Raw genomic sequence first — 117,454 nt, forward strand, 5'->3', positions numbered from 1 at the left:
TGAATTCTGGGAGAACGCATTACTGAGGCTTGTCTCAGAGGCTGACTTACCATGATCCTTCTCTGAAGGATGGCTGATCCTTTCACATCTTTTCATGACCAATATGTGCACAGTCTTGTTAGGTAGGAAGTGCCCAGTGAGGTTTGTTGATGAGCTTGTAGGCTGAGTCTCTGGCTCCAGTCAAGCCTTCAGATTCCTGCAATCTTGGCTGATGGCTTGATTGCAACCTTGTCAGAGACCTTAGCGAGCCCCACCCTGCTAAGCTGCTGTCAGATTCCTGACCCTCAGTGACTGAGATAATACACGCTTGTTGTTTTGCAGCAACAGATAACTAGCACGAGGGAATGTCTAGTTGAGAAGGCTGTCCACACACTTAGGGGAAAAATACACGTAGCATAAGGTAAGAGTCGATAAGCAGCAGAAACAAGAGGAGATTAACATTCAGGAAAAAGAGAAGGATTGAGAGAGAGAGAGAGAGAGAGAGAGAGAGACTGACCCACCTCCAGGATGGGAATTCTGCTAAGTGCTCCATCCAGGAGCTTGTTGCTTTTTATAAAGCATTTATTCAAATGAACCCTCTTTTGTTCTTTTCTGGAACCCAGGAGTCATTCTCATTGGGGGCTTGTCTAAGAGGGCGGATGTTTGCCTGATATTCCTCGGTATGACCATACAGTTTGTCAAAAGTTTGGGTTAGGTACTGGTTGGTAAAGAGCTGATGTCTGAAGGCTCTCAATAGTTTGCCTCACTCAGACCTACCCACGCTGTAACTAACGAGTTAGTGAGAGGCACTGTTCCCACTACTGCCCCCAAACCGACACCCGTCTTACCGATGAGTGCCCATGCCATTTTGCCTGCCACGTCAGTCAGTGTGAGCTGACCCAGGACAAAGCGTACGGTGGTACTGAATCTTTGTGCCTCCTCTCTGAAAGAAGGGATTTGTTTCTGCTCCAGTGTCATTCCTTTTGCTCTGCAGTTGTAAGAAATTAAAAAAGGAGATTCAATTAAAAGTTTCTCCTTTCCAAACATTTGTGGTCATCTATAGCACCCCAAAGAGGTGGTTGCTGAGGTTAGTTGTAGCAAAATGAAGCAAAACATTATAATCTAGTGAAGTCAAAGTATACACATATATTTTACTAGATATATAGAGAGAGATTAGATATATATAACTGTATATATAACTCTATAAAACTACATATATAACTATATAATATTTATAACTATATACATACGTACATTTTATATACATACATAAAGATCTATTGAACAGAAGCGTGATTTGATTTGAACAACTGGGAAAAATTGTTTGATTTTCAGTCCTTATCTCTGAAGCCTTAAAAAAGCTTTTTAATTGTTTCTAATGCTCTCTATGATTTTATAATACTCTCTTACAAACTAGATACAGGAGTCAGATGAATGCTGCTCCCCCCAAAACTGAGGTCACATACTTGAAAGTGCTCAGCACAGTGTCTGGCACACAATTGGCCCTAAATAAATGTCAGCTTCCTTTTCTTATTATCTATAAATGCATATTATAACTTTATTTTATCAAAAGCAGAGGCCTCAAAATATTAAAATATCAATTTTCAGAAATGGAACAGAGATTCATCTGAAGTCACTGTATTGTAAGCAAATGGAACAGTGTCTAACTTTATCAATAAGAGGGTCCTGGGGTGAAACATGCCTGGGCCTCTTTAAAGGCTTACAGATATTTACATTGGTGGTTTAGACAGGTAGCCAAGAGCAATTTCTCAGTAACAAAAAGAAGTCCTGTCAAAGGGTTTCTTACATTGTCACTACTTCCTAATAAATTATCTTGTGGGAGGTTTAGATGCCTTTAGATACGGAAGAGAAACTCCCCTTTCAGGGAAGGGACTGCCAATGAACACAACTGCTAAAGAGAATGCCAGCTCATCAGATACCACGTGCACCACAAGCTTTCCACCTGGTTTGTTGCTAAGGATGGTTTCCCCATTGTAGACACGGTGACGGGCCCGTAGACCTACAAAGTGCATCTGCTACTGTGAGTTGGATCCCACATGGCATCACCATGTCTCAGAGTCCTGGGCAGGGATGGTTGCCCAATCCTGTTAGTCCAGCACGGCGGGACTGCTTACCTACCCGCGTGGGATGTTAGTTCACCTGAGAGTTCAGATCCCAAGTAGGCTCACAGCGCAGCCCATGGGGCCGTCACGGCTACCCAGCCTGCCTCACCCAGAGGGCAGTTCCCTGTGACCATCACCTGGGCCTGTTTACCTTTGGTCTGAATGTGGCGGGACAATGTGTTAATTAAATACTTAAGCCCTAATTAAAAGGCAATCCAAAAAAGTGGGGAAAAGTGTTCATAATGAGAAAAAAGACAACTCATTTTTTTAAAAAAGCGCAATGATCACAAATAAGGAATCTATAAAAGAGATATAAATGGCCAATAACATATTTTAAAAATAATCACAAGATAGTCAAATTCAAATTGAAATGGGATACTGGGAGGTAGAGAGGGCAGAACCAGTATGGGCAGGAGATTGACAGATAATACAGACAGGGGTGGGCCTGTGTGGGGGATCCAGGCCCTCAGCTCCTGTGGAGAGGAAGTGGATGGATATAACTTTGGGGGAAGGAAATTGGCAGCATGTTTGTATTTTTTATTTTTATTTATTTTTTAAGTTTATATATTTATTTCGAGAGACTGAGACAGAGAGTGACCTAGGGAGGGGCAGAGAGAGAGAGAGAGAGAGAGAGAGAGAATCTCAACAGACTCTGCTCTGTCAGCATAAAGCCCAACTCAGGACTCAAACTCACAAACCATGGGATCATGACCTCAGCCAAAACCAAGAACCTGACGCTTAACTGACTGAGCCACCCAGGTGCTCCTGGCAGCATGTTTTTAAAATGCATATATACCATGACCCACAAATTACACTTACAAAAGTTTGTCCTAGAGAAACAATTAGACAACTGCGCAAAACGTACATGCAACCATGTTAATCCTAGTCTTTATTATAACCACACGAATGAAAAAAAGCACAAATGTCCAATAATAAAGGATTGGTTAAATGAATCATACAGCAATGCAATAAAATATTACATAGTATGACAAATGTGAAGTTTGTTTTACATTTTTTTAACATTTATTCATTTTTGAGAGATAGAGTGTGAGTGCAGGGAGGGGCAGAGAGAGATGGAGACACAGAATCAGAAGCAGGCTCCAGGCTCTGAGCTGTCAGCACAGAGCCTGACATGGGGCTCAAACTCACAGACTGTGAGATCATGACCTGAGCTGAAGTCAAACGCTTAACCGACTGAGCCACCCAAGTGCTCCTGAAGTATTTTGATGTGGAAAAATGCTCATGATATATACCAAGAGGAAAAATAGTTATGAAGTGTTGTTTTAAATTAAATATATAATACCTGTGATTTATAGATGCACCAATTATATTGTGGCTCACTAAGGGAAAGAAATCCACATTTGTACATGCATAAAAAGGAAACTTATAAGACAAACAAATTAGTTAGGGTGCCTCTAAAGCTCCTTCACCCTACAGCCAAATTCTCCTGGATAGTGTTTATCTTCCTAGGAGAGGAGGATGGCTGGAGTTTGAGTTCAACCTCATGGCCAATCATTTAATCTATCATGCGTATGTAATGAAACCTCACTAAAAACTCGGGACACCGAAGCATGGGTGAGCACCCCTGGCTAGCAGTACTCCCCACGTTTTCATACATGGATGTGCCAGGAGGGTAATGCATCCCGGCTCCCTGGAGCAGAGACATGGAAACTCCATATTTGGAACCCTCCCAGATTTCACTCTATGTGTCTCTTCTTGACTGGTTCTGATTTTTTTTAATGTTTATTTTATTTTTGACAGAGAGAGAGAGTGCAAGCAGGGCAGCGACAGAGAGAGAGAGGGAGACACAGAATCTGAAACAGGCTCCAGGCCCCCAGCTGTCAGCACAAAGCCCAACACAGGGTTCGAACCCACGAACTGCAAGATCATGACCTGAGCCGAAGTTGGATGCTCACTGACTGAGACACCCAGGAGCCCCATGACTGGTTCTGATTTTTATCGTTTGGCCATAATAAAACTGAATCATAAGCACAGCACTTTCTGAGTTCTGTGAATCATTCCCATGAATTACCAAACCTGAAGATGCAGCGGCCTGGGGACCGCCGATCCTGCAGCTGGAGTCTGGAGTGAGGGCAGTGCTGCGGAGGACCAAGCCCTCATCCTGTCTATGCTATTCTGAGTGGTTGGCACCAGAAGTCATTGCAGCCATTTGGTAAAAACTAATAACAAAGCAAATATGTATGTGTATTCATGGACAGTAAAATATGTAGAAGCGTATGCATTAAATTTTAACAGGAGTTATCTGAGTGATGGAACTATCAGTGGTGTTTATTTTCTTCTGACACTTTTAAAATCTTTTCTGAATCTGGAAAGTGATTTTGTTTTATTTATTAACCAGGAAAAAAAAGCCAACTTATTTCTCTTTCAAGAGAGAAATAACTTCCAATACTGAAAACTTTTTCTTCTTATAGGAAAAGTGTGTTTCTTTCCTATACAAATACATTTAAAGACATCCTTTCCTGGCTCTGTCTTGATGGCACATAGAGTTAGGTCATGGTTATAAACCCAAGATACAAAAACCATTTCAAAAATGCATGCTTAAAAACAAAACATTTGTCCCTCTGGCAGCTATCTTAGTGGGGAAGGCGAGAGCAGATACATGGGCCACAATAGCAAAGGTGTGGAAACTCTGATATTTTTACTCAAGGAAAGGTTGACCATGTCACATGAAATGGAGAACAAATTATGAACATCATCTCAAATCATTAAAACTAATAACGCTAAACAGAATTTTTAATTAATTTATTTTTTTAACTATAGATATTTTTTAAGTTTATGTATTTATTTTGAAAGAGAAAGAGAGAGAAAATGGTGAGGGGCAGAGAGAGGGAGATAGAATCCCAAGCAGTCTCTGTGCTGTTAAGCGAGGAGCCCGATGTAGAGCTCAAACCCACAAAGCGTGAGATCATGACCTGAGCCAAAATCAGAAGTCGGACACTCAACCAACTGAGCCACCAAGGCACCCAAAAATGTTTTAATTTAAAAAACGAAACCTGCCCAAGAAAAAATGAGTTGAACTGTCTTCTCAAGCATCCAGTCTTACTCCTGATTGCTGTGAGAGAGGCCCCTTTAAGCAACAAAGAAAAATAGGCCTTCTTGTGTCACGCATAGTATGGGTTAAAACCACAGTGGTTCAATGGCACATGCTGTGACAAAATAACAACCTCCACCAAGATACCCCAAGGGCCCTAATGGCATTTGCGTTGCCCCGCTGGTAGCATGTGCGCACACACACACACACACACCCCTTAACCTGCCATGGGAAACGGAATAACCACATTTGTAGCTATAATAAGGCTGAGTGGGCTCTGAGCGAGCCCATCTCATGAGTCAAATTCTTCACTGCTTTCATATGTATGCTCTCTATCCTCTGCCTCTGGCAACCTGGACTGGATTGCCACTTATATCACAATGTATTGGAGCCGCATGGAGGGTGACCTCTGCAGAGATGAAGCCTTTGTGTATACACAGAAACTGGTTCCTGGGACCTCAAATGGGCTTTCTTCACCATGTACACTGATTACCAGTCCTTACCTCCACTTGGTCCAACTGACATTCGACGCATGGACAAGTGATGGACTTCAGCCACGGACGTCTACAACATTCTGGCATTAGCATTAAGATCTAATATTAATTAGTGTGGAAAAGGTAACACATGCCAATTTTAAAGCCCATCTCCTCTTCTTAGGCTAATTATACGCTGAGTACTATATGTTGGTGATCTCTAATTTCCATAGTGCTGAAATATGCAGGCTCCCCCTGTCCCTGGGTTGTGATCTGCTTTATCCTTATCATGAAAAGCATGTTGATGGTGAATTTCATAGCCCCTCCATCTGTGATCTTTCCCTGCTCAGCAGAGCACAGGTAATTGTATTCAGAGATGTTTTCCAGCCTTGAAGGAGCAGCTGCTGGCAGCACAGAGGGCATGTCAAGCTTGCAGTTGCTTGGCTTCCCATGCTCCCGGCAAACTAAAGGCTTCCATTATGGGCACAGTGCAGGTGAACCATTGATCTTTGCTTTAATGATGAAAGCAACTAGTTCAGCCCCACTCTGTAATCTACAATCTCCAGTGAACCTGGCATTTCCCCCCTCAGTGGAAGAGGTTAATAGGTTTAGCCACCGTTCAGAGAGGTGGTGAGTGCATGTGTATCTACGTGTGTGTTTTATAAAACAAAACTTACAGTGTACAGAGAAGCAAGCGAATACTCCCTCATTCTTTAAGGAATGACAGTAGAGGCTTGTGTTTCTTTTTGTTCATTCCCACAGTGGTGTTTGGAGGAGACTGACTACCCAGGTCACAATAAATACAATGTCTGTGTCAGTGATCCAAGAACAAGGACAGGGTGGGCTATGATTGGATAAGGCAGAGATTCTCATTCAGTTCTTGTTGCTGTTTATTTTCATGGTTCTAATACCAAAGTTCACACAATTCTTATCATTTTTCTGTTTTGGGGCTCTATGTTCATTGTGCATCTATGGTCCAACGTTTTCTACATAGTAGATGTTCACTAGACATTTGCCAAATGAATTAAAGCTAAATGTTCCTTTTTTGCCAAAGAAACTTACAAAATGTCAATGGAGGCTTAGACTTTATCAGACCTTATTGCTAATGCTAGAATGCCAAAGACTTCTGTGGCGGTGGTCCTAGTGTCACCCTTCCACGCATCAAATATTGGTGATTAAGATGGGATCAAGATGGTGCAAGTTTCAATGGAGATGAGGTTCTAGAGCCATTCTGACAGGGTAGGAATCCTGAGTCTGCTATTTACTAAGTGACCTTAAAATATTACATAATTTCTCCATGATTCACTTTCCCAGCCCAGAAAATAGGTATACAAATAGTACTACACTGTTAAAGTGTTATGAGAAGTAAATAGTTTAATTTATTGATAATCAGAGTATTAAGTTTTGTATATTATCATGGAGACCTTTTCATTCTCCCAGGTCCTTTCTTTCACCTGGAAAGACTCTGCAGTAGATTATGTTCCCAAAGACAGCCACAACAATGTCTCTCCCCTTCCAAATGCTCTTTTGCAGTATGACCTCACCAAGTGGTCCTTTCCTCTTGAATCTGGACTTGTCCAGTTGCCTGTTTTAGCCAACAGACTATCATGGAAGTACAGAAACCAGCCATCATACTGTGAGGAAGCCCAAGCAACCACATGGGCGAGACCCTCCAGCTGACAGTCACAGCTGGACTCCCAGCTGGCGGCCAGCACCAACTCCTACCATGTGATTGAGGCCATTTTGGACCTCCAGTGCCTTGGGTACATAAAGCACAGAATCCTCCTGATCAATCCACCAAATCCTGAGATTTAGCTATTAAGTTTTGGGGTGGTGACCAAAAATTATCCCTAAATGGCTTAAATTCTCCAGTGGCACAGTAAATGTAGCTGGTGTATGTGTCTGCAACTGTGACCTCTGTTACAATCCACAGTGGCACCCTGGAGCCCCGATGCACACCCTGAGGTATTTATCAAGCCCCACTGTAAATGACTCTTTAACCAGGTGTGGACAACTCTCTCCCTATCAGGGTTAAAAGCTCTCTTGCCTAACTTCCAAAAGAACCATTTGCTTCTCCAGATTATCATCCCCTCTTCTGAGGAAATGAGGACAAATTCTGCAGGCCTGAACCATTATTTGTCCCTCATTCTTCCTACCCAAATTTCTTGCCTCTCTCCTTTACCCCATACTCATCTCAGGGACAGTTTTTTGATCCCTCATTGACTAGAGTCTCTCTCCACCAAGCCAGCCTACTGCCCTTGCCTGTCCCTCGATGGTATAGCCCCACCTTCTAGAAGGTCCTGTTGCTGTAATATACCCATCAGGACAAAGAACATAGAGTGAGAGAATCTCCTTCCTCAAGGTGAAAATGTAACTGTCCATACACTCCCCACCATTGGTCAGGAGCAGATTTCACCTCCATCTTCAAGAGTTAAGTGTTCTAAACTTCAACTCACAGCCCCAAATTCTCCTCACTATGACTCCTAGAAGCTCCCTGGCAAGGCCTCATATAATTGAGACTCTAGTTTGTTTCTCTCACATATCCAGAGTTCCTGAGTTAAATATTGAACTTCACATCCCACATCCATTGGATTATTGCTAGACTAATAGAGACAAGTACAGTAAATCAATACTCAAACTGACTAAAATTTAAGTTGAAAATGACATTTCTTTTCCACTAGTTTACTTAATCTATGTTACACACACACACACACACACACACACACACACACACACACACACACCACCGGGATCAATACTGAAAATACTGAATTATTATCAGTGAAATACAGGGCATGGATTGTAGACCTATCCCACTTGATTGAATCATCACCTCAAAATAAAACCTCATACTCACTAAACAGTTACTGCACATTATCCCTTCTCCCTAGCCATTGGCAACCACCGATATGCTTTCTGTCTCCATGGATTTACCTATTCTAGATTTTTTACATAAATGAATCATATGTGACCTTTAGAGCCTGGTTTCTTTCAGCTAACATATGTTTTAGAGATTAATCTACACTCTAGCATGTATTAGTACTTAATTCCTTTTTATGGGTGAATAACATTCCATTGTGTGGATTTATCACATTTGTATATTCATTCATCCATTGACAAACATGCAGATTGTTTCCCAAAGACCTAGAAAAGGAAGACTGATGTGAGGCTTAGAAATGAAAGAACAAATTAGAAATTGCAAAAAATTTAAAGGTGGTGAAATTCTGAACAAGTCAGAGTGAAGAGTTTTCACCAAATATTGGAGCACTCAGTTGAAAACCAAAAAGGCAATGTTTTACCAAAAAGGATAACTCACAGAATAAAAACCTTACCTCAGGAATAAAGAACAAAACTGAAATGAAGAAGCCATAACAAAGAATAGAATAAAACTTGACAGAATCAAAAGGACCCATAAGTAATTTCCTGTCTGTAAAAACAAAACCGAATACACATTAAAGGAAGGAAAATGACCCAAACTTCTGAAAACATATTGCCCAAAATGTCCATCATGTAATAGAAAACTACTGGATACACAAAGAAACAGGAAAATGTAAGCCATAACCAAGAAAAAAACTGAATATTAAAAATTCTGAGATTGTCTAGATACTGAAATCTACCTATAAGGAATTATAAATAGCTATTATAAATATGTTCAAGGACTTAAAGGAAAAAATAAATAAATAAATAAATAAATAAATAAATAAATAAATAATACAGATGGGATATCTCACCAAGGAAATAGAAACTACAAAGAGAACAGTAATAACCTGAGAACTGAAAATGATATTTGAATTTTCAAATTCATTGATGCTACTACTGACTTTACAGAAAACAAAAAGTACTGCAAGAGAATACAATGAACAATTGTACACCAACAAATTAGACAATGTAGATAAGATGGACAACTTTCTAGAAAAATACAAATTACCAAAAGTGGCTTAGAAAGTATAGAAAATCAAACCAGATATATAACAAGTAAAGAGATTGAGTTAGTAATCAAAATCTCCACAAGGAAAGCTCAGGATTCATATGGCTACACCAATGGATTTCACCAAATATTTAAAGAATAAGCACCAATCCTCAAACTCTTTCTTTTTTAAAAAAAAAATTTAATAGTTTATTGTCAAATTGGTTTCCATATAACACCCAGTGCTCTTCCCCACAAATGCTCTCCTCCATTACCACCACCTTCCCTTCCCCCTCCAGCTCCCCCTTCAGACCTCAGTTCGTTTTCAGTATTCAATAGTCTCTCAGGTTTTGCATCCCTCTCTCTCCCCAAATCTCTTTCCCTCTTCCCCTCCCCATGGTCCTCCATTAGGTTTCTCCTGTTCTCCTGTTAGACCTATGAGTACAAACATATGGTATCTGTCCTCCTCTACCTGACTTATTTCGTTTAGCATGATACCCTCGAGGTCCATCCATCTTGCTACAAATGGCCATATTTCATTCTTTCTCATTGCCATGTAATACTTCATTGTATATATATATATACCCCATCTTCTTGATCCATTTATCAGGTGATGGACATTTAGGCCCTTTCCATGATTTGGCTATTGTTGACAGTGCTGCTATGAACATTGGGGTACGTATGCCCCAATGCAGCATCACTTCTGTATCCCTTAGGTAAATCCCTAGCAGTTCTATTGCTGGATCATAGGGGAGTTCTACTGATAGTTTATCTGAGGAACCTCCACACTGTTTTCCAGAGCGGCTGCACCAGTTTACATTCCAACCAACAGTGCAGGAGGGTGCCCGTCCCTCCATACCCTTGCCAGCATCTATAGTCTCTTGATTTGTTCATTTTAGCCACTCTGACTGGCGTGAGGTCGTATCTCAGTGTGGTTTTGATTTGTGTTTCCCTGATGATGAGTGATGTTGAGCATCGTTTCATGTGCCTGTAGGCCATCTGGATGTCCTCTTTGGAGAAGTGTCTGTTCATGTCTTCTGCCTATTTCTTCACTGGGTTATTTGTTTTGTGGGTGTGGAGTTTGGTGAGTTCCTTGTAGATTTTGGATACTAGCCCTTTATCTGATATGTCATTTGCAACTATCTTTTCCCATTCTGTCAGTTGTCTATTAGTTTTCTTGATTGTTTCCTTTGCAGTGCAGAAGCTTTTTATCTTGATGAGGTCCCAATAGTTCAGTTTTGCTTTCATTTCCCTTGCCTTTGGGGATGTGTTGAGTAGGAGATTGCTGTGGTGGAGGTCTAGGAGGTTTTTTCCTACTTTCTCCTCAAGGGTTTTGCTAGTTTCCTGTCTCACATTCAGGTCCTTCAGCCATTTTGAGTTTATTTTTGTGTATGGTGTAAGAAAGTGGTCTAGTTTCATTCTTCTGCATGTTGCTGTCCGGTTCTCCCAGCACCACCTGCTAAAGAAGCAGTCTTTCTTCCCTCAAACTCTTTCAAAAAATAGACTAGTAGAAAAACTTTCTAATTCATTCTCTAAGGCCAGCATCACCCTAATACCAAAGCCATACAGATATCACCAAAAAAGAAAACTACAAGCCAATATCCCTTATGAATATATACACATGCAAAAATCCTTCATAACACTAGCAAGCTGAATTTAACAGCATATTAAAGGATTATACACCATGACTGTATATGATTTGCCCCAGGAATGCAAGAGTGGTTGAATATAAAAATATTAATTGATGTATTGCCCTACATTAATAGAACAAAATTTTTAAAATAAATACTTCTCAAGTTTGGTTATAAACATGAACCTACATAACCAAGGAGCATTCAATACAACCATTGAACACAAAGTAGAAAATACAAAACACTACAACTAGGCATATGAGAGTCAAACTGCTGAAAACCACAAATAAAGAAAATATTCAAAACAGCAAGAAAAAAGGGGCGCCTGGGTGGCTCAGTTGGTTAAGCCTCCGACTGCAGCTCAGGTCAGATCTTACGTTCGTGGGTTCGAGCCCCGCGTCAGGCTCTGTGCTGACAGCTCAGAGCCTGGAGCCTGCTTCTGATTCTGTGTCTCCCTCTCTCTCTTCCCCTCCCCACTCATGCTCTGTCTCTCTGTCTCAAAAATAAATAAAACATTTAAAAAAATAATAGTTTAAAAAAAACAGCAAGAAAAAAAAGGCACCACATTCAGAATAATAATACAAATATACAAATGATGGCTAATTTCTCACATAAAACAATGGATGCCAGAAAACTGGCAAAAAAAAAAAACAGCTTTAAAGTGCTGGAAGTAAAACCTATGTGTATGTAAATATTTCTACACCCAAAGAAAATATCATTCAAAATACAAGACTGTAGGATAAGCAAAAGCTCAGAAAATTCCTCAAGAGCAGGACTTGTATAGCGAAAAATGATAAGGAAACTTCAGCTGTAGGGAAATAATATTAGAAGGGAACTTGCATGTACAAGAAGAAATGGAGAGCACTGAAAATGCTAAATGTGTGGGAAAATACAACAGATGATCTTTTTCTTCCTTTATTTTCTTTAAAGGGAAACTGATGTTTTAAATTTTTAAAAACTATTTTAGGGGCACTCGCATGACTCAGTCGGTTAAGCATCTCACTTCGGCTCAGGTCATGGTTTCAAAGTCAGGTCATGATCTCATAGTTTTTGAGTTCGAGCCCTACATTGGGCTCTGTGCTGACAAGGTTGGAGCCTAGAGTCTGCTTTGGATTCTGTGTCTCCGTCTCTTCTCTCTCTCAAAAATAAATACACATTAAAATTTTGTTAAAAACTATTTTACTATGGATTTCAGGGCATCTGTAATAGTAAAATATTTAGACAATAGGATAATAGTGTTTTTAAAACATGCTGAAAACCTATTTGAATTTCTTATTTCAGACTAATTCTCCTTTCCTTGCAGGTGGGCTACACTTAGTGATTTGCTTCGAAGGAAAAGAATGTAGCAGAAGTGATAACTCTGTGATTTGCAAAGGTAGGTTATGAAAAAGATAGCTTCCACCTGCCATATTCTCTAACTCTCTCTCATCACTTTTCTGTGGAAGTCATCTGGATAAGCACATTCAAGCAATCGCCTATGTGGAGGTGCATGGTGGGAAGACTAAGACTTCCCACAAAGAGCCAGCACCACATTGCCTTTCAGAATCTCAGCCAACATTTTAATTGCAACCCCCATGGCAGACCAAATCCCTAACATATGTTTTTCTAACACCTTGGACTTCTCTGCCATAGAATGATTGCAACTAATAATTAAATTATGTATTTCTTAGGGCGCCTGGGTGACTCAGTTGGTTAAGTATCTGACTTCGGCTCAGATCATGATCTCATGGTTTGTGGGTTCAAGATCTGCATCAGACTCTGTGCTGACTGCTCAGAGCCTGGAGCCTGCTTTGGACTCTGTCTCCTTCTTCCTCTGCCCCTCTCCTCTACGTCTCAAAAATAAATAAACATGAAATTTTTAAAAAATAATAATTAAATTATGTATTTCTTCAGTGTCTGCTACCTGTATACACACACACACACACACACACACACACACTCACACACACACGCATTTGTTATTGCTTGCCTTGCTCACTGCTATGCCCCCAACATTTGACACAGTGTATTAACTATGTCTTTTATTTGCTATACTTCTGATGCTTTAATATCTAGGGTCTTGCTGATCCTGGAAAAACTGCCCTTCCCAGGAATAACCAATTCCTAGAGATTACAAACAATTTACCCATGGTTTACTTTTCAAATGCAAACCAACCAATCCAAAGCCCATATACCAACCACCTTCTTCATATTTATACTACCGTCTCCCCTGCTTTAGTTACCTCAGGGTCAGGTGCCAGACAACTAGGGACAGTCCCTGTGTCCCAGAGCCAATCCTAAACCTGCTTACCATGTCTCACCTTTTCCTTCTTGCAGAAAACAGGGTGAAGGCTCTTGCCCACAGCTCCACCATCCCTTGCCTCCCGACTGACCTCCATGCCTTCCCATGTGGCCCCACCATGACCTTCAGTGGCAATCATCTCCTGATCTGTTGGCCTTACTGTACCTCAGATTTTCTATTAATATATTATATTTTAAAATATACAGTACCTGGCACTCAGTAGGTACTCAATAAATATATGTTGAATGAATGTACCAAATGAGATTACTAACTACAGTAAAACCTTGCTTTGAGAGCAAAATTTATTCCAGAATCCAAAGCACTTGCATATCAAGGTAAATTTCCCCATAAGAAATCATAGAAACTCAGATGATTCATTCCACAACCCAAAAATATTCGTATAAAAATTATTGCAATACTATCATATACTACAAAATAATAAAGAAAATATAAAATATAAAGAAAAATAAACAAATTAACCTACACTTACCTTTGAAAAACTTTCATCACAGGTATGAAGGAGACACGAGAGAGGAGGCTTATTGTGTAGGACGACTTTGACTATCACTAATGGAATCACTGCTATCTATTGGCTCACGGAATATTTTTCTGCATGAGGACCATTGTATATGCTCTCATGGATTAGTACAGTATTAATAAATTCTTGTCACAGACTGTATTTAATGTAACTGGCAATAAGACAGCAGAGGAAAGGGTCTATATCTGCAGGCAGCCTGCCCTAGAATGAAACAAAGCATTCCTAAGCTTCGACTCATATGGAAAAGCAAAGGACTGCCCATAGATGCTTTAAGTGACAAAAAAATCACTAGTGTCAGTTGTGGGCATCTTCCAATGTTCTGAAAAATCACTGATTTCTGCCCAACACCATGGCCTGAGACCGAGAATCTGGGTATGGGAGATGATCACCCACAATCCTGCAGCGAGAGAGAGAGAGAGAGAGAGAGAGAGAGAGAGAAGAACCACTGGCTCAGTTGTGATCATAAGATTTTCAGCATCATGTACTACTCGTATTGCAGGACATCATTCATTTATCAAATTAAAATTTATTAGAAATCTTTCCTTATCTTGTGGAACACTCACAGAACATACTCACAATCCAAGGTTTTACTGTATGTACCTTAAAGATTGCAGTTTCCAACATGTAAGTAATTATTCTATTTCATTTTTCCCCCTAGAATGTCTTCCTCTTTATAAGTTTGTGATTTGGGATGTGGGTTCTCAAGCCACAGTGCCTTTCTAGCTGTGTGACCTTGGGCAAGTTCCTCACCATCCTTCTCTGAACCTAAGGTTTTCCTATATACAAAATGTGAATAATAATGCTTGCCTCACAGGATTTTTGAGGAATAAATAAGTTCACATTTATAAAGCTCTTATAACACTGCCTGGTCCACATTAAAGTGATTAAAAATATCAGTTGTAATTATTGTCCCACCAACCCCTCTCTCAGCTTCCTCTGTTGATATTTAGTTGGCAAAATTAGAGTACAGCTCATACCCTTTAGACTGACTGTCATGGGTCCTCTGGAACCCCAGACAACTCATTTCTTTTCAGCCCAATCAGTGTCACTGTTAGAGATATACAGAATATAGAAAGAAAATCAGCAACAATAAACCAGAGTTTTCCTTCCATTCAGAAGATAGGCACATTTGTCATCATTTTACTCTCAACTTGCTATAGAAATTTTTTCTAAAACTTCTTCCCATTTGGGTCTAGAAATAGCTTTTAAACTCATAAAAGGATAAAAAAAAACAGAGATGCAAGTTTCTCTCTTTAAACAATGCAGCCATACATCAACAAAAATCACTGCAGGCTGCCTGGTCCTGATGCTCACACTGCTCTCTCACCTCTCCCAGGGATTAAATGAGCTCCAGAGTGTCCCTGCAGGATGCTTTGTCAATCTGATGAGGATGTTTGGGTATAAATTCCACTCTGCTGGGCTGAAAATGGAAGGAGATTGCTCCTTCCTGAGAAAATAACAGAGAAACTGGGGTAAGAACAAATAAAATGTGAAGCAAAAATATAATCTGAACTTGGTACAAAACAGAAAAATATTTTAAGATTGGCTGTATTCTTTCTTTCTGACCATTCTCAGTATAATGAGAGAACTGGCCTCCACTCCGTTTTTAAGAATTAGAGTTTTTATATGGTAGAGAAAGGTTTAGTTTGTTTTTCTTTTTTTTTAACCCAAATAAATAGAAGGGATTGGTATGGACCAAATCACAACAAAATCCTGAGTCATTCAAAAGACAGGGAGAGGTACGTATACCCACATACATTTGCCCATGGATTCCTGTGTGTCAGGCAGAATTATTTTCTGCTCATAGACACCTTGAGGTGCTTAGAAATCAAGACAATGTCTTTCTTACTTACCTGTGAGTGCCCACAGATGGGACAAATGACAAGTGGCTGGATGGATAGATGGAAGATTTAGTCCTAAGAATTAGCTGGGAGGCAAAGGAGAAGTAGATGTAGATACTTCATTCTGAATAATCAACATGTCACAAATGGTCCTTTCAATCCTTCTCATGAAAGGACCTCATCCTACCTAAATGTACCAGTGAAAACAGAAAACACGGATCTTTTCTGAATACAATGGTAGAGAACCACCTTAAGAAACAAGAAAACTCTCAAATAAACAACCTAAACTTACACCTAAAGGAGCAGAAAAAGAATAAGCAAAGTCTAAAGCCAGTAGAAGGAAGGAAATAATAAAGCTTAGAGCAGAAATAAATTAAATAGGGACCAAATAACAAAAGATCAATGAAACCAGGAGCTGGTTCTTGGAAAAGATGAATGAAATTGATAAACCTTTAGTCAGGTTCATTAAGAAAAAAAGAGAAAGAACTCAACTAAATAAAATAAGAAATGCAGAAGAAATAAAAACCAACACTACAGAAACACAAAGGATTATAAGAGGATATTATGACAAATTATACGTCAACAAATTGGACAACCTAGAAGAGATGGATAAATTCCTAGAAACATATAACCTTCCAAAACTGAATCAGGAAGAAATAGAAAATTTGAACAAACCAATTACTAGCAATAAATTTAAGTCAATAAAAAAAAAAACCTCCCTCCAAAAAAGTCCAGGAAAAGATGGCTTCACAGGTGAATTCTACCAAACCTAAAAAGAAGAATTAATACCTACCAATCAACATGATATATCACATTGATAAGAAAAAGGATAAAAAGCATCTGATCATTTCAATAGATGCAGAAAAAACATTTGACAAAGTACAACATCCATTCATGATAAAAACCTTCAGGTTTAGAGGGAACCTACCTCAACATAATAAAGCCTATATATGAAAAACTCACAGCTAGCATCATACTCAATGGGGAAAAACCAAGAACTTTTCCCCTAAGGGCTAGAACAAGACAAGGATGTCCATTTTTACCACTTTTATTTAACATAGTACTGGAAGTTCTAGACATGGCAATAAGACAACAAAAGAAATAGAAGACATCCAAATCAGTAAGGAAGAAGTAAAACTTTCAATATTTGCATATGCCATGGTACTATAAATAGAAAACCCTAAAGACTCCACCAAAAACTACTAGAAGTAACAAATGAATTCAGTAAAGTCACAGGATACAAAATCAATGTACAGAAATTTGTTGCATTTCTATACACTAATAATGAAACAGAAGAAAGAGAAATTTAAAAAAAAAACAATGCCATCTACAATTTCACCAAAATAATAAATTACCTAGTAAAAACTTAACCAAAGAGATGAAAAACATGTACTCTGAAAACTATAAAAGAAATTAAAGATGACACAAAGAAATAGAAAGACATTCCAGGCTCCTGGATTGGAAGAACAAATGTTAAATGTCCATACTGCCCAAAGCAATTTATGGATTTAAAACAATCCCTATCAAAATATCAATAGCACTTTTCACAGAATTAGAACAAACAATCTAAAATCTATATGAACCACAAAAGACCGCAAATACCCAAAGCTATCTTGTAACACAAAAGCAAACTGGAGGCATCACAATTCCAGACTTGAAGTTATGTTACAAAACTGTGGTGACCAAACAGCATGGTACTGGCACAAAAATAGACACAGATCAACAGAACAGAATAGAAAACACAGAAATAAATCCACGATTGTATGGTCAATTCATCTTATACAAAAGAGGCAAGAATATGCAACAGGGAAAAGTGTCTTCAACAAATGACATTGGGAAAATCAGTCAGCTACATACAAAAGAATGGAACTGGACAATGTTCTAACACATTCTCAAAGTGAATTTAAGGTCTAAATATGAGATCTGAAACCGTAAAAGTCCTAGAAAAGAACACAGGCAGTAGTTTCTCTGATATTGGCAGTAATAACACATTTCTAGCTATGTCTCCCTAGGCAGGGGAAACAAATGCAAAAATAAACTATTGGGATTACATCAAAATAAAAAGCTTCTGCACAGCAAAGGAAACAATCAACAAAACTAAAAGGCAACCTACGGAATAGGAGAAGATATTTGCAGGTGGCATATCCAAAGCATATACAGAATTTACATAATACAACACCCAGAAAAAATTAACCCAATTAAAAACTGCCCAGAAGACATGAACAGACATTTCTCCAAAGAAGACATACAGATGACAAGAGGTACATGAAAAGATATTCAACATCGCTCATCATCAGGGAAATACAAATCCAAACTACAATGAAATATCACCTCACACCTGTCAGAATAGCTAAAATCAGAAACACAAGAAACAAGTGTCGATGAGGATGTGGAGAAAAAGGAACATTCATGCACTGTTCCTGGGAATGCAAACTGGTGCAGCCACTCTGGAGATTAGTATAGAGATTCCTGAAAACATTAAAAATAGAACTACTCTATGATCCAGCAATTGCACTACTGGGTACTTACTCAAAGAATGCAAAAACAATAATCTAAAGGGATACATGATGCCCCTAAGTTTATTGAAGCATTATTTACAATAGCCAAGTTATTGAAGCAGCCTAAGTATCCATCAATAGATGAATAGATAAAGAATAAGTGGTATATTTATACAATGGAATATTACTTGCCATAAAAAAGAATGAAATCTTGCAACTTGCAACAACATGGATGGATCTAGAGAGTATCATGCTAAGAGAAATAAGCCAGTCATAGGAAGACAAAGATTTCACTCATATGTGTAATTTAAGAAACAAAACAAATAAGCAATGGAGAAAAGAGAGAGAGAGAGAGAGAGAGAGAGAGAGAACCTAAGAAATAGACTCAATTATAGAGAACAAATTGATGGTTACCATAGGGTAGGGGGGTGGGGTGATGAGTGAAATAGGTGATAAGAATTAACAAGACACTTATGATGAGCACTGAGTAAGATACAGAATTGTTGAATCATTATATTGTACACCCAAACTAATGCAATATTCTAAATATACTGGAATTAAAGTAAAATTAAATAAATCAAAATTAAAACATAAAAATAAAAAAGTATTTTTAGAAGTTTATTTTTAATGTTTTTTTTATTTTTGAGAGAGAGACAGACAGAGTGTGAGCAGTGAAGGGACAGAGAGAGAGGGAGACACAGAATCTAAAGCAGGCTCCAGGCCCTGAGCTGTCAGCACAGAGCCCGATGTGGGGTTCAAACCCTTGAACCATGAGATTATGACCTGAGCAATAGTTGGACGCTTAACTGACTGCACCATCCAGGAGTCCCCAAAAAGTTACTTTTAGTTAAGAAAAAAAGACTTGATACCTACTCTTCTCAAACTATTCCAAAAAAGTAGAAGAGCCAGAAAGCTTCTAAATTCATTCCATGGAATGAATGTTATCCTGACATCAAAACCATCAGACACTCCAAAAAAGAAAATCACAGACCACCATCTCTGATGAACGTAGATGTAAAAATCTTCAACAGTATATTAGCAAACTGAATTCAACAATATATTTTCAGAAACCATTCACCTCAATCAAGTGGAATTTATTCCACGCATGCAAGGGTGGTTCAATATCGCAAACCTTCTAAGAACCATATGATCATCTCAGCAAAAGCATTTCACAGAACATAACATCAATCCATAGTAAAAACTCTGAACAGAAGGTTTAGAGGATATAACAAAAGGTCCCAGAAAGTGAAGTGCAGCTGGTCCAGGCCACGACAGAAGAACGTGATATCTGCACCGCAGAGGAGTGGACATTCATAGATGTGGGTGGTCCTGGGAATAAACCAAGAGAGGTGTGTTCCCTAGGGAATCAATTTGAAGAGCTGGCCCCCAGGAAAGACAATGCTAGCAAAGGTCAGGATAAGTGCCTAGAAACTAATGGACAGGTTGATCACATTGAAGCTAAAGCCAGAGAGGAAGGAGCTGAAGAACTGGTATATTTTGTAAAGTATAGATGGGTTGGTGACTGACTCAAAAACGAATTCTGGACTTCCAGTGCCAGCAAAAATGGAATGAGCCCATTTTCACCTATTTCTCCTACTAATTACAGCTTAAAACTCTGGACAAAATACAAAAACAACTTCTGAGAAGTCTGGAAAGTAAGGTAAGAACAGGTGATTTAGGGAAGAAAGTCAAAACTGGAAGGATGACCAATACAGGAGTGAGTTTACTCATCTTTTCCTTCATTCTCCTGGCGTTGGCCTATAGGGTGAGTCAATGACAGAACCACAGAGAGCAGACAATAAGAACTCCATGTGTAAACCCACTCTTCCTAGCCAGAGGACCAGGAAAAGAGACCCCTGTGAGTTCGAGGGTGTGGAAGGTATCCATCTCTTTGCCTCTCCTTTTTTTCCCTTATTTTCCTATCTCTGCTTTAGGAGTAACCTCGATTACAAAATAGTACTGTTTCTGCCACTGCAGCATAAAACCTAAAACCTGAGGTGGGAAAAAAATAAACCCTGTCGCTTTGGCCAGAGGAGACATGAAGAGGAGTAAAGAGAGTGTGGGGAACTCCTGGTGGACAAGCACCCCCTTGCTCTGAGCATGAACCAGTGAGAGTCTTCAGCTCACCCCTGAGTGGCACACACATGCGAGGGACCCAAAGAAGCATTTAGTAAAGGTTTTGCACATTGAACAACCACCTGAAACAGCCCCAGAGCTTCTACACTAAGCCCTGAGTAATACAGGCAGAGGCATTCATAGAGCATGGGAGGAGCTTGGAAGTTTGAATTGACAACGGAACCATCAACCACAAAAAGTGAGTCAGGACTCGCAACCTGAACTAGACCAGTTGGTTTGCCTACCGAAGCAGAAAAATTAACATCGTCCAGGGATATTTATTTATTTATTTATTTTAATGCTTGTTTATTTTTGAGAGAATTACTCTGGATTTTTCATAAAAAAACCATGGAGGCTAGAAAACATTGAAGCACATCTTTAGAGTGCTAAAAAAAATTCATTAATCCAGAATTCTATATCAAGTGCAATATCTTCAAAAATTAATATGAAAAATATTCTCAATGATTAAAAACCAAAAGGATTTGTCATCAAGAGACATCAACTAGGAGCTCTTGGGTGGCTCAGTCAGTTAAGCATTCGAGGACTTCAGCTCAAGGTTCATGAGTTCAAGACCAGCTTTGAGCTCCGTAATGACAGCTCAGAGTCTAGAGCCTACTTTGGATTCTGTGTCTTCTCTTTCTCTCTCTCTCTCTGCCTTGTCCCTGCTTGTGCTAGCTCTCTCTCTCTCTCTCTCTCTCTCTCTCAAAAATACATAAACTTTACAGAAGAGAGAGAAATATCAACTAGAAGGATGCTAAATAAAGTTCTATGGGCTGGAGGAAAACTTGTAACTTCAGAAACCAAGGAAAGGCAATCAGGTTGGCAAAGATCTGGATAAATATTAAATTACTTTTCTCTCCTTACATTTTTAAAATATGTATGAGTATTGAAAACAAAAAAAAATACTACAATGTCTGGTGGGATATCCAATGCATATAGAGGGTAATATGAACTATATGTTTATAAAGCTTCTATATTATATTTTTAACAGTACAGTTTGATAATGGTCAGTTGTCTGTGAAATAAAATGGTATGTATATTGTAATACCCAAAACAACCATTTAATAATGCAAAGATATATAAACAAAAAGCCAAGATGGAATACTGAAAATATTTTCCAACAGTCTAAAGAAGCCAGGAAAAGGGGAACAGAAGAAGAAAGATGGCAGAGAGAAGACAAACCAAAAACAAGTAATATTATACTTAATAAAATAAAACGACTCTCAAATGCATTATGCTAAGTGCAGAAAACCTGACTAATAAAGTTACATACTGCGTGATTCCATTTATGTGACATTCTAGAAAAGGCAAAATCATAGGTATGGAGAACAGATCAGTGGTTGCTGGCAGTAGGGGAGGACATTGGTTAGATTACAAAATGACAAAATGAGGAAATTGTTTTGGTATCATGGAAGCATTCTGTATCTTCCTTATGGTCATGATTACACAGATGCAAGCATTTGTCAAAACTCTTACATTTTGCTTTCTGTAAATTTAAACTTTTTTTTTAACCAGAGCCATTGACTGCCTCAAACTGCATGTCTCTTCCTTATGGCCTGGACGTCTCCGCCAGGATCCGGCTTGCGAGCTGTCTTACAAGTCAGCTATTTAAAAATTATAACACTGTATTAAGCACTCATTATGCAAACAAGACAGCCCATTTGAGGGAAAAAATCTGTTTAGCCCATTAATTAGCTGGACTATATGACTAATTATTCCAGAAAACCAAATCACTCTTTCCAAACATTGTTTTGAAAAGCCACTATCGTCCTGACCTAGGATCCTAGGAATGCATTCAAGACCAGGAGCCTCCCACCTGCTCCCCTCCCAGGAAAGCGGTGGGGGGGGGGGGGGGTTGCCAAGAATGGGAGGCATTTGCACTGATGGGGCAGCTCTTCCTAAGTGGTAGTAGTTTGTTCCAAATGCCTCTGGAGGATTGGGGGAGACAGTATGAAATAGGCATAGCGACAAAATATGGAATAGAAAAATCATAGCAGGAAAAAATAAGATGTGCATACTTTCTAGATGATGTATGACAATTCACACAGGACTGTGTATGTAACATAGCTTGCTTTTAACAGTATCCATAATGTACTTACTCTGTAATAGTAATGCCATCCTCCAGCCTGTCTTGCCATGGAGTGTTCCCTAAACAAGTCTATGCCTTGACTCTGATGCTCTCCCTGCTCAGGCGTGACTCCATCTTGAAACCTCCTTGTGAAACACAGTAGAACTGCTGACTTGGCAGCGCTTGGAAGTATTATTCCTGCGTGCATAATTAGAAATACACTTACATGACAAGTTGCTTCTGAAGGCCATGTGTCACCTATAGGAACCTGCTCCATTATTTTCAGTGGGCAATTTTTAACTCAAAGGCTACTCACTGGGAGAGCTTGGTAGATGCAATTGGCACCAATTGCCAGTAAGGACCCAGCAGGGGTGTCCATAATAGGACCGGGAAGAGGAGAGGATGATCACTTCAGCTAATGAACAGCGATGACAAGCAAGCTGCCATTAATTTAGAATGACTGCTGGACTGGCTATCAAGTTAATGAAAATATCTAATGTGCCTTTAAATTTAAATATCATACTTATGACGAATTCTTAAGCAGGAATTCTTGCTGATTACTGGTTTTCCTCTACCTACATGTTGAAAAGCAACTAGCCTGAGCTGAGACCGGCTGACACTACCTTCCTTGCTATGCCCACTGTCCTCTCCCTCTGCTGGGAATGCAAGCCCTATGGGCCACCTGCCCCCATGCTACCACCTTCCCTAAGAAGCTACCCCAACTTCTTTCCACTTGATATGACTCTATTTCCATATTCCCCACCCTTTCTTTGGCGCCCTGTGGTTTTCTGTCCCCTGGAAATATTTTAAGTCCCCACCAAATGTCCCTTCCCCTACTAAACTCCATCCCTGCTCTGAGGACTTTGTCTCTCTGTCCAAGTGTACCTGCGCTTCACCCATCTCTCCCCATCCTCAGGGCAGTCCACCCTCTCCCATTCATCTTCTGCAAGCCAATACTCTTCCCAATGGCTCGTGCCATCAGTTCTGCTATACACCACCAAGATAAGTTCTAGCCCTTTCTCCTGCGCTCTAAACAGTCTCCTGCAGTGTCCAACAGGCCCCTCATCCTCCGCAGTTTCCAGGAACTCTTTGCCCATGCCCCTGACCTGCTGCACCTCCCAGCTTCTCCTTTCCGGACCAGCTCATGCTGATCCTTCCTCCTGGCTGCTCACTCATCCCTGTGACAAATTCCTGGTTGGCCTTTGAACCCAAGCTCAAGTCACCTGTAATAAAAGAACTAACAACTATTCACTAACTTCCAGGAGGTGTAAAAACTTCACTCCTCTCTTCTATTAAACACTATGCATTGTTGTAGTATAACAATTATTGAAAAATTTTATAATCGGCTAATGTAGTCTCTCCCAATTGACCTAGAATATACTAGAGGCATTCTTTTCCTCCTAACCTATTCTTCTCTTCCTGTACCCCCCACCATCCTTCTTCATAATTTTCTTCCCTCTTAGTATTTTATTTTTATACTTTTGTGCATAGTTCCATATCTGGCTATGAGTCCTTGCTGAATGAATAACTGAATAATTTTGGTAGGATACAAGATGTCTGAACCTTCATTTAACAGATGAGAAAATTCAAAGTGAAGCCCAAGGAGCTGATGTGATTCCTTAGAGTCACATAGCTTGTGTGTCACATCAGTGCTGGAATCCAGATGCTCTGAGTCCTAGCCCTGGGGACCCTTCGTAGTTTGCCACATTTCCTTTCTGTATTTAGAGGCACTTCCATTTTTTGGTAAGTGCTTTCAATGACTAAAAATTATTAAAATTTACAGAAAGATACATTTACTCTGTTAAAATATTTTGGAAGACTTCTAAGAATGGTGGTTGTAGCTATCATTTTTTTTTAAAGAAAAAAACCTCCCAGACACATACAACAAGGAATCATAAGAATTACAATGATACAGAAACTAAGAAAACCTGTCATTGTTACCAATGTGAAAGACTATCAGCCAGAGGGAACACAGTTTGAATTCAATTCAATGCCATTTTTATTCACTGAAACACAACAATATGTTGAATGAATCATCTGGCAGAGAAGCAGGGTGGGCAGGAAGCCACTGGGACAGGTAACAGACTTGCAAGCAAAGTAAACTGGATGCTCTCTTCGAGTCTAGAACCTTTTCCAGTCAGCATCTTCACTGGGGTAGGAGGGGTGGTATAGATTAGGATGCTCTTCAGAGAGAATTACACATTAACCTATCCTAGGTGCTAAGAGAGTCCTACTAGCTCAGACTATAATTTATAAATATGATAAAGCAAAGGTAATTTGCTAGACTCTTGAGGAGAATGAGCATCTAGAAAGAAGGACACTAAACTAGGCAACCAGCACAAATGGCTCCCAATTAAAAAGATTTAATGCACAAAACAGAAGATAATCTTTTATAAATTCTGATTTATACCAAAGGTGAGTCCTAATGCAGATTAATAAATATTTACTGAACAAAACTCTTACCATCTCAGGCTGAGGCAGCTGCATGTGGGTTAATTCAGGCTTTCCCCTAATGAGTACTTTCCTAATGACTAAAGGGGTTCACCAAAATGTACTTTGCAGAATAAAGACTGGTAGAGGGGTGTCTGGGTGGCTCAGTCAGTTGAGTGTCTGATTCTTGATTTCAGCTCAGGTCATGATCCCAGGGTGTGGGATCGAGCTCTGCGTTGGGCTCTACACTCAGCGTGGAGCCTGCTTAAGATTCTCCCTTGCACAGGGCACCTGGGTGGCTCAGTCAGGTAAGCATCTGACTCAGGTCACTATCTCACGATTTGTAGATTCTAGCCCATCAGGCTCTGTGTTGACAGCTTGGAGCCTGGATTCTGCTTGGTATTCTGTGTCTTCCTCTCTCTCTGCTCCTGCCCTGCTTGCACTCTGTATCTCTTTCTCTCTCAAAAAAAAAAAAAAAAATTAGAAAAAATATTTTTACAAAAAGATTCTCTATCTCAAAAAAAAAATGGTACATATTACAAAATGGTTTTCTTCCCCACCCTAAAATATTAAAACTACAGCAACTTCCATTTCTCATTATTATGCCATTATGCACAATATTGTAAAATAATGAGTTTAAACTATTATCTGAGGAATAAATAGGAGAAAAAGAAAGACGAATAAAATCCCAGATTATTTAATAAAAATCAGGTGATAATGGGAAGAAAAGAGAAGTAAATGCATGTTAAAATTCTTGGTTATATGAAGGCTAGTGGTTCTAAATAATGTTTAATTCTTAACATTGATAGAAGAATATAAGGAAAGAAAGAATCTGTTTGTAATAATTTAAGAGTAACCACTCTCAGAATAACGTTTATATATAATATTTTATATCCCTAGAGCAGAAAAAGAAGACCAAACAAATGATAAAACAATGAAGAGACAACGGTGAAAGGAAGAAGCAATCAGAAACCATAATGAACATAAAACAAAAAATAAGATGGTAAGAGAAAGATTAAGTATATCATTCATCACAATAAATAATAATGGACACAGATAAAATTATTCTCCTTGCTATGTCTTATATTCAAAGAACAAAAACAGAATAGATTAAATAAAAGAGTATAAAACAGCTAAATGCTATTTTCAATGTATGTATTTGTAATAAATGATAAAGGAAAAAGGTAGAAAATAAAGAAGTGAGCAAGGATAGATCAGAACACTGTTCACAATGGCAAATGGCAAAAGTATTAACATCACACAGAGTACACTCTAAGGTCAAAATATCAAATAAGGCTGAGAAGAATTTTATTGATAAAAAGTACTATCTCTAAAGAAATCGTTACAGACACACACTAAATGATATTGTATGGAAATACTTGAAGCAAAACAAATCAGGAATTTAAGTTTATTTTGGTAAGATTACAGTGAAATATATAAACATACCAAATCCAGTAGAAAAAGAATTAATATGACGAGGGCATTTGAACTGCATGATGTGCTTTATTTAATGGACATACTGTTTTGTATAAAACAGAAAATATTTTTTAAATGCTCAACTATTTATAGAAATTGTTTATAAACTGTGCCTAAAGAAAATCTTAACAGGTTCATATTGATAGAAAGGTGTTAGACAGACAGATATAAAATGTACATACTATATTCTCTGACAACTAAATGAAAATAAACCACCAAAATAAAGCTCCCCCACCCAATCTAACTACCTAGAAATTGAAAAGCAGTCATAAACAATTCATGAATTAAAAATGAAATAATTATAGTCACAGATTAATTAATTAGAAAAATGACCACAGAAAGAACTCTACATTTCAAAACCTATATAATGTGGTCAAAACTCTCATTGAAAAAAAAAAAGGAAAAATACTTGAAAAAGTAGTCTCCTTCTTGCTAGAAACATGGATGCTAGACTCAGGTTATACAAGTTCAAATTCCGGCTCTTCCTCTTACTTAATTTGTATGATCTTGGAATAATTATCTCACCTTGCCTCATATGTAAAATGAAAATAATAATAGTAATAATAATAATGCCTATCTATTAGGGTGTTGCAAAAATGAAATGAAGTACTCCATATGATCTCCTTCCACAGGTGGTCTGTAGGGACATGATAGATAGGTAGATAGGGAGAGATTGAGAGAGAGGGAGAAAAGGTTGAGATGGATTGGTTGACTGACTGATTGACTGACTGACAGATTTTAACAGTGTTATGGAATGAGTTTTATCGCCCCTCCCAAAAGTCATATGTTGAAGTTCTAACCCAGAATATCTCAGAATGTGACTTTATTTGGAGATTGAGCCATTAAGTGATAATTAAAGCTAAATGAGATGATGAGGGTAAAAACCCAATCTGACTGATGACCTCATAAGAAGAAAAGTTTGAACACACAAAAAAGACCAGGTGAGAACTCAGCAACAAGGAGATAAACCAAAGAGAGAAGACACAGAAGAAACCAACCCATTGACACCTTGATCTTGGACTTCCAGCCTCCAGAACTGCAAGGAAATAACCTTACGTTGTTTCAGCACCCCAGCCTACGGGACTTAGTTAAGGCTGCCCTCACCGACTAATACAGACAATGCCAGCAAATCTGCCCACTGTGGTAGTGTGAAGGGGCAGGGGCCGAGTCCTGCTGCTCCCAGAAGTCTCAGTTGCCAGGCTTCTGGTCTAATGTTGAAGGCATGTGTATCTCATACAACATTGCTCCTAAAGAAACCTACCCTCCTCCCCCAACGCCCAAGTGGAAGAACAGAGATTAGATCCATCAAAGGAGGGAAAACTGTGCTGAGAGCTTATGGGCTCAGCACTCTATACACTGCACTTTATGGTCAATTTAAGGGATTTTCAACAGCAATTTTTTTAGCCCTAGGGACTACTTTAGAGCTTAAACTTTAGCTAATCTATCACTCCACAGGACAGCATGGTATCACATTTGGTGCTGACAGAGAAATGTACAAAAAGATCACCAGAAATAGAACAGAAATGTGTGTGTGTGTGTGTTTTCACTAGGTGGAGTGGAACTTCCCAGCCCCACAACTCAACCCTCCTACTTGGAGTTTCCTCCCCAAAGAAGTTTACATCCAACAGCTAACGAGGCAACAAAAAATAGCTCTCAGTAAAGGAGGAGGAACAGACTTGCCCCTTCTTGCTACTGCTGCGCGGTCCGTAGGGTCCACTGGATGGAGTCTACACAGCTCACGTCTGCTTCAGTGACTCACAGTCCTGGACCCTTGAGCTGTTGACCCATCCTGGACAATTCTGGTCAGAGTAGAGGCAAGGAGGTGAAGAGAAGAGAGGAAAAAGTTGGTTCAGCCCAGGCTGCTACCCACAGGAGGCAAGAAGCCCAGAAGGGGAGGTGGTCTGCCAGGTGGACTGATCCCAGCCATAGAGCAAAGAAATGACCAGGCATACACTCCCCTGCCAGGAAATGTCACCCCAGCAGTGTCTCGGGTTTCAAATCCTATCCATTATAAACCATGACTTTTCCTCTTTGGAGGAAGAGCTACCAAAGGAAGTGAAGAGGGAGGGGAATGCATGGAAATGAGGATATCACCCACAACAGTGTGCAGGAATTGTCATGTTGTGGACTCAGAGTTTGCCTCATAAATGATGCTGGCACAGTGGGGAAGGTGGGAAGAAGAAATGTTACATTTCCACCTCCTCCCCCACTCCATCCCCACTTTGCTACCATGAGGAAAATAAATTCCATGTAGTCACAGACTTAAATATCACAAAGTGATTAATAAAATTATTTAAAATACAAAAAAAACCTCTTTAATTGTATGAGGGGGAATTGTTTCTAAGGATGAGACAAAACCCACAAGTCATAAAAGCAAAAATTAAACTCACTGATAAGAATTATCTAGCTACTTAAGTATTGAAGATTTATAAATGAAATTAAATACTAACAAACTAAAACAGATTTGCAACCTGCATGACAAATATTTCTTGCATGTAAACAATATTTTCAATATGTAAAGAATTCTTGCAAATCTATAAAGAAAAGACAAAATGCAGGATGCCTCGGTGGCTCAGTTAGTTGGTTGAGCGTCCAACTTCAGCTCAGGTCATGGTCTCATGGTTTGTGAGTTCAAGCCCTGTGTCAGGCTCTGTGCTGGCAGCTTGGAGCCTGGCGCCTGCTTTGGATTCTGTATCCCCCTCTCTCTCTGCCCCTCCCCACTCATGCTCTGTATCTCTCCTTCAGATCTAAATAAACATCAAAAACATTTAAAAAAAGAAAGAAAAGACAAAATACTTGTTTTAATGAATAAGTAATGGGAATAGAAATGGCCAACAAGCATATGAAAGAGACTTCACTATAAATAGGAAAAGACAAATGATCACAGCAGTGAAATTCATTCATCTGAATTGCTAGACAGCATCAAGTACCTGAGAAGGTATGGGAGACAGGCCTTCCACTCCTGTGGGAGATCAACTGGTATAAGAACAATTTGTCACTATGCATTAAAATTTAAAAGAAACTCCATGAGGACACAGCTAACCCAGGCACAGGACTCAGGTTGACAGCGCCCAGAGACACCCCCAGCTACTTCCTCCACCAAGGACCTAGTCCTGAATCCCCTGGACCTTTTCACCCTCTGCCCAGGTGGGGGCAGCAGCCAAGGAGGGTTGTTAAGGTGGTGACACACTGGAGGGGAATATTGGCAGGTCTCAGAGCCTGCACTTCATTTCCCTCCTGCACACTTTCCTCCAAACTAGGCCCATCCGCATTAAGCTCCCATCAATCAGGAACCAGATACTTCCCAGGGTCAGGTCCTCAGGTACCATTTTCAGTGCTTGCTGCTACACCCACTGAGCCAAGCCATCCGTGTGGGGAAGCCACCCTGACTTGGCCAACCCACAGTCCACACCTTCAGGGGCCCTGCCCCTTCCATCTCCACACCCCACACCACAGACAGGTGTGGTGTAGCATCCTTGTTGGGTCTAGATGTGGACCCCTCAGTGGCATCGGCGTTGCATGGTCCCAGTACTGTCAGCCTCAAGTCCCAGGACACCTTGTCGTGTCCTAAGGCCCCTACGCTCCACTCAGAGGCAAGCCATCCTGGCGTGAAATCACCTGCGCCAAAGCAAGCAATTACCATTTTGCTGATCATTGTTAAAACCGCTATTAAAAATTCAGGCTAAGTGAGCCCGTTTTGGGGTACCTGTCCCAGAAAAACCCAACACATGTGCAAAAGGAAGTGTGTTCATCCCAGCCCTGCTTGTTCACAATAGTGATCTATCAGAAACAACCCAAAATAGTCAGCTGTGGGGAGAGGAATGCCGTGTCCATACCATAACATAGCATGTGTGGTCTAAAAGAATAAAGCAACTATATATGCACTGGTATGAAAGGTAACTATAGTGTTGAGTTCATCAATGACCTTCAGAGTAATGCGTATAATATCATTCATTTACAAATACACATATACACATATGTACATATGTGTAATTGTGTCTGTGCATGCCTGTGTGTGTGTATATGTGTGTGTATGGTTAAAGCCACACAACTATGTACTTTTATGGGAACATATGTATACGCAAGTGCAAAGCTTAAAACTCTGAAATAACACACACTAAATAAGAATAATAGTGACCTCTGGGTGCCTGTGTAATTCAGTCGGTTAAGCATCCAACTCTTGACTTCAGCTCAGGTCATGATCTCACGGTTCTTGAGTTTGAGTCCCACACCAGGCTCTGCTGACAGTGCAGAGCCGCTTGTGATTCCCTCTCTCCCTCTCTCTCTGGCCCCCATACCTCAAAATAAACAAATTTCTTCTAAAAAAATAATTTAAAAAATTAAAAAAAAAAGAATCATGGTTACCTCTGAGGAAGAGGAGGGTTGTCAGAATAGTGTCTCAATTTTTCACAAGAAGATAGTCATGGATTAATTTACATACATGTGTGTAATCTAACATATGATGTATATATATATGTACATATGAAATTTATAAAATAGATAAAATTGGCCACTAAGCTTGTGAAAAGGTATTTAGCCCCACCAATAATTAAAGAAATGCACAGTTTTTAAATAGCAAGTGCTATCCTTTCATTTCTCTGGCAAAAAGTAAACAGTATGAGGATTCCGGCTGTTAGCGAAAGTACGGGTAAAGGAGCATGTCAGTTATCCGTCATCCTGCTGCACACCCTCAGCCCACTTTTTACTCCGTCCGTTGCTGTAGCAACCAGCTGTGAGGTGCAGCCCGATGGCTTCTGTCCTCTGCGCACCTCAGTCTCTTGCTCCCTATCCTGTCCCCACCCCAGCCCCCAGCTTACTGGACCATTTGTGGGCATGTGAGCCATTCCAGAAAAGTCCAGAGATAAAGTAAAGGTCCAGAGGTAGCACATCCTAGGGCCACCTCTTGACAGAGGCTCACAGTACATTTCCTCTCCATTTCTCAGAGAACACTTCTGAGCACATTCTACACAGCTCCTCAAAGGATCCCAAGAGGGAAGTCACCCTCAAGGCCCATAGCACTGGCCAACTCACTAATTCACCCCTGCACTGACTTTCCCGCCTTCCCTGTTGACCCTTCTTCCCACGCTCCCACTCCTATGCCCTGGAATTGCTTCCCAAAGCCAACCAGCCGCACACCAGCCCCATCTGGCTCTGCCTTCTGATGAAATGTAGGACAGTCTGAGGATTTGCTGGAGACCAAGAGAATCAGCACAACATACACAGGGAGAGTTTGGTGGTTCGGAGTGAGGGGTGAGCATGCATACCCCTGCTCTACAGCTCCACTTCTAGAAATGTATTCTGCGGCAGACTTGCAACAAGAGAAAAGAGATACTTTCATTCATCCATTTATGATGAATCCATGTACTGTTTGTTCATCCATTTCTGTTCACCTGCTTATTCTGTTCTGTTCCAGGCACATGATAACTAAGGTAATTCTTACTCTGCTTCTATTAGGAAGTTAGACATTAAGCAACAGACAGACATAGACATGTATTCTCAAGTTCATCGTTCTTAATAAGAAAGAAAAAATCTAAAAAAAAAAAGGGTTAAATAAATTACATTGCCTCCATCCATACAATGGGTTAGCATGACGGCATTAATAGAAACTGTTCTGTAAGTCCCATTAGGTAAGATGCAAACAATTTACTCAGTGAATAAAGTAGGTTGCAGAACTGCATGCCTAGAGTGATTTTACTTACTTCTATTTATTTTTAAGTTTATTTATTTTGAGAAAGAGAGGGAGGGAGCAGGGAAGGGGCAGAGAGAGAGGGAGAGGAAGAATGCCAACCAGGCTCCACACTGTCACTGCAGAGCCTGATGCAGGGCTTGATCTCGCGAATCATGAGATCTGACCTCAGCTGATACCAAGAGTCAGCTTCTTAACTAACTGAGCCACCCAGGCACCCCAAGAGTGGTTTTATTTTTTAATAGTTATTTATTTACACACACATGCTCAAACACACCCAGGATTATACTTCAAATATTATTAATGAATTTTCCACTTCTGCCTAAGTACATAACCCATTAGCATCCCATCTGCCTAGAGAATGTTTTGGGTTAGTTGTAGAGAAGATAAAAAGAGAAACGGCAGGCTCACATGCAAAATAAGACTATGTAGCAAGATGACTTGTAAACCAAGGTATTATCTTGCAAGAGGACCTTCCGAATGTTTTCATTCCCCTTAGAGTTCTCTTATGTTGTAGAGAACAGGTATCTTTCACTCCCTACGATGGCCTGAGTTCAAGGGCAAAGAAGGGTTTGCTGGAAGAGGGGAAGACAGGAGTCTCCGGGGTCAGAAGGGCAGGTCTTAAAACATTTATTTTCTTCCATCTTGGCTTCAGCCCAGAGAGGAAGAAGTGTATTAGATAAACAAAGGCACACTGAGAGTATAGTAGGGTTTCACTTCTGCTGCCTGTCGCAGACTTTGAAACATTCTCACTGCCTAAATGCCCCCACCAGCCTCACACATGGCCACATCAACCTGGCGGAACAGCCGGGCAAGGCAGAGGCAGCCTCCTGGGCTGGCTTCAGTGGCAGTGGGGTGTGAACACTGGAGGGACACCCAAGAGCCAGCTCCAGGGTGAGAAGGTGAGGGGCTTGAATGGAGGGCAAGACAGGGAGAGGCCCAGGGTTCTGTGGACTATGGTGGCAGGCAATTCCCTCCAGCAGGGGCAGCCAGGTAGGAGACCAGATTGTGAGTGTCATGAACCACAGGGTTCACTGAATGCAGGAGGGAAACAGTAGTGGGAGCATGGACATTTCCCATGGATGACGCAGCCCAGACTGCTAGGCTGTTTGGTCAAGGCCATCGATGGCTGCTACTTTTTCACCCATTAGACAAGGAGCAAGGCAGGAAGGGGGACAGGAGGGCAATCTCAAAGTCTGGACATGTTTGCTTAGAGAAAGTGAAATTCTTTGAGGAAACTGTTGATATCTTCAGATCAAAATTTGAGCCACATTGGATATTAATTTCTATATTTATAAATTAACAAATAGAGCATTATTAAAAATGCTCACCTTGCTGGCCAGCAGTTAGGGCTCAGAAGGAAGATCAGATTAGATGTAGATGAAGGCAAGAACCTAACTTCCTCTGCACTTCTGAGTTGCAGTGTGAGTTCAGAGTCTGGGCAGATGCCCACATCTCTATTGGCAGAAAGGGACATGGGCTGATGAAGATTTTCCCCTCCTACTTTGCATACTTTATCCTTCTTAGATAATTTTACAAATCTGGAGAGGTATAAAAAGAAACACCGCACAAATATTTACAAAGCCAATTTCTCTCTTTCATAAAACTCCTGCATTCCACACTTCCGGAATGCCCTGACTTATCCCTGTGCCGCGCCCTTTGCCTACCAATATTCCACTTGTAGTTTTTCTCTCAGTGACTGGTCAGACCAGAAACTGTAACTTTTGTTCTCCTTTCTTTCTTGTTAAAACTTAGTCTCCCTTTTTTTGAAGTTTAAAAGTTTCTTGGAAGTTTCCTTCAAGGCTGCCTGAATGGCTCTGTCAGTTAAGCGTTTGACTTCGGCTCAGGTCATGATCTTACAGTTTGTGGGTTTGAGCCCCGCTCCCCGTTGGGCTTTGTGCTGACAGCTCAGAGCCTGGAGCCTGCTTTGGATCCTGTGTCTCCCTCTCTCTCTGCACCGCTCTGACTCGTGCTCTGTTTCTCAAAAATAAATAAATGTTAAAAAAAAATTAAAAATAAATAAAGTTTCTTTCACTCAGAGAGAAATGATGTTTAAAAGATATTCTGAGGGCGTGCCCGGGAGGCTCAGTCAGTTAAGCGTCCGACTCTTGATTTCAGCTCAGGTCATGACCTCACAGTTCACGGGTTTGAGTCCTGCATCGGGCTCTGTGCTGACAGCTCAGGGCCTCCCTCTCTCTCTGCTCCTTCCCTGCTTGTGTACTTCCCTGCTCTTCTCTCTCTCTTGAATAAATAAAAGTTTTTAAAAAATAATAAAATAAATTAAAAATAAATGATATTCTGGGAAAAGGGCAAAAATAAACAAGCAGGCCACCCCAGCCTCCCTTCCCAGCAGCCACGCAGCCCTTTGTTGGGTTAGGTGTTCAAGTCTTCATTTTGCTCTGAGCCGGATCCCTAGTCACTACTCATCTGGGGGTTGGTGGGTGGGTTTCCCTAGGGAATCAGCCTGAGTAAAACTGAGCGGATTTCACCTTCCCCACAATGGGCACCCAGGGTCTGTGGAAGCCTACTGTCCTCCAGGGGAAAAGGTGGGAAGGGAATGGAGCCAGGAAAAGGGGAAAGAAGAGAACGAAGCATTTATTTATTGCCTTCTGCATACAAGGTATTATGCAGCTGAGTGCTTCGGCACATGTGTCTCAGTGCCTCATTGGCTCATGTATTCATCCGCTGGGCACTTTATATGCTTTACTCATCAGACACAGATTTATTGACCTTCTGTCTCACACCAACGTGCTCTTCTAGGTTCTTCATTCTATGCACTCCATTAGATGTTATTCTAACATCGGGGGTTAGATATTAGGGAGATAAGGTACAGAAAATAAAACAACATATTTCCTTTAAAAAGCCAGGCAAGGCTTGTACTCAAAATACCCTGTACACTCGGTAATAAGAAAGCCAAAACCAAGACCTAAGGTTGGAAAGAGACATTCCAGTCTGGCCGCTGGCTCTCCAGGCTGTGCACCGACAAGCTCACCGGCCACCACAGCTGGTTTGGGGCTCTGGATTCCCCAGGTAAGTTAAAATGGAAGCCTGCAGCACAACTCCCCGCCCCGCCCAGTATTTCATGTCACCCTTCCGTGGTGCCTGAGCTCAGGGGTCTCATTTTTTACTTTAGTTGTAAAAATCTCACATCGAAAATAAGAAAACATAATTAAAGGTAACTCACCAGCTCAAGGGCGTGGTTTTGTTCTACAACCATTGTCCGTATAGGGTGCTGATATCTTAAGCAACTGCCCTGATCCTGGGACACCTGCACCCCTCAGACAGGAGGAAGAAAATAATCACTCCTTGTCGTGTGCCAGTCCCTAGGCACTCAGCATCAGTTAACTCATCGAACACTGAGACAACCTCCCGAGCTAGAAGCCACCACTATTCCCACATTACAGAGGATGAACCTGAGGCACAGAGAGGTTTGTTAACTTACCTCAGGTACCACAGCAGAGTCGGGAATCATAACCCAGGTTGTGGAGCACTAGAACTCTATGTGCCTCTATGAAAGAAAAAAGAGCATTTATCTCCCAGCCTTAGGCCCCTGATAAGATCCTTACTGTGCCCCCAATGAGCTGTGAAGGTTAATGGTAAAGTAAGAGGGTAGATTGTGCAATTCAACCTCCATTCTGACCTAAGAATTCAAAGAGTAGTTTTCCTTAAATTCATTTCCCAACTTAAATGGAGCCAACTTTCTTTTGACGCTACAACTTTGATCTTTTATTCTGATTAATGAATTATAATCTCTTAGTATCATACAGTTTGGAATATGACTTTATCCTCCCCGTCCCCAAGAAATAGAACACGATTACTGATTACACAGACTTTGCTGGGTCATTTCTTGGCTCTCTGGAAGACTGGACCACTTCTGGGAACACTGAGGATGGGCAAATGTTTTGGGATATCCTACATGAAACCAAGGTGGAGAAATCCTTTGGAATACTTCAGTAATCCCTGTCAAGGCTCTCCTTAATGTCTATTCCTCGGTGCATTTAATCTGAAAGGAAAATGATGGTGTGGGCAGTAAATATACAGCCTGACTGTATCAGAAACAGAACCAGGCCTTCCACTCCCCAAGGCTGATGCCGCCTCCGGGAGTCCTCCCCGAAGGACCCAGGTGCACTCTCAGTGACCTAAGTCCCCCAGATGCGCACAAGCGCAGCTTCCCTGCCCACCAGGGCATGACGTGCTGGGTGACGTGATCTTCAAAGTTTGATTCCTTACACTAGAAATGGCAGTTGGTTTTTCTTCCAGGATTAGAAGAATCATAAAAGAAATTGTTCACACTGAGCTACTCCCGTACAATGAAAGCTAAAAACAAAGCAAAACAAAAGAAGACCAAGACCTTTTCGGTGCTTCGTGATTGGTCAGAGTGAATGTTGCTGTCCTAACTTCTGGGTGACCAGTAAGATCCCACACGATGATGAAAGATCAGCAAAGCAGGGCTCACCTGCCCCAGCCTTGGGCAGAAGGACTGCATCAGGTTGTTTGAATAAAAATCCCCGGGGTGGGGGGTTGGGGGGCTGGGCACCAGGGTGGCTCTCCAGACTTCAGCTCAGGTCATGATCTCGCAGTTCGTGGGTTTGAGTCCCGCATCAGGCTCTGTGCTGACAGCTCGGATCCTGGAGCCTGTTTGACAGTCTGTGTCTCCCTCTCTCTCTTCCCCTCCCCCACTCATGTTCTGTCTCTGTTTCAAAAATAACTAAACTATTTTAAAAAATCCCCCAGGGCATTTATTAAGATCCACACTTTGGGAAAGCAGGATGCACCTGCCCACTCTAATTGCCTCTACAAGTCCTTGCCGCGGTGAGGAAGATTCAGAACTGAAGTGAGGGCCTAGTTACTTTTAAATAAAACAAATGATGACTATAACTTTGATGTGAGTAAATGTAGCATCTGTGGACAGAACGGGGGCTTCACAAGACTGGGAGAAATAAGCCCCTGGGGTCCCTGGAAGTGTAGCAAACCAGTGCTGTGCGTTCGCCTTCTGTGCCTCTGCCCACCAGCCAGCCCTGCCTGTGCTGACCACGTGAACTGACTCTCAAGCCTCTCAGCTGCAACTGCTTTGGAGCCAGTGTTACGTTCATGTCTTACCCTCTGGCCTTGACAATCGGCTCCTCACAATGCGGATTCACACCCTTTCTGCACCGTTGAGAACCGCCTTCCTGGTGGTGGGGAGTGTCACAGCTGGAGGCGGTCAGCTGAGAAATTGCCTCTGCAGAGATAGTGGCCTTGCCCGAGGTCATACCCTCTGCCCAGGCAGCACGTAGGTCTGTCCAGGACTGTCCTATGTTGGTCACAGCAGCGCCCTCCCCTCCAGGTACAATGGGCAGGTAAGAACTAATGATTTTGTTGTGACAGACTCTCCCCTTGGCCAAATTAGCCAGGCTCCTCTGAGCCCACAGTATTTCTTGACCAAAACACTGACATAGCTTCTAACAGTTTAATGCCATATCCCTCTGATGACCTAGTGCCCCTCAGAGCACCCACCTGTGAAAACTTGAGGCCGCCAAAGGAATCGAATCCTTGCTCCAGCCAACACCCAGAGACAGGGCCCCCTCTCCCAGCCTTTGTGGGAGGGTCGGAGTCTAACTTCAGTAAGCACCAGGGAGCAAACCAAAATGGGTTTCACATGGACCAAAACTCCTCCCTAATCCTGCTCCTTGAAATTTTGCTCCTCCCTGACTCTAATGAACCCCACTCATCCCTCTTCCCTCTCCCCTCAGCCTCCCTTTAAAACAGCTGGGCACATCTGTACAAACTGAAGTGGAGGGGTCTGGACCCTCTTCCCCATGGCAGCAGTATGTTCCCAGCTAAAACCCGCCCTTGTCACTTGTTTATCTGTGACAGTTGCAATGACCCCCAAGGCACCCACTACCCAGTGAGTATATGGCCCTAATCTACTTTTTAACTACCCGCCAGGGGTTGAGCCTGGGAGCACCACCACACACACAATAAACTCCCTGCAAATCCCCTTCTCAGGGTGTGGTCCTGGGGAGTCACAGGATTTGAATCTAGAAGACACTTTGAGATCTCCAAGGCAGTGAGTATAGATAGAGAAACAAAGGGTTCCAGAGACAGAGTTGGGGTGCTCTAATATTTAGAGGGTCAGAAAATGAGAAGAAAGTAGCCAAGGGACTTGGTAGGGAGAAGTAGGCAGAGGGATGCAGGGACAGCCAAGAGAGCACAGGAGGAAGTTTGCAGAGGAGAGGGACCCCCGTGTCAGACACCATTGGTCACTGAGACAAGGACTAGAAACTGGCCTTGTGACTGAGCGGCATGAGGTCATGGCTGACAGTGATGATACCTTGGAAGAGCACTTTGCTTCTTTTAGCATGCCCTCAAATAAATAGTTCATTTCATTTTAAAAGTAACCAGAGAGAATGGATGGATAGTTGTTTATTCCACCCATAAGGACAGCATATTAGTTAGGGTTTGCCAGAGAAACAGAGCCAGTTGGAAAAAGTGAGTGTGTGTGTGTGTGTGTGTGTGTGTGTGTGTGTGTGTAAGTGTAAGGACAGGGCTCATATCATGATTTGGGAGGTTTACAAGTCCCAAGAGTGAGTTGGCAAGCTGGAAACCCAAGAGAGCTGATGATGTAGTGAGTCCAAAACCCCAAGAATCTAAAGGACCAGTGGTATCCAATGGTGTAAATTCTAGTTCAGAGACTAGCAATCTCAAGGTCCAGGAAGAGCTGATGTTTCAGTTCAAGCCTGAAGGCAGGAAAAAGCTGATTTCCCAATTCAAAGACAGTCAGGTACAAGGAATTTTCTCTTCCTCAGGAGAGGCCAGTCTTTGGGTTCTATTCAGGCCTTCAACTGATTGGATGAGGCCCACCTGCACTAGGGAGGGCAATTTGCTTTACTAGTCTACCAATTTAAATGGTAATCTCGTCTAAAATGGTAATCCCACAGAATAAAGTTTGACTGAATATCTGGGCATCCCATGGCCCAAAGACACATAAAATTATCCATCACAGATGGCTAAGACTAAGCAAGATTCAGTAAGACTGTTGAGTCTCCCAGTCTGTGGTAATCAGAAGGCAGCCCTAAGCAAACTAATGTTGATTTTGGCACTGGGAAATGGGATGCTACTATAACATATACCTAAAACTGTGGAAGTATCTTTAGAATCAGGTGACAGGTAGAGGCTGAAAGAGGTTTGAGGTGCATGTTAGAAAAATCTAGATTGCCTTGAGAAATGATTGGTAGAAATATGGATGTTAAGGCAATCCTGGTGAGGACTGAGAAAGAAGACAGCTGTGGAGAAAATGTCCATGGTCTTAGAGAATACACATGGCATGAAGAGAATGTTGCTACGGAGTGTACAGGTGCTTCTGGTGAAATCGCCGCAAGAAACGAGGAACAGATTATCAGTAATTGTCAGAAAGATGATCCTAATAAATGAGGTGGCAGAGAGCTTGGCCCAGTTGTGTTCCACAGCTTTGGGGAAAGTAGAATATTTAAGTAGTGAACTTGGATATCTAGCTGCGGCGATTCTATGCCATGTGTTGAAGGTGCATCCTGTTTCCTGTTGTCTAAGCCACGAGGTCTGTGGTACATGTTATGGCAACCCTAGAACATGAAGACAGTCAGAGAACACCTGACTGGCCCGGGAAAACCCTCTGTTCCCCTGCAGCAAGGGCATGGGGCATTTTGGAGGGGAAGGTGGAGCAGGGGAAGTCAGATCCCAGAGGAAAGCTGGGCTGAGGAGGGATTTCACTGTCTGGTGTCTGCAAACCAGAACCAGGAGGCACAGTGATGGCTCCCACCCTGCCCCACCGGGACCCCTCATGGATGCCATGGCCCCTGGTCATGCCCATGCTCACTGGCTTCTCTCTAGAACCTAATCTCTGTGCAGAAGAAGAACTTAGGAGAGAAAGGGGAATGGATGTAGTAAAGCAAAACTGCCTTCCATTCAGCTCACTTTTCCTTTGGGGCAGCCGTGCAAAGAAGGCATGTTATTGGCCAATGGGCAGCCACATTGAGTGGCCAGGACTGTGCTGGAAGAAGCCGCTCAATGAGAGTTCTGGCCACAGAGGAAGGAAATCTGTGCAGGGCACATTCACCACCTTCCTTTGAGTTTCATATAGTGGTGCTCCATGTCCAGGGATCTGCCAGACACACAATTTGCCAGGATTCCAAAGGAGGTGAGGAGGGGTGTAAAGCCTGACATACTCCCACCTCTGTCACTGGCCAACATGAATGCTGAGCTCCCTCGGGCCTGGCAGCTCGCTGAGCTGGTCAACCAGCTCTCCTCATTTTGCCGAAGGTTTCAGAGCCTGACTCAAGGGAGAAAACCCTTACATGGCAACCACTGCTGGCCTCCCTGCCGCCCCCCCTCTGGTCTCTGAGCACCTGGAGGAGGTGCTGGCAGGGGCCACGGGGTGCAAACTGAGCTGGGGGTGCCTCCAAGAATCCTGGAGACTCTGATACGCTTTCTAACACATGTGCCGATCAAATCGACTGCCCCGTGATGTTTGGCTGAGTGAATCTGATTCTCCATTGGCTTCCATTGTACATCTAAGAAATGTCCCAAAACAATCCCCATAGGCCAAAAGGAAGGCATCAAGGAGAAAATCTTTATCAAGCAATTAGCCTGTCCAGGAGAGCTTGACCACTGGACGCTCACTCTTCTCCCTCCGGGACCTCTGTTTCCTCCCTGAATACAGGAGAGCTGGCTCTTTGCCCATTTGCTGCGGCACCTCACCCCTGCTGGCCAGCTTGCTCTCGCTCAGAAGTCTGACTTTATTCCATCATGGTTACCCCTCTCTCTCCACCTTCGATTCCCTAAGGCCCATTGGACCCTAAGTCCTAGTTGGCTCCATGCCCACTCCTGCCCCCTCACAGGCCTCAAACCCACTTGTTCTGTACCTGAAGAAGAGGGCTGATCATCAACATAGACTTAACAGCTAGCATCTCCCGATTTAGCTCCTGTGGAACTGGACTCCAGGCGTTTCGCCCAAGTCTGCGGGTCCCACCTCATCTGGCCCCGCCTGGATTGCTGCACACACGTGTCCCGAACCACAGCGCTTCCAGTCCTTTCTCTGCAGCACAGATACATGGCTTTTCCCTACATGCCACTCTCATCAGGTCACTTTTCTCCATCATCCTGTTCAAAAGAAAACCAGAGCAAACTGGACACAGAGAACCAGGGGATGCCAGAGGGAAGGGGCGTGAAATAGGTGATGGGGATTAAAAGGACAGCACGATGTGCACTGAGTAATGTGTAGATGTGTTGAATCACTATATGGCACCCCTGAAACTAATATAACACTGCATGTTAACTATGCTGGAATTTAAAAAGAGAAAATAAAACCACTGGCTCAAAATGGCCTCACTGAGGCCAAGCCACCAGAGGGGCTTCATTCCTAACCTAGTTAGTTTCAGCCACCCTGTAGAAATGTCGTTTTCACGAGTCCATCAGGAATTTTCTGGTCAGCACCAGTGAGGTAACCTTGTCACACGGGCCCTCTCTTCATCTCCCAGACGAAGATGAGGTAATCCACAGAATAAGACCCCCGCCTTTTCCCCCTAAGGAAAGGTACCCTTGCCTGGGACAGTCGTTTCTTTTGCTAATGACTTTCTGGCCCCTCTCTCCTTTCTATAAAACTTTCCATTTCCTACAACTCCTCAGAGGGCCCTTCTGTTTGTTAGAGGAGGTGCTGCCTGATTCATGAATCACTTAATAAATCTTTTTTTTAATGTTTTATTTATTTTTGATACAGAGAGAGACAGAGCATAGAGGTGGAGGAGCAGAGAGACAAGGAGACACAGAACTGGAAGCAGGCTCCAGGCTCTGAGCTAGCTGTCAGCACAGAGCCCGACACGGGGCTCGAACCCATGAACGTGAGATCTGACCTGAGCCGAAGTCGGAAGCTTAACCGACTGAGCCACCCAGGCGCCCCATGAATCACTTGATAAAGCCAATTCGATCTTCAAGTTTACTCAGCTGAATTTCTGTTCTTGGTTTGGTGTTTGTTCTTGATTTCATTTGGCTCCATAGCTTCCCGGACCCTGTGTGGTTCAGCCCTCCCATCTCTCAGGCTAACTACTTCACCCGTCCCCCCAGAATTCAGCGCTTCAGGGCTCAACACTCCTTTTTTACTTTTCAGATTCACTGTTTCTTCAGTAGGATGATCCCTTTTCTCCTCTCCCAGATCGAGATCTCCCTGCAGAGGCTGGCCACTTCTTAGTCTTCCTTCGAGCTATGACTTTGAGGCCACTTTCTTGGGACCTCTCAAGTCCCAGGGGAGAGCCCTCCTCTGTTCTGCTCTCATACCTTTAATGATCCTACCCAGGGCTTTTCATAGAGGAGTGGCAGGGCCCATTTCCGTTCCCGTGTCCTCCATTAGACCTGATTATAAACTATACGAAGAGAGGAACAATGTGTTCTATTAACCATTTGCTTCTGGCACCTACCGCAGTGCTCAGCACATAGATGTTCAACAAAAATCTGTTGCATGAGTGAGCGAACACTGAGAGGATTCAATAAGATAATTCAAGAAGACAATGTGTCTGGAAGAAGTTACCCTCACTTATGTACCTGTGCTCCACATCAGGCCCACATCCTGTGTTTGCAAATAAAGTTGCCTTGGCTTTAAACCACCCTCACTGGTTTGCTGTTGTCAGGGCTGCTTTCCGGCTACCATGGCAGATTTGAGCTGTGACAGGGGCCATCTTTATCATCCAGCCTTTTATGGAAAAAGGTTGCTGCCCCTCGTCTAGATGTCAACATAAATAGGTGTGGCTCCAAAATGAGACAAGATGTTCGCCAGGGCTCCACTGCTGGTAAGTGAAGCCTTGTCTTGTCAGTTCACTCCCCTAGCAAGGATTTCTTTTATCTTTATCATCTGGCTAATCTTATCAACTATCCTCAGGTAAGATCCTTGGTAGGAAATACCTCCCTAAGTGGAGTTAATTCTTTCAGGCTCGACAATGACATTGAGAATCCCCTGTCTGGCCATCTAATTGTCCTCTGGGGGCTGTAATAGGTTTGATTCATCCTTAAAACAAATTTTCCTACTCATGTGTCAGCAGGGCTGAATCACAGGCCAGGTGACAGAGGTTCCTGGAGGCCTTGGGAGCTGGAGCCAGGGTCACCTCACAGCTGAGGGAAGGTTAAAAGAAGCTGTCCCCAGCCCCTGGATGCTCAGGGGGTCTGGGCAAGCCCCTGCGTCAGGAGCCACAGGTGCATCCTGTTTCTAGACTCATTGCCATCCCCACCCATGGAACACTAAAGAAGACCTGTTCCCAGTCAGATCTTGGGAGGCTATCCAGACATCCTTTGGGAAGTATGCCCTTGGGAAGTTTTGCTTAATAATGTGGGTGGTTCAGTTGGTTGAGCTCCTGACTCTTGATTTCAGCTCAGGTCATGATGTCACAGTTCGTGAGACCAGCCCTGCGTCCGGCTCTGCAATGACCATGTGCAATTAGCTTGGGATTCTCTCTCTCCCTCTCTCACTGCCCCTCCTCTGCTTGTGTGTGCTCTTTCTCTCAAAATTAATAAACATAAAAAAATATAATGTGACTGAGCCCTCTTCAGTAGGACGGCGATTGCTTGGGCTAAGATTGTTTAAATAGAGTCTGTGACCAGCTAAGTAAATATCTCAGGGAAAATATGGCATTTGTGTCCCCTCTTGCATACTTGCCCAGGGTGGGGTGAGGTCCTTATGGACAGCAAGGACTCTGTTAATGCAAAGATAAGAGAGTCCCTGTGTGACCTCTACAGGCAAAAAGGACAAGTACTGAAGTCCATTTCCACTGCTGCTGAAGCTCAGAGAGGCAGGTTTCCCCAAGTCTGAAGTCCATGCATCACAGCCTGGGGTCAAAAGCAGTTACACTCTAGTTCTGGGTAGGGAGGCAGAATTAATTTCCAAATACCAACTAGTTCCTGTAAGGATGCCTTTTGTGTTTGTTTTACTATTTGCCTATTTCCTATTTATGAAGACTGTTCTTAGTTTTTGTAGCTGGCATTTTTCCCCTGTGGATAGTTCCAGATAATTAAAGCATTAATTAAGATACTGTTTCTGGGGATAACAAAATGTCAGGCGGCAGGAAGTCATATGTGGTCCCTTCAGCAGTAGTGGAATCCTCTCCGTGGGATGGCAATAACTGACATGGGTGCACGCTCACTTAGGGCCACCTGCTGTGTGAAACGCCTGCTATGAATACCTCAGTAATACTTGCAGTGATCCCGTGAGGTGCCTGTTCTTCACTCACACCCACACCCGTACCATGGATAAGAAAACTGAGGCACCGATAAGGAACATGCACAAGGGAACTTTCTTACTTTGGGATCCCTCCAAAGCAGAGCCTGAGACAGACTTTGAGCACAAGTTGGTAACTTGGATGTTGATCCCATGAAGTCCGGGAGCATAGAGGGTGGGGGAGGGAAAAAAAAAGTCAGCGTAAGCTTGTGTTATCACAGTGCACACAGAATGCCTCCCCAAAAATGCAGCAGAAGGGGAGCTCGGAGGCGCCAGCGTTACCTCCCCAGGGCAGAAAGCAGACAGGCCTATAGTACACTCTGCAGGCAAGAAACCATCAGGGTTTCCTGACGCTCCTGAGCTGCGATCAGGGGCTGAGGAGGTGGGATGCACAAACCAGGAGAGCCTGTCGCAGTAAGACATAGGAAGAACTCAAGTCTGGGTCTCTTGGACTCTAGAGACCACCCTGTCCACACCACCTTCCCATTCAGCCGGCCCTCAGAACAGAGCTTAGTCCGGGCTGCCCGGAGCACAGGCCTTGCATGGTGTTGGTGGGCTTACCTACCTCCCTGTAACTCGGTTCCAAGTATAGTGAGGAAAATGGGCCCATGTGCCCTATGGGAAGAGTCTGCCTGCTGGCCCAGAAAAGACAGTCTGCCTTGATGAAGGTAGGCACGTGAAGACCCAGAGCCACAAATGCTGAAGGCTGAGCATGGTACAGCCCAGGAACACCATTCCTGGTACACTCTAAGTGAATGGTGCCCCCCAGGGTTGTGCAGAGAACGAGCTGAGTGACTGTACACAGTGGCCCTGGACGAAGTGTCTCACTGTCCTCTGTTTCCCAAGGTGCACCTGCTCTCAGACACTCTAGGCCACGTGCTCTCTGAGGGGAGCCATGAACATGACACCTTCAGCTCGGCCCATTCCCAGCTGACCATGGGGCATCACGTCATTTGAGATTCTCAGCACATCCTAAAGTCTCAGCTGCCCCCTGGGTCCCCTTAGTTGCTGGGGCCTAATTCACAGGTGACGTCAATCACCCATGTACCTCCCATGTCCTGCTGAGCAAGCTCAAGTCACTTTTGAAAGAAAGTTACAGAACATGGCACCACCCCCGAAGAACATCTGCACGGACGAGCCCTTTCTGTAAGTCTGGAATGCTTGCCAGGCCCAGTGGGATTGCAGTCAGCTACATGGAGCATCTATCTCATTGTGAGTAGGAGCCAGCTGCCCCTTTCTCCACAGCCCGAGTTAGGAACTGGCTCCATTGTCACTAAGTGCAGGGGAGCAAGGACTCGGGGGACAGCAGGGCAGTCTCCAATTGCTGTACTTTCCTGTGACCCTCATCTGAGACCACAGACCATCTGCCTTCTCTCAGAAATATGACAATTATGGTCTAAGACCCATCAAGGATTTAATAGAAACCTGAATATTAGACTCAGAATGCCAAATTTTGTACCTGAAGTAAAAGAAATTCCTAGGAGATTATGAGGATGGTAAAATTAAAGGTTCATGCTGAGAACACATCTGTGCTTTTTCTTTTCCTTGCAAAATTTCCATGAAGCGATCTATGTGACCTCACTGGTATGGAATAAACCTACAGTTAATAAAAGCCCGTAAGGATCCAACTCTGCAATACATCCAAACCTTTTCCCAGACACCCATGCCTCACGGATTAAACGATCATCCTAAAAATATTCAGAGGATTTGTGGATATTCATTTTCATGTAAAAGGATATCCACACATTTACTCCTCAAAGGCCAAGCACTGTCCTGATGCAAAAGTGAAGGCACACAACTCTCATCCTTAGGGTCTCACCTGTGGGTGCAAAAGACACTGTTATCAAAAGATAGATGACAGTTGATAGGTTTGGCAGGCTCAGGGACAGGTACACCAAGATGGCTGACAGACCGCCATCCCAGGACTTTCCCACCAAACACCACCAAGATGGCCGAGGACCACCATTTTGGAACTTTCCGCCTGCTGCTGGCTTCCCGGAAAACATGTCATCTGCCCTAGCCTCATCTCTTCATCTTATAAGGGAATCTCCTGCCCCCAGACACACACCAGGAACTACTGTCCTATATAAGGCCCCACTCTTTGTCGCCAAGGTGGGACTTCCCTGGCTCATACCCTCTGAGCCACAGAACCTTGCCAAGAGCTCTTTAATAAAGGATGCTCTGATCTCTTTTCCCAGTCTCTGTTTTGTGACTTTCTCACTCCTCTGATTTAACCTTACCAATAGTACAACACAATGAGACAAGTATTATAATAGAAGAGAGTTTTTTCTGTTTTAAGTACAATCGAAGCACAGAAGAGGGGCCGCACTAATGCTGCCTGGGTAAATCAGGGAAAGAATGAGTCATAGAGAAATTTTTCAGTTGGGTCTCGAAGAGTGAGTAGGAGTTTTCCAGGGTGGGGGGAATAAGGTAGAAGGAATCATTCCAGACAGAGCAAGAGCTATAAGCGAACGTTTAGGGGGTTAAAACATTCTGGCATATTCAGAGGGCTTAAATAGTTTTCTGTGTGTGGAATATGGGGTGCCAGAAGCAGATGAGAATTTGTAGGAGGCTGCATGAGCTCAGGCTAGAAAAGTTTGTCGGGATTCCATTGCGATGATAGCTTTAGGATGGGCTCCCTGGGACTCTGCCAGCTGCATTAATTATTTATTATATGGAAACTGAGATTAAACTAAATGAAGTGATCAGGTTAACCAAAAACACAGCCTTTGCCTCCTTAACAATAAAAGATGGTAGAAGTCTCTCACTTGATGAAATTTGAAAAACAAGGGACACTTTACCCCAAATATCTTCTCAACCAACCTAACCCAAGCCTGGAAATGTCACTGAGTCCCATTCCTTTGGACCAGAAAGATGTTTTGGTTTTCAGTGTCCCTTAATAAAACCACAAATAGCCTGGGATGAGAGAGCACCCCGAATCCTGTGAGTTATTGTATGTTTTACTGATTACGGGTCTGGTGAGCATCTTGTCATTTTGTTATTGACCACTCATGGTTCTGCTTCTGTGAAATGCCTGTTCTGTGTTTTTCCTAACTTTTCTATTGAGTTATTTAATATTGATTTATAGTCATTCTTTATATCCTCTCGTCGCTAATCCTTTATCAGTTACGTGTGGCAAATATCTTCTCCCAGTTCAGTGGCTTGTCTTTTATTTTATGAATACCTGCATATTTCTGTTAATGCATCACCTGGGGTCACTGAGTTTTGTACCTGACAGATGGTTAGGACCCAAGGCAGGGTCCCTGGTCTGGAAAGCATAGGCGAGACATAGCAAAGAAAAGCAAAAGTCCAAGAGCTTGACTCAGCACACAGCATACAAGGACTTCAGGCTTGACGTGGGCTCATCTCTCTTGCCGTGGTTGCCTTCTCTGTCCAAGTTCAAGCCACTGTACATTTTTCAGAGCTCTGAATGCTCCACGCTCTTTTTGCCACAGGGCTTTTCCCCACACTATTCCCTCTACCTGAGTTCCATTCCTAACCCCTTCCCAACCCACTCTGCCTGGAAAGTTCTACTGCCCCGTAAGTTCTCACATGCTTGTCCTTTCCCAGTTGGATTCCCTCCAAGAGGCTCCTAAAGGATACTGACTTGTCCCCACTGAGACTCTCACTTCTTTCTTTTCAATCTGGTAGTTTGGACATTAAGATTAAATTAAACATAACTGTTTTCCTCCAAAAACATATAAACTAAACCACCTAATACAAACAATAAAGTAGGCTAAATAAATAAACAAATAAACTCATGATTGAAACAATTTCTTTTCCTCTGCAAAACAGACTATGGTTCAACTGTTCTAGCACTTCTAGGTTTAAAAAAAATTAAACCTTTATGGGCCGCCTGGGTGGCTCAGCCACTTGTGCATCTAACTCTTGATTGCAGCTCAGGTCATGATCTCCTGGTTTGTGGGTTCAAGCCCCATATTGGGCTCTGGGCTGACAATGTGGAACCTCTCTCTCTCTCTCTGCCCCATCCTACTCTCTCTCCCTCTCTCTCTCTTTCTGCCCCTCCCCTGCTTTGTGCACTCTCTCTCTCAAAGTAAATAACATTTAAAAAAATTAAACCTTTAACCAAGGCAGTGCAAATACTGTCACATAACAAAGTTCTGGCCATTATACAAAGGCACACGTTTCCTTTATTCTTTTTTTTTTTTTAAAGCATCTTCACAGGATTTGGGGCAAAACTGGGTACACAGAAAAATGAGGTGGGCATCTGACTGGCTCAGTTAGTGAAGCCACTAACACTTGATTTCAGTTCAGGTCATGATCTCACGGTCCTCGTGAGATTGAACCCTAGCTTGGGCTCAGTGTGGGAGCATGGAGCCTGCTTGGGATTCTCTCTCTTTCTCTCTCTCTCTCTCTCACAAAATAAATAAATAAACTTTTTTAAAAATGTGGTTTGGGCCAACTAAAAAAAAATCGAAATAAACAAAGTGGGACTCCCTGAACCCAGTCCATGCTGCCTCCCACACCCCACCCACAAAAAAAGTTACCCTAGGAACTATGGCTTTCACATTTTATAAACAATAATTTCTTACACCTGTGTCTTCTTTGACCACATATTGTCACATTACAGAAAGAAATGTCAAGTAAATACACTGTTAACGTTACTCTATTAAGTCCGCTTTCTCCTTCAGCCAACTGCTCCGCAAAGCACCACTTTGCACCTCCGGGCGCCCACATCCAGCAAAACCAGTGGTATGTTCATAGTCTCCACCCTCAGAGACCCACAAGGCGGGAGACTCTCACTTTTTGCTCACTCCCAAACTACGTTTATCTTCCCAAATAGGGTCTTAACTTCTGTGGGCACTGTGTTCTATTTCTTTTGTGTTCCACACATTGTTTATAATCCAGTGCTCAACGCATCATTAACTACCTAATATATTTTTTAAAAGAACAAAATGACTTGATAAAGGTAATTTGGAATGCAATGATGCTTTTCACTTAGGCTGATCATGAGCAGGAGTATGTGCATTGTAAGTCTAGCATTTTGAATAAGTCACAAGACCGTTTCAACTGAAGATAGAACTTTCATCATCCACATTTGACTCAGAAACAGGATCTTCAGCAGGGATTGCCCGTGGGTGGTGTGCAGTGACAGGGCTACCCAGATAATTGCAGGAGAGGCACCCCAGGCCTACACTGGACCAGGATGTAAATGCAAGATAAAGCCTTTACAGTAGCCAGGGTCCCTTTATTTAATTTCCCTCGCCAAAAAGAAAAAAAAATATCCTTTCAGGATCGCCTTCAAAATTTATTTGGAACATCCTCAGTCCTATCAAACCTTTATTCTTTGAGGAGAGGCACCTAGGTGATTCAGTCAGTTAGGCATTCGACTCTTGGCTTCAGCTCAGGTCATGATCTCATGGTTCATAGGCTCATGCCCCCCACCAGGATCTGCACTGGAGGTGCAGAGCTGGCTTAGGATTCTATCTCTCTCTCTCTCTCCTTCTCTTTCTGCCCCTTCCCTGATCACTCTTTCTCAGAAGAAATGAACTTAAAAAAATTATTCTTTGAGTATGAATGGATTCGCTCGTCCAAGTCAGTTTAACAAATGTGTATTGAGCACCTCGTGTGTTTAGGATAGAATGACCAGGGCAATGATAGAAAGTCACAACATGGCGCACACGGGAACACCTCTGCAGCCACCTATACCTCTGAAGCTGAGTGGAAGGTGTGGCTGGGAAGACACCGAGAAGAGCATTTGAGTTTTAGGTCACAAAGCTGTTTCCCTGGAAAACACCATATGGAAATGAAAGTAAGCACCTGCTATCCGGTGACCAGGACCACATGTACAATCCATAGCCAAACAGTGTCAAATAGCCTTATTCTCTACCTGAGGAGTCCTGCTCCCTAGCTTTAGGTGGGTGGTGATGAGCCCACCCGAGAGGCAGTGTGGTCTGCAAGGGAATGTGCTGGACTGGAGACCCCCTGTCTCAGGAGGTGATCCAGGCTGAGCTGTTAGTTGTTGAAGGCCTCTTGTTAGCAATTGATCACTTTTGTGCCTCTATTTCCCCACAGATGACCCAGAGAGGAGGAAAAACCCCTTTATGCTGCATCATCAGGTCAGGCAAGGATAAGAAGGGAATGCCTGATGAGGGCTTTGCACTCAGAAATTTTGTTGTGATGAATAAATCATGCTGAGTATTGACACCATTATTGATGATGGCTGGGCTCCCGTAGCACTCACCTAATTGCTTTTATAAAATTCCTCCCCAAAAGGGCATATTTAGTAAAAGCAAAAAGATAAAAACTAGTTGAGAAATGGAGGAATGTGAAGACTGCCCCATTGGGATAAATGCAGGAGTCCACACAAGTAGAGTAATCCCATGGTGGGGGCCTGAGCGCCTGGCCGATTTCAGATCCTGCCTCAGACACTGCCCACCTGATGGCTGGACTCCACGGCGAGACCGAACAAAGTGCCCTGCATGGGACAGCATGATCTATAGTCTTGCTTGATATCTCTTTTTCTATTCTGGGCACCATGCACAAATTCCATTACCTCGCCCTCTCCTCAGAGGTGAGCCTGTCTGGACTCCAGTTTCATTGTTCCTATATAATATATAAGAACGCATCAGATAGATACTGCGATATCTTCCAGCCCAAATGTTCTTGTGGGGGAGGGGCAGAGAGAGAAAGAGAACCCCAAGGAGGCTCCATGATGTCACTACAGACCCCGACTCAGGGCTCAAACCCATGAACCGTGAAATCATGACCTGAGCCAGAATCAAGAGTCAGGAGCTTAACTGACTGAGCCACCCAGGCTCCCCTAAAACTCACAACTTTGACTCACTATCACCTTCAGTCCTCACAACTAGTCCTTTCTGGTAGTTCTCCTTTCATTCCCAGTTTACAGATGAGGAAACTGTGGCACAGAGAGGTTACATAACCAAAAATATGGGCACACAGAATGTATAGCAGAGCTAAAAATTCAGACCTGTGTCTCTCTAACTCTAGAGTCTGAATTCTTAGCTATTTTGCTGAATGGTGCCTGCAGTGGCTAATTTTACGTGTCAACCTGATTGGGTCACAATGTGCCCAGACACCTGATTAAACATTATTTTGGCTGTGTCTGTGAAAGTATTCCTGGAACACATTAGCACTGGAATCTATAGACTGCTGAAAGCAGACCGCCCTCCCCAGTGTGGGTGGACCTAATGGGTGTGTTGGATTACATGGAACAAACAGGACTCTTGTCCTGAGTAGAACAAACAGGAGGAAGAATTGGGAGTTCTCTTCCTGCCTGCCTGGTAAGCTGGAACACTGATCTTCTCCTGTCCTGGGACCTGGACCAGGGCTTACACCCTCGGTGTCTCTGGTTGTCAGGCCTCCAGACTCAGACTGGAACTCCCCACGGGCTCTCCTGGGTCCCTCACTGCTCCCGCACATGGCAGACTGAAACTTCTTGGCCTCCCTAATCACACAAGCCAATTCCACATAATAAAACTACGTATTTATAATAAATAAATAGTAAATTTGATGCAGATACATACATAGATATAGATTGACTCTATTGGTTCTGTTTCTCTGAGAACCCTGATACCCTCCATCTCAAGCAAAACTCACCCTCTGTGTGTCTTTTCTCTTCTCCCATTCCCTGGGATAAGGATGAAGAAATTAGGAGCCTGGGTGGCAGGACTGTTTCTGATCCACCTTGTCAACATAAGTTGCTATTATGATAAACATGTCTAACGTTAAGTTCATTATTTTTAGTGGTGAACTTTCTTTTTAAAGTTTACCTTTTTACAATTTTGTATGTTTATTTTGTGAGAGAGACAGAGAGAGAGTGAAAGAGAGAGCGAGCATGTGGGTTGGGGAGGGCCAGAGAGAGAGAATGGCAAGCAGCCTCCACACTGTCAGCACGGAGCCCGACTTAGGGCTCAGATTCATGAACATGGAGATCATGACCTGAGCCAGAGTCAGATGCTTAACCCACTGAGCCGGCCAGCTGCCCCTTAGTGTGAAGTTCTGAGTTGAGATGGCTTTCCAGAATTTCTCTTCCCAGGTTTTGATATGAATAAGGGAAAAAAATTAAACTGGCTAAGAAAAAAATAAAAAGAATTTCCTACTTAGCAACCAAGGAAGAAATGAGTATAACTCAAACACCATACATTTCAAAACTTGGAAGCCCAGGAAAGGAAGACTGCGGCATGGACACAGAGCAGAGACCTGGCCCCGCTGGGTGTTCAGGCAGCCCCAGAGCCATACCTGTGGTTCCCCCCAGCCTGAGAGCTGAACTAGGAGGAGAGCCCTGTCTCTTCCCTTCTGACCTGGGAGTAGTGGAATCAGTCCTGAAGGAGAAATGGGTAAAACTGGGAAGTGGGGGAAGTAGGGCCTGAAGCAAGGCCTCCGGGAGGGCACTGGCTTGGGGTATAATCTGAAATGCGTGGAGCAGTTCCCATGGGAGCAGGGGTGCCCTACATGCAGGGGAGAGGGGGGGCCTGTCAGCAGGTATTGAACAAAATTCCCTTCCATGAAAGAAAGTCTGGCTAGTTCAACACATACACTGGCCCATGTCAACTGAATCCCTTCCCTCTAGATCTGCAATTTCTCTAAGGCAGCAGAAAGAGGGACACTGTCTTCAAACTGCTTGTAGAGAAAAACAGCTTGGTCTCAGAGAAGGAAGGAGTGATGTCAAGCTACCCTCTTTTATTTATTTAATTTTTTTAAGTTACCCTCTTTAATTCAGAGCAAACAGAAGGTCTGGAAAGAGCTCCTCAAGCATGAGTCAGATGAAAGAAATGACCGGGTGGCTACGCAAACATACAACACAAAGAACAGGGAAAAGTCAAGAGGGGAGAGGGAGGGAATTCACCAAGAGTTCAAAGATGAGAAGATAAAGGAACAAGACGTGAGAAAGGGCAGGCTGTGCTCGTAAAGAAACAGGCAGGGAACGATGAATCTGTGTCAGTGTAAAACACACGCACGTCACACACCAACAGGAGTTATGGTTACCAAACAGAATGTGAGTGACAGGCAACGTAAACTGGGGTGCTGTGAAAATAACTGTATTCGTTTGCTAGGGCCGCCATAACAACGGATGGCGGACTGGGCGGCTTACACAGCAGAAATAGATTCTCTCTCAGGTCTAGGGGCTAGAAGTCCAAATCAGATGTTGACAGGATTATTGTTTCTGGAGGCTCTAAGGAAGAATCCATTACAGAACCCTTTCCTAACATCTATCTGAAGGTGGCCAGCAACCCTAGGCATTCCATGGTTTATAATTGGGCCATCTCAATCTCTGCCTCTGTCTCCACATGGCTTTCTTTCCCCTGTGTGTCTGTGTCCTGCTCCTTATAAGGACACTGCTCTCTGCATTAGGGCCCACTGTACTCCAATATGACCTCATTAACTTTACTGCATCTGCAGAGACCCTGTTTTCCAATAGAGTCCCATGTACGAGGGGTTAGGAGCCTATCTTTTTAGGGAATTCAATTCAACCAGATATAACAACACAACAGAATAGAATGTAGAGGAAGAGGAGGAGAAATGGAAGCACTATGTGAGAATGCTAACCAATATCCTCATCTTCATTTGGAAGGTGATGATTAATAATGTTCAAAAATCCAGACACCTAGGGTAGAGGTATACGTATGCGCATACATATATAAAACCCTCAATGGCTAATCTTTTCTGTAAACTCTTATATTTAAAGAGTATGTGGTAAAGAAACCTTTATTGAAGGTTCAACGACTTGTTTATTTTTGTTCTTTTATAAAATAAGTAAAATTTTAACATAATGCTTTCTGTCCTTTCATACATTTTCTAGTGACTACTTACACAGCCCACTGAGCAATTCTGATACTAATGTTCTCCCCGACAACTACCAAAACCATCAGGAAGTACGTGACAAAGCCGGAGCCTTAGTCATATTTGAATCTTCCCAGCTAACAGCGTGCCTGGTACATAGTTGCTGCCTTATAATTGCTTAATAAATTGGATTGTTCTATTGCTAATTCTGCAGAGTGTTTTATACCAGGTAACATACAAGACCAATGCTTTCCCTCCCTCTGGAATCTTGCACCTGTAGACGCACATGCTGTCCAGTTTCCAGAGACTACATTTTTCATCACTCTGTTGCGCCCAACGGTCTAACTCTGGGAGACTAATTTCAGATGTAGCTGAAGGGGAGACAGCACAGTTGTCCTCAGACAGGCTGACCCTGTACTGAAAAAGAAAATGAATCCCTTCTCTCCGTCGGGAATGTATTTCTTGCCCTCTGCTCTAAAGTCCTATTCTCTGGCAACATAGGAATTTCATCCATGGACAATAGAATCTGCTGGTTAAAAGCCAAGGGTGAAAGGGTCAGCTCCTTGCCCTCAGCACCTTCCCTGAAGAGGGCATTGTTACTGCTGAAGAATGGAGCCGGGTTCAGAAATGCACAGACGCTGCTGCTGACAGAGGCTGCCCGGTGTGCTGGCACATTCGCAGGCCATCATCGCCTCACACGCCCTAGGTCCTCCCTGCTCCACACCAGCTCGCCTCCAACCTATTTGGAAGGCAGCAGAGGGCTACTCGGGGCTTAGTAAAGACACAGACAGCATGCATGTGTGGAACTGGCCTTGGCTATTATTAACAGTCTCTTGGGAAGGAAAACCAGGGCTGAATGCCTCTTGCCTCTTTATCTGCATCTGTCTGGTGTAAATGGCTCTCTCTTTCTCCTTCCCTATCTGTCTCTCTCTCTCTCTCTCTCTCTCATTTGCACCCCAGTGCAATCAATATTCCTCTCCATCACCGATTTGGGACCTGACAGGCTGTGTTTGCCATTCCTGTGCTGACTCATCCACGGAGCCCATCACGGGCCAAACGCTCCCTCTGGCCTGAAATGCTGCTTGTGGAATCTCCAACTCTGGCTTATCTTTGCTCCAGTAAGTTTCCTTTTTCCTTTTCCCCAGAATGTCACTTTGATCTCCAGTGCCTTACCACCCTGGGAGTCCCAGAGAGGCATTAGCACAGGGGACACTGATGGAAGGTGGGCATGGAATAGCACTGGCCCTTGTAAGAATCAAGAAGCAGCTGCTATAAGGAAGGAAGCACAAACGCTGGTGATCAAGGGCAAAGTCTGGAGCCAGATAACACACTATGAATAGCTGCAGCCCCGAACGGCATATTCTGTGTCCAGGTTTGAGTTGATTTCCTAATTTTGTAACCTAAGAAGAACTGCAGGCATAGAGAAAAACAAACACTCATTTAAATTCTTTCCTAGAATGTCAGCTGTCAGGTGATAGAGCTTTCCAGCTGGCTGAACCTCAGAGATCACTGCTTTCAGCGTCCTCCATCCACAGAGGAGACAGAGGGGTGCCAAGATGGACTGTGTCTCCGAGGTCAGACAGTGGACAGGGGCCTAAGTTTCAGTCCAGGGCTATTTTCTTGCCAACCTCTTTGTGTACCACCATACAAATTTTTATGCTGTCGAGTGCTTTACTCTTTGAGGTCTATGGTTTGGACCAACTGGCTGATAGCAATACCAATGGAGAGACATGTTTAGGAACGGAAAGCATGCTTGTGCCTGGTGACAGACAATCACCCTGCAGCCAAGACCTCCGGGCAAGGGCAGGGACAGCCGGCAGGACACACCAGGCAGGGGCTTCAGGGTTCCCGGGGTCACAGGAGATGAGACTCTCACCTACCTCTCTATTACACGTCCATGGCAGAGGACAGACAAGCCGGCCTCACACTGGAGCTTTTGAAGAAGGTAATGAGCAATTTGGCCTTCTGTATCTTTGGCTCCCATTAACTCTGCTCCCTTGGTTTGCAGTGAAGTGGGGGCAGGGGAAGCAGGGGTGGTGACAGGGAATAAGGGGAAGTGAAGAGTAACATGGTGGGGAGGCGAGGGGGAGGATGGGGAGTTGGTTCGGGACATGATGGGGTGTGAGGAGATAACGGGAAGTGAGGCATCCAGGCCCCGCTGTTGCGCTGTGACCCTGCAGAAACAGCAGGGTTCCTCACACTGAAGTTCAGGGTTTCAGGGAATGCTAGCCCACAAGGGGACCAAGGGGGACCATCAGGAGCTTCACGCCAAACCACTACTCCAGGGTCCATTAGCCCAGGGTTCTCCCAAGGGAAAACGTGGATAGGCTACTTTGATGGAGTCATGGGCAGGACGTAATAAATTGAGAAGGAAAAAGAAGACCCTCACAGTACCTTCTTTGAGGCTGTGAACTCACAAGATCGTAGACTCAGAGTTGAGAATCACTGTCAAGGCCATCTGCCTGTGCAGGGATCCTGTGTAAGAGGCTCAACCAGCCTTCTCTGAACCATTCTGAGAAAGTGCTCCTCTCCTCACAGGTGAGCCATTCCGTTAGCAGAGCTCTAACTGCTAAAGTATTCTTCATGATATGGAGTCAGAACAGGCTGCCCTATATCCTCTAGCCTTTATTCTAATCCTTCCATGTGAGTCTCAGAAGTCAGATTATTACACCTTCGTAACACAGTCCAGAGGCTGTGTGTGCACGTGTGTGTGTGTTGAGGAAGAGGGAACTCCCACAACATTTATATGTATGATCTTGGCAATTACAAGCAATTAGCAAGCAAGCCAGGGATGTATTCAGCTAGAGGTCATCAATGACTAATTCAAAACTTCTATTTTTGTTTCCTAAGTCTATTTGAATTCGTGATTCCTGAAACAATCCAAAGAAACTATCTCAACCAACATTCCAAAGTTGACATTGGAAATATTAAAACAAACCTCAGCCTTTTCCCAAGATGTATCCACCATCTTTAATAACAAGGGATTTCTGCCTCGTCACTAAGCCCAGAACCTTCCAGCCTTCCCTGATGCCTCCTTCTTTTCCACCCCAGTGCTGGGTCTGTTGGACCTCTCAGCACTGAGACCTGCCCTGGCGTCCAGGAGCAACACTGATATCCCTCAGTCACAGCCCTCACCAACTCCAGTCCCAGCCTCTCCTACCCACAGCACAGAGTCTGAGCTCCCCAAGCTGCCGCTTTGTCACCAGCCAAGCAACCCTCCACCCCACCCTCTGCCTTAGCAGCCCAGCTTCTTGCCGTGCTCTCCTCTCAGTGCACCTGAACTTGACAGTAGATCCTTAGCCTAGGCCTCCCTAGGGCGCATGTCCCAGCCACATCTCAGCCTGCCCTCCCCATCTCTCTGCTCCTGAAGAGCTCTGCTTTCCCTCTAGGCACCTCACAGGAGCAGGCTTTTGGTCTGAAAGTCTCTTTCTTGTGCAGTAGGCAACCCTTCTCTTTACCATTCACCTGCCTGACACCTGGTCCTGGAGCCTCACCCGCTCTGAGACCCCTCCCCAGACTTATCAGGCCATAGCCCTTCGTTGATCTGCACCGGGGCGCCCTCTACTTCTCTTCTCTTTCTCAGAGTGACCCCCTCCCAGGCCTCCCTGCCCACCCCCCCACCCCCCCCATGGATTGACGGCCTCCATCCGGGAGGGGCCCCACCTTGGTCATTTGTGGCTGCTTCTCCTGCACCAAGCATAGTACTAGGTCTGCCGGAAGTGCTCATGCATACTTCTGAGGAATAAGTATCCCCTGGTGACCTGAATGCAGCTCAAATACCCACAAAGTCTTATTGCCATAATCCCAAAATTCCTTTCCATCCTTCTGTCCCACTCCGTGTCCTTATACAGGCTACACATAGCCGACTGACTGCTCATCTCTCTTCCAGCAGAGTGGAACATTCCCAGCATGAGACCCTTGCTCACAATAATATGTACTGCATATATGTACTATGCATATGTAATATACTAATACATAATAATAGTCTTATACTTAATATATACAGTTAAGTGTGAGTATTAATATACAATGTTTAATAATAGGTTACTAAACAATGTTATTATACAGGATATGTTAATATAATATAGCAATATATTATACATAATATAATAACATAAAGTGATATCACGTATGTAAGATCTTGATATAATAATATATCACACATAAGATTATATAATAATGGGTTATAATCTAATAATTTATCATTATTCATTACTGAGTATTCATATATCATAATTAAATAAAGATGTATGTGCAACTACATGTGTGTGCACATGTATACATAAGAATAACACACAATATGTCCTTTCCTGGGCCAGCACTTTCCTGGACACTTTGCATGCATTACTCCATTAGTTCTCACAACAGCTGTGAGCCCAGGTGGTTTGTGCCTGGCCCACCCCTGCTGATCAGTGAGAGTAAATCTCTTCCTTCTTCTCATGACACTGGTCCTCTCTGTATGCCCCTTTGATGCTGAGCATGGCTCTGAGTCTGTTCTCTCATACATCTATGAGGACGCAAGTACGAATTCCCTAATATAAGGCCATACATCAAAAGCCAGAGATAGTCCTGTTCCTAACCTTGAGCCTGGGAGCTGGTCCATAGCTGGTCATTATGGATTACACATGGCTCCCACAACAAGCTCACATTTAATCTAGACAGGTGCGTGATCCATACGTTTGCTAATTGCATTCTGCTTGCAGACATTAGCTTGGCCAATCTCTGGTATATTCCTCAGACCCATTAGTTGAATGTCATCTATCCTATTAATTTGCTCATGACACCAAAAATCAGACTTAAAACACAGGTCTGATGGGTTGGAAGGAGCTGGCTTCTCTCTCCACCCCTTAAAAAGTGTCCCTATACTTCTCAGACTTACAGATGAAACTCTGTTGCCTGGGACTGCACCACACCCCCAATTGTGACTCGTCCCACCTCATAGAGGGTCCCCTCTGGTCCCACCATCTGACTCACTCAGGCCACTAGGAGGGGCAACAGAAATACCTTGGTCAGTAGTTCGCTCCCCCTTCGAGGACCTCAGGGTCACCGATGGCCCTTCAGGCACACCACTGTCAACCATAGCAGCCTGTGCCATTCTTACTTTCTCTTCAGAGGGCTCAGCAGAAAACCCTCCTCTTCTCCCACCAGGAAGCAGGGGCAGCTGGAGGCATGTAAGTACCCCAAGAAAACTAACATTTTCATAGAATTTAATACTATTTTATATCTATTTCAAGGAGGAGCTGAGTGCCCACTCCAGCTCTCTTCCTTCCTATCTCCTCCGAGCAAAGCTCAATTCCACACCATCGTCCCAAACAATTCTGCCTAGGCCCCAGATTTCTAGATCTAGTTTAGAAAACAAAACAAAATAAAACCCTCAGGGAACTGGCTCTACATTTTCTAGAAGGCCTTTAGGGACACTGGAGGGGGAGGGCCTCCCTCCTCCTGCTGCAGTAAACAGCCTAGGTTTCTTCCCAAGCACATTGGGCAATCTCCCAGAGCCCAGTTCTGTAGGGACATGCCCTTTTTCTCTTCCTCGTTATGGTCCTAGGACCATGATAGTGGTGACTGGAGGCCAGACTCCCCAAAAGCGGGGCCTGAGACCAGGATTTGTGTGCCTGTGATTTATTCAGGTTGGGGACAGAAGAACAGGAAAGGGAAGCGACCACACCCTGGGCTGCGACACCACTGCCACATATCCTGCAGACGAATCTAGAGTGAAAATCACTGGTTGGACTTTGTCCTCTGTCAAAACAAGGGACCTGGGCTTTCATCCTCTCTCAGCAGACAGCTGTTGCTAGAGCGCTCTCCCCACCCCCCACTCCCAGACCTTGGCGGACTGTGCATGCGGGCGAAGGTCTCAGTCCCCCACGGGTATTCCATGGAAGCAAAGCTCAAGGATGCGGAGCTGGGCACACAAGGACAACTGGGGCCCTGGGAAGTTGGGCAGAATACCAACAGTGGCCACTGCTGTGGCCCATGGTGGCACTTTGGGAATTTGCTGCTCAGCTGGGCCACTCCTTACTCTGGCCTTGCCAAGAATTGGGGATTAATAACCTCATAAAATCCAGTTATCATTCTGGCATCATCCTGGGGGCAGGTAACCAAAATAAGCCTCAATTCTAATCTCTTTCTCTCTGTTGGGCAGATGTCTGTGCACACGCACATACACACACACATTGGGACACATGGAACATATGCAGACATACGCTCTTGGCGGCCTCAGAGCACAGCAGAAGAGCAGTCAGCAAATGCTGGATTTCATCTGTCTTTGGCTTTGAGAAGAACTGCCCAAGTGGGAGTCCCCTCCTTCCTGCTCAGCATTCAATGTCCTTGTGCAGCCTCACGGCCCCCATGCTGGTTCTTCCTGTTCCCCCTTCTTAGTGCTTCTGTGTCTCTTTGCAAAAGAGCATCTGTTTCCTGAATCCTGTTTCCTTCTCTCGTGGACTTTGTGTCTTTCTCTGCATCCGTAGGATTTATTTGTGAATCCTTTCCTGGAGCACACACAATTTGTATACAAACCCTTCTCACAGGCCCCTGGAGGCTGGGTTCTTGGCCAACAAGGATTCAGATTCCCTGAAGATCTGGTCCACACTTTATGAGGCAAGGAGCTATATGATTCTATTGATTTTTATAGTTTCTCCCAATTTTACTGTGGCCAAAGTCTGCTCACTTTCCCCATCTGTCAAACGGGGGTAATAATTGTAACTACCTGCCAGCTTCTTCTGAGAAAACAAGATTATAGAAGATTAAGTCTGGAGCGCTGTTAGCATTCCAGAAATTAGTGGTGGTAGGCACTGTACCAGCAGCTATTGTTATTATTATGGGGTTGGGCACAAAGAAGAACACTAGAGACATTTCCTCTGGTGTTGCAAACCAAAATCAGATATCATTTGCTGGTCACTGACACTAAGAACACCCAAATCCCAGGGGCGAGCTCTGGTCCTTTGGTCTTTTGCATGGTCTTTGGTCCTGTAAGAAGGAGGTCCTCAGCACAGAGCAATACTCAATGACAACTCACTAATTAGACCTGCTTCGGGTGGAAGGAATTTGTGTGTGTAGCTGTATGTTTGTGTGTTGTAACCAAAGTAGTGGAGATTAGCTTTCAGAATTGAAAATAGGGGTGCCTGGGTGGCTCAGCTGGTTAAACATCCAACTCTTGATTTCAGCTCACAATTCATGGGTTTGAGTCCCACATTGGGTTCTGCACTGGCAGCACGGAACTTGCTTGGGATTCTCTCTCCCTCTCTCTCTTTGGTCCTGCCCCACTTGTGCTGTCCCTGCCTCTCTTAGAAAACAAATAAATAAACTTGAAAAATACTTTCAAAAAAGAAAATAAGATTAACTAATATCAATTAACTTGATATTTCTCTGGATTTTAAGACAATGTGTTAACAGGCAGAATCAAGCTCAAATTGATTAAAAGCAAGAGAGTTCATACCTTTTAACATTATCTTCTCCCTACCCACTCACCCAAACATTCTTTTGTTTTAACTTTTACTCATGAGTAATTTTAAGTTTATGAAAGAGTTATAAGAATAGCACTAAAAATTCTTATTGTCTTCACACAGTTATCAATTATTATTTTTCTGTATTTACTTTGTTACTTCTATATAAATGCATATGTATATTTTTTTCTGAATAGTTTGAAAGTAGTAAACACCCTTTATCCCTAAATATTTCACCATGCATATTGTACATGGGAAGCCCAAATGACTTCACCAAAAGGCTCCTAGAACTGATACGTGAATTCAGCAACATCACAGGATACAAAATCAATGTACAGAAATTGGTTGCATTTCTATATACCAATAATGAAGCAACAGAAAAAGAAATCAAGAAACTGATCCCATTTACAATTACACCAAAAACCATAAAATACTTAGCAATAAACCTAACCAAAGATGTAAAAGATCTGTATGCTGAAAACTATAGAAAACTTATGAAGGAAATTGAAGAAGACACAAAGAAATGGAAAAACATTCCATGCTCATGGATAGGAAAAATCAACATTGTTAAAATGCCATTATTACCCAAAGCAATCTATACATTCAGTACAATCCCAATCAAAATTGCACCAGTGTTCTTCTCAAAGCTATAACTATCCTAAAATTTGCTTGGAACCACAAAAGTGGGAAGCGTCACAATCCCAGGCTTTAGCCTCTACTACAAAGCTCTCATCATCAAGACAGTATAGTATTAGCACAAAAACAGACACATAGACCAATGGATTAAAATAGTGAGACTAGAATTGGACCCACAAATGAATGCCAACTACTCTTTGACAAAACAGGAAACAGTGTCGGATGGAAAAAAGACAGTCTCTTTAGCAAATGGTGCTGGGAGAACTGGACAGCAAAATGCTGAATAAAACTAGATCACTTTCCTACACCATACACAAAACTAAATGTTAAATGATGAAAGACCTAAATGTGAGACAGGAAAGCATCAAAATAGAGAAGAAAGCAGGCAACAACCTCTTTGACCTCAGCCATAGCTTCTTGCTCGACACATATCCAAAGACAAGGGAATTAAAAGCAAAAATGAACTATTGAGACTAATCAAGATAAAAAGCTTCTGCACTGCAAAGGAAGCAATCAACAAAACTAAAAGGCAATTGACGATATGGGAAAAGATATTTGCAAATCACATTACAGATAAAGGGTTAGTATGCAAAATCTGTAAAGAACTTACCAAACTCTACACCCGAAAAACAAGCCAGTGAAGAAATGAGCAGAAGGTATGAATAGACACTTTTCCAAAGAAGACATCTAGATGGCCAACAGACACATGAAAAAATGCTCAACGTCACTTATCTTCAGGAAAATACAAATCAAAATCACTGAGATACCACCTCACACCAGAGTAGCTAAAAATAACAACGTGGGAAGTAACAGATGCTTGCGAGGATGTGGAGAAATGGGAACCCTCTTGCACTGTTGATGGGAATGTAAACTTGTGAGGGCACTCTGGAAAACAGTATGGAGATTTCTCAAAAAATTAAAAATAGAACTACCCTACGACCCAGCAATAGCATTAATAGGAATTTATTCAAAGGATACAGGAGTGCTGATTCATAGGGGCAAATGTTCCCCAATATTTATAGGAGCATTTTCAACAATAGCCAAATCATAACTGATGAATGGATAAAGAAGATGTGGCTTGTGTATACAATGGATACTACTTTGGCAACGAGAAAAAATGAAATCATGACATTTACAACAATGTGGGTGGAACTGAAAGGTATTATGCTGAGTGAAATAAGTCAGAGAAAGACAGATATTATATGTTTTCACTCACATGTGGAACTTAAGAAACTTATCAAAAGACCATGGGGGAAGGGATGAGGAAAAAATAATTACAAACAAAGAGGGTGGGAGGCAAATCATAAGAGATTCTTAAGTACAGAGAACAAACTGAGAGTGGATGGGGGTGTAGGGGAGAGGGGGAAATGTGTGATGGGTATTGAGAAGGGCACTTGTGAGAATGAGCACTGGGTTTGTACGTAAGTGATGAACCATGGGAATCTACTCCCAAAACCAAGAGCACACTGTACAAACTGTGTTAGCCAATTTGACAATAAATTATATTTTTAAAAACTTCATCATGCATTTTGTAAGAACAAGAATATCCTCTTACATAACCACAGAACAATCCTCAAATTCAAGTTATTTGACATCAATACAATACTATGCCCTAATTGACAATACATATTTAATTTTCATTAGTTGTTCCATTAACATCCTTTATGGATATTTTTGCCCAGATCTAGATCCAAACAAAACCACAGAGTACATGTACTTGTCATGTCCTTTTTCTCTTTTCATACAGAACAGGTCCTTATCCCTTTTGCCCTTCAAGATACTGATTTTTTTTTCAGCCTTATTGATGCATAACTGACAATACTGGTATTTTGGGAAAGTATGGACCATCTCTTTTGGAAAATGCCCCCAGTTTGATCCTGTATAATATGTTCCTGTGATTAGATTTAGATTAGGCATTTTTGGCAGGAGTACTACTTGAGTGGTTGGTGTATTCTCACTGCATCCCATAGGGAGGGACCTAATATCAGTCCCATTATTTCAAATGGTAACTTTCTCATTGGTAAGGTGGTAGCCAATCATTGTCTCAAAGAAGAAACCAAATGTAGTTTAAAGATGTGAGTCATCCATCAATAAATTTATAAATTTAACATAATTCTCCAAAATGTACTAAGTTTCCTTCCTTCAGAAATAGGCAAGTAGGTTCCCTCAAAATAAATAAGCAACCGTAGCCCTGAAAAAAAATTTAAAATGGAAAAGAAAAATTAGGAGGGATTGGTCTCCCCAGTTCTTAAAACTCATCAGAAGGTCTTGGTAATTAATACAGAAGAGCACATGAATAGACACACAGGCCAATGGAACAGAAGAAAAAATCTAGAAATAGACTTAAATGTGTGCAGGACATTAATATATGACAAATATGGATGCTCTAATCAGTGGGCAAAGGTGAACTTTGTAATAAACAGCACTGGGACAAGTGGACAGCCATTAGGGAAAAGGTAAAGTTGGAACCATAGTACACCTAGGACATCACGGTAAACTTTGATGGAACAAAGTTTTAAATGTAAAAAATAAAACTATGTAAATATTATCAGCAGGCATTCTATAATATGCTGGATCCTGTCCACTTCCCACCCCCATCCCACATAGTGGGGATCCCCTCATGCTCCCTATTGTCTGCTGTGGAAGGCTGCCCCCATGTGGGTGACCCCAGCAGGATTCTGCACCCTCTGGCCAATGGGGAGCCATGACAAGACATAGGAAGGCATAAGGGAAAAGATGGCAGGGTATTCATGTCCTGGGTCCGCTGTTTCCCCAACAGGTGCAAGCCCTCTTCTGTAGCTGGCTTGGTCTACACAGCTCTCTTTCCCTCCAGGCTACCATAATTTCTGTGCCCCTCACCCTCTGGAGCCCAGACACCTCTGTTGCCCCAGGCCCTGATTCTTGCACCTCCCTCAAAAGGCCTCTAAATCTTGCCCACAACCTTGTAACTAATCTCTTTGAATAAAAACTCCTCTTGAATTATCCTAATTGGGGCTCTGATTGGAACTCTGATTGGTAGAATAACCTTGGAGTAGATTGGCATATCTATATCTCAAATTCTAGAAATAAAAATAAATAAATAGGTACTCATAATTGTAACTGGAAACAACAACTTCTACATAAAAGTCATAATCAAATCACAACACAAAGAAAAAAGACAGCAACTAGAGGGACATATTTGCAGCTGATGACACAGAAAACTCTTTTTCTCCAAAATATGCAAAGAGCTCCCAGAGATGAAAAAGAGTAAGACCACAAGGCCAACAGAAGAATGGGCAAAGGTCACAGGCAGTTCACAGAATAAGAAATCCAAATGGTCCTAAATACTTGTGAGCCAGACACAAAAATCAAAACTCCACTAAGATACACTTTTTTCTTGGTCAGATGGGGAAAATTCTAGAAGTTTGACAAAATACCCTGGTGGTTAGGTGCTAGGGAAGCAGATGTCATTCTCTCTTAGAGGGACTGCCAAATGGTGTGCCAAAGGGCATAACCACCAACATTTCAAATGCACTTTCCCTTTGACCCAGAGACCCAGCTCCGGGGGTTATATCTGATCAGTGTGAACTGACAACTGATAAGATTATTCCTTACAGCATTGTGTGTGATACTTAAAAAACATGGAAACCACCCAAGTGTCCATGTCTGAGGAACTGGCTAAATAAATCTATGATTTATTCACATGATGAAATAGTCTATAACTGTAAAAAATATTTTTTTCTTCTTTAAACGTCAAAATATCTCCTGGACATGGAGTGCCTGGCTGGTTCAGTTGGTTAAACATCTGACTTCGGCTCAGGTCATGATCTCACGATTCAGGGATTCAAGCCCCTCATCGGGCTGTGTGCTGACAGCTCAAAGCCTGGAGCCTGCTTTGGATTCTGTGTCTCCTTCTCTCTCTGCCCTTCCCTTGCTTGTGCTCTGTCTCTCTCTCTCAAAAGTAAATAAACATTAAAAAAAATTTTTTTAATGTCTCCTGTGTCTTCTGGACACCTCACTAGGTAAAAACAGAGAAATGTCTAAATATGGTACAATTTGGTATGTTAACTTTGGCGTAAGAAAGTAGGAAATAAGAACACCATTTCCAAGTTCTTGTGGTGACATAAAGATTCACTGAAGGATACCAAAGAAATGAATGATCCTAGAGGCTTGGGGTGGAGGCAGGAGCATGTGGCTGGGCAGCATAGTAGTAGGATTTTCTCATGATCTACCTTCCCCACTGGTTCCAGTTTTGAACAATATGAATGTGATGCCTATTCTAAAAGATGAAGAAGATAAAAGAGGAGGGAGGAGAAAAGAGAGAAGATCCAGATGGAGAAAATGAAAAGGAAGACCAGAAAGAAACAACAAAGGAGATGGACATGGAGGTGGAGAAGTAGACCGTGTTGCTTGGCACTGAGGGCTGGGTGACGTCTGCTCCCTAACTGTTTCTCAGGTTATAAGAGCTGCAGACAGGGGGCCAGAGGTAGAGAACATGGGCTTGGGAATAAAACAGACCCTCGTTTGACCCTTGGTGCTCCTGCCTTCTTGCTGGACACATGACTCCACTTCTGTCACAGTGTGCATAATGGGTGAGTGCAGACAGTAGCACTGACTCCATCCTGTTACAAGGACTGAATCAGGTAATATACGCCCGTAGAAAGTGCTGGCTCTCAGGAAATACGAGACATTATTACTTTCATAGCTTTCAGGCAGCTATGTTGAAAGGTAAGAATTTAATTGCCCATGTAAACTCTTTTTACCGAAAATTCTCCCAGGAAAATGAAATTACTGTCCTCCAAATAAATACCGAGACTTCTATTTTGAGATGCGTTGCTGAGGGCTTTTTGCTCTGCTGCGGTTCCATCATTTAATTAGCCTCCATTAAGGATACAAAATGTCAAGGCACATGCTTTATTTTCAACAAAGGCAGCCTTGGGTTTTCCCCTCTCCTTCCATTCTTTCTCCCCCTTGGTTTTCTCTGCTCATTTCCTCTTCTCCTTTTTTTCTACCTCCATATTCTCTTCTACTTTTACCTCCCTTCCTCTGGGCCTCTCTAGTCACAAACACCCTGGACGTTAAAAATGGAAGCAACCTTAGGAGACCAAGGGTTCAATCCACTCATGTTGCAAATCAAAGTCCAGAGAGAGTAAGGGTTCATCCACTGTCCACAAAGTGGGAAGCGGGGAGGAGGCAGGGAGAAGTCCACCCATGCTGGTGCCCACCTGTACTGTCCCCTCTCCAATGCCTTGTCTTGGCCTTGATCTAGTTCCAAGGGGCAGGAGAGCCTGGCAGTCATTGGCTCTCCTTCCAGTGCATTGTTGATGGTATTGACTTTATGCCTCAGAGCATAACCCTTGCAAGTTCCCAAAAGCACGTGCTCTTGCAGAGCAGAAGCCTTTTCTCCCAAGACTATCATCTCTGAGTTTCCTTTCTTTGCTATGTCTTTTTGAAAATTATCAAAGGTATACATGTACACAGTTAAAATCAAAAAGAATAAATCTTGTGATGAAAAATGATACCTTGAACTCTTCACTATTCCAGTATTTGCAGCCATAATTTTAAATAATATGATTAGATAACTATTTCTTGGTTTATTGATTTTAGACATTATCCACTGACTTCCTGTTACGAAAACTGCTCATTCTGTGTCTTACATCACCTCAGCCCTCAGTCTCCAGTTCCACCTCCTCCAGACCAGGAGCATTGGTCTGGTTTCAGATTATTTTTTCTGGAGTCCACCCCTTTCTCATCCTTGGTGCACCCTGTTTTGGTAGCACACCCTCTAATAATGCTCATGAAGTTGTGCATGAGAGGTCAATATGTTTTTATTTATATTTTTAATTTGAGAGAGAAAAAGAGAAAGAGAGCACAGCAGGGGGAGGAGCAGAGGGAGATGGAGAGAATCTCAAGCAGGCTTCACACCCAGCACAGAGCCTGATGTAGGGCTTGATCTCACATGAGATCATGACCTTAACTGAAATCAAGAGTCGGACACTCAACAGACTGAGCCACCCAACCGCTCCGAGAGGTCAATAATTTTAGACCATGTATATCTGACAAATGTCTTCATTCTACCCTCCCTCTTGAATGATAAATTGGCAGGTTGAGAATCATTTCTCCCTAGTCCTCTGGCTTCATGGTTTTTGAGAAGCCCCCATAAAAATTTAGATTCTCTTGCCTTTATGTGTGACTTTTTTCCCCCTCTAGAAACTTTTAGGATCTCCTTACTGGTATTTTAATGTTTCAGCAACATGCCTTAGTTAGGGTGGTTTTTTTCATTCATTTTGTTGGTCATTTTGTAGACCTTTCCACCTAGAAATTTATGTACTTCACAGTTTAGCTGTATGCTTAAGATTTGTGCATTTTATTTGTTCCACCTTAGTTAAATTTCAAGAACTGGAAAGGGGGAGCCTATTTTGGAGCTCAAAAGCTAAAATGTGAACTCTGTGTACCTGTGTTCCCCCTCTTGAGGAAGTAGATGCTTCTAGAAGAGTGGGCAAAGGCAATAACTGTGTTTACGAAATGCAGTATCACAGAGTTTTATCTGGCTTTCCTTCCCTAGCCCCTGAGTCCTTACAGTTGTCCTCTCACACTGTTATTATACCCACTTTACTGATGAGAAAATCAAGATTTAGAACATTTAAGTAACTTCCACTAAAATTTCATGGCTAACATACGTTTCAACCTGACTTGGATTCTTGAATGTACAAACAATATTGTTTTTGTTTGTTTGTTTTTTGTTTTTGTTTGGGGGTTTCTGGTAAATATTTGGGTTTGTGTTTTCTTTTCTTTTCTTTCTTTTTTTTTTTTTTTTTTGGTGAAGGTTGAGCCTCCACTTCAGATTGTTAAGAAAATGCCAAAACTTCATAAATTTTCTGCTCCTTATGTTAATTTCCTATCCATTTGGAAATATTCAATTCCTGAAAATAACATTCACAGACAGAAATAAATATGAAGGATTCTGTGGAGAAACTGTAGTCAATTTAGGTTTTTCTGGGACTCAAAGACCTTTACTGAACGTATTCTTTTCTGCCATTCTCGTTCATATAAAGAAGTGCTAATCACTGAGGAAAGTAAGATTATATATGTGAAACATATATATGTGAAACATATATAATAATGCATTTAGTATGTCTAGGTGTTTTTACAAATAAGGTTTACAAAGGTATATGATTACATAAATGATATAATTTTATTATAAATATAATTTATAAACTATAAATAAGCATCAATTTTGGAATACTATTAAATCTTGGGGAATGTGTGATACTTTTATTCCCAGTCAAATTTGTAATATCTAAAACGAAATTGAAGGTAGACAGATAGCATTGTGTGAACGGGCTTCCCATGGCCTGTGGAAGTCCATCTCATCATCAGGCTATCTTTACATTTCCTGAGGTGAGTTTTCAGGGGTCACTTCCAGATCCATACCACGGACACCAACTGAAAATTCAGTGCCACGGGTTCCTTGCAGCCCTCATGTGCTCCACCTTCTCTGTACCATATCCGACAGATGCAGGACCCAGCCTTTCTCCTTCCTTTCCACAGAGACCAACTAACAGGAGACATTTGCAAATTTGGCACATTTTCCTAAAGGTTTGGAAAACCTTATGTTGCAAAAAACATCAAAAATCTTTGTTTACTTTTTTCTTCATTTTTACCTACAACCAAACTCCTATTCATGTACTATTTTTTATCAAAGTATATTTGACCTATAACATTCTACTAGTTTCAGGTGTACAGCATTAATGATCCGATGTATGGACACATTATGAAGTGATCACAATAGAGTGAAAGACATCACCACAGTTACAATTGTTTTTCCTGTGATAAGAATTTTACAATCTACCCTCTTACCAGCTTTCAAATACACATACTGTATTATTAACTATATAGTCCCAATGTTGTACATTACATCCCCTGGGCTAATTTACTTTATAACTAGAAGTTGTACCTTTTGACCACCTTTGCCCATTTTGCACAACCCCCCTCCTCACAACTACCCTCACTTTTGGCAACCACCAATCTGTTCTCTGGACCTATGAGCTCAGTTTCTTAATGTTTTCTTTCTTCCTCTCTTTGATTCTGCATATAAGTGAGATCATACAGTATTTGTGTTTTTCTGTCTGGCTTATTTAACTTAGCACAACACCCTCTAAGTCTATCCATGTTGTTGCAAATGGCGAGATTTCCTTCGTTTTTATGGCTGAATAATATTCTCATGTGCGTGTGTGTGTGTGATACATACACATATATGATATATACACACATACCATACAAACATCATATATATATTATTTTCTTTATTCATTCATCCATCAATTAATTAAAAGCTCATGTTCTTAATTAAGATTCTGGAGTGCTCTCCTGGGAATTATAAAAGGGGTCAGAGAGGAAAGATGAACCATAGGCAGCAGCTGCTAAAAGGAGATGTCTGTGTGCACCTGTGTCACACTCCAGACTTGAAATTATTTTGCTTTCCATTTTCTCTTTCTGCACCCTTAGGGAGATGGTCATCTCAATCTCCCAGGTAGACTCAAATGAAAATCTAAGCTCCCTGAGGCCAGCAAAAAGTATTTTAAGATTGTTTTGTTTCCTCCATAGAATGCCTTTTTAATTGACTAAATTAAAATTTAAATTAAATTAAAATGACTCATTCTCCTGCCCATTTGATTCTAAGGTGATATTTTATCACAACTGACCACTTCTCCATAACCACAGAGGCAGAATGAGTATTGCTGTTGAATATATTTAAAAAACATTTATTTAAAAAATTTTTAAAGGACCTGGCACTCCTTCATGTAAACATGAAGAGTAAACACACACCACACACACACACACACACACACACACACACACACACAACACCAGCCAGCTGGATCCCTGTGGGGTTTCCCCATCAGACAGGTAATGATCCTTCTAGCAGATTCCCGGTTAATCTACCTATTTCTTTTTCAATTCGGCGGCACAAAAGTAAACTTAGCATTTTGCTTTCCCTAGTGATAAAGAGGCCTCAAATGAAGGACTACTCATTGCTGTAATAGAAATCTGGAGAAAATGGAAGTAAATATTTCCCTGATAAATGAAATCTTCAATTGGATTCTCTTTCCACAATTAAATTTGCTAGCTTAGCCGCCTGGTTTGCTCTGCAGTGATTAATACATTAAACCAATTAAACTCTAAATAACTCTTCACATTTATTTGCCTACTTTTTTAGAAGCACGCACACAGAATGAGTCTGAACCAGAGGTGTAATTTATTTGTCTGCAATCTTGAGTCAGCGAGTTCCCCCGGGGTATCTTTCAACCAGTTCTTTCTGAATCTCAATGGAGTTGGGTTTTTTTTCTTCAAAATATGTGATGTATTTAGAAACAGGTTACTCAGCACAGAACCCAAGGTGTTCCATGTTTTCTATTTCAGAATTTGCCCACAAGACTTAAGAAACTTCAAAACTACGTGCTCTCTGCTTTTACAGGTCTAAATGGTACGCAGTGGTGCATGTTGTTACTATGCTTCCTTTATCACAGAAATCAGAAACAGCCACCATCTCTAGATGTGCCTATTGGAAAGGTAAATTGAGAACACAGGAGAGACAGACTTCACATACCCTTTCAAGTCTATTAATCTTCTTTAAAAAAAAGTTTTTATTTTAATTCCAGTTAACATAAGGTGTTATGTTAGCTTCGGATGTGCAATATAATGACTCAGCAATTCCATACACCACCCAGTGCGCATGACAAATGCACTTCTTAATCCCCATCACCTATTTCACCCATCCCTCCACCCACCTCCCCTCTGGTAACCGTGAGATTGTTCTCTATAATTAAGAGTCTGTTTCTTGCTTTCTCTATCCTCCCCCTTATCCCCCCTTCTTTGTTTTGTTTATTAAATTCCACATGAGTGAAATCGTATGGTATTTGTCTTTCTCTTGTCTGACATATTTCGCTTAGCATTATACTCTCTAGCTCCATCCATGTTGCTGCAAATGGCAAGATTTCATTCTCTTTTATGGCTGATTAATATTCCATTGTATATATAAACCACATCTTTATCCATCCATTAATCAATGGCCACTTGGGCTGCTTCCATATCTTGGCTATTGTAAATATTGCTGCAATAAACAAAGGGGTCCATGTATTCCTTTGAGTTAATGTTCTGGCATTCTTTGGGTAAATACCAAGTGGTTAATTGCTGGATTGTAAGGTAGTTTTATTTTTAACTTTTTGGGAAACGTCCATACTGTTTTCGTGGCTGCACCAGTTTGCATTCCTACCTACAGTGCACAATTGTTCCTTTTTCTCCATATCCTCACCAACACCTGTTATTTATTGTGTTGTTGATGTTAGCCATTGTGACAGGTGTGAGATGATTTCTTAGTGTAGTTTTGATTTGCATTTCCCTGACAATAAGCGATGATGAACATCTGTTCATGTGTCTGTTGGCCATCTGTATGTCTTGTTTGGAGAAATGCCTGTTTATGTCTTCTGCCCATTTTTTAGTTAGGTCATTTGTTTTTTGGATGTTGAGTAGTATAACTCCTTTATATATTTTGGATACTAACCCTTTATCAGATATGTGATTTGCAAATGTTTTCTCCCATCCCAAAGATTGCCTTTTAGCTTTATTGGTTATATTCTTTGCTGTCCAGAAGCATTTTATTTTGATGTAATTCCAATAGTTTATTTTTGCTTTTTTTCCCTTGCTTTAGGAGACATTATCTAGAAAGCAATTGCTACCACAAATGTCAAAAAAGTTACTGCCTGTGTTCTTTTCTAGGACTTCTCTGGTTTCTAGTATCACATTTAGGTTTTTATTCCATTTTGCATTTTTTGTGTATGTTGTAAGGAAGTGGTCCAGTTTCCTCCACACCATTTGTTGAAGTCTTTTTTCCTTTAGATATTCTTTCCTGGCTGTCAAAGATTAATTGACTGCATAATTGTGGGTTTATTTCTAGATTTCCTATTCTGTTCTATTGATCTATGTGTCTATTTTTGTACCAGTACCATATTGTTTTGATTACTCCAACTTTGTAATATAATTTGAAGTCTAGAATTCTGACGCCTGCAGCTTTGCCTTTCTCTTTCAAGATTACTTTGACTATGATAGGTCTTTTGTGGTTCCATAGAAAGTTTAGGATTGTTTATTTTAGTAATTTGAAAAACGCTATTGGCATTTTGTTAAGAATTGTATTAAATGTGTACATTGCTTTGGGTAGTATAGATATTTAGATTCTGTTCTTTCAATCCATGAACATTGAATGTCTTTCCATTTTTTTGTGTCCTCTTCAATTTCTTTCATCAGTTTTATAGTTTTCAGAGTACAGGTAATTCACCTCTTTGATTAGATTTATTCTTAGGTATCTCATCATTTTTGGTGCAATTGTAAATGAGATTATTTTCTTGATTTCTATTTCTGTTGTTTCATTATTGGTGTAGAGAAGAGATTTCCGTATGTTGATTTTGTATCCGGCGACTTGACTAAATGTATGTATCAGTTCTAGCAGTGTTTTGGTGGAATATTTAGGGTTTTCTATATAGGAATACCACAAATAGTGAAAGTTTTGTTCCTTTTTTACTAATTTGGATGCTTTTTATTTCTTTTTGTTGTCTGGTTGCTGAGGCTAAGACTCCCAGTACTATGTTGAATAAAAATGGTGAGAGTGGACATCCTTGTTCTGTTCCTGACCTTAGGGGGAAAAGCTTTCAGTTTTTCCCCCATTAGGGATGATTTAGCTGTAGTTTTAAGTCTATTAAACTATATGGCACAGCAGCACTAAGTAATATTTTATCTAAAGTTCAAAAGAAGTTTTCTTCCTAAACATTTATTTAGCTTTTGGCCTTAGGCTAAAAGAAAATCAAAGACACGCATAACTATTAGAACCCAAATACATGACCACACTTTTTTTCCAGACCAACAACTCTTCTAGAATATTCATGAAACTCCGTGGTACATGGCCAAAAAGACACCAGAACTCCAGTTTCAGGTTTGCTACTACTTAAGATGCAATGGTGGCTGAGTTACTTACCCTGTCTGGGCCTCAGTTTCCTGATGTATGAAATGGGGAAAATACCTCGTCAGCTTCCCTCACAAAGTTGTGTTTGGGCCCAAATGATTTAAAGCCTGTGGAGGCCCATTGCAGTGTGAGCAGCTGTCCTGCCCCAGAGCATTGTTGTGTGGCTTCTTAAAAAGTATTTTCTTATTTATTTTGAGAGAGAGAGAAAGAGGAAAAGAAAGAATCCCAAGCAGGCTCCTCACCACCAGCACAAAGCCCAACACAGGCTCAAATGCACAAACTGCAAGGCCATGACCTGAGTCAAAATTAAGAGTCAGGTGCCCAGCCGACTGAGCCCCCCAGGGGCACCTATGTGGCTTTTTATTATTGCTCTGAAAGTCAACTTACAGAGGTCTGCAAAAGGACCATGTGCTGCAGGGGGAAACTACCAGAATGCCTAAGTTTTTACTCTCAATATTAGTTCCTCTTTTTGTATTTATTTATGGAGTGTGTGATTTGTGTGTGTTTGATGGTAAATTAGCTTGCTTCACATTAGTTGCAATGTTTTTTCTGATTTGTCTTCATGATTGCAAAGGCTGGAAAGCCAAAAACTATACTTTCCAGACCACTAGTGACTGACGCTCCAGAGGCAATTTACCTTTGTGTATTGCCCACATTTCTCACTTCTGTAAACTTGATGCCTTCACATCTGCCCCGCATGCGTATACTGAACAAGCCTTATCCTGGACAACCCAGTGGTATGCTTGAGTTACTTCGTCCTGGCCTCCTGCCTCCCTCATAGGGGCCCCGCCCCCTCACCACACACACCAGGAGGACGCTTCCTGGGCTGGGGAGTGCTTTCCAAATACAAACCAACCAATCAGAGCCCATGTCCCAGCCAGCTCCTCTGTGGGCTTGCACACTCCAGCCACTGTCCACCTGCTCTGACTATTCCAGGGTCAGGTACCAGCCAGCCAGGGACAGCTCCCATGCCCCAGAGCATGCAAGCCTGCTTACCCCACCTCATTATTTCCTACAGAAACCCCAAGACCTAATTCACATTTCCCCTCTCTTCCTTTGCCTCTTGGATGACACTGCTGCTTCCTATGTGGCCCTGCATGACATGAGCATCTCTTGGGATCTGTGAGATATAAGCTATCCTTTCAATGGCAACCATTTCCTGATCTGTTGGCCTCACCCTACCTCAGATTTTCTATCAATATGCTGTATTTTCAATCATGTTGCAAAGCAGCTGCACTCACCGGATTTGGAAAGTTAAGAGGTGGGGCATCCATCTGCTGGGTCACCCAGGTGCAGCGCGACCCTGGAGTTGCAAGTATAGCAGCAACTTCCTGATCTCTGCTTTTGTAGCTAAGGCACTCTGTTCCCGGAGCCAAGAGACCCTGCGTGTGTCCCCTGACCCCACAGTGCCCCGAGTGGCAGAGGTAGGAGCATCCTTGTCAGGAGACTGGAGACCTTCACCGTGTTCCAGTCCAGAGTGTATTCCTCCAGCTCCTTGTGAACACTGGATTTTCTAGATTAATGCTCTGTTTAGACCTTCTGTTATCTACCACCCAACTCTGCCTGATACAATGTTTCATAGTATCACTCAGGATCCAGTTAGGAGAAAGAAGCCATACCAGTCATTTGAACAGAGAACGTTAAACATGACAGGATTCAGTCCTAAGAGGGGTGGGGGAAAAACAGTGAAGAAGACCCGAGTGGCTAATGTAGGAAGGCCGCTACCTCTATGGCTAACACAGTTGGACAGGGTTTCCCTCCTGTCACCAGGGCTGAGATTCAGACCTCATTGCAAGGTATGGCTGAAGCTTCCTGGAAGGTGAGAGAGCTCACCAAGGGCCAAAGACCAGGGCAGAAAACTGCTTGCTGTGGTGCCAGTGAAAAATGGCTAGAAAGGCTCCTGCTGGGGATGCCAGAGAGGCTGACTGGGGAGCACCCTCAGGGTATCAGAAAGAGCCACTGGGAGGTTTCCTGGGCCACCAGGAAAACACCCTGGAGGGAATGTGTTCTGGCATAGCCACTGGTGAGGGGAAGGGGTGGGGGGTAGCCAAGATGTAGGTGCAAGAGGAAAAGACCCAGGATCCAGGGAGAGAAGCTCCTCCCTCTTACAGGGTTCTGCATCTGGGTCCAATCAGGAGAAAGAAACCACACAATAATTTGAAACAAGAAAACTTAAAAACAGCAAACAGGCAAAACATAAAAACATGAAAAGGCAAAACATAAAAAGAATTACAGTAAAACCTTCATTTGCAAGCATAATTTGTTCCAGAAACACGCTAGGAATCCAAAGCACTTGTATATCAAACCGAATTTCCCCATAAGAAATAATGGGAACTCAGATGATTCGTCCCACAACCCAAAAATATTCATATAAAAATGATGACAATACTGTAATATATAAGACAAAATAATAAAGAAAATGCAAAACATAAAGAAAATAAACAAATTAACTTGCACTTACCTTTGAAGACCTTCATGGCCGGTGTGAGGGAGACAGGAGAGAGGAGGGTTAATGTGTAGGACCACTTTCACTTGATAGTGAAACTATCAGAATCGAGATAGTGAAGCTAACAGAGTCATTGCTATCTATTGGCTCAATGGAATCTTTCTCTGCATGGGGGCCATTGTATACGCTAGCACGGATGTTGACTATAGTACAGTATTAATAAACTTGTCATCTACTGTATTTAATGTAACTAGCAATAAGGCGGCAGAGGAAAGGGTTTGTATCTGCAGGCAGCCTGACCTAGAATGCAGCAAACATTCCTAAGTTTTCCCTTGCATGGAAAAGCAAAGGACAGTCCATAGGTGCTTTGAAGTGGTGAAAAATACACTACAGTTGTGGGCCCCTACCAACGTTCTGAAAAATCACTGGTTTCTGCCAAACGCTGTGGCCTGAGTCTGAGCATCCAAGTATGGGAGATGATCTCCCACAGTCCCACAGCGAGAGAGAGAACCATTGGCTCAGTTGTGATTATGTGACGTTCAGAGTTACTTACCACTCATATCACAAGAGCTTGTTTATCAAGTTAAAATTTACTAGAAATGTTCACTTGTCTTGCAGAGCACACAAAACAAGTTACTCACCATCCAAGGTTTTACTGTAGTAGCTATAATGGGGGATGGGACTAGTGAGGGGGTGGCTAGTGAAAAATAAAGAGAACATTAGGAGACACAGATATAAGAAACAGAAATACCTCTAGAGCTGACATAGAATGTCCAGAGAAGCAACTATGCCTCAACCCTGAGCTGGATCCAAACCCTGCTATGAGGTCATGAGGTCATGGCTGTGGCTCAGCCAGTAGCAGACAAGTTGCTGTGGTGTCTCACCAGTGGAACTTGCTGGAAATCTGTCCTCTAAGGTGCCCCAGAAAGCTGTTCCCGGGAGGTGTCTCAGTGGACTTCCACCACACAGCTTCCTGAAGCGGGTGCCAGGAAATTCTGCTGACCTCCAAGTGCTCCTGGCTATCCTGCATCAGCGGACACAGATATCTCCAGGATCTCCAGGATCTCAAAGCAGCCCAAGGAAGGGAAGGTTTGGTGATATAAAGTATTGAGTTGATCATTGATAAAAGTCCACCCCTTTGGCTACTCAACTTCTAGACGCACTTTTTACACACATTTGACTTTTATACTCACTCCTTTCCCAAATGAGGAGGCACAAGGGCCATTGTATCTATCACTGGATGTGTTCATTGCTTCTCCAATTCAGTAATAGTCCTACTGAATATCTGTCACCTAAAGAATAAATGATAAAATTTATTCATATATAAAATAATGGAAGGAAAAGAGAGAAGAAAATGGCTCTCATGCACACATAAAGACATACACAGCTAAGCAAAGAGAAAATAGGCAGAGCTACTCAGTCCCCCCTAATGTAACTGGTCACAAGGCTGTCACTATTATATGTAGCTTCCTTCTTCCACCTCCCATTCCATATTTCCCTTGCCCTCAGCCAGAAGTTAAACTGGCCATTTAGGCCATAACCTGGTAAAATGACCCAAAACTTCATTAACAAAATGGTTTGAATCTTAGTTATTTTTCCCCTTTTTTGTGGGGGAGGAGGGAAAGTCTGCAGTTTTCTATAAGCCTTCCACTACCAGACATGGAAATATTTAGAGTTACCCTAGGAATCCCCTGGGTTCCAGATATCATCCCCATCACCCTATTGGGTAGCAGCAACATAATCTCCCCTTGGTTATTGGGATCAGTCACTCCAGCCAGTAGAGTGACCTTTTCTTCTACTCGGTGGTTAGTGGTCTAATAAGCCCAAAATAGCCATGTGGTAGTCCACACAATTCATTGGAACCATTGTGATGTCAAATGGTGGAAGCATTATCCCTTGGACTAAGATCTCCAGACTAGCAGAACACAAAGATGCTGGGTTAAGAAGCAACGTTTCTGTGAGTGGGTTATTAGTGATAAAGTGGAGAAGAACAACTCTTCTCCTATTTCTTGAATCCTGGCTCCATGGATCTTAGCAAAGGAGAAACATCCTTTAAGACAGAATTCCATTCTTTGGTGTGTTGTGTCCCAACTGGCATTCTAACAGAGTCTTCATTAAGCCATTCCAACTTTCAGTTATGCTAGCTGGCTGCTTCCAGGTGATGGGGTATATGGGCAATTTCATGGCATGAGACCATTCCCCTCTTCCCTCAGAAGTAAGTTCCTTGATCAGAAGCAGTGAGTGCTGTGCAGATTACCATGACACTGAACGAGGCATTCCAGAATCCACAGCAGCACTCCTGGCAGAGGCAATAGAGACAGGTAAGGTATATGCAGAATATGTTTTCTGTGCCTGTGAGGGTGAATCTCTGCCCCCGCAAGAGCACCAATGCATCCCCCTGTCCCCAGGTGGCTGGCTAGTCTCCCCAAGGCAGGTGCCATACTACTTAGTGTTGGTCTCTGCTGCTGGTAGATCGGACACTTAGGAAAGTTCCAGGCTTTCTAACATGGAGCCGAGTGATCTAGTGGAGTCTTCCTGATCCCACAACTGCTTGACTGAGATTGAGGTAGGAGCCCCCGTGCCAGATGCATCCTACAGTGTTTTTCTAGGAACCATTTTTTGGATCTTATAACCCATTCTTCCAGGTATTTCTAAGCACCTAATTTCTTGTATTAAATTTTTTCTGCTTAAAATTTTCGTATATGTAATTAAACCCTCCGTGTTACAATGCATTATAATTAATATATTTGTATGATCATATATGAATATATTTGACATGTGTGATTAAGTTTTTTAACTAATAGATATACATGAGTTTAATATTTTTAGAGACTTAACCAGAGAGCATACAGTGGTCCCTTGTGGACATAAAATTTTAGACTTCTAGAATGCTGTAAGTTACCAGGGGATTATCTGACCCAAGCTCAAATTTGCTTTAGACTAACGAAGCCTGTAGCACAGCCCTCTGCCATGGCCACGTGCTCATGCGCCCTCTGACTCGGGTGTGGGCAGTTGTTTGAACATGGTGCCCTCATGAGGAAAAGTACCTTGAAATGGCTGTTGCTGCTGCTCCTCCTCCTCCTTTTTCTTCTTCCTCTCCTTCTCCTTCTTCTTCTGCCTTCTTTGCTTTCTTCTCCTTCTTTTTTCAAATCACTCTTAGGTCAAATTCCTTTAACTATGCCTAGACTATATATCTCAAACAGATGCTTTAAACTTTGTGATGTTAATGAATAGTTCCAAAAAATTCCCCTTGGGTCTAAATCAAGCTTTTAATATACACTTTAGTCTTTTGCTTTTCCAGCCTCAACTGAGTCAAGCTCAGAGACACACAGTGGACAAGAGGGCCAGGTGACTTCCTGGCCATTCCTCTGCCTCAAAGATCCAGTCCACTCTACTCTCCAGTATGGAGACCTCTGACCCCCAGAGTGGGCAGAGGGGAGAGAGAAAACACAGGAAAACAACACAGGAGATGTTACAAGTGTCACATTGGTGGCCTCTTGAGGTGGCTCTCTCTCCCACAGGCAGGCTTGTGGGGCCCTTAGAGACCTCTCCTCCTAGGACATTTCCACTGCCCCACCGCCGGGTGCAGGCTGTGCCCCCTTGACTGGCCATGACAGCGCCTTGTTCAACTCTGTCACTCCCAGTGGCAGGTTCCTTCCTCAAGCATAGTTTCGCTGGAACAGATCACACTGGCCACTTTTTCCAATGGCCACTCACCTTCTCTCCCCCGGTCATGCCCCTGACAGAACTGCAGATTCCTCCTCTCTTCTGTGCCATTAGGGCACCTGCAGCGGGTGCCACCCCGGGCTTCCTCAGGCACCAGTATTTGTGCTCATAGGTCACTCTCCATGCAGTTCTCTGAAAGTGCTTCTTACCTAACCTAATGTGCATCAGAAGCACACCCCTCCCGTGACACACGGGCTCCAACAGCCCATCCTTAGGAGTCCTCTTTCTCCACCAGGCTCTTCTGATCAGTCTGAACACAGGCAGGAAGCAGGCAACCAGCAAAGCCAGCAGGGCTGAAAAAAATCCTCTCTGCGTGATTGGCTCTGCTCATAAGAACTGGTCAAATTTTGTTACTGTTTTTTGTGTTTGTTTGATTTGGGTCTTGGTGGTGCTTTTCTCCTGTCCAAAAAATAAGAAAAGAGGAAAAATGGCATTTCAACATAGTGTTACATTAGAATCTTCCTCTCCTGGTTCAAAACGCATCCAGATTCTCCACATGTGTATTGTTCTAATAATTCTTAGAGGTAAGTAGGCTCACATGTTAATATTATACCGATTTTTCCATTAAGAGAACCAAAACAATGTTAACTAAGGGGCTTGCTGTGGCAATCATCTAAGGCTCACTTGAATTCTACATTTCCACACATGATTTTAATAATCTATACCCACAAAATAGCATGGTCTTTCCATGTGACAGCATTATAATAATACAAACAAAAATGAGAATGAGGTTGTCAATGTTGCTCACAGACATGTCAGTTGTAATATTTCTCACTCATTTGTAACCGATACAAGCTGGTGTCAACCTGACCCTTAACACCCAGATGACACCAGCCTGAGTCTCTGTTCCAGAACTTGTCCAAGTTCAATGTCATCCTCAATGCTTCTCATGGTTCTCTCTGGTCCTGGGCCTTTACACTCACCAAGGTGAGTTCAGTCTGCGATATGTCCCACCCCATGGGTTCAAGCAGCCCCGCTGGGCCCAGTGTGAATTTGCAGGTGGACAACTGGTCCTTTCTGGGTCTCCACCAAATAAACAGCACTCACACAGAGCCTCTGTGTCCCCAACACATTCCCCAAAGATGTGAGAAGAGGGAGGAAGTTTTCACCAGAATAAAGTCAACATTCCTGTTCAAGATGTTCTCTCAGCTCCTCCAAGACCAGGCACTGCTGACCAGCCACGCCCTCCAGGCTTGCCCCAGGGTTGGCCTGATTCCTAGCACAGTCTTTTCTCCCATGTTGCCTCATTCCTTCCTCCTTGATTGCTGCCAGGAACTCAGTTCCTCCCATTCTCTTCAGCTCTCCCCGCCCTATACCCAAACTCAGCTCTGAGCTCTTCTTTCCAAACCCAAATCAAGATGCGTGGCTGAAATGAAGAGAGGCATTTTCATTAATAACATGATATTCCATGTTTATCTCTAACACTCCCTTTAAGAGAATCGAGCCTCCGTGGACCACCCAGGAGGCTCTTCGGCTGAATGTCCAACTTCAGCTCAGGTCATGGTCTCACAGTTCATGAGTTCAAGCCCCACATCGAGCTCTGTGCTGACAGCGCAAAGCCTGCTTGGGATCCTGTCTCCCTCTGGCTCTGCTCCTCCCCCACTCACCCTTGCTCTCTCCCAAAAATAAACATTAAAAAAATCTTCAAAATGAGAATCTAACCTCCTCAAAAAAAAAATAGATTGTTTTAATTTCAAACAGTAATTTGTTTCTTTTTTTTTAAATATACTATATTTATTGAAGTAGGTCTAGGAAGTCTCCTCTATTTGGAAAGACTTTATATTTCAGCTGATTAGATTTATGAGACTTTTTTTTAGATTTATGAGATTATTTTTAAAACAAGAAAATGAAGATTTCCAATCCATCCCACCCTACTCTCAGCAATTAATACAAAGTAGTGGAATATGCTCAACTACTAGATTTTATAGGCATCAATCTCTTTGTCAAGATGTTATGGCTAAAATCAAGTGATCTGGAAGGAGCTATGAAGATTTTCAAGACAGATATAATAATTTAAAAAAGGGGGGAGGAGGGTAGAAGAAAGTAAATCCCCTATTCCTCCACGCTGCAGGTGTCCAGGCCTCCCTGTTAGCGGATTCAGGCCCTGATGATGGACCCTGCCTCACCTGTCATTTCCTATCTCACGCTGTGCCCCTCAGTAGACTTTCTGAGCACTTCTGCTGAGGCACCCATCTCTCACAAGACGGAAACAGCTCCTTTAGTTTCGTTGTGGGTCAGCCTACTCCCCAAAGCTGCCAAATGGGTTTCTCAAGTTTGTGCATTTCAGATGTTGGTTTTCCCAATAAACACCAGAGCTCACGAATCTGTAACGGTTGCTCCACAGGGTAGATTTGCTTTCCCGCATGACTCTCAGAGCATTCCTTCTTCCCTTACCAAAAAGAAAAAAAAAGAAAGTCAAATTTGGATAAGCCAACTAGTACATCGTTTCTTCTTTCCCTTATTTCTGGTTTCTTTTCCCCTCAGAATTAAGCTTTTATCTCTGCCCTTGAGGATAATGCCCCAAATCGGTGCCAAGTATCCTATTTAAGTCACTTTTAAAATGTCAATAAGGGAACTGGAATATAGTTTTACCAGAGGGAGGAGGAGAAGAAGGGAAGGAGAAGAGAAGGAGGAGGAGAAGGAGGAGGAGGAGAAGGAGAAGGAGGAGTAGGAAAGGAAGGAAAGAAGGAAGGAAGGAAGGAAGGAAGGAAGGAAGGAAGGAAGGGAAGAAACCCAGCATTGAGGCAGGTCAGCTTTGAGTGTTTTACTACCTCATCACACCAGAGTCCTTTTCTCTCTCCCACAAACATCATCTCCATCCGGAAAGCCTTTCTCCGTCAGTGATCTATTGCTTTCAGGCCAGCTTTATGTGGAAAACAAGTAATTTAGGGGCACCATAAAAGCTTATTGATTACCAATGGTCCACTCTGTGGTAGGTACTTAGGCAAGGGGAAAGAAGGAAAAATATAAATAATCCCCAAGTTTACTTCTGCAAAAATTAATGGCCCAAATACTAATGTGGCACCTTCCCAGCCCAGATCATTTCTTGCATTCATTAAAATTCAAAAGCCGTGATCCAAGTGTGTCCTGTAGGAAACTTCCCAGAGTCTCACTAATGGATCTCTCTACCCTCTCTCCACTTCCAGCAAAGGCTCTCCAAGGGAAGAAGAGAAAGAAAGGCATCGGCTCTCAAACTGGAGCGCACGTCAGAATCACCTAGAAGGTCTGTTAAAGCACAGCTTGCTGAGTCCCACCCCCAGAAGGTCAAGGTCAGCCTGATAACTTGCATTTCTTACAAGTTTCTGATGATACTGATGATGCTGGCCTAGAGATCACAGAGAATCATTAGTTACAAAGCAGTAAACTAGAGTAGTTAAGAACACAGTGTCTGAAGTCAGCTTGCCTGGATGCAAACCCGTGCTCCACCGCACTCACTGTGTGGCTCTGGGCAATTACTTGTTGGTGCTTTAGTTTCCTCATCTATAAAATGGGAGTTAGGACTACAACCCCACTTCATAGCATTATCTAAAGAACTGAATGCATTTATATGGATTAAGCACTTAGAACAATACCTTCCTCCCCACTTGGTTATGGCTGAAAAAGAAAAGGAGTCCAGTTGGAGGCTTCACAAGCACCTCCCATAATCCTCAGGGCAGCCCTAAGGGGTAGGTGGCATTGTCTTATTTTCCAGATGAGGAAACTGAGCTACGAAAGACAGTAGCCTGCCCAGAGTTACCCAGGTGGCAGGCAATGAAGCAATCTGACCCCTGTTCAGAGGCCTGAGGGAAATGCTGAGGGGTGGAGAGGTAAGGGTACAAATAGACACAAATGAACAAACCAGAATGCCCCCACAGGGACCAAAGAAACAGAGTGGGCTTGCTCTTAGTGTGGCTGCCAGTTCTGAGGGTCTATTTGACGCAGTCATCCCCGATTCAACCATCCACAAGGGCTATTAGTACCTCTCATCTGTGCCCCCCAAACTCCACGGGACCAGCTGCCCCTCTTCGTAGTTCTTTGTGCACAGCTATTCCTCTGCTGAAGGTCAGGAAGCTCACCACTGCCTCCCCCCAACCCTGTGCTCCCAGGGTAATCATTCATCTGTGAAGGCTGGGCCCATCACCACCCCTTTGTGGGGTTTCTGGGACCAGCACCCTTACCCTGCAGTGACCCTCCCTCGTTTATACCACCACCAGCACCAGCACCCAACATGTTTCTACCTCAGAATCCGAGACACTTTAAAGAATGCTTTCCTTCCCTGATCTGACCCCTATAAGCTAAATTCACACAATTCACATCTGAAGCCCTAACCCCCAGAGGTAATTAGGGTTAAATGAGGTCATTTAGGGTGGACACTAATTCAGCATGACTGACATTCTTTTTTTATAATGTTTATTTATTTATTTATTTAGAGGGGCAGAGAGAGAGAGAGTGAGAATGCACAGGTGAGTGTGAGTGGGGAAGGGGCAGAAAGGGGTGGGAGAGAGAGCATCCCAGGCAGGCCTTGCCCTGTCAGTATGGAGCCCAACACGAAAGTTGGTCTCACGAACCATAGATATCATGACCTGAGCTAAAATCAAGAGTCGGACATTCAACCGACTGAGCCACTCAGGTGCCCCAGTGTGACTGGTGTTCTTATAAGGAGTTCAGGACACAGACATATACAGAGGGAAGACCATGTGAGGACAGAGGAAGGACATGGCCATCTACAAGCTAAGGAGAGAGGCCTCAGAAGAAATCAATCCAGCTAACATCTTGATCTCGGACCTCTAGCCTCCAGACCTTGAGGAACTGAATTTCTGTTGTTTAAGCCATGCAGCTCACAGTATTTGTTACTGCAGCCCCAGCAAACTAATACCCCAACAAATGTAATAGACACTTTATCCTCTTAGTGATCGGTATTGTTCATTCTGGAAGTTCACCCCAGAAGCCCTCATGCCTGGAATAGTTCGTGGTTCCTAGGTTTAGAAATTTGTCCGTTTCTTCTAGATTGTCCAGTTTGTTGACATATAATTTTTCATAGTAATCTCTGAGGATTGCTTGTATTTCTGAGGGATCAGTTGTAATAGATCCACTTTCATTCATGATTTGGTCTATTTGGGTGTTATCTCTTTTCTTTCTGAGGAGCCTTGCCAGAGGTTTTTCAATTTTATTTATTTTTTCTAAAAACCAACTCTTGGTTTCATTAATCTGTTCAATTTTTTTTGGATTCTAAATTGTTTATTTCTGCCCTGATCTTTATTATTTCTCTTCTTCTGCTGGGCTTGGGGTGCTCTTGCTGCTCCCTTTCTAGTTTCCTTAGGTGCTCTGTTAGATTTTGAATTTGCACTTTTTCTAGTTTGTTGAAATAGGCCTGGATTGCAATATACTTTCCTCTTAGGACTGCCTTTGCTGCGTCCCAGAGAGTTTGGATTGTTGTATTTTTGTTTTCATTTCTTTCCATATATTTTTTAAACTTCTTCTCTAATTGCCTGATTGGCCCAATCATTCTTTTTTTTTAATAGTTTATTGTCAAATTGGTTTCCATATAACAGCCAGTGCTTCTCTTAAGTAGGGTGGTTTTTAACCTCCACATTGTTGGAGGTTTTCCACACTTTTTTCTGTAGTTGATTTCAAGTCTCATGGCATTATGAAAGAAATTGAAGAAGACACCAAGAAATGGAAAAACATTCTGTGCTCATGGATCAGAAGAATAAACATTGTTAAAATGTCATTATTACCCAAAGCAATCTACACATTCAGTGCAATCCCCATCAAAGTTGCACCAGCATTCTTCTCAAAACTATAATTTGTATGGAACCACAAAAAAACCCGAATAGCCAAAGTTATATTGAAGAAGAAAACCAAAACGGGAGGCATCACAATCCCAGACTTTAGCCTCGACTACAAAGCTGTCATCATCAAGACAGTATGGTATTGGCACCAAAACAGACACATAGACCAATGGAATAGAATAGAGAGCCCAGAACTGGACCCACAAGTTTATGGCCAATTAATCTTTGACAAACCAGGAGATATTCAATGGAAAAAAGGCAGCCTTTTTAACAGGGAGTACTGGGAGACCTGGACAGCAACATGCAGAAGAATGAAACCAGACCACTTTCTTATACAATACACAAAAATAAACTCAAAATGGATGAAGGACCTGAACCATCAAAACCCTAGAGGAGAAAGCAGGAAATAGCCTCCTTAATCTCAATCGCAGCAATTTCATACTCAACGCATCCCCAAAGGCAAGGGAATCAAGAGCAAAACTGAACTATTGGGACCTCATCAAGATATAAAGCTTCTGCACTGCAAAGGAAACAATAAAAAAAAACTGATAGGCAACCGACAGAATCGAAAAGATAGTTGCAAATGGCATATCAGATAAAGGGTTAATATCCATAATCTACAAGGAACTCACCAAACTCCACACCCAAATCTGAATAATCCACTGAAGAAATGGGCAGAAGACATGAATAGACACTTCTCCAAAGAGAACATCCAGATGGCCAACAGGCACATGATATGATGCTCAGTGTCACTCATCATCAGGGAAATACAAATCAAAATCACACTGAGATGCCACCTCACGCCAGTCAGAGTGGCTAAAATAAACAAAAACAGGAACTATATATGTAGAAATGGGCACCCTTCTACAATGTTGGTGGGAATGTAAACTTGTACAGCCGCTCTGGAAAACAGTGTGGACGTTTCTCAAAAAACTATCCATAGAACTCCCGTATGACCTAGCAATAGCCCTGCTGGGGATCTACCCAAGGGATACAGAAGTGCTGATGCATAGGGGCACATGTACCTCAATGTTCATAGCAGCACTTTCAACAATAGCCAAATCATGGAAAGAGCCTACATATCCATCAACTGCTAAATACTGACTCTTGAATACTGAAAACAAACTGAGAGCTGAAGAGGAAGGGGGAAAGAGGAAGGGGGATGATGGTCATGGAGAGGGGCACTTGTGGGGAAGAGCACTGGGTGTTATATGGAAACCAACTTGGTAATACTATTTTTAAAAAATAAATTAAATTAAAAAAATAAATAAATAAAAGAAAAATAAACAGGCAAAAGGGATTGGCTGAAAACACATGGGTTTTACTTTGCTGAATATGGAGAAAATATTAAGAGCAGTCCCAGACACCCAGAGGCTCACCTGGCCATGCTAGTCTCCTATTGAACATAAGCCTTGGCATAGAACACCAACCCCAGATGTCACTCTGAAACCACAATAAAGTGAGACAAAGCAAGGCCAGTTCATAATTTCATCCAAACACAGACAAAACAAGGTCACTGTGCCGCCTACAAAAATACTCTTCTCAAAGTCCCCTCTTTGGGCTAAAATGAGTGACTGCTACTTTGTCGATTATAGTTTTATGTTGTTTTAGTCTCCCCTCCTCATAAATACTTATTGAGGTGCCCCAAAAATTGCTCCCACTTTCTGACAGCACCCAACCTCCAACCAGTCAATGTATAAAGTCAATCTGGCTTCCTTAGACCCTCCCCCAAATCATGCAACCAAATCCCCAATCCTACAGAGGTCCTAACACCCTCCAACTGGATCCCCTGGTTGCTCACAGTGATGTTCTCACAAGCACTGGTGTGCACCTGGTGGTCTCAGACTGGAGCCCCTTGACAATGCTATTTAATTGACTTTTATTTGATGGAGTGGGATATACTAACTACCAAAATTTTAAGAAAAGGTGTCAAAGGAAGATGAAGTGGAGTTATTAACGTTTAAAAAGAGAAGTCTGGCAATTTTCAAAAGGAGAGATAGGTTTTGTGCCTCCATGTGGGCAACCTTTTCCTCCACCTCCCAATAAAACCTGCAATAGTGTCAGTACCATTCATTAAACTCTTGAAACTGGGTCTGGGGTTAGGGCAGAAAGGAGCTAAGTCTTACAATAATTGGCTGAAGAAACTGGACTATAAGCAGATATCTCCAGAGAGGAGAGGGGCCCCCAACGGTATCTATTGTGTTACCAAGACTCCCTCTCCACCATTCTGCAATTGCCTACAGGACAGTTTGATAGTGATAAGAATAATTTAGTCCCCATGGTGTCCTATACGATGTACTGGCCATGGTGGGTGCTCAAAACTGATTAAGGGACTTGGTGACAATGACATCTCTCTGACCACTCCAGGAAACCCGTCAGCCTTTCAAGAAGGCTGGTCATGAAACTCACTGCTACCCTGTCCTCAGCTGATGGAATTTGCACAGGGCTTCTAGACCCCGCGCAGCCAGTCTGTAGCCATGAAGTAGACCTGACCCAAGGATTTGGAGGACCAGGAATGTCACTGGAGGATGGAGAGATTCTGCTCCTTTTGGAGGCAGATTGTATGTAAAATAGATAGAAGACATCACACATGAATTAGCTTTTTTTTTTTTTTTTAACTGCTGCTACAACAAAGTACCACAAACTGGGTGACTTAACAGAAATTTAGTGTCTCTTAGTTGTGGAAACCAGAAATCTCAATCAGTGTACTGGTTGATTCTTCCTGAGGGCTATGAGGGACAAATTTAATCCAGGCTTCTCCCTTGGGCCTGTGAGAAGGTATCCTCACATTCATATGATGTTCTGTCTGTATTTCTCTGTGTCAAATTTCCCCCTTTTATAAGTCATACCAGATTAGCATTCATCATGATGATGTGGGAGGTCATCCACTTGACTTCCTCTGGAAAGGCTCTATCTTGAAATAAGGTCACACTCTGAGGTAATGGAGGTTAGAACTCTGACATAGGAATTTGGGAGATACAATTCAGCCTGTAACAGTGAGTAACTGAGTGGATACTGAAGCAGACAATGAAAGTTATGATCTTTTGGGGTGCCTGTGTGATGGTCATTTGAGCATCTGACTACTGTGGGCTGACTGCTGTCAGCAGAGTCTACTTTGGATCCTCTGTCCTTCTCCTCTCTCTCTCTCTCTCTCTCTCTCTCTCTCTCTCTGTCCCTTCTCTGCTCACTCTCTCTCTCTCTCTCTCAAAACTGAATGAATATTTTTTAAAAATACATTATTTTGTACAGTCTCTTTCAAACTGTAATATGTGCATAAGTTATCTGAAGACCTCATTAAAAACAGATTCTGATTCAGTCAATCATGGGTGGGACTTAGAATTCTGTATTTTTAAAACTATTGGCAAGATGGTGCTGATGCTGATGCTGGTGGTCTATGAACCACACTTTGAGAATGAAGGGAACAGGGCCTCTCCTAGGACTGTTCTCCTCTTGAAGAAATCTTGCTAATGTGTGAGTAAGAATGAGCAATTCTTAATAAGGAAGTGTGTTCTGTGAGCTCAAGACAGCAGTTTTCAACCTTCACAGCACATTAGACCCATCCAGGGAGCTTGAACAAAGTCCTCATGGTCCCACTTCTCAGAGATCCAGATCAGTCTGGGATGGATCTCAGTATTTTTAAAAAGATCCCCAGGCATTTCTACCACTGCTCTCAGATATCTTTTCCACAGTTCATATATGTACATGTAACAGGTGCACTTGTTCAGTAAGTGACCTTAATTGTGACAATTTCAACCACCAATGTCAATGGTGGGAAAATATCTATGGACAGACAAGTCTTTTGTTATTCAAATAACAGAATGAGGTCATTTTAGTGCTTTGTGAGATCATCCTTGTTTGAAAGTATAGGGGGCTGAAACATGGGCTGTTGTGTCAGTTCCCTTATTTAGAACGGAGAAATTTACTCATTTTCCAAGAATGCATTGAGCTGTGCTTCAAGCCAAGAACTAGCTCCCACCCTATACAATACCCATAATCCTCAAAGGACAGGAAACAGTCTTTCCGTTGTTGGTGGTGCTTTAGCAGAATGAGGATGTCTGGATGGAAGTGGGCCTTCCACCACCACTTCCCTAGGTACCATGACCCAGTAGATCCCTACTGTCCCTATAATCCCAAGACCAGATGCTTGAAAATCATCAAATATATCCATGAGACAATTAGCCTATGTAAGACCTGTTAGTGTTGGCAGTGAAGGCAAGAAGCTGAGATAAGGTAAAATAGGAGTATCACATTTCAAAGAAGAGGGTTTTTAAAATATCATATAGAATTTGAAAAGATAAGCAAAAACAAAATGTCTTTGTCTAAATGTATGACATATGAGTACCAAGTCTTGAACACTATACTGTTTAGAACTCACATCACACATTGTGTTGTAACTGCCCACTGATGACTGTCCCTCCCCTTGACTGTAAGTCCCTTCTTGTAAGGCCCATGTTATCAGCATCAAAGAATCTTCAGTAACTAGCACAGTGCCTAGCACAAGGTGACATCACAGGAGGGCAAGGTATCTGCAGGGTCGCTGCTCTATTCTAGCACCCGGGGCATAGAGGAGTTCAGCCAGTATTTGATGAATGAGCATCTGAGGACTCAAAAGTCAAGTTCCCACTATCCAGAGGCATGCCTTACCCTTGAGCTTTTCAGGTTATTTCATTTGTGCAGATTGATGCAGCTTTAGCAGGAGAGAGAATGGAAAGGGTGGGAGGTGGCTGCAGTGAGTAGGCAGGGACGGTGAGTCTTCTTTGACCTTGACCTTCCCTTTTCCCCTGAAGACAGTCTAGGTTCCAACAGCCCAGCCACCTAGTTTCCTGCCCACCACTGAGATCTGAGAGTCAGGAATCCAACTGCCTTTCTATAGAGTGGTGTTTCTTTATAAGATGACTGAAGTGTCCTTGTTGACAGTTCTTCTGTCTCACATTTCAACTGCTTCCCACGCAGTCCTGCCCTGATGCTCCCAGCCTTGCCCTCAAGTGACCCTGAAAGCTGTCTTTTTCCAAAAGAGGACCCAGCGCATTTTTGCCACTGGCAGCCACCCTCGGGCCAGGACTGCACACACTAAATAAATTCAGACTAGCACAGTTGATATTTTGGAAACTAATTAGTAACCTGATGTTTGCTCAGCTCAGCTCTTAAGTTGAAATCTATTCATATCAATCAACTAGTAGCTATGGAATATCACTTGGGAGCCCGGGACTCTGCTAGGTCACAGAGAGTGGCCCATATCAGAAAGCAGTTTTCTCCTTACCGGCGGAAGGTACTATTGCTGAGAAAAGCAGCTAGGTGCTTCATTGTGCGATGTGGATACTGACAGTAAATGCAGCTGAAGGATGGGGAGATGACTAGGAACAGTGACAGGTGGAGAATGTAGGGTTGGGACTTGAGCACGGGAAGCACTGAAAAGGGGAATCATCAGGTGTGAGGGTGGCGTGGGCACAAAGGAACAGGGGCAGGAAAGATATGCTCTCTCAGGGAACCTCAGAGAGGCCAGCCTGTCTGGACAGTGGGTGTGTGGGTCAACAGGGTTACCCAGCTGGCAATTGTTAACTAGCTGGGTGGAGCCAGCTGGCAGTGGACATGCAAAGCCTTGGTGTATGAAGCAAGGCAAGTAACTCAGAGATTGGTCAGGAGGCAGCATAAGAGCAACCCGGGGTGGCAGGGACATTAACCAGGAGGAGTAGGATAGGCATTAGGAGGTGCTGGCCTGGCCTGGGGTAGCTGGGGTGGGGACAGGGAAAAAAAGAACAACTCCAACATGAGAATGGCAGGATTTGTCATAGATCAGACACAAAGGATGGAGAAAAGAGAGGCTTTAGGTAAGAGAGGTAAAACGATTTGACTCTGCTAGGACAAAAGTGTAGGGCAAATTCTTGTGTCAAAAAAATTAGCTGGAGTTATCTTCTTCCTTTTTTAAAAAAAAATAATCTTTTAGGGGCACCTGGGTAGCTCAGCTGAGCATCTGATTCTTAATTTAGGCTCAGGTCATGATCTCAGGGTCTGTGAGTTTTAGCCCTGCATCCAGCTCTGTGCTCACAGCTCAGAGCCTGGAGCCTGTTTCAGATTCTGTATCTCCCTCTCTCTCTGACCCTCCCCTGCTCCAGCTGTCTCTCTCTGTCTCTCAAAAATAAATAAAAAGCATAAAAAATTTAAAAAAAATAAAAATAAAATGGGCAAATTTTCTGGCATCTATATATTTTAGCACAATTTAAAGAATAACAAAAAATGTATATATTTAAATGTTTACTTATTTTGAGAGAGAGTGAGCAAGCATGCACAGGGGGGAGGGATAAAGAGAGAAGAAGAGAAAGGTTCAGCCAAGTTCAACCAGTTCAGCCACATTCTTCACCACTTTATAGTAAGGACTGTCATTCCTCCAGTTTCCAATCTTGTTCCTCATTCCTGTCTATAGTTCTACCAACATTCTCCTCATGGTGATGTACATATTCTTTATGACAACAGAAGCTTTCTCTCCAGCTCTTCTCTTTTCTTCCTGATGCTTCACCAGAATCGCCTTTAACATCCATATTTCTACCAACGGTCATGTCAAGACAACCTAGGCTTTTTTCTGGCATGTACCTCGAAACTCTCCCAGCCCCTCCCCATCACCCGGTTCCAAGGGCACTGCCACATTTTAGGGGATTTGTTGCACACCCATTCTTAGTACCAAAATCTGTATTAGTCTGCCCTGGCCACCATACAAAATGCCATAGGCTGTGTGGCTTAAACAACAGAAGTGTATTTCCTCCAAGTTCTGGGAGCTAGAAGTCTAAGACCAAGGTGTTGGCAAATTGAGCTCCTGGCAAGTGGTCTCTTCCTGACTTGCATGGGGGGCCACTACTTGCTATGTGCCCACATGGCCTCTTCTCTGTACACATGTGGAGAGAGAGATCTCTGGCATCTCTTCCTCTTATAGGAACACCAATTCGGTCAGATTAGGGTCCTACCCTTATGACCTCATTTAACCTTAATTACCTTTTTAAGTGCCCCGTCTTCAAATAATCACACTCGGGGTTAGGGCTTCAACATAAGACACTCGTTCCACACTCAGTCCATAGCAGCATGTGTCTGTTTTAGGTGATATCGTGAAATGACGACAGGGCCTTATTCAGGTCAACTTCTGCTTTCATCACGGTTCTTCCTCCTTGGAAAGCCATTTAACCACAGTAGCTCTGTTTTGTGGTTGGGGGAAAACACGACCTTTCCCCAGAGTTGTATAAAGGGTTAAACCCAATCATGAAAGCAGAGGCATTTCAGTACCCTGCACCTCCAAGGGATTCTTAGTCACAGCCTTCCAGGCCAGAAGTGGCCTAACAGTCAAACAGCCGAAGCCCATCTCTAACCTCATCCCTGGGGACACATCCTTCATACTGATCTCTTGTCTGCTGCTAAGTGCAAGAAGGGGAGTATCCTCTGTTTTGGGCACTATTTTTCTACTGTTTTGGGGGGTACTGTGTCTTAGAACAGAGACCAACATTAGCAAATAATGTGTTGCTAAGGCATCTCAGCACTGTCTGGTCTCAGCACGGCCTCACTGGGTGGTGGGGCCTCCATTGTGCAGAGGGCAAGGGGGCACACTTAGCCCAGACTACTTGGGGCTTTGGGTGTCTGTCACTGGACTCTTATTTACAATTTCCCGGGTTATCCATAACCCTACTAACACTCCCCAGTATGGGATGTGTTGTTCAAGGTCATGGAACCATAATTATCAGAAGGTAGTAAGCACTGTTCAATGATTAAACCACAAACTAACATCCTGCGAATCCTCAGTATTCCCAGAAGCAAACATAGAGCCCTACACTAAGTGAATGTTTGATGAGTGAGTTCCTACACGCACGCACAAAGCATTGCGAAGTTAGCATTGCTGGGTTTCATGCCTCAAGCATCATACCTCAAATGACAAAGCAAACAGAAGACTGCCACATATCATGTCAGACAAGACAAATATTTCAGATTATTAAATTAATAAACAGTTACAAGCAGATTTACCTATGTTTACATACATCTCACTTTCGTATGCTCTAAGAGTACTTTTGTCACTCTGCCATTTGAGACTTCCCATGTACTATTATAATTATATCATTCTATTTTCTCTCTCCCATTAGACAGTGAACTCCCTGAGGGCCAGAAGCCCCTCTTAATCTGTGTTGCTAAAGCCGGGGCACACAATCTCCCACATCAGTAGAGTTGTTTGTGGGACAGACAATCAACAGATGAATGAGGAGGGAAGCTATCAGGTTCCCGAAGCTGGAGATGCCAGCCATGACTTCCTTTTCTCATTTCTTTCTCCCATATCCCATCACCTAAGGGTACCAAAGCGGCACCACTTGATTTATTTTGGTCTTTGTGTCTGCAAACGCATACATTAGCTGGCTTTTTGAAAAGAGGTGGCTATTCAAAAGACTGGAATTAGATGCTATTTTGGATGCTCACAGAGCTAATTATGGGATTAGAAAAATGCCCTTACCCTGAACAAGAATTGTGATGTATCTGATTTTTTTAATGTAAAACATGAAGCAAACATAATTCACTGTCATTTTTAATGTCCTGGTACATTTCAGAGACCCACTTAAGATAAATGATTTTCAAATGCCTGATCAGTCTGGTTTGAAAGCCTCTATGGAATTAATGTTCTATAATGTATTCACATCATTTTAAATCCAGGCCCTGCTTTGATATTTGTTTTTCACTGCCATCATTGATGGAAGTACAAGTTCACATAAATAGGACATTGCCAATGGGATGTGCTCTGCCCCAGCCATTAATTCCAGTGCTCATTTTCTAGTGCAACCTTGATGAACAGAGAGGTTGCAAGACAAGCCACTGGAAATGTTTATCGTGACCCATGAGTAGTAAGGCAGGATAGGGGTGGAGGAGTGTAAAAGTGTGTGTGTGTGTGTGTGTGTGTGTGTGTGTGTGTGTGTTCAGCTTCAGATACTTATAGATATACACAGAGGAAAGATTTTGAAATCTGTCAGATATAACAGAGAAGAGTTTTTAAAATAGATACACATGGTTAAAACTCAGAACATGTGAAAAAAATGATTTAAAAATTTGTGCATTAAAAAGTCCTTCTTTACCTCTCATTTTATAGTTCCTGGCATGTCTCTCCAGCATTCCTTTGTGCACACAGGGATATATTTTATTTCTCCCCACCAAAAGGATGATTATAAAGGAGAAGTGTTAATTGCAGATGACATTTATTGTATATTTACAACATCCTCTAAGTGTTCGTTTAATCCTCAAATTAATTCTAAGAGGTATTATTACTATCCCCATTTTATAGATGTAGAAACTGAGGCAGGTACACACTGAATTAGTTTTCCCAAATGAAAGGAGAGGTAGGATTTGAACAAGGCAGGTTTGGAGATCCCACATTCTACCCTCTTTTTACTCAGACAGAGAGAAAAATCCACAGAGTTTCTGTTCTCATAAAGGCGATAAACCACTTCAGAATCAAATAAACCATTGCTCCTTAGGTATTAGCAGAGAGGCCAATGTCACTGGACCATAAAGGGTAGAGTAGCACAGACTGTCCCCAGCCAGAGCCATGGTGAGGTTGTCACTGCTGCAGGTCGTCTCTGTGTCTGTGAAGGAGACCCGTGCTGCTTCCAAAGCAAGTCCAAGGTATGGCAGGAATGTGGATGAACGTGGGCAGTCCTTCTGTCTACTCCAAGCGGAAATCCAAGCCCCCTGGAGTGTCTGGACCTAGCTAGCAGTGAATTTATTCACCCAGCACTTAGGGCGACCTCTTACATAGGAGATACTGACTGAATGGACGCCCAGAATGAGGAATGGAACCATTCACTAATAGAAAGAATGATTGACAGCATTATGGGCCAGGTGCTGGGCTAGAATGTTGGGAATACAGGGGAGAATAGGACATGTTTCTGCCTCAAGGAGTCTACAATTTAGAGAAGAACACAAGGAACACAAGTAGGTGTACAGGATGCTGCAGTGTGGTATCACAAACGTGATAGTACGTGTACATGCAAGTACCGAGGATGGCCCTCACATCTGCCGGAAGTTGGAGTATATAGGTGGGGGGCTTGGGTGGCTCAGTCGGTTAAACATCCAACTCTTGATCTCTGCTCAGGTCATGATCTCACAGTTCATGAGTTTGGGCCCCATGTTGGGCTCTATGCTGACAGCATGGAGCCTGCTAGACCTTCTCTCCCTCTCTCTCTGCCCCTTCTCCCTCAAGATAAACAAATAAACTTAAAAAAATGTATTTGGTCTTTGTCCCAAGTTCTTGACACAGAGATTCTAAAATTCTTAGCACTTACTTGGGGCACCTGGGAGACTCAGTCAGTTAAGTGTCTGACTTCGGCTCAGGTCATGATCTCGTGGTTCCTGAGTTCAAGCCCCATGTCAGGCTCTGCACTGACAGCTCAGAGCCTGGAACCTGCTTCAGATTTTGTGTCTTCCTCTCTCTCTGCCCCTCCCCTGCTTGCACTCTGTCTCTCTCTCTCCCTCAAAATAAATAAACCTTTAAAAATAAATAAATAAATAAAATTCTTAGCATTTCCTGAGTGATAGACATGTCTTTTGTTATTTATAACAAGCCCTTTATGACCATACCTGAGTTTATGCTAATGAGGCAACTATTGGTGGGCCCTTAGACAGCTTTAGGATGGTTCTGGTCCACAGAGGAACCACCACATGATTAGAAGACTGGAACTTTCAGCCCCACTCTCTGACCTCCTGGAGAAGAGAGACCCTCAAGGTTGAGTTCAACCATCAATGGCCAATGACTTAATCAATTGGGTTGAAGTAATGAAACCTCCACAGAAATTCTGAATAATAAGGCCCAGGGGACCATCTGGTGAACGTACTGGTGCATTGGAAGGGTGGCTCACCCCATCTCCATGAGAACAGAAGTGCCTGTACTTGGGACCTCCACAGACCTTGCCCTATGCATCTCTTCCATGTGGCTGCTTCTGAGTCATATACTTTATAATAAAACTTTAATTGTAGGTATTGTGCTTTCCTGAGTTCCGTGAGTCATTCTAGTAGGTTATCGAACCCAAGTGGGGCAGGAGCTGAAGATTCTGAAAGAGTTAGGGAGTTTTCCCACCTGAATGAGTACCAGCCAGAGACTCCAGAAGTGGGCAGCACACTTAAAAAGCAAAATTAAGAAATAAGATGGACAGCATCAGGACTTGCCTTCATTCCCACTGAGAAGAACTTACCAGCCTCTTAGAGAAACAGACCAAGTAAAACTACATCTATGCAGAAACTATTGTGAAGAGACATTATTGGACTATTAGTTCAGAAAATAGTTAAGAAAATCACAGTCATGTTTACCCACAGAGTTGTATTAACTCTACTCAACTGACTATTGTTTGCAAAATCCTAAATTACAGAACATAACTTTACTATTTCTTAAACAAGTTCTAAAAAAGCACAAACAACAACAGAAAAGGGTTGACAAATTGGACTACATTAAAATTTAATACTTTGATCAAACAAAAGGCACTGTAAGTAAAGTTGAAACCAATACCAGCAACAAAATAAGCCAGAGACTTGGAGAAAACATTAACAATGCTCATAAGTGACAGTATATGCAAAAATCCCTCAAAATCATTGTTTTTAGGAATGAACAGCTTGGGGGGCGGGGGGTAAACAACCCAAATCTTCATCAGTAGGGAAATGAATGAATGATTGTAATAAGTTTATACAAATAATACTAAAATAGCAGTTCAAAATAAGTGTACTAGATCTCCAAGTATCAAGCAGGACAAATTTGAAAAACATAGAATTGAATAAAAACATAAGGTGCAGAAAACTGTATGAAGTGTTACAGATCTAAAATACAAACCGCAGTAAATATTGATTATTTGCAAATACACATGTAAAAACCTAAAAGCACAGATGGAAAAAATGAGACCCCAGGATCAGAAGAGGGGCTGCTGACAGGAGGGTAAAGGGCAGGATGTGGAGGAAGTGAAAGGAATATCAAAGGAATCTCTAAAAACCACAAGGTAGGTATGCCAGCATGTGTAAGGTCTGTATGGCACATGTTTTATCATTCTCTGTACTTTTCTACAAGTTTGGAATATTTCAGAAAGAGAGGCTCTTCCGGGCATCTGCAGCAAAGCCACCCTAAGCCCTTTTTGAGCCCCAGCCACCCTGAGCTACTTGCTGGTCCCTTTAAAAACACCCTGGTACCCCTCTTTTCCTCCCCTTGAGATTCAAAATGGGGATGATCAACATTGATCACTAGCAGCTTCTTGAAAATGCAGATCTCAGGTCTCACCTGGACCCAAAGATTCAGAATCTGCATTTTGACAAGCCCCAAGTGATTCCTAGCGTAGACTAAATTCTGAGCCACCTCCAGGAAATGGCTCCTGCCACAATCCCTCCTGCCTGCTGCCCCTATCACCAGCCAACTGCTAAACCTCTAATCTGGATGTCGTTCATGATTGCCTGTTCTAAGGTTTCCTTGAACTCCTGTGTAGGTCAAGAGTTGTTTTCTCAAAACCTGCAGCATTATCGTCATTTGCTAACTGGACTGCGAATTCCTTGTTAGTCTCATTATGAGCCTTTGGACCATCATCCTTTTCACAGTATATGGCATATGGCATAAACTCAAGGAATGTTCTATGAATCCACAAAAACCACATTTTTAGCCACAATTGGCATCACCCATGTTAAAACTGTTCATCCAAGGGATAGGAATGTCTGGTTCTAGAGCACTTTAATACATGGAGTCAATGTCTTACCACCTTTTTAGGTTTCTAATCTAAAATAAATTAAATCAGCTTTTAAATTTACAGCATTTAAGAAACCGTGCATGCTTAAAATTTTGTAGCAAAGTGCTGGAGTTTTTTGTGGGGTTGTTTTGTCTTGTTTCAGTTTGGTTTTTAATGGCAAACCTTAGTAAAATGGTGTTAAAAATGTCTCTACTTCTGTATCCCTTGGATAAATCTCTAGCAGTGCTATTTCTGGGTCATAGGGGAATTCTATTGATAGTTTTTTGAGGAACCTCCACACTGTTCTCCAGAGTGGCTGCACCAGTTTACATTCCCACCAACAGTGTAGGAGGTGCCCGTCTCTCCACACCCTCGCCAGCATCTCTAGTCTCTTGACTTGTTCATTTTAGCCACTCTGACTGGTGTGAGGTGGTATCTCAGTGTGGTTTTGATTTGTATTTCCCCGATGATGAGTGAAATAAGTCAGGTGGAGAAGGACAGATACCATGTGTTTGCACTCATAGGTCTAACAGGAGAACAGGAGAAACCTAATGGAGGACCAGGGGGAGGGGAAGAGGGAAAGAGAGTTGGGGAGAGAGAGGGACACAAAACCTGAGAGACTATTGAATACTGAAAGCCAACTGAGGGTTGAAGGGGGAGGTTGAGGGGAAAGGGAGGTGGTGGTAATGGAGGGGGGCACTTGTGGGGAAGAGCACTGGGTGTTATATGGAAACCAATTTGACAATAAACTATTAAAAAAATTTTTTTAAATGTCTCTACTTCTGGAACTCTGAATCTTTCCAGAAGTCTGGGCCCCATTTGAAAACCTGATGAAAGATGTGGATCTTCTCCCCAGATAAATGCCCATAATTTAAGTTTGTAATTTCAGTATCTACAAATTCCAAGGAAAGTCTAAAAGGCTGTGCAGGATAGCCTTACCTTGCATCAGAGTTTTCCACAGTGTCATTTAACAAAAATGTATCTGTGGACATTCCCACCATATGACTCCTTTGGCAGCAACCTAATTTCTCTTGCCATGAAAATAATCCCAGAAACCCCATGAAAAGCATGACCACCTAATAACGTTTACTATCACCAGCTAATAAAGTATCTTACATTTGATTTAATCCCACAGTTTCCACCTATAAGTCTGGAAAGCACGAAGTCACCACTAAAACCAACACTTAGAATCAGTCACAGACAATCATGAAGGAGGGATGTGGGCTGAGTAAGGAGTGAGCCCTGGCTTCTGTTGCCTGGCTCAAACAACATTTTGTTAAGTGGCTCCTCCCTCCTGCCCCCACCTCAAGATACATAAAAAGGTCCTTGGTCGCAGTCAGAAAGCAGTAGAAATCTTTTATTCTATTTATAAGCACCATCTAATAACTACATGATTTAAGCATTAAAAACTTGTAAGGGGCGCCTGGCCAGCTCTGTGGCTTGAGAATCTTCCTTAGACTCAGGTCATGATCTTAAGTTCCACGAGTTTGAACCCCATGTCAGGCTCTGAGCTGTCAGCCTCCTTCAGATTCTGTGTCTCCTTCTCTCTCTGCCCCTCCCCTGCTCATGCTCTGTCTCTCTCTCTCTCAAAAAATGAATAAACATTTTAAAAAAACAATAACATGTAATGTTCAAAGGTATCAAAAGACAGGATAAGACTCCGGGGATGTACAAATCCAGATCCTGAGGTTCAATACCCCCAGGTTGGTGCTCATTTGCCTCAAAAAAAAGTCCAATGACCACCCCTCCCAATGGGTGACCCCAAGCCCTTCTGACCACCTCCCAGGAATACTCATCTCTCCTGACAGTCATCAGATCTGTGAGCACATTAGTATAAGAGTAGTACTAATGTAATAATGACAATTTGCACTGTTTTCAGCTTCACAAAGCTCTTTCACTGTTGCCAGAAAGTGAAAAAGAGTTTCCTTCTCCACTGAAGCCCTGCACCTCCGGAAGGCCCCCCAAAGAAACCACCGACTTGTGTGGCTCTAAGTTAGCTGAGTCATGGAGCCTGGTCTATTTGTTGCCTTGTTTGCGTGGTGTTCTCAGATGTTTGTGAAATGATTCCCTGGGGACATAAGTCAGCTCTTCCTAGAATCAGAGTGAGGTCAGAGGTTGATTGAAAAAGACAAATTTTGAGAAGGGCAGAAATTTCAAGCAAGGCAGAATTCATGAAAGAGGATAGCCTTTCTTTCCAAGACTCGTATAATTAAAAATGTGGAGATACAGTGAAACTTCAGATGAGTAACATTTTATTTTGTATTTGGATTTACTTTAACTATTGCATTGATGTCTTAAAATAAGCCATCTTCATCAAAATAATAGAGGTAAATACGCTGGTACTTACTTCCATCTGTGGCTGTTTAAATTCATTAGCCCTAATGGTGGAGTCGATGCAGTCCTTTGTGCGTTAGCTGGTTTCGCCATCCACTCACCATTTACTGATCCCCTGCTAAGCACAGGATATGAAGCAGGCACCCTTGGGTCTTCATAGAGCTTGAAGTCTCAGGAGGAACTCAGAGAGAGTCTATTTTAATACATACAAGTTATTTGTTTAAAGAGGGATGACATAGGAGAATCATCGGTATAAATCCATCGTTTCTGCTGAAGGGGAAAACGCTCTGTTGATTGTATGTCGATGGCATTATCACCGATCACAAGATACTCTACATAAGTCAGTTTCCAGAAAGGCAGTATCAAGGATGTAGTACTGGGAATCAGAAAACCTGAGCTCTAGTCCCAGGCAGACCTGTGATGAACTCTGATTTAAGTCAAATGATGCAATTTCTCTGGGGCCTCAGTTTCCTCTCCCAGAAAAGGAGGCTTAAGGTAGATGACTAAAGGGGCCATTTAGCTCCATTATTTGTTATCCTTCAAAAACTGCATTTCCTGCCTGAGAGAGGGAGAGATTGTTATTATTATTATTAGTAGTAGTAGTAGTAGTGTTATTATTGTCTTGGAAGAAAACCAGATTGGGTGCACTAACAAATACAGCAGCAAGCTCAGCCCTGAACAGTCTGCTTCTTCCCCTCTTATATTTTGACCGGCCGCCATTGGTGGCCACCTGACAGCAGCTCTTGAAACAAATGAAAAGAATGTCCTCCTTGGGCATAAGCACAAGTGGCTGTTTGCAGAGCTACAGGAAGGCCTTACTAAGTGTGAGTTCACACTTGTGTTTACTGCAAAACAGCATCACTTAGCAACACAGAACTTCAAACTGTGAGGCCGAATTCCAGTGTAGACACTTCCAGAAGGGAAAGAGCAATCAATATTAAAAGAGAAAATGAGAGACCTCTGATGGAGACCAGAAGAGGAAGGGGAGCCACCTGAATTAGTTTCCCTAAAGGGCTCAAGCAGCTGATTAGCTTTTTACCCTGCTTGGTGTTGAAACTTGCCAAATCGCCATCAACAAGATTTCAAAGATTTAACTAGGTGGTGGAATGTGAACCGGGCACCCATCACATGTTTACTCCTTTGAAAGGAGAAAAACAAAAAGTGGGGAAAAGAGAACACAGAGGAACAGGACTTTGTATTCTATCCTTTTATCTTCCCGCAGTTAGAAAGTGAGGCCCATCCCAGTAATCAGTAATAACAAATATCACACATACCTGTATGTAGAGGACATACTTGCAAGGAAGGATTTAAATTCTTCACCAATTCCCCTCAGGGTTCAGACATTTGTCAGTCTCATCAAATGAAAATGTGAAGGATAAACAGTGGGCAAAGATCAAAAAGGGGTGGTATTGTGAGGTGGGACAGAAGGAAGGCTCTTCAGCAGCTAGCCAGAGCCTGATCCCCAGATGCCTGTTTACCAAGGTGAGGGCGCCTCCCCTGAAAAGCTTGCCTGTGCCTCAGAAGAAAACCATTATTGTCAGAGCCACCTTAAGGACAACAAAGGACTTTCTTCCTCCTTATTCTATACTCACAGATCATTTTTAGCCCCAAATGATATTTCTTGGTCTAATCATTAAACTTGGTTTCAATTGACTTTAGCTACTTAAAGTCAAGAGCATAAAAAAAAAATCACAAGAGAAAATATTCAAAAGGATGTGTTGCAGACTCCCAATGCAATTTCAAGAAAAGGGGCCCAAAAAAGGTGTGAACAATGGCTGCACCTTTTTCATAAGACTCTTGTCCTCTGTTGAAGAGGAAGGAGATTCATATGTACACATTCAGGTCTGCTCATTTAAAAATGAGCTGTTTCTGTACATAAAAGTCTCATCTGATGCCAGGCATTTATAAATGAATTAGGTGGGGGGAAAAGGCAAAAACAAATTATAGGTTCACAGGTAATAGAGTTTAGAGTCTCCTTTTTTGGATCTTTTCTGCAGAGCGTTTTCCCCAGGATATCGAGAGGTATGCTCTGCTCCCCTGAGGACTCAAATGAGCTCTGGCTCCAGTCCAGGAGATGAGTCCTGACTGAAGGTCAGGTGAGGGACTGAAGTACTTCACCTATGCTTCTGGTTAGTTCCATTTGCAACAGTGGGATTTTTCAGAGCATCTCACACAATGAAGATGGAGAGGGAGAGACAGACTTTTATACTCCAGAGGTTTTTCAGTGGGAGAATATTTCTGAACCTGGAACAAGAGAATCAGGCAAATTTAAAAGAGGACCTCACTGTCTTGAGTTCTCTTTTGTTCATTGACTGAAGGTTAATGCTGAAATTCTCCCCTTGACTAGGTAAACAATTCCTGGAACGCTTAAAGGGCTCAGAGATGTCTCCAGGGAGGGCAGTGGGTGACAGTAATGGCGTGAGGATCGAGAAGTGAAGGTCACTTACGTGTTAGAGCAGAGAGGAAACTGGTTCCAGAAGCAAGGGCACTCACAGGGGTCAAGGAAGCCCACTAGGTGTGACTTTCTGCTGAGAAGATGGGGGAGGAAGGGGAAGCAGCCCTTGGGCTAGAGATGAGCCCTGTCAGATCTGGACATTCACCCAACCGAATCACAGAAATGAGGAAACCACAAATCCCTGCATTGTGGAGCTTTCTCCTACCAGAGTGGGGGGAGGGGGTGGTTGGGGTGGGGTGAAGGGCAGGTGGCTACTGTAGTAGACTGTAGACCTCCGCCATGAGGTTGAATCCTGGTTCTGATACTGTGTGACCTTGGGCAAGCTACTTGATGTCTTTAAAACTTGCTTCCCCATTCACCTAGGTGGCTTAATCCTTTAAGCATCTGACTCTTGATTTTGGCTTGGGTCATGATCTCATGGTTCGTGAGGCTTGTGATCGAGCCTCACATTGGGCTCTGCACTGACAGTGTGGAACCTGCTTGGGATTCTCTCTTTCCCCCTCTCTCTCTGCACCTCCCCAACTTGTGCACTCCCTCTCTCTCTCTCTCTCTCTCTCTCTCTCTCTCTCTCAAAATAACCTAATTAATTAAACTTGCTTTCCTCATTCCAAAATGATGCAATGGTGTTTCCTTCATAAGTGTGCAGGGCATTTTAAGTGAGGTAACATGTGTATGGAAAGGTGTTCAAGGACTCAAGAAATGGAAGCTATGATCATTATTAAGATTACTAGGAACATGTCAGATTTCTGGTTCCTTCAAAGATGTAGAGCAATGTGTTCGTGGCAAGATGAGGCAAGCAGGATGAGGTAAGGCCAGAACCTAGCATCAGATCTGCCTAGTGGATATAATCAGGGGCAGGAAACAGAGGCTGCTCCTAGCACAGGCTGGGTCAGAAGGAGGAGACCCTGTCCACAGTGTGATGGTTCTCCACTCTTCATGATATTTATTTAGCCTAGTAGACAAAATGGAGGACAGGCTCGCCTGCCCCTGAACTAAGTGAGGCAACTGGGAATTTAGAACAATACACAAAGGCCTGAGCCAGTAAACATTCACTACCAGGAACTCTGACCACACGCAGTGAACTTCAATGCTGTGTCTGTCTGACTCTACTGTAGAATTATTTAGCAGAGCTAATGGAATGAAATGTCCACTGGGGATTCCAACCTCTTTTCTCTATTTGATTGATATTGAAATCCTACCTCAATTTGTGGTAATGAACAATCAGATAAACTCAGTATAGCTATCTCAGGTGGTTGGGGTCAACATGACTGCCTCTGATAGCACTTAAATAATACTGGATGTTTGTGTAACTGTTTACATTTGCAAGTCCTCTTTGTTCATATGGTCATTTGTTCCTCACAGCAACCCTGAGTGATAGGTGGGTGAGGCGGGTATTATGATGCTTCCCATTTTATGGATGAAGAAAGCAAGGCTCACAGATGTGACAGGATTTGTTCAACCAGAAGGGTGAGGTCTGAACAAATAATCAGGAAGTCTGACCTCAGATGCTGTTTTCTCCACAAGATCTTACCAAGTGTTTCTTTGCTCTTGAAACTTTTATCCTCAGGTACTTAGGCTTTGATGTCTAGAAGTAGACCCTGAAATGGGGCTTCGTGGGCAAGGAAGCAAGCAAGAGAACTGGGGCTTTGGTTGTCCCACACTCACCCGTCACAGGTTAAGGGGGGAACTAAACCCCCAGGGAATTTCCTGCTCTCCCGAAAAATCATCTTCACTGATCCCAGAGCAATGCTTTGGAAGTAAGTCTGAGTTAGAGCCTGATAGAAGTAAAAGCCACTTAAAGCTGACCTCCTTTTCTCCAACCCCCAGACCTCCAAAAATAGTTAAAAGGGCCCTGAGGGGACTGAACAAAACACTGACATCATCCCCACAGACGTCTTAGCCAGGGGGGCTTTGGAAGGTCCAGCATCCCAATCACCTAATGATGGGCCATGTAAATAGTTCTCCCATACTTGCTTTATGAATGATAGGGTTTAACTTGGAGTCTTTGGTGTTTTGTGGTAGCAGTTCCCTCTAATTTTTTTCCTGAGTTGTCCTGAAAAGGAGGCTTTCCTGACAGTCTATAAGTAACAACACACCTACTTTCTGTCTCAGCTTAGGAACAAACAGTAACATCTATATATTTAAAAATCTAAAATTTGCACATAATTTCTAACAGGAACAACGTCCTTTTGGTAACTGTGCCTGGGAAACTCTATTTCACTTTCAATCATCATGGTTCAGACTTGGCTATGGCTGCCTCCATGACATGTGACTAAGCCTGGCCAATCAGAGCATCACAGGCTGGGGACCACAGTGATAGGGTCAAAATAGTACTGACCCAGCCAATGATACTGGTTGTGATATTGTGGGAGCTTGTAGGAGAAAGCCCTTCTCTTTCTGTCAGAGCTGCCAAGTTGAGAAGAAACACCACACTGAGCCTGAGAAGGATGGTTACAGAGAAGGAAAACAAATCCAAGATGTGGAAACAGACAATGATTCAGTCATGTGTAAAGCCATACAATCCTTGGTCTTTCTGGTTACATAAGCTTATAAAGTCCCTTTTTTGCATAAGTCAGTTTGCTTTGGGGTTTCTAGTTTGTGTATAAAAAAATTCTAATGCCCTTACAATATTGGTAATTTCTTACAGGTTTTTTTTTTTTTTTGCTTTATAAGTAAGTATGCTGACAGCCTAGTATGCTGCAATCTAAAATAAGTCAACTTTTAAGATAAGGATATGTAAAGAATTCATTTTAACATTAGACTCACTGACCAGTATATTCTGTGGGATCTCTTCATTGTTACTTGTGTCCTCAAAGAATACAAGCATTATTCTAATTTCATAAACAGGTAAGCTAGCCCATGCTGGCTCAGATGATGTCCTCTCCAGCCCTGGGTTCTTTGTTTAGTGGCCATAAGGACAATTTTTGTGGACTGATGACCTCCAAGGTATCATTTTCAAAAAGTAAGACACGACTTACTGTACAAGCCACCAATCCTACTCCTGGATATTTATCCAAGAGAAATTAAAACATATGTCTACATGAGGACCCATTTATGAAGGTTCATAGAAGCTTTATTCCAAGTAGCCCCAAACTGGAAACAACCCAAATATCCATTAACAGAGAACGAATAACAAGTTCTAGCATAGGTACGCAAAGGAACACTACTCAGCAAAAATAAAAAGGAGTAAAACACTGATACATGCAACATGTGGGCAAACCTCATAAGCATCATGCTGAGTAAAAGAAGCTAGACACGAGGCATTTGAGTGACTCAGTAGACTGGGCATCTGACTCTTGATTTTAGCTCAGGTCATGACCCCAGGGTTGTGGGATTGAGCCCCACATCAGGCTCTGCACTGACCATGGAGCCTGCTTAACATTCTTCCTCTCTCTATCTATTCCTCTCTCCTGCTTGCACTCTCTCTAAAATTAAAAAAATAATAAAAAAATAAACTAGACACAAGAGAGTACATGCTATACACTTCCATTTATTATAAATTCTAGAACAGAAAAAACTATAGTGAAAGAAAGGAGATCAGTAGTTGCTTAGGATCGTGTGTGGGATGGGGAGATTGGTTGCATAAAAGTGCAACAAAACTTTTTCGGGGGAATGCAATGTTTTGTATTTTGATTGGGGTGATGGTCTCACCAAGTATATACATCATGAAAGTGTACATTGGAAATGTGTCTATGTAAAATATACCTCAATAGGGGTGCCTGGGTGGCTCAGTCGGTGAAGCCTCCGACTTCGGCTCAGGTCAGATCTTGCGTTCGTGGGTTCGAGCCCCGCGTCGGGCTCTGTGCTGACAGCTAGCTCAGAGCCTGGAGCCTGCTTCTGGTTCTGTGTCTCCTTCTCTCTCTGCCCCTCCCCCTCTCATGCTCTTCTCTATCAAAAATAAATAAAAAACATTTAAAAAAATATATATACACTCAATAAAATTCTAATTTCCCTAGGATTTTCTTAACTTTCTTTCAAGACTCATGTTTATATTTAAGAGTATCATCAAATTTTATTCTATAAATACTATAATACTAAATCATATTATGGAAGTGCCATGAGATCCAGAAAATTTTCCAAATATGCGATTCTTGCTACTTCTTTTGTACTTTCGTTCCCGCTGTCCCTTCAGTTGGGAACACACTGTTCTGTCTTCTCTCTCTGACACAATCCTATGTCATCTCATCGTTCACTCATTCATTCCCCAAATATTTGTGGAGTGCCAAGCCCTGTGATAGGCAGTGGGGCTGCTGAGATATAATAAACCAGGGGCCCCTTCCCTTTAGGGACATATATAGAAAATGGAGTTTTACTTGAATGTCCTTAGATTTATACTCCTAGCATTTCCCAGCTGATAAAAAGACTGTCAAAGACCATCAGTCTGGAGGCTCTGGCTGCTCTATTACATTACCTGACCATGTGCTACTTATTCCATACCCGTGTATTTTGCAGCCTCCCTAAAAGTCCTGTGTTAACTTTAAAGAAATGGAATCTTGAGGAGGTTAACAAGACAGGAGGAAAACATCTCTGAGAAATTAAAGGAACACTTGGTTTAAGTGCATTTCTCTGTCTACGATGAAAACATCACAAAATATGGAAACGTAACTCAAATGAAAGGGCAATTCAAATCAAGTTATAGTTGCCAAGTTTCTCCGATGGGCCTTGTGGCTCATCCTGGCTTGGTGGCCTTTCAGACCAGAGCCTGGACCACAGGTGACAGAATTTGCTGACGGCATCTTTTTTGTTAAATGTTTATTTTTGAGAGAGACAGAGAGTGAGCCGAGGAGGGGACAGAGAGAGGGAGACACAGAATCCTAAGACAGGCCAGGCTATGAGATGTCAGCACAGACCCCGGCTCAGGGCTCAAACCCACAAGCTGTGAGATCATGACCTGAGCTGTAGTCTGACACTTATCCGATGGGCCACCCAGGCACCTCACTGATAGCATCTTTTAACATTTTGGAGTATTTTTAAAAATTTGTTACTATAACAAGATTTCATTAGCATTTATTTTTCAATTATTTACATTTTCTTTAGCTCCCCCATCAACTTTGGGTTACAAACCATTAAAACTTTACTTGATTAAAAATATCATCACAGAGCTAGAACCTATACAGAGCAAAATTACTGATTTACACTTAAATGAAATATTAATATTTGAAAAAACTGTTAAATCACCTTTTTCTAAAAAAAAAAGTTTTTCTTTGAGAATAGTTTTAGACTTCTAGAAAAAGTTGCAAAGATAGTAAAGACGTTTGCCATATACCACACATCTGATTTCTCTTATTCTTGACATCTGACATTTGTCACAACTAATGAACCAATATTGATACATTTTTATTAATTGAAGCCTATAGTTCAGATTTTCTTAGTGTTTATCCAATGTCCTTTTTCTGTTCCAGGATCCCATCCAGAATGCCACATTACACTTGGATCATCTTGGTTCCTTAGCCTCCTCTTGGCTACGACAATCTCTCAAATTTTCCCTGGTTTTGGTCACCCGGACAGTTTAGGTATTTTCTAGAATGCTCCACCATTGGAATTTGTCTGACGTTCTCCTCGTGGTTAAACTGGGGTTATGGGTTTTGGGGAAGAAGATCACAGAGGTAAAGGCCATTCTTATCACAGCATGTGGTGGCTACATGTTATCAACATGTCTTATCACTCTTGATGTTGACCTTGGTCACCTAGCTGAGGTAGTGAGTATCAGGTTTCTCCAAGGTAGCTTTTTTTTCTCTTTCCCCTCTTCTCTTTCATACTCTCCTCTTTGGAAAGAAATGCTCTGTACAGCCCACACTTGAGAGCTATACTCCACCACCTTGAGGCCATGGATCTACATGCATTATTTGGAATTCTTCTGCATGGAAGATTTGTCTCTTCTTCCCATTTCTTTTTTTATTGAATCATTTCTTTATTCAGTATGGATTCATAAATAGTTACTTTATACTTGGGGTTATTATCCAATACTACTTTATTTTGTTGTTCAAATTAGCTCTTTCAGTTCGCTTCTGTGACACAACCCTATCATATCGGGGGTGGTTTCAGCATTTCCTTACTCTGAGGTTCCCTGAGCTCATCTCTTGTATATTTCCTTCCCCAATCCTGGAATCAACCATTGCACATGTGCATTCAAAATTTAGATGATAAACTAGTTTACCTCCGGAGGTTTAGACAGGTGAGGCCATTTCCAAGGTGGAAGGAAAGACAAGAGTGTCTTCCGGGCTCCCAAGACCTAGATGTCCCTGGAAGTGCCTTTTGCTCTTAGCCCCTAAGGCTGGGAGGAAGACAATGAGGCATATCACACCCAAGTAGGTACAGAAACAGAGTGGGAGGGGAAGGCAGAAGAGGCAAGGTTAAGATTATAGGAGCCCTCTGGGGGTTATAGGAGAATGTCGGCCAGTCCCTGGCAGTGTGTCCGCAGTCAGGATAGCTTTAGGTTAAAGCCATAGTTCTTTCCTCTTTTCCTGAAACCAGAGAAGTTATTTAAGATGCATTTAAGGAGGGGGAGGGGCCTCGGGGTAAAGACAGGCAGCATGGCATTGTCTCTCAGTTTCTCGGGTGGCGGTCGAATCCTAGGAGAAAGAAAGGGTTTTAATGAAGGTGAGGGTGAGGGTTTCATCTTCCGGCCTTCCAACGTTGAAGGCTGGCCATTCATTCCTGCAAAAGACAAAGACCTTCTCTTTTTGCTTTGAGCCTAAATCTGTCAGCTCTTTCCCTAACGTCCTTGAAATGGTCTGAGATTAAAGTCAAGGGGTAGTCTGAGTCTGTCCCATAGTGTCAGTCCAACCAAACCAAGACAACACAATCAACAAAACTAGGACAAAGAACATGGGAAACAGGCCTTCTGGCCAGTGGAGGCAAAACCGAGAGTGAGAGGACAGCCTTACACCGTGCTGCGGGTTCTCATGGGGCTCTTGGATAATTTCTGGGAGCTTATTAAAATTAACAGACTTATTTGAGGCTGCTCGCATGCCTGCCAACAAGCATTGGGTCATCTGATCCCGTCGTCTGTGGCCAGTTCCCTGCTGCTGGTAATCCCAATGAGGGGCGGCTGCCGGTATGGCCTTTGCCCCAATAGGTATTGTGGGATTGGTAATGTGAATCTGGTCTGTGTGGTCGCGAGCAGCTATCTGGACTCGTTTCCTTTCCTCTGAGGTTAAGGTAGAGGTCAGGATTACATGGCTATCATGCCAGGCGAGATCATATGCTTGGGCCAAATATTGGAATTCCTTAATGTATTGTGAGGGGGTCTGAGGAGAATGACCCCAAGCACTTTTCTATGGCCAACAGATCTTGTAGGGAAAGGGCACATGAAGTCTAACAAGCCCCTCTGCGCCTGCCACTTCCCTGAAAGGTGAGATGGCCGGCGCAGGGGCATTTTAAGGCTGTTGGTGAGTGTTGGTAAGAGTAGTGATAGGAGGTGTGGGAGGGGCAGACTTGGCGGGAAGGGCGGGGCTTGGAGGAAGAGGAGATGCCGGAGGAGCGGGTGGTGGGGAAGGGAGAGCGAGCGCCAGAGTTATAGGGAGGTTATATGGTTATAGGAAGGAGGGGCAGCAAGGTCATCTAGGGGGATCAGAGACGGGAGAGGGGGATGGGAGGGGCTCCGGGAGCAGGGGTTGTGGGTCACGAGCCAAGAACAAAGGTCAGGGCCAGAGCGCAGATCCCAAAAAGCCATAACATATAGCATTTTGCTCCATTTTCCCTGCCTCTGCAGAAATTATCTAAATCGGTAAGAATTTGGAAATCGAGAGACCTTTCTGGGGGCCATTGGGATTGGTGGTCCATCTTGTAGAGGGGCCATATAACCATACAGAGGCATATTTGGCGGTTGCAGCAAAGGTCACCAGCGTAATCAAGAAGCCAGAAGTTCTTTAGAAGGCATTGTAAGGGGTGAGCTTTCGTTTTGCTAGTTCTGGCCTAGATTGGGAAGTTCCCATAATATCCCGCCTAAAGTCTCGGGACTGAAGTAGGCATCCCTGTGTTCAGGCTCGAGCGTCTGACCAGAGGGTTGGCTCATCCTAGGGTCGGGACGTCTCCCTAACCCAGGAGGCCAGAGAGGATACAGCCCCTGGGACTATACCGCAGGAGTAGCCCCTGGGGCTACGGCGGAGGGGTTGTCCTGACTCGGCCACGATTTCAGACAGGATCCCCGACGGAGGCTCGAATAATCGGGGAATTTACCCAATTAGTTGGTGGGGTAGAGTTCGGATCCTGGACCAGAAGCTCCGCAGGAGGGCCCCGGCCTGGCGGGGCAGTTTCCATTTCGGCACCAAGGCGAGATCCCCGAATCGGGAAGAAGAGAGCTCAACTAGAAGCCAGCTGCTGAGCTGCTATCTCCTCCCTGGTTTCGGCACCAAATGTAAGACTTAATAGATGGAGGCAGAGATGAGAGGAAAGAAAGAGACCAAGTTATGGAGCCAAGACAGCCTTTATCGGGATCCGCAATTCCCGGACGAGGTTCCGTGACTCCGGGAGTGGGGAGTCAGGGAAGTCACGTCTGGTATGGGAGGGGCGAGGTATTTTATGGGTGAAAGACTTCCGGTAGGGTCCTGGGAGGGCAGACCACCAAATAAGGGCACTTTAGGGACGAGTTGGGATGGGATAGGTTGCCTCCTCTGTCAGGGTGATGGGAAGCTGGGGCTTCATGATTGGCTGTTTTCAAACTGGCGCAGAACACAGAACATTCCAGGTCTGCAGGTGAGGGGTGGGGGTCTTCGGAGCTCGGTGTTTTTCTCCAACCCACAGCAAAATGGCTGCTCGTTCACCATCTTAAGGTAACTCTTACATAGATCAATTTCTTATACTAATTGTTTTTAAACTCAGTTAAAGACGTCAAAATTAAATTTTGACCATGCTTTTCAAAGTAATTGGACCTTATCAATCACATTTACAATTGAATAGAGTTTTGCAAGGAAGCCTTATCTTCATTTGTTATTTGTTTTACTTGGCCTTTTGATCAGGAAGGATGAATTTGGCTGTACTCAATGAGTAAATTTTTCTTAAGATATTACCTGTAGTTTTCCTTTGGATAGATTATGTGACATTTTTATTACTCTGCCACTGAACAAAAGTAGATTTTTCATTTTTGTTTATGATAGGTCTTGTAAATGTCAGATCCCTTGTTAGAAAGTCAGAGTTAACATTCTAAAAGTCAAAGGATGATATAACTAATGTTCAAGTATACACATTTAGAGTTTGAAGTAATTTCATATCACTTTTTCCTAACCACCCCCCTAAAATCAAGATAACTTACTTTTCAAACAATTATTTGAAAGAGAGAAAGCAAACTACAGTAAGAAAAAATATAAAGACATATTATTCCACACTGTGCTATCTATCTATATTTCAAGTATAAATTAAGAAAGGAACATACAGAGGCACCTGGCTGGCTAGTCAGAAGAGCATGTGACCCTTGATCTCTGGATCATGAATTCAAGCCCTACGCTGGGTGTAGAGGTTATTTAAATAAATAAGCTTTTAAAAAATGTACAAGTAAAACTAATGTGAATTCCATTTGCTATAACTAGTATTCTACATAATAAGTTAATTAACCCTGACACCAATTCCTTGGAACTAACTTTTACAGAATTACAAAGGACATTAAATTAGATTTCTATCAACTTTAGAAGTAAACTAAAAACATTTTCCTCCTGTTATTTCCAAAGAAATAAAATTGTTCAAGTGTATTCATGATTAGGTTGTAGCTTTCATTTATTTTCTCAATTTTTAAGAAATTGCAAACAGAGATTATTTACCATGCTTTCTAAAGCAAGAGTGAATGGCTCAGCTTTCTTACAGTGTTAAATAACAAAAGTTCAACAGAGTAAATTTTAAAGATCAATTGGCTTTATTAATTCACTTATGAATTGGGAATCAGATTCATGCTCACAGATGAGAGCTCCAAAGGGCTACAGAAAGGGAAAGGTTTTTAAAGATAGAACAATGAAGTTGTAAACAAATAAAAAGATCTTTCAGGTGAGGTTACCTTCTTTTAGGGACAAAAAGGTCTTAGTGTGTAGATTACTTCATCTTCCTTTGGGGGATGGAGAGGCCCCATGTGACAAATGACCTTATGGGTACAGACCAGAAAATTCTTGACTGACCAGTTAAGACTACATTTCTGAAGGAGGTTGTAAGTGCAATTAAGTTAGGTTTTAAGCCCCAGTTTGGTGACATGCCCTAGCATAAGTGACTCCATTTGGGTTCAGTAGCTTTCTTTCTGACATTGGAGAAGAGTAAGTTCAGGATACTAATATAAGTTTAGGGTCATAAACTCAGATGCTTTTGGGGCCAGACAAATGACATGCATGTATAGTGTGTGCCAGGCAGGAATGAGGGGGAACAGAAGAATACCTGTCCATCTGCTATACTCTGAGGAAGCATGGCCCTATAAAAGGGGGCATCCAAAGGCCTCAGCTTCTTCTATGTTGTTGTGTTGTCTTTGTGTGTGTGTGTGTGTGTGTGTGTGTGTTCAATGTTCAATCTCTTGATTTTCAAACGTTGACCATTATTCTTTCGGAAACATTGTGTGTGGTCTGTGAGCTGCATTTGGCTTATAAGCCAATCATCTGCAAGCCGATAACTGCGCACAAGAACTTCATACTGGGAGCTAATCCACTAAGGACAATAATTTATAATAAGAAATATAATTGTTGGGGCACTGTTGGCTCAATCAGTGAAGCGTTCTACTCTTGATTTTGGCTCAGGTTATCATTTCACCATTCATGAGATCAAGCCCCACATTGGGCTCTGTGCTGACAGCCAGAGCCTGCTTGGGATTCTCTCTCTCCCTCTCTCTTCCCCCCCCCCCCCCCCCCCCCGCTCAAATAAGTATGCACACACATGCTCTCTCGCTCTCTCTCCCAAAATAAACATTTAAAAAAATACATCAATGTTAAGTTCAAATGAATTCTCATGCTGTCTGTTCTGAGCAGTGTATATGAGAGATTGAGCAAATAAGAATAGGTTGCTTGGTGACTTAAGAATCACAGTAAACAGAGTTGCAGGATCCTTGATGATAATATCATCCAGTGATAATAACTTGATACCCTCATTTACTCAGCAGATTGAGGGTCCTCAGTGTATTGAGTGCCCTGCATGGGCCAAGCACTGTGTCAGGCACCAGAAATACAGCTGAGAACAAATACAAAGTACGGGTCTAGAGGCAGGAGGTAGTAAATAAATAAGTAAATGAGAGAACTAATACTTAGAAAGAGCTATCACCCGGAAGAGTAAAAGATAATGTGAAAAGAGGATAAAGTGGGTCCCCGACTGGCTTTCCCATACTAGCCCGTGAGCCTATGGTCTCACCCTGAAGGTTATCAGAGTGTTAAGTTCTCCCTTCCTCCTTGCAGTCTAGCTTTCTCTGTGAAGTCATTAGTGACATCTTAATGAAGGCCAGTGCAATTTAAATTAGTTACTTTTTAATCTTCTTGACTCCATTTGGAGGGGGGAGTACCTTGTTCTGAGAGAAATTTAGGGAAACCTCTAATCTAATTAGGAACTTAATTACACGTTAAGTCAGGGCTGGGTCAGGACTGCAGATGGCTAATTGCAAACATTTTGTACTGGTTCCTTTTAGCTTGAATTTTAGAGGGTACCATTTTCTAGTGTGCCTCCAAATTCTGAGAATGTACTCTTTGAGGATTTTTACAGCCTTTTGGGTACAAAAACTCGTCATAACATGGCAATGAAACTTCTCCCCAGCGTTAGGGTTTCTCCCTCTAAAAATGTACATTAACAAGTATATCTGAAAACTCCTCTTGGGTCGCCTAGGTGGCTCAGTCGTTGGAGGGTGTGACTGTTGATCTCAGGGTTGAGTTTGAGCCCCACTTTGAGTGTAGAGATTACTTAAGAATAAAATCTTTTAAAAAATTTTAAAACCAAAAAAACCCCCAAAGTCTTTGTGGTATTATGATCTGCCCCTGTGTGTTAAAATGGAGACACCTGGAATGTTAGGTCAGACGATCTGGGTTCAAAGCCAGTTATTTGGCTCTGCTGTGGGCCAACACTTTGATCTGACAGACACTTGACCTTTATAGCCTCATTTTGGAGACCCACCACTTAGGGATCCTGTGAGGACTGAATGAGAGTGTGTATTTGAAAACTAACCCACAAAGTTCAATATTATTTATTATTATGATTGGAATGACCATCAAGATCACTGGCAATGCTTATTTTGTGATGAGTTCCAGGAAAACAAATGGATCCTTGTGACATTGGGTTACGGAGGCAGAGCCCATCACAAAATAGAATGCTTCTGGAAAAATCAGCCACTAAAAAGGAAAGAAATATCTGTAAAATCATATTTAAATTCAGAAATAAAATGTAGATTTTACACAATAGTAATAGTGGTGGTAATAAGAAACAGCTACTATTGAGCACTTTTTCTGTTCCAGGCATGGTCAGCACTTTACATTTATAATCCCTTCTAATGGAGAGAGGGGAAGAGAGAAAAAAAAAAATCAGGTACTAATAAGAACTTGGAAAAGAAATCATGACTACTATATAATGTACCCTATCACCCCCCAAAAGCTCTTTAAATGTGTGCAGGTTTTGAGACCCATTTCCCCAAGGTTTGGTGTCTTCTGCAGCCCTGTGGGCCCCTTTGGCCTACAGTTATCTAATCTCCCCTTCTCCACCACTCAGGAAAGTCCATGACCTCCTCCCAGCCCCAAGACCCAGCTCACCAACAGCCTTCAGAAATAATTCTCTCAGATGTGCCAGTAATTTAGTAGGAAGCACATAATGCCCACAATAACAACAACAACAAAAAACTGCAGGTTAAAAATGTAAGTAAATAATGGAAATGCAAATTAATACATTCCGTATCTGTAGCTTAAGAGTGAATTCTTTTGTGAAGCAAAAGCATTTCTTTCACATTTCCCCCCAAATCCTATATGAAATGGATTGCTCTAAGACTTCCATTAATAAACTTATCAGAATGTGAAACATCTCCAACATGCCCGGACACCGGGGTGAAAGGTGCCACGTTATTCTCATTTCTGCCAGGCCCCGGGTGCAGGAGGAAATATGCTAATGGAGCCGTTTGCCGCAGGGCTGGTGTTATTTATATAGTGCTGGCTGGGCAAGGTTCGCGCTGGAGCACGGGAGAGGAGGGAGAGGTTTGTCTTCATGTGTATGAATTTAGATGTGTGCGCCTGTGCACTTGGCGTTCGAAATGTGAATTCGAAATCTTGGGGAGGGGATGGGGAATACCATCACCATCCACGTTTCTGTGTATACAGTATTACTCGTGTTGGTCATATATCCTTCTAGCATTGTATTTAACACAGGATGCATCTTGGAGTGGGGAAGAAATGGCGATTTGGGAGTAGGTGCCGCGGTCGGTCGCGGGTGACCCGACGCTGCGGGTGACGAGCGACCTGATATTGGCAAATGCGCATTCTTGACGCTGCTCCGCGAACACAAAAAACAACCATATCTGAACCCCTAAAAAGTACGACGGGGTTGTTCTCGAACGCTGGCTACTCTTGGGCTCGGGACCCGGAATGGGGTGTGGACAGCGGGATAGCGGGCACCTCTGAAGCAAACAGAGGTCACCGAGACCCGGCGCAGGAGGTGGGTGGAAGCCCCTTGAGGTTTCGGGAGCCAAGCCTTGAAGAAAACCCGGTTCACATGCTCGGCGCGCACGCCGATTCTTCCGGGACCCCCAGGCCACCCGCGCCCGCTGCTGCACGCTCCTGCTTCTCCTCCGCCTCGCTTAGCGCGGAGGGGGGACAAGCGGGGGATCCTCCAGCCTGGCAGGAGCCGGGTGTCCCGGTTCCCCGCCCCCCTCCCGTGGATCGCGTGGCGGCGGCGGCGCGTCCCGGCTGGAGGGGGCGCTCGCGCGCAGGAGTCGGGCG

The 117,454-nt window shown here is 42.8% G+C and overlaps 1 long non-coding RNA gene across 5 annotated transcripts; it reads left to right on the forward strand.

Moving 5' to 3' along the window:
* Positions 1-59,033: 59,033 nt before the first annotated feature.
* On the forward strand, positions 59,034-109,203 carry LOC115295163. 5 transcript variants are annotated; one of them, XR_003910366.1, is made up of 7 exons: positions 59,034-59,248; positions 77,516-77,688; positions 78,813-78,920; positions 83,472-83,548; positions 84,017-84,131; positions 84,735-84,767; positions 88,464-88,675. It is a non-coding gene; the product is annotated as an uncharacterized LOC115295163 (long non-coding RNA). The 5 variants fall into 5 exon arrangements; XR_003910365.1 differs by lacking the exon at positions 88,464-88,675 and adding an exon at positions 84,965-85,191; XR_003910368.1 differs by lacking the exon at positions 84,017-84,131.
* Positions 109,204-117,454: the final 8,251 nt, after the last annotated feature.

Source organism: Suricata suricatta, chromosome 7 (genome assembly GCF_006229205.1).
Source record: "Suricata suricatta isolate VVHF042 chromosome 7, meerkat_22Aug2017_6uvM2_HiC, whole genome shotgun sequence".
In the NCBI taxonomy this organism is placed as follows: domain Eukaryota; kingdom Metazoa; phylum Chordata; class Mammalia; order Carnivora; family Herpestidae; genus Suricata; species Suricata suricatta.